The 140,427-nt window shown below is 34.8% G+C and overlaps 16 protein-coding genes, 1 long non-coding RNA gene and 1 other non-coding gene across 23 annotated transcripts in view; 8 read left to right on the forward strand and 10 right to left on the reverse strand.

Moving 5' to 3' along the window:
* The first annotated feature begins 6,638 nt into the window (after positions 1-6,638).
* On the forward strand, positions 6,639-8,567 carry LOC145563015 (GATA transcription factor 19-like). Its single transcript, XM_081623423.1, has 2 exons — positions 6,639-7,249; positions 7,636-8,567. Exons 1-2 carry the CDS (start codon positions 6,800-6,802, stop codon positions 7,933-7,935), a joined length of 750 nt encoding a protein of 249 aa, XP_081479549.1. The 5' UTR covers positions 6,639-6,799; the 3' UTR covers positions 7,936-8,567.
* A 14,343-nt stretch (positions 8,568-22,910) lies between these two features.
* On the forward strand, positions 22,911-35,146 carry LOC145563016 (uncharacterized). Its single transcript, XM_081623424.1, has 26 exons — positions 22,911-23,218; positions 23,325-23,486; positions 25,564-25,729; positions 25,871-25,987; positions 26,090-26,223; positions 26,304-26,463; positions 27,080-27,147; positions 27,825-27,932; positions 28,024-28,139; positions 29,579-29,753; positions 29,847-29,957; positions 30,036-30,114; positions 30,209-30,352; positions 30,457-30,570; positions 31,900-32,021; positions 32,187-32,269; positions 32,348-32,472; positions 32,565-32,679; positions 32,746-32,883; positions 33,371-33,467; positions 33,566-33,691; positions 33,814-33,906; positions 34,004-34,109; positions 34,242-34,384; positions 34,461-34,547; positions 34,673-35,146. The coding sequence occupies exons 1-26, from the start codon at positions 23,075-23,077 to the stop codon at positions 34,790-34,792; spliced, it is 3,153 nt and encodes a 1,050-aa protein (XP_081479550.1). The 5' UTR covers positions 22,911-23,074; the 3' UTR covers positions 34,793-35,146.
* A 246-nt stretch (positions 35,147-35,392) lies between these two features.
* On the forward strand, positions 35,393-38,410 carry LOC145563017 (ADP-ribosylation factor-like protein 2). The gene is made up of 6 exons (XM_081623425.1): positions 35,393-35,502; positions 35,585-35,677; positions 35,771-35,881; positions 36,290-36,452; positions 37,702-37,782; positions 38,098-38,410. Exons 2-6 carry the CDS (start codon positions 35,613-35,615, stop codon positions 38,233-38,235), a joined length of 558 nt encoding a protein of 185 aa, XP_081479551.1. The 5' UTR covers positions 35,393-35,502; positions 35,585-35,612; the 3' UTR covers positions 38,236-38,410.
* An 874-nt stretch (positions 38,411-39,284) lies between these two features.
* LOC145561836 (uncharacterized) lies at positions 39,285-57,534 on the forward strand. 3 transcript variants are annotated; one of them, XM_081621953.1, is made up of 16 exons: positions 39,287-39,693; positions 39,862-40,026; positions 40,857-41,036; positions 41,196-41,253; positions 41,495-41,545; positions 41,694-41,776; positions 43,023-43,110; positions 53,469-53,510; positions 53,593-53,667; positions 53,812-53,880; positions 54,869-54,990; positions 55,651-55,763; positions 56,438-56,517; positions 56,822-56,942; positions 57,143-57,209; positions 57,283-57,534. In XM_081621953.1, exons 1-16 carry the CDS (start codon positions 39,437-39,439, stop codon positions 57,407-57,409), a joined length of 1,698 nt encoding a protein of 565 aa, XP_081478079.1. In that variant the 5' UTR covers positions 39,287-39,436; the 3' UTR covers positions 57,410-57,534. The 3 variants fall into 3 exon arrangements, with proteins under 3 accessions (XP_081478081.1, XP_081478079.1, XP_081478080.1); XM_081621955.1 differs by lacking the exons at positions 57,143-57,209; positions 57,283-57,534 and adding an exon at positions 56,979-57,114 and having other exon boundaries at positions 39,285-39,693; XM_081621954.1 differs by lacking the exons at positions 41,694-41,776; positions 43,023-43,110.
* Positions 57,535-57,609: 75 nt separating this feature from the next.
* LOC145561837 (AP-3 complex subunit sigma-like) lies at positions 57,610-62,015 on the reverse strand. Its single transcript, XM_081621957.1, has 7 exons — positions 61,803-62,015; positions 61,638-61,680; positions 61,475-61,536; positions 58,827-58,923; positions 58,508-58,578; positions 57,969-58,060; positions 57,610-57,849 (listed from the first exon to the last, which is right to left on the reverse strand). Exons 1-7 carry the CDS (start codon positions 61,869-61,871, stop codon positions 57,786-57,788), a joined length of 498 nt encoding a protein of 165 aa, XP_081478083.1. The 5' UTR covers positions 61,872-62,015; the 3' UTR covers positions 57,610-57,785.
* An 878-nt stretch (positions 62,016-62,893) lies between these two features.
* On the forward strand, positions 62,894-66,992 carry LOC145563018 (large ribosomal subunit protein uL2mz, N-terminal part-like). Of its 2 annotated transcripts, XM_081623426.1 has the most exons (4): positions 62,894-62,962; positions 63,064-63,151; positions 63,510-64,284; positions 66,588-66,992. In XM_081623426.1, the coding sequence occupies exons 2-3, from the start codon at positions 63,085-63,087 to the stop codon at positions 64,268-64,270; spliced, it is 828 nt and encodes a 275-aa protein (XP_081479552.1). In that variant the 5' UTR covers positions 62,894-62,962; positions 63,064-63,084; the 3' UTR covers positions 64,271-64,284; positions 66,588-66,992. The 2 variants fall into 2 exon arrangements, with proteins under 2 accessions (XP_081479552.1, XP_081479553.1); XM_081623427.1 differs by lacking the exon at positions 62,894-62,962 and having other exon boundaries at positions 62,969-63,151.
* Positions 66,993-67,710: 718 nt separating this feature from the next.
* LOC145561839 (uncharacterized) lies at positions 67,711-68,650 on the forward strand. The gene has a single exon (XM_081621959.1). The coding sequence runs from the start codon at positions 67,762-67,764 to the stop codon at positions 68,566-68,568; it is 807 nt and encodes a 268-aa protein (XP_081478085.1). The 5' UTR covers positions 67,711-67,761; the 3' UTR covers positions 68,569-68,650.
* A 4-nt stretch (positions 68,651-68,654) lies between these two features.
* LOC145561838 (vacuolar sorting protein 39-like) lies at positions 68,655-78,256 on the reverse strand. The gene is made up of 13 exons (XM_081621958.1): positions 77,974-78,256; positions 76,552-76,991; positions 75,845-76,056; positions 75,350-75,481; positions 75,086-75,229; positions 73,918-74,030; positions 72,654-73,086; positions 72,141-72,470; positions 71,789-72,010; positions 71,480-71,722; positions 70,226-70,675; positions 69,622-69,720; positions 68,655-69,371 (listed from the first exon to the last, which is right to left on the reverse strand). The coding sequence occupies exons 2-13, from the start codon at positions 76,985-76,987 to the stop codon at positions 69,171-69,173; spliced, it is 3,015 nt and encodes a 1,004-aa protein (XP_081478084.1). The 5' UTR covers positions 76,988-76,991; positions 77,974-78,256; the 3' UTR covers positions 68,655-69,170.
* A 2,168-nt stretch (positions 78,257-80,424) lies between these two features.
* TRNAI-UAU (transfer RNA isoleucine (anticodon UAU)) lies at positions 80,425-80,498 on the reverse strand. The gene has a single exon. It is a non-coding gene; the product is annotated as a tRNA-Ile (tRNA).
* A 184-nt stretch (positions 80,499-80,682) lies between these two features.
* LOC145561842 (protein AE7-like 1) lies at positions 80,683-83,067 on the forward strand. Its single transcript, XM_081621962.1, has 5 exons — positions 80,683-80,901; positions 81,039-81,144; positions 82,046-82,145; positions 82,552-82,597; positions 82,757-83,067. The coding sequence occupies exons 1-5, from the start codon at positions 80,781-80,783 to the stop codon at positions 82,867-82,869; spliced, it is 486 nt and encodes a 161-aa protein (XP_081478088.1). The 5' UTR covers positions 80,683-80,780; the 3' UTR covers positions 82,870-83,067.
* Positions 83,068-83,363: 296 nt separating this feature from the next.
* Positions 83,364-87,420, reverse strand: LOC145561841 (uncharacterized). Of its 2 annotated transcripts, XM_081621961.1 has the most exons (6): positions 87,267-87,420; positions 86,336-86,421; positions 85,844-86,020; positions 84,704-84,802; positions 84,380-84,625; positions 83,364-84,084 (listed from the first exon to the last, which is right to left on the reverse strand). In XM_081621961.1, the coding sequence occupies exons 2-6, from the start codon at positions 86,396-86,398 to the stop codon at positions 83,761-83,763; spliced, it is 909 nt and encodes a 302-aa protein (XP_081478087.1). In that variant the 5' UTR covers positions 86,399-86,421; positions 87,267-87,420; the 3' UTR covers positions 83,364-83,760. The 2 variants fall into 2 exon arrangements, with proteins under 2 accessions (XP_081478087.1, XP_081478086.1); XM_081621960.1 differs by lacking the exon at positions 87,267-87,420 and having other exon boundaries at positions 86,336-86,488.
* A 3,391-nt stretch (positions 87,421-90,811) lies between these two features.
* On the forward strand, positions 90,812-91,813 carry LOC145562918 (uncharacterized). Its single transcript, XM_081623337.1, has one exon. It carries the CDS (start codon positions 90,812-90,814, stop codon positions 91,811-91,813), a length of 1,002 nt encoding a protein of 333 aa, XP_081479463.1.
* An 11,025-nt stretch (positions 91,814-102,838) lies between these two features.
* On the reverse strand, positions 102,839-103,913 carry LOC145562919 (uncharacterized). The gene is made up of 2 exons (XM_081623339.1): positions 102,966-103,913; positions 102,839-102,889 (listed from the first exon to the last, which is right to left on the reverse strand). The coding sequence occupies exons 1-2, from the start codon at positions 103,911-103,913 to the stop codon at positions 102,839-102,841; spliced, it is 999 nt and encodes a 332-aa protein (XP_081479465.1).
* An 840-nt stretch (positions 103,914-104,753) lies between these two features.
* LOC145563019 (germin-like protein subfamily 2 member 4) lies at positions 104,754-107,073 on the reverse strand. The gene is made up of 2 exons (XM_081623428.1): positions 106,833-107,073; positions 104,754-105,462 (listed from the first exon to the last, which is right to left on the reverse strand). Exons 1-2 carry the CDS (start codon positions 106,945-106,947, stop codon positions 104,918-104,920), a joined length of 660 nt encoding a protein of 219 aa, XP_081479554.1. The 5' UTR covers positions 106,948-107,073; the 3' UTR covers positions 104,754-104,917.
* A 3,295-nt stretch (positions 107,074-110,368) lies between these two features.
* LOC145563020 (late embryogenesis abundant protein) lies at positions 110,369-111,313 on the reverse strand. Its single transcript, XM_081623429.1, has 3 exons — positions 111,079-111,313; positions 110,618-110,754; positions 110,369-110,518 (listed from the first exon to the last, which is right to left on the reverse strand). The coding sequence occupies exons 1-3, from the start codon at positions 111,276-111,278 to the stop codon at positions 110,445-110,447; spliced, it is 411 nt and encodes a 136-aa protein (XP_081479555.1). The 5' UTR covers positions 111,279-111,313; the 3' UTR covers positions 110,369-110,444.
* Positions 111,314-114,536: 3,223 nt separating this feature from the next.
* On the reverse strand, positions 114,537-116,722 carry LOC145561844 (GRAS family transcription factor). Its single transcript, XM_081621963.1, has one exon. The coding sequence runs from the start codon at positions 116,623-116,625 to the stop codon at positions 114,754-114,756; it is 1,872 nt and encodes a 623-aa protein (XP_081478089.1). The 5' UTR covers positions 116,626-116,722; the 3' UTR covers positions 114,537-114,753.
* Positions 116,723-124,506: 7,784 nt separating this feature from the next.
* LOC145563022 (succinate dehydrogenase [ubiquinone] flavoprotein subunit, mitochondrial-like) lies at positions 124,507-130,819 on the reverse strand. Its single transcript, XM_081623430.1, has 16 exons — positions 130,543-130,819; positions 130,246-130,416; positions 129,558-129,645; positions 129,250-129,396; positions 129,022-129,162; positions 128,561-128,646; positions 128,370-128,462; positions 128,187-128,250; positions 127,794-127,937; positions 127,146-127,333; positions 126,892-127,066; positions 126,621-126,791; positions 125,787-125,856; positions 125,558-125,678; positions 125,431-125,468; positions 124,507-125,047 (listed from the first exon to the last, which is right to left on the reverse strand). Exons 1-16 carry the CDS (start codon positions 130,651-130,653, stop codon positions 124,945-124,947), a joined length of 1,911 nt encoding a protein of 636 aa, XP_081479556.1. The 5' UTR covers positions 130,654-130,819; the 3' UTR covers positions 124,507-124,944.
* A 3,890-nt stretch (positions 130,820-134,709) lies between these two features.
* The window catches only part of LOC145563025 (uncharacterized), a 7,236-nt gene continuing 1,518 nt past the window's right edge, over positions 134,710-140,427 (reverse strand). Inside the window, exon 4 of one of the 2 annotated variants that reach the window (XR_014094491.1) lies at positions 134,710-135,008. This is a non-coding gene — a long non-coding RNA (uncharacterized LOC145563025). Of the gene's footprint in view, positions 135,052-140,427 lie in introns of both variants that reach the window. The other variant, XR_014094489.1, reaches the window with a different exon arrangement.

Here is a 140,427-nt window from a genome sequence, read left to right on the forward strand (position 1 = left end):
AATCATTTTAATATGTAATCTTCGTTGTTCAGAATGAAACTTGGGAATAATGAACCCCCTAATAACTTGGTCCCACCGTATCCAACGTACCACATAGCTTAATCATGGATCATTTAGAAAAGAAAAAAAAACGGGTATAAAATAAATTTATGGGCCTCAACCATAAGCTTAAGCTGATATTTGAGGCCCAAGAATATGTTTTATAATCTATCACGCCCCCTCACACGAGAGTCCATAGGGCTAAAAGTGTGGATGCAGCTAGCATGGGCCCTGCTCATACCCTACGCTTATTATTCCACTTGAAAGTGGGGGGATGGAACCGTGACCTCTATGTCACGTTGGCTCTGATATCAAGTTAGATGGACCATCTCAACCAAAAGCTTAAACTTATGGTTAAGGCTCATGAATGTATTTTGTACTCTATCATAATTAATAAGGCATTGTGTTTTTGATTTACCACTCCATAGGATTCCTTAAATTTTAAAATATATCTACATAATAGAAATGGTAGCTAGATATAATAACTTTGTAGCCATTTTAACTTTGTAATCGTAATCAGTTTAATCACACAATTAGAATTACAGAGTACTAAGTATTAATAATACCAATTGATAATGTATAGTTTTTTCTCGGATTCTTGTACTCCTATCATTTTTTAAAATGTACGAATATTTGATTATTTTATGGAGTTGCTATATTTATATCATAAATTTATAATCATATTTATTTATTACGGAGTACTACAATGCTTTGTGCGTTTAGCAGCAGCCATGAAAAATCTGGTATGGTTTGATTACTTAATTGGTCACATGATTAGGAAAATCCTAGGTTATTAAAGGAATAGAAACAAAGATCCTCCCATGCACGTCAATTATATCATCAACAACAATGTTATTGCAATTAGAGAAAGGATGAGTCATCATGAAGAGCTTCTCCCTATATGGATTGTCTCACCCTTTTAGGATTTTATAAATGATGCCCTTCAAAATTTCATTATTGCCTTTAAAAATTGAAACAATGAACAATTTTTTATATTTTTTATAATTTCCTTCATAAGAAATGATATTACTTGCCTACTTGGCAATGTTGCTATCATTTACAAATATTTTCCATCATTTATTAATATTGATTGCAACACAAATTCAACGGCTAAAGATTTCAAATATCATTAATTAAATTTAACATAAATTTTGTTTTCTTAGTTTCCTTTAAGTGTATATCATATAAGTGATATCACTATATTGTTTCAAAAAAAAAAAAAAGAAGTGATATCACTAAATATAACAAAGTAGACGAGATAAATGAATAACACAAAAACTATTGTAATGTAACATCTTAAAAAATTGTCAATTTAGTTCTCTAGGTAAGGTTCAATTCAGGCTGAGTGTAGCTGATTTTAAGTCATGTTAATTTATTATCTCCATTGCAAAATAAATTTTAAATTGGATCATTTTTATTAAATCGAGTTAGATTTTGATCTAACACATACACATAATAATTGAAAGAATTGTGATTTTCCGATTGCAACACTTGATAGGCACTAATGTAACAGGAAATAAAATGAGCATAAAAAGCCACGTAGAAGAAAAGTGAAACCCACGCAAGAAAGGAATCGAGTGGAATAGTATGTTCTTTATAGTAAATTGAAAAACACATGAAGATTGTGCAATGCGGTAGTATTAGTACATACGCTAGCAAAGGTAATTAGCGCACTAATATAGATATAGATGTTTTTCTTTTTCTTGGGTTAAATGAAGTTTTTTTTAAAGGAAAAAAAAGGGAGAGTAGTAGTTGGAGTTGGAGTAGTAATTTTGGGGGCAAAATAAAAATGCAAAGAGAATAAGGGATGAGCATCTTTTGGAAAGCGGTGAATGTCGTCCCGTTTGTCGAGCCAATTTTAAGCTAACACCAATCTCAAGATGATCTGATTCTCTAACTCTTTCTTTTAGTTTTGGTTTTTCTCTCTCCTCTCCTTTGATCTCTATTTTTGTAACTTCGTTCGTTTATTCGCTTTGCATCTGAATTTACACTTTGAATCTTCCTTATTATCAAAAGCATTCGCAGTCCAAAGGCACATTGTTTGGGTAATGGGGGGTGATGATGGGGCATTGGGACTCTTTATTCGTGGGCCCCACTTTTTATATGTTTGAGGTTTTACTTTTATTTTTTTATTACTAAAAAATACATTGTATTTCATGTCATAATAATTTAAAACTCGATCATTCTTATATATAGTTTTACTTTTATTTTTTTATTACTAAAAAATACATTGTATTTCATATGTCATAATAATTTAAAATTCGATCATTCTTATATATACAATTTGTTGGGTTGCATACACGGAGTAAAATCCAATTCTTATTTAAGTTTTAAAATATATGACAAATTCATATACTATGTAACATAATTCAAAGTACTCCGTAAATGCTTAATAATTCTTAATCTTTTCATTTTAAGGTTTTCTTCAAAAAAATTAATTAGACAACATTAAACTAATTTTTATGTAGAGAACTTGGCCCTTTGAGACATTATTCAGGATTTTTCTTTATTTTTTTAGGCCTTTTAACATATATTGTTATACTCTATCGAATCAAATTGTTATACTCTATCATATCAAATGATGAGTAGAATAATACGAAGTATATATCCAATAAAATTTGTATGAGCTGATTAACTAATTATATTCTTAATTTGTGAAACTCAAATAACTAAAACTAATTAAAGCATAACATGAACTATGTCTAGAATCAAATTAAATATGACTCCACTGTAACAAGACTTAATTGATCCAAACACAGTATTCTAATAATAATCAACTTTATTAAAAAATAAAAAAAAAAATTGATCTAATGAAATCTTAGTGAAGACGAAACCTTATCCACTAGTGAAGTCATGATGAGTGGGGATAAGAGATTACTTGCATGAGAGAATATGTAAAACTTGATTGTACTCTAATTCGATAAACAAATAAAATGTGTCGTCTAATTAGAAGAGATGGTGAAGAATACCCTGGGCTTAAAGCCTTAAAGGTGGGTCCAAATTCTTTTCGAAATCGGTTGGCAGAGATATGATCCAAATCACTCTCCTTTTTATTCCTTTTTCTCAACCTTGAGCTATGTAACTTTGACTCAACAATCAATCTTACTACAAGAGAATGAATTGACGAAACTTGAGAATTTTTCAATATTTATTTTTGCACAAAAACAAAAACACAAACTGATGTTAGTTGCTTTGGTGATGATTGCAACGAATCCTACTTTTTCAAGAAAAGAAATAAAATTAATTAATTAATAATGAGTTTGCTCGGATCAAAATCGATCTAAGGGATCTTCTATTGCTTGCTTCTAAATTCTTATACTCTCTTATCACTTTTTTAAAAGTTAAATAAAAAAAATCTATCAATCTATCATAGCAGGTAGCTTAGATTCCTTTTTAGTTCATGGAATTGAGGTGAATATATATGATGACGAGAAGACCATATGATTTCCCATGCAAAAGTAGTACTCCATCTACTACAATAAGCTAAGGGTTTTGGTTATATAGTTTTCACGTGACATGCAGCACATACAGCCATCAGGGTACGGCCACTGCTTAGCTTATTGTCTATGTTGAATATAAATAGTAACATGGACTTTTTTTTTTTTCTTTGGGTGCTAAGATCCAAAGTCGAGATAGAAACAATCCAGATCGTACGCTAAGGATAAATATTAGTACATGTTATTAATTATTGAAATAAGACTTCGTTGTTTACTTGCTTCGTATGATTTTTTTCAATTTCCTCTATTTGATATACAAAGTATGAGTATTTGAAAATTTAGACTATAATCAGCTTTTATTTTGTACACCGCAAAAGCAAGTGATTGCTTATTTCAGATCAAATCAGATTATAAACAACTACAGTTTTATTATTATAAGCTAAATTCATTTTTAGCTTAGGGTTCCCGATCTAAACCCTACACTTCAACATATATATTGCAGATTCTTTCATACAAATACATGATTAGGGTTTTGCTAATTACTCCGTATATCACTACAACCTTTATATCATTTGAGAATTGCATGGCAAATATGTTACAATAAGTTCCCTAATCTCGGATAATGATGTAGCGTTGATTGGACTGCCTATATACGTACTGCACGTAAGTATGTAACTACTCTATAACAGAATAACAGTATGTACTATATAACGGAGTGGTTTGCTGGTGTATTGATATGAACTATGAAACGACTTTGATTACGCAGATAAGATTGGTCATTGACTCATTATTGTTCATGCGTATTTTTGTCGTACTATCAAATGTATATCATGTACTCGTACTAGTGGAGAGGAAGTAAGGGGGTGGAATCATTTCATTGCATTGGAAATTAAAACTTTAGGGAGGTGGGGGTCACTTACTATTATCATCAATTGTCAAGAATTGAAAATAAAGCATTCTACTCAATTACATAGATGACTAAATATATAAAGGTTGGATGTGTGCATGAGCTTATTATGAAGCTAGTGCTTCCAATTAGTACTAGTCAAAGTACAATCAAAATAAGTTACAGAAAGTTTCACACTTCAAGTAAATAGAAACAATAAATATCAAACAAGCTCCAATAAGTGAAAATAGTAAATAAAACGTTCCCTATTATTCATTTTTTTAATTCATATGAAATACAGAAGATTTTTAAAGTTCCCTAATGTGTAATGTATTTAAACCGAACTTATAGCACGATAATGTCGTATTTATATATTATGGAGGATGCATCAATAGGGGTAAGAACTAGATTAACGATTAGCTTACATGAAGCAACTAATTAATTTGTATGATAGGTCAATGAAAATTTATCATGAAATCAAAGCAAGTAGAGGAAGCTTATTCAATTACAAAAATTGAATTTAAAGATTTGTTGGGTTAATTAGCTAACATGTACAGATGACAACTCCTAACCAACATAAAGTTACTAAGAGAAGTTAAACTCAAACTCAACTTGAACTTGATGGGATTAGAACAACTCAAATCTAACTCCATGCATTAAGCCAATCATCATTAGATGTTTTACTAATATTAAGTATGCTACTTCTAATACTAATTATTATTTCAACACAGTATAAAAGTCAACCCGATACTGAAATTAAATCTAATTTTTTTGACCTAAATTACAAGGAAAAAGATTGGTCATTATAAAGGAAAGTTTTAAGGAAAAATCGCTTATTAATTAAGACTAATTGTCCTATGTGGGATACAGCGAAGAAGATAAAAGGAGAATAAACAGCATATAAGTTTGGTCGATAGCCCTACCATTTACCTATTGTTTTGAATTATGAAGTGAGGCGATTAAATTCTCCTATATAAACTAATTTTGATCTAATAAGCTCTTTATCAAATATCTCCAAAATTATTAGGTTATAGATAACGGGTTGACCTTAGCTTCACTTCTTTGCTTATGCCTTTCCTACACCAAAAAAAAAAAAAAAAAAAAAAAAAAAAAAAAAAAAAAACTGATAAAAATTACGGAGTAAATGAAAATGATCAAAAAGAAAGAAAAATCTATTATCCTGCAAAATCTGGCAAAAATCAAGGATATTGCTCTCAATAGCCTAGTCAGCATTAACAGTGGCACATGCTCAGTCAGCAGATAATTGAATATACCCGATGTCATCAGTCATCGGTACACTTGGACTACTGCAGCGCGTGCATTTGCTGCCAACTTAAATGGCGAGTGGAACCAGAGAACCTCCCAACATCCCCTTACTCCATTTTCCTTGGGAGCCTTGCAGACCCAGAGATACAAACATACGACACAAATTTTGGTGGGATTTTTATTTTATTTTTTTGAGGTTTATTTTCAATCACTAAAATTTTAATTTGATTTATTTTACTAACTATAGTAACATGCTACTCAATTTGCCAAATGTTTAAGCGTCTTTCCTTATATAAAAAATGTTGAGGTCTTAAATTTTAAATAAGTTGTTACACTCTGAATATGTATGTCATTGTATAATTTATTTTTTACGGGAATAAATTTTAAGTTCATTTTGATCCAAGACTTACCATAATACTCTATACTAAAGCCTACTGTATTAACCAAATTGGAATAAGGTGACAATAAATGTATAGCTTGTTTCAAATATTGAAACTTATTTTACCTTATTAAAACTTACTTTATTTGTTAATTAAATTTGAATACACTATACTAATCTATTAAAACTTTTCTTACTTAAATGTATTTTTCTAAAAATAAGATAACAAGTTGTTATATATATAAATTACTAGAGATTTTTTTTTAAGCTTAAGGGGAGTACAGAGTACTTGTTGAATTAGCATTACCAAATATGGAGGGAATTAACAATATCCAGAAAATGATTGTATTTGAATTCTAAAAAAGGGAAAAATAAAAAAAGAAAAGCAAAATGAAGTGGCACAAGCGGGCACCCTTCCTAAATGTATATATGAGTGAAGAGGACTGTATTCCTCGTGATCGGAGAAGGCAGATCCCTGGAAGACTGTTCCCGTTAGTCACGTGGGTTCTTTTGACTACCACCCTCTCTTCTCTTCAATTACCCCCTCTTCTCTTTCTCTTACTATAAATACTCCTCTCTCTCCCCTCCCTTACCTTCAATTCATTCCTCTCCTTCCTTCCATTATTATTCACTTCCTTCACTTTACTCTTCTTCTTTTCTTACCACATTTAACCTACGGTTCACCATCCCCCACTACCCGACAAAAATATATATTCATCTTACTTCATTTCATCTCCAAGTCAAGCTAGATTATTTTGATCATCGATCATAAATTTAATTTAATTTATAAATATGGTTGGTCCGTGTACATCTTGTGGTCCTTTTAATCAGTACTGCGGCCACCACTCTGCCGCGTACTGGCCGATGCAACAATACCCTCAATACAACAACAACAACGCTGCTTCTTACGATGATGATGAGCCTGATTATATGTACTCTTCTTCATCTTCGTCGTCGTCGTATTCGTCTGTCGATTGTACTCTCTCGCTTGGTACACCTTCCACTCGTATGACTAATGAACAAACTAATAAACCTACTCCTCATCGTAATAGTGTGTCTTCTTTTTGCTGGGATTTGCTTCATCCTAAGCAGTCTTCTAGCTCTACTCCTAAGGCTACCCGTAGTAGTAACAATCATGCTGCGGCTGCTAGTGGTGGCGCTGATCCTCTTTTTGTTCGCCGTTGTGCTAATTGTGACACCACCTCTACCCCTCTTTGGCGCAATGGTCCCCGCGGTCCCAAGGTAATTCAATTCAAACTCGTTACAAATTAAAATGTACTCAAGAAAAAAAAGAGTGACTTTGGATTTTCCTTTCAAAATTTTATTTTACTATTACATTATACAAGGATCAAACTTACTGCGGTCCCAAAGTAATTTAATTAAATGCGTTACATGGAGGAAAATAAGTGAGCTTGCATTTTCCTTCTAAAAATATTTACAATAATAAATAAGATTAAAATTAATTAAGAAAATAAAAAGGATTCCTTACTTCTCCTTTATATTCCTTTTGCCGAATTCCTTGTCCCTTGTTGGTGTCATTGTATTATATTCAATGATTTCTACTATCATCAACTCAATTAAATATTTAAATGTCAGTTAAATTAATGTATTATTTTATGGATTTGCAGTCATTATGCAATGCTTGTGGAATAAGGTTCAAGAAAGAGGAAAGAAGGGCGGCAGCGGCCACAACCACGGCCGCAGCCGCCAACAACGGTCCGACTGCTGGAATGATGGACCCACACTACTACAACGGGTCATGGGCTCACCAATACGGTCAAAGTACTCCACAGAAGATGCAATGTTACGGAGCTCCGAATGAGTTCCGGTTTATCGAGGATGACCGCGGTTCGGATTCGGGTATTCAATTCCTCTCTTGGCTAACTCATGACAGACCTAGTGGTCTTGTTCATGACTTCACCCGTTAAGTCGTAACGATTTCACAGTCATTAATTCCAAGAAAAAAAAAAGCAAATATTTATTTGCAGTAAGAAGTAATGAAGAATGATTTTGCCAATGATATCGGAAAAGGAAGAGGACATGCAATGACGACGACGTTTCATGGAACAAATGAGTTTTTGTGGAGGTTCATGATGGTGATGGTTATGATTCTCTTAGCTCAATGGTCAGAGTCTTCAATAACTCCCTTTTTCTTTTTTATTTTTATTTTTTTTATAAAAAGAAAAAAAAAACAACCAAGTTGTCTACGACTAGACTACTACCTTTAAATTAATTTTCCACTTTTTTTTTTTTTTTTTTAATTTTAATTTTAATTTTAATTTTATTTATAATTTGTTCTTTTAGAGGCTAGATAGAGTGCAAATGGGATAATTCTATGTTGTTAGCTAGATCTTCACCTTAACTTTAATTCTCTTTCTTTTTGGTTTTCCACTTTTGTCAGTAAGTTAGTATATATTTTTATATTATAAGTAAGTTATAACCAACGAACCTTTTGTTAGTCTCAATATTGTGTAAGCTATTAGAGCATTTAGTACTAGTCTTTTTTACTGTATGATGAAAATGATATATGATGGTCATTATATGAATCTCCTTTTCTTTCTTCGTTCTTTTGACTTCACTTTTCTCTTTATGTGTTCAAATCATAGGTTCCTCTCTAATTGTGGCATTTGTGTCGTGCTCGAATACTACTACGAGTAATATCGAGTCTAGTCAAATACTACTATTGCCAACTTGATCAATAGTATGTAACATGACGAATCTTAAAATATAGTATATGATCGTAGGATTAAAATTTTAATATATAATTAGCAAGTGGGTTATTGGTAACAAATCTTCCGCAACTACTATACTAAGAAGATGAGCTCGTGCGGCACAATTACCGTGAAGCAGAAAGACATTGAGATCCCAAATCAATGTCGGATTACTACTAATTATACTGATTTTCTTAGAATTAACAGCAGTCCAACTTTTTTGTAAGTTCAGTTCGTGAATGCATATATGACATGATATGTGACTGTCTTTTGTCTCTTAATTGGAACTCTGACACTTCTCCAAATTCTACAGTACTCTACTCCAAGTTTATTACCTCCTCTGCTAATAAAAAAAACAAGTAAAAAAGAAAACAAATAAATTTGGTCTATTATTTTTTATTTTCCGAGATTTTGAATTGAAAACATGTACTATTTGCTATATTGTCAATATTGATCATAGATGTTCCTTCACATTTGATTAAGCATATAACGACATGGATCTGCTACTGTTACATTACAGTATACATATTCTGATATTCAGTTCAAAGGTCAAGACTCAATAAGAATTAGCAAATAGTAACTTGTAAAGATACAATGTAACTTGATTGTACGATGTGTTTAATAACTTCATCTGTTATTTTGTTATTTAGATGAAATACTACAAGAGCAGGGTGAATTGTAGTATGGAGGTTGCTAGTCACCTTTTGCGGAAAAAAAAGAAACTAAACGAAAGTAGAGAAATAGTGCAAGAGAGATTTTACGAGGAAAACTTCCTAGGCCAAATAGGAAGTGGAAAACCTCGACCCCAAGGGATTTTAACTCATAACATTCCACTATAATAGGCTGACGACTCTATTACAACCTATAAGGAACTTGAGCCTCTATCGAGTTTCTCAACGAAACCGAGTTCCCCAATCAACTAATCCCTCAATCAGTTGATTACTTTAACTCTCTCTCTAACTTAAGACTTCACTCAAAGCCTAACTCTTTCTTTTTCTCTCAATCTTCATTCAAAGCTTTCTCTTTCTCTCAATACAAAGAACTCACTCAAGTTCTCACCCCAATACAAGAGTTCACTCAAACCCTTATAAATTCCCCACTACAAGAGTTCACTCGAACCCTGAACAACTCTCAAATACATATGAAAGATGTACTATATAAAACTAATATGTTGGACACTTTGAGACTTGTAAGGAACTTGAAACCTGAAGGAACTGACTCAAAAACGTGGAGAGAAAATATAATTCTTTTCTATTGCTCTTCTACTTGAGACATACACTAATTTGGAATGACTAACTAAAGTCAGACAAATTTAAACTAAAACTTAACTCTCCTTTTATAGCATGCATAAGACTTAACCACTACTCCCACTTAATCCTCCACTAACAATCAGTTCCCTTATTTTTAGGCAACTGCCAATTACTTGGGCAGTAGAGAAACGTGATAACGTGGTAGTCAAAGTCTTATGCATTACGTTGAACGTGGAGTAAAATTAGGAAAACTGATTTCTTGGAGAGAAGATAAAAGAAAACAGTTAAAGGCTTATTTGATGAAAAAGGTATTTTTGTAAAATAATATTTAAGATATATATTTTCCAAAAATAAATAAAATCTTTTTGTAAAATAATATCAAAGATTTATTTTCCAAAAACTAATTTTATCACATTTAAAAACTTTATCTTTTTAAAGAAAAATAACTAAATATAAATTCATTCATTAAAATGAATGTTTACTTATTTTTCTTTAACTGACCCGTAAGGAACTAACTGATCACCTAGTTCCTTCCAGACTGTCAGACTCAGTTCCTTCTAGACTAAGTTCCAATTTAGTTCCTTAGGCTTGTTCCAAACAATTTCTCTTGTCCAACATACTTACATGATTCCAACAAAAATATACTCCTATATTTCTGTCGTCTTCATGTTTCTCTAATGAATGAAGCTTCTACTCCAAAGCTTCTTGTTCCTTCAAAGGAACATCTCTTTGCTTGTTCCCACTCAGGAACTGCTGCTTGTTCCTTTCGAAGAACTGACTTCTAGTGCTTCTTAGGAGCTGCATATAACGTCTAAAAGAACGTTTAGACTTATTCTCTTTGTGTTCCCCTGAGGAACTCTTCTCTTTGTGTTCCCCCGAGGAACTCAAGAATGATCCATACATTATAAGCTGGGAATCATCTTTAATAATGATCTAACCTGTTCTCAACAATCTTCATGCTCATGACTTGTTCATGCACATCTCAATACACATATTAGTTAGATAATCATCATTTATTATCAATCATCAAAACCTTACAACATATTTGATTAATGTAATAGGTTACTTTGGAACTTTTAACAGATTTTTCAGTTATAAATCAAGTAGTACGTCTCTCATAGCCAATTAATTGTAAGATGAAATCTTGCTATAGATTTTGTCTTTCCAATGGGTTAGCCAAGCATACCCTATGTCAAGTCCGGCAGGCCTTGTGCCATGCACCCATGCCATGCTGCCAAATTGAAAGGATTGTGTGTTTCCTTGACCAAAATGTGGTTTAGTTAAGCCCAAACTATGACCCAATACACAAAATATTATACTAGACCTTGTCTATTTTCATAATGTATTGGGATGTGTTGTGCTTTCGAGTTCAATTCAATCCATGTGTTCACCCAATGTCAAAGCATTTCTGTCTTAAGTAGGCCGAGTTTAGGCTCACATTTGAAAGGGAGCTTGTAAAATACAATTAGAGTACACGATTAATGCATATGCTGAAATAATTAAGTTTAAATTTGTGCTTCCCTAATTTAATCAATAATTTTATTGTATATACATGAGCAATATGCATAAATAAATAAAATAGTTAAACATGAGCAATATGCTAAGAGAAACAAGAAAAAAAAAATAATGAAGTGGATCTGATGAATGTGATCTTCAGGCGCCGCGTAGAAGAATCAAGGCGGTCAAAGCATATAGTATAAGGTGTAGTCCCCCCCAATACCAAAAGCTGAGGGTTTTAAGAGAAAACAAATAAAGGGAGATTCAGTATGTACTGTTTTTTCTCTTTTTTTGTACAGTTAATTTTGATTAATTTATGTGATCAGAACGTTGGCAAAGAGAATAGAGACTAGGGACGAGGAGAAGAGAACAAAGTTCTAACTTTTAAGTTGCAGAACTTGTTTTTAAACTATTAATCAACAATTTTATTATAACAGATCAACAACGATCTCGAATATTACGAGTATTTTATATTATTTTGATAAAATTGTAAAATCTAATATATATATGTATGACCTGCGGCCTTGGCAGATTCCATACCCGCAGACGAGGTAAAGCATTTAAACAAATTGGTCGGAGGCTTTAAAAATGACACTTTGAGACTGCTGCTTTGGCTAAATAAGCTACCAACTTACATTTATAAGTCTGCTTATAATGCAAGGTATTTCATCTTAGTTTTGGATTCTTCTTCTTTCCTTGTCATATTGTTTGGCACTTTTGTAAAGTATCTAATTACAGTATGGTGGGATCAAGAGAACTTAACATTGTTTTATAAATCTTGATCGTCCTTTTTTTAGGGGGATCATACCTATTTTCATTTTTTATAGCATACACTAGAGAATTACAGCTATATATGACTATTTGTCCTCAATTTTCTTTTATTTTTGATTAATACATGATCACGCAATCTAAATAAACTTTGGATTGTCTACAATCATTGTCCCGAACTTTTATGTTATGGTGAAAATAACCTCACAATAACTGTCCATTTTTACACTCGATATTTTAGGCCAATACTATTAGAATTTGTTATATACACCCGGGTGTATCGTACACCCGAGGTCATTTGCTCATTCAATCAACAAATGATTTTTATTCATTTGTTGATTGAATGAACAAGTGAACCCGGGTGTACAGGCTCTCGACATCACTTTCACAATGGTTTATTTGATATTGTTTTTGATATGATCAATGATATCATGTTAAAGGATCAACTCAACCAAAAAATTTAGCTGGTGGTTGAAGCCCATAATCGATACATATTGTATCAGTTTTAGCTACAATAATGTCAATGCTAACGTAATGTACCTTGGTATTGATGCACATTAAGTAACTCTGTATTAGTTTGCATGTCAAATGGAACAGTGGTTAGTTATTAAAGATCTTGGATTATACTCGTGTAAGGTATTAGGCTTGCTTGACGATTGGTTTCACAAAATTTTTAAACAACGTACTTTGATGTTATGATGTGGAGTCATGTTATTGTCAAGATCGATGGAGAGTTCACCTGATAAAATAGATACTCAAGATATCTAGAATTTTTTAAAATTATTACATAGAACGAGCAAGTATATATATGTGACATCCCAACATGCATGCCTTAATATATATCCACTCATCATAAAATTTAAGAAAATAACCAACACGATCCTTTATGACTTTAAATCATCTTCTTGCCATAGTAATCATGTATTTGAAATACTAATAATACACCATTACGATAATGAACCGAAGATCATCCCAATGTTACGATTTCATGTCTTGATATTGAATTTTAATAATATATATTGATATTGATGTTTTGCTTATTGTATGGAATAAATCAATACATAGCAGTTAGCATGCCCACCACATAAACTATACATGTATATAAATCCACTTTGTCATTTATGATAAGATAGTACACAAAAATAATTGACATTCCAAAATTAGTCTTATCATCTGAACAAATTCTAGGCCATTTTAAAAATTATCAGAACTTCCAAAGAAGCTTGAATTTTGATCCCTGAAGTAATATGAGGGTCTATGTATAGCATACCCCAATTACATGACCAAAATAGAATAAAACAAGAAACGACAACTTTGTTCCTATGTAGCATTGTGTGATTCACGGGCATACGATGTTGTCTCTTGCTTCATTTCTTACTTATTAAAGATGAAATTTAAGTGATTTCAACACTTTTCTGGATTTCTGAATCAAATTTTGGAAGATACTACTATTTTTATTGCAATCAAATTGTTTTTATTGAAAAGCTAGGAGATTAAATTCATCCTGTTTATATTTATACAAACTTTTATAATCACATGGATCGATCAGTAGTTTTTAATGACATCTTGGTGTCTTACATGTGCGGGGTAGTAATAAGTTCTTGATCTTCCTACAATTTTGATCTGTCATATGTGGGTAGAGAATACAAAAATTGATCTTTTTATAGAAGTAGAGAGAGTTTTTGGTGGGATATATGTTCTCTTACTAACTTATCGTGAGATATTAGAAGTCATTGTAGTGTTGATTAGATTATAAGATCGTTTCATGAGATAGTTGTCAATTGCTATAAACATTACTTTTTTTTTACTTTTTTTTTTTGACAAGAGCATTAACTGATTGTTGAAATACAAACTTAAGCTATTTTTATGTTAATATACTACATGCGCTTCACATTATGTGCAACGATTAGGTATTTTTATGAGATATAATAAATTCAATTGTTGCACCACTCGATAGTACACATTTTGAAACAGGGGACAAGGTAGTATATATTTGTGCTCTTGTCCTTCACCCAGTCATAATCAACACTTCTTCCATAGTATGTTACGTTGCTAAAGTTTTGCGTATTAATGCAGTCAAATGTCCTACTCTTGGAAAGACGATCTCTCAATTTGTGTATAGCTCCATTCTATGTATGTGATTTTGGTTTATGACCTATCTAGTTAAACTTTTATACATCTACACACGATCATAAATTCATACTCTAATCACAAATTGAACTTTAGTATCTCTATGCATCAAAATAATTATGGGTAATGATATATGTAGTCCTTAGAGCTACATATAAACATTAAATATATTTCCCAAAATGGAATTAAGTTAAGAATTCATGACAAAACACGCGCAAATCGGTGTAATTAATATTAATTGGGAAATTCTAAGTTGTGCCCTCGTCTTTCTTAAATTTCTCACTTGTACCCACGATTTTACAAAGTTACAAAGTGTACCCTCAACCTTTGACACAGTTACAAGATATATCCCTGCCGTTAAGCTGTTGTTAGTTAGTTAAGTGAAATAAAATTATGTTGTAATTTAGGGTGGTTAATTACAGCGGGAAGCTTTCCCTCCTAAAGTTAGGAGGTTGTCTAGGGTTTGCGGCAGCCCTCTGTTTTCTAGTTAATCTCTCCTCCCTTCATTTCCCTCTACAATTATTCTCTCCTCCCTTTGCATATGAGTAAAACATGTCTCACTCAAGGAATTTGTTCTCTTCTAATTCAGAATGTTCCTTGAAATTCATCAGCCCTAGGTGCTATTGCAATCCCACCACAGTAGCAAAGTTGAAGATCTCTACCACAAGTCGCAATTGGAGAAAAGGTTTCTTCAAGTGCAACGACTGTGGCTATTTCAAGTGGTTGCTGGAAAGCGATGTTCGAGGAAGTAAGGTTGGAGATGAAGAATTGGAGCAGATTCGAGTCTAGATATTAAGCATGAATGAAAAATTGAAGGAATGATCCTGTTACTTGAGTGTTGTATTAAAATTAGGTTTATTTATGTATGTAATGTTAGTTATTATCGTGCTTATGAAAAATGGTCAGAATTAGGAAGAAAAAGTTAACTCTACAAGTTGTGTTTGTAGGAAGTATGGGGTAGAATTAGGTTGCATTCTGTTAAATGGTTGTATGTTTATCAATGAGAAATGCTAATATAATTGATTTCCCCTTGCAGATTAAGAATTAATGATTACAATCATATTTATTTATTCAATCATATATCTGGTCATATATATGATATGTCTATTTTATATAGTGTTTTACCCCTGTCCCTTGGTCATAATTAGTAGTGTTTTTGGCTCTTAAGAGCCACTTTTATTACTAATTGGTGTTTTCTAGTGTCTTCGTAGTTTTGGTTGAGTTTTGTAGGGAATTGCACATTTGGAGCATTTTCCTGGGATTTTATGGAACAACTACGAGCGTTGGAGGAGCACGACCACTTTTCGTAGCCCAAGGCCGGTTAGAGTCATCAAACCGATGATTAAGGACTCGACATATGAGATACCGAGGCATTGGACACTGAGTATTAAAGCCCCAAAGAGGAAATTCGGATTAGGCCGAAGAATCGGAGCCCAATCGAAGTCTAAGAGTAGCCCAAGTGGCCTTGCCCGGCTCAAGGGTCTCCGCCCGAAGGCGCGCCCGGCCGGGCGGGGCGAAAGAAGGAAGGGTGTTGCTTCGCTCGAGCTCCCGCCCTACCGGGCACGAGAGATGCTTCAAGGTTCAAAAAGGCGCGCTCGACCAGGCGGTGCCTCGCCCGACTGGGCGTGTGTTTCTGGAGGAAAATTAAGCGTCGCTTTAGTTCGTTTAAGCTTAGGATTTTCTAGTTTAATATAAATATGTTTTTGTTAAGCAAGTTTAGGACTTCTTAGACCTCTTCTCTTAGCTTTCTCTCTCTACTTAGTTTTTAGATTAAACTTCTCTCTTATTTTTCTCTCTCTACAACTCCACAACTTTGTCCTTAATTCAGTCCATTATTTTCGTTAATTTTGGTAACGTTTTCTTCTCTATTATTTTCAGTAATTTAATTTCTTTATTTCATCATGTCTTGTTTAATGGCTTTGATTAGTTTAGATTCAATTATGTGTGAGTAATTTTCTTTCTAGGGTTTATGGGAATCCATAAATAATATGAAGGGGTAATTTATTGTTGTTGTTTATCAATGCTAGATTAATTTCCTATTGATTGATTTAATGCTATGCAATTAGACTTGCGCAGGTTTAATATGTATGAGTTTAGCAATATTGATTCGAGATTTGAGAGATGAGAATTGATGTTTAGGCTTAGTTTCAATAGGCAGGTTAATTTATAAATGGTTAAGTCAAGATCCGAGAGATGCGATTTAATACCGGTTAGATTTATTTTGTGATTGTAATACGTAGCAAAAGCCCTTTATGATCTGATTAATTGATGTATTGATGATTGATTGTTATGTTTTACCCTAGAGTATTATTTATTGGTGAACCTATGCCTTAGGTCTTTTATTCATTGATTTCTCTCTACCCTTAATCTTAGTAGTTTTATTTCCATTCGATAATAATAATTTGTTACTTAATAATTTAGATTGCTTTAATTAATTAGGAATAGAGAGACTTGTTTCCCTGTGGATTCGACCCTACTTTCCTATCTACTTTATTTAGAGGATCTAGGTAATACTTTTGATTAGGTTATACGACTTTATCCTGTCAATATAACAATGATTTAACTGGACATATAATAATAATAATAATAATAATAATAATAATAATAATAATAATAATAGTCAAAAAATTACATCACCGGTTGCAATTTTGTCAAAATACAAATTCTTTGCAAATGTTAACACTTAAAGGCAGTAAAATGCATGCATGTGTTCAGGTTTGTTCCTAGCTCAAAAAGAAGTGCACTGCCACATTGTTGTATGTCCTACCAAAATAAAGTTCAAACATCCAGTTTTAGACCTAAAAACTTGACAACATATAACAAAGACAACCTATTCATGATTTTCCTAGCTCTTGGACTTAAACTACCAAAAGGATTTGGTTGGCTTGCTGATGGCCCTGCCTGGGTTGCTGATGGACTTGGCTGCCTTGTTGATGGCCCTGACTGGCTTGATGTCCCTGGCTGCCTTGCTGACGGCCCTGACTGGCTTGCAGAAGGTTGGTTGTACTGGCTAAGGTGATATGCTTGGGCAGGAGCTGGCTGAGACAGTGTCACTAATTACTCGATTATGGAATTTGCCTCTGTCTTATTAGTGGAATGCTCCCTGGCCCTTTTCTTCTCTTTTGAAGCTTTATTCCCCTTCTCTTTAGCAGTTGGACCACCCTTGCAAGTTAGAGTGTTATGTCCATAACTCATGCATTTTTGGCATTGGACTGTAGCACTCTTTTTGCCTTTCCTTTGCTCTCCTTGTTCTCTTCTCATGCATCTGGAAGGCCTTCCAATACGTCTTTTGATAGTAGGAGGAATGAGCTTGGGAGCATCTATCTGAGGCCACCTCTCAGGGTCAAGAATGGCTGAAATGTTCCCACCGTATGTCTAATTGTATCTAGTAGCAGAAAACCAGTCACTGACATACATGGCTGGTTGTTTGCCATCATGTAATATGGACCTGATGCCATGCCTACGGGGGATACCTGATATTTGCCACTTCCCACAGGCATATTCCCTGTTGTTGATAAAGACAAGAATTATACTCCTTCCAACATGCACTTCAAATTCACCTCTTCCAGAACTGAAGGTTGTACATGTCCTGGATTCTTTGGTAAGAACTTTTAGCCTCTCAGTTATATTTGGACAGATTCCATCATCTTTTCACTGTTCAGCTATATGTTGTCTGGTTGCATGTCTCACCATGGCAATTCTTCTTAGACCTTTGTATATCCAAACAAACACCCAACTATTAGCTATGTAATAAACAAAATTTTAAAAACAGAACTTAAAGTTCTTCCAACTTACCTTCAAGAAGAGTTAACACAGGCATACATCTCTTTGTACCTATGGTGCTATTAAAGCTTTCAAAAAAGTTGTTTGTGTTTTCATCACTCCTCACAGTGGGGGTCAAACCTCCACTTTGTCCACCTGTCTAGTGGTCTTAAGTCCTTAAACCACTTTATGTATGGCCCCTAATCCAACATGTTCTTGCAGTTTTTGTAAAGATTTCTTTAAGTTGAACATAGAGGTTGCATTGGTGACTGCCGGAAAAAGCTTGTGCATAAGCAGATCAGGGTATTCAGACTTGAAGTTTTTGCCCAAGTGTCTTGCACAGTACCTTCTTTGGATCTTTGGCCATATGTTATCTAAGGATGGATCAACACCCTAGCAATCATAGAGTTCATGTAGTTAATAAGTGCAAATATAATATTATATAAAAACAACTTGTAAGAATTGTGAACATCAAAGTCATACCTTTTGTCTGTCTGAAATTATTGTCCAATCTTGTTTTCCTGTAGATGTTACAATTTGCTTAAGGTGATGAACAAACCAAGTCCAACTTGATTTATTCTCAGAGTCCACCACAACTAGAACTACTGGGAAGATTTCATTATTACCATCTAGGCACACAGCTGCCAATAACACTCCTCCATAATTACCCTTGAGGTGGGTGCCATCTACACCAATTAACCCTCTACAACCATTGATCAAACCCTTGAATTGAGGTTCAAAACTTATGAAAAAAGATCTGAACTGTAGTGTAGGTTGTGGTGATTCCAGCCTTGCCCAAGTACAAAATGCTACATAGTTGGGATTTCTCTGTTTTAGCAGTTCACAGTAAGCAAGCAGTAGAGCATAGGACTCATCATGCTCTCCTTGTATCATCCTAATTGCAATGTTCTTCATTTTGTACACAATTGAGGCACACATTGTCAACCCATACCTTTCTTGAAGTAAGGCATTTAGGGACTTAGCTTTGATATCAGGACTGGCCCTGATTCCTCAAGCAACTTATGTGCTGCCCAATCACATGTGCACATGGGATTATGTGTCAAATTCAAGTCACAACTATGCCCTGGTTGCCTTATGGATTTGATGGCCAAGTGAAACCATCTGGGAGTTTACTTGCATGAATCCTCCACTCACACTTTTCATCTGTACACTCAGCTGTGTACCTAAAGTTGTATGACTTTCTCACAACAACTGAAAACCCTTCTTGAATATAGAAGTCCCTAAGAGCATCCTTAAAGTGGTTCTAATTCACAAACAACATCCATTTCCTCATCTTAATTTTCCCAAAATCATAGTCATCATTGACAGGATAAAGTCGTATCTCCTAATCAAAATAATTACCTAATTCCTCTAACTAAAGTAGATAGGGAAGTAGGGTCGAACCACAGGAAAACAAGTTAATTTATTCCTAATTAATTAAAAGTAATCTAAATTATTAAGTAACCAAATAGTTGTTATTAGGGGAAACCAAACTACAAAGATTAAGAATAGGGAGAATCAATGAATAAAAGACCTAGGGTATAGGTTCACCAATAAATAATACTCCAGGGTAAAACATAACAATCAATCATCAACGCATCAATTAATCAGATCATAAAGGGCTTTCGCTACGTATTACAACCACAGAGTTAATCTATCGGTATTAAATTGCATCTCTCGAATCTTGACTTAATCATTTATAAATTAACCTGCTTATTGAAACTAAGCATAAACATCATTTCTCATCTCGAATCAATATTTCTTAACTCATACAATTAAACCAGGCCTAATCTAATTGCATAGCTTTAAAACAATCAATAGGAAATTAATTAAGCATTGACAATCGACAATAATAAATTACCCCTAAATATTATTTATGGATCCCCACAAACCCTAGAAAGAAAACTACTCACACATAATTAAATCTAACCTAATCAAAGTAAATAAACAAGATATGATGAATTAAAGAAATTAAATAACTGAAAATAATAGAGAAGAAATCGTTACCAAAGTTAGCGGAAATTATGAATTGAATTAAAGAACAAAGTTATAGAGAGAGAAACAGGAAAGAAGTTTAATCTAGAAACTAAGTAGAGAGAGAAAAGCTAAGAGAAGAGATAATTCTGTCAAAACAACTAAAAACGTATTTATATAAAGCCTCTAAAAATCCTAATTAGAAACTAAGTAAAATCGTCGAATAATCCTCTATGAGGCGTGCCCGGTCGAGCGAGGCACCGCCCGGCCAGGCTCTCCTTTTTCCTTCATAGAGCATCTCTCGCGCCCAACCGGGCGCAAGACAGGGCGAAGCATGCCCTTCTTCCTCTTCCGCCCCGCCCGGTCGGGCGCGCCTCAGGGCGAGGTGGCAGACCCGGGCAAGGCCACTTGGGGCACCTTGGACTTCTTGTTTGGGCTATTAACTTCGGCCCAAACTAAATTTCCTCCTTGGGGCTTTAATCACTCGGTCCAATGCCTCGGTATCTTCAAAGTCGAGCCCTTAATCACCGGTTTGACGACTCTAACCGGCCTTGGGCTACGAAAGATGGTCATGCTCATCCAATGCTCGTAGTTGCTCCCCAAATAATCCCGAGAAAATGCTCCAAGTGTGCAATTTATCACAAAACTCAACCAAAACTACGGAAACACTAGGAAACACAAATTAGTAATAAAAATGGCTCTAAAGAGCCAAAAAAAACTCCTAAATATGACCATGGACGGGGGTAAATCACTATATAAAATAGACATATCAATCATACATCTCCCCATTCATATACAATTGCTTAGAATAACCCTCATCTTCACCATCCCATTCAACTGACTGAAAAGGTTGCCAACCATCATCAATATAGTTCAAATTTTGCAAATCATTAACATCTTCATCAATTACATCATCACAATCACCCTCATCACCGTCTTCCTCATCACTTCCTGGTTGGAATTCACTCTCAGTATCACTGCCTTACAGCTTAGTCTCATCTTCTTGGTTGTCCTGTATTTGCCTATTAACTTTCCTCTTAGGCCTAGCATTGTTAGATGAACCAATAACATCCTCAACTGTGGCCTTCTGTTGGGGGACCCAAATACCTTTGAGTTTGGCTGTTGTTTTTGGAATCTTTCTGGCTCTAGGAAAACTTGTTGTCACTCCCCTCTTTTTGTTTACAGTAGGAGATATGGTTTGGGTTGTGTGAGGTCGAAGTGACTGGTTGATATGTGGTGGAGAGGGGGGGTATTTCTTCTAGTAATCTAGGTAGTCTTTGGACTCTAGGCTGAGTAAGTTGACTTGGATTTGGAGAATCTAAAGGGCTAAACCTTGGGCTCCTACTTAAATTAGGAGAAAGAGGTGGTGTTGGGCTAAACCTTGGGCTTCTTCTTACATTTGGTGAAACTGGTGATGTTGGGCTTGACCCATTTTCCCTCTTGATTGGAAGTTTCTGTGGTGGGGCTTCATATAAAGGTTAACTTTGTGGAGTTGGGTTAGGTATAACAGGCTAAATTTCAAGTTGAATAGGGGATGGGTTTGGGCTCTTGCTCCTCACTTGTTGGGCCTAAGTCCAAATGAAATTTGGTTTTTCTAAACAACCAACCCATACATCAATTTCTCTTCCCTCTTTCACCTCAACCATTTTCATCAAGGTTTTGTCATACTACTAAAGCGTGACTTTTCTGATTAATACAATAACTTAATATAGGATAGGTTGGAAGCTCAAACCCATTGTTATGATAAGCATCACAGAAATCATTCAACACATCAATCAACAAACATCGATCAACATCCTCTATTGGTAAATCTACACAATGATCACTGTATCTTATTTTTAATATTCTCTCTGCCATTCTGTTCAACAAAACAAATACAAAAGCAAACAAATTTCAAACAAATTGCAAATAATTCAACACCCACAACACAAACAAAACAACAATTGAGCCTTCAACATCCCAACAAATTTATATACAACCCTAAAATCAACGAACTAAACATCATTCACATCATCAGGTCAACAAGGTTTCAACTTTTCACTTTATATTTCCCTACAATTATACTACATAATCCTGACAATAAAAAATCATAACACACAAATTGTTCAAAAAAACCCATTCTTTATCCTTATATACTCATGCATTTTGTCTAAATTGCGTAATTCAGAATAATACCTCAACAACCAATGAACACCAATCACAACTATGCCTTCTGCTGTCGCTGTTAACCTTCGACTTCACTCGTAATCACAATTCCAGAAATTTTTGATCTTCGATTTTTTAGGGTTTTTTTTTTTTTTTAATTTTTTTGGCAGAGCACAATTCTGAGAGAGTAAATATGAGAATGAATGATGCACTCTCTTTTTAGAGGGAAAATGGGGAATGATTTGACAGGAATTAAATGTCGTCTCAACTACCGTCATTAATGATGCCCATGGACCCCACCAAATATATTTTTTGGCTCATTTGAGGGTACAGTGTACAACTTTGTAAAATTGTGGGTACAAGTGAGAAATTGAAGAAAAACGAGGGTACAACTTAGAATTTCCCATATTAATTTATCCTGAATATTTCATTATTTAACTTATTATACTGTACATAATTATATAGACAACAAAAAAATAATGCTATAACCATTGATTCTTCCCAATGGGCTGGTCCAAATAGTAATTTTTTTCAATCCAACCCACATGGCCCATAATAGATTCAGTAATTTCATGGCCCAGAAAAATGGGCTTTCTTCATAACATTGGCCCATAAAAAATCCACTAATTTTACTCTTTTCCTTAATTTCTTCTTGCCCTGCACTTCAACTTCAGAAAACACTCCTATTTCTCTCTCCTCCCCTTCTCCCGCCTCTCTTCTTACCTGCAACTGTAATTCATATTCACTTTCCTTTCCGCCGCCGTCGTTACTTTTTCCGTCGCCGTCAACGTCACCGCCGGTGAAACTCCGGCGCAAAACAACCGGTAAAAATGGCGGTTGAACCACTTGGACACAGAGTAAGCGACCTCATTAAGGACGTCACCTTGGAGCTTTCTCCTTCATTTACTAAACTCGTTGATAACTTCGTTACTTCCATTAAAAATGTCATTGCCAAAATTCCTGAAGATTTCCAGGTCTCTCTCTCCTCTTTGATTATCTGTTACACTTCAATTTCTTAAACCCTAAACCCTGTTTTTTAATTTTGAAATTTTTAATTCATATTTGTGCGAGTGATTTCAGGTTACTGCGAGTGAGGCGCGGGGTTTTGTGAGAGATATAGGTGCTGATAAAGTGGATTTTAAATTCAAGAAGCCTAAATTTATTGAAATTGGTGGAAGTCATTCAATTGGTTGCATTGTGAAGCCTGAAGTTAATGTTGATATTCTAATTCGTTTGCCAAAGGTATTTCTGATTCTTATACTTGAAATTATCTAATTATGATTATATAGATAGTAATGTTGATGTTTGAGTGCTGTTTTTAATTTGTTAGACCTCAAAAAGTAAGAACTTGCCACAAATTTAAGGGTTTCACTATGATTAAGATTACACTTTTTTGTTACGTGAATGGATTATTCTACTTATTTTTTTTTTTTGGTTGAAGTAATTGTACTTTGAATTATTGCACTTGATGTATGACAAATGCTTACTTGGAGGGGTTTTACTGAACACCTAACAATCTGTCACAGCTGATGCTCTTGTTGGGCAATTGAGGAGTTGTTGATGAGTTGATTACATTCAACAGGGAAAGACTCAGTCCACCTGTCCTGTGGAGCTTTAATTTGCAATTGCTTGTATTCCCACTGAACACCCAATTCACAATTTCACAGTAACATAGTGGCTCAAAAATTGCGAAAATGTGATCATAACACCTTTTTTTTTTTTTTTTTTTTTTTTTTTTTTTTTTTTTGTGGATCCAACATATGGGTACTGAACTTAATTTTTAACGGTTTTTTATTTTTTTCGAAAAGTGGGAAAAGGGAAAAAAAAAAGACATTATTGGAAAAAATGGGAAAAGGTGGGGGGATATTCCAAAAGATGGAATAAGGTTTGGAATAGGGGAATAGGTATTTTTGACACTTTGGGAGCTCCGATTTGTGCAATTTTTGTGGTTAGGGAGTTGTTTGGCCCTTGCATAAGGTGATTGTGGGAAGGAAAAGCTGTTTGTGTTGTTGATAACCAAATAAGGTGATTATTTGCATAAGATTTGGTACTTGCATAATTTGTTCACATAAAATAAGACGGTCTTATTAATTTTGCTTGAAAATTATAATACTTATTTATTTATTTATAAGATAAAAGGGGAAGAAATGACGCAAAATAGAAATAATAATAAGTGAAAAATAAGTATGATTGTTTTTCTTCAGTAATGATTACGGTTGCTAACAACCATGAGATGAGGTTCCATTCCATTTCATTATGAAGTTATAAGTACTGTTCCATCAAATAAACTTCCATTCATTCATTCCATCATAAATGAACCTTGCAAACAATCAAACCAAAGTTAACATTGAGTACAACACCAATATATTACGTAGTACATCATAAACAACTCATATTATTTAGTGATGTTCTGGTAATTAATGAATTCGGGGATAGTTGATGACTTAATGAAGATGATGGATTCCCAACACCTTAATAAAACTTCCGCATGCCTGTTATCTCTTGCATTTTCTCGCTATCAATGCAACTTAACATAATTCATAGCTGAACCATACTCATTCTCGGGACTTCAAAGACCTTTTTGTAGGGTTGTTATGGTTCCAAATCACTAAATGTGACCTGGGGGACACCCCACACATTCACTTTAATTTTGAATTTTAGTTATCTATTTATCTATTTTTTTTTTTTTTTTTTTTTTTTGAATTTGGTACGAAAGTGTAAATTATAACCTTTAGAGCTGGACAATTTTCAACTTTACTGGACCAGAAAGGAAATAGGTTGTGGTGCTTACTATGGATCCCATGATACATCGAGAGTCCGTTTAGGTGGTTAGAACCTTTCACTTTGACTTTAAACTATCAATTTAGCTGTTTATGTATACACCTCCTGTAATTAACTCAATGACACCACGGGCCTTTATGTGACTTACTAGTGGCCGTATATGGTTCTAAAAGCATTATATGTTCTCGGGATGCATCCCTTACCATCCCTAAATTTTTTGACACCTGCCCCAAAATCTCTTAAAATGGTTCGATTTCGTGTATTATTAACTAAGTTTTGGATAGTTTTTGACTTTTCCGGAGCAGAAGAAAAAAGAGGGTGGGATGTTTCTAATGGACCCTACTACACCCCGAGAGGCGATTTGGGTGTTTGGAACACTTCACTTTGCCTTTAAATTGTTTGTTTAGCCGTTTACGTACGCACCTCCCTTCACTAACTTAAGGCTGCCACTAGCATATGCACCTTGTGTCTGTCAAATTTTATGCTTGCTGGAGTAAAAAAGGCGTATTTATTACTAATATATACTGTGTCTTGGCAGGATTGTTTTCTTGAAAAAGACTATTTAAATCACCGGTATCATGCCAAAAGGTTCCTTTATCTTTGTGTTATCAAGAAGTACCTGAAGTCTTCTGCAATAGTAAGCAAGATTGAATGGGTTTGTCTCCAAAATGAGGCTCGCAAACCTATATTGATCATATATCCAGGTTTGTCAGCTTCTAATGTCAGCTCTTTTGATAATTTTCCTCATTAATTGCCAATCAGCTTGATTGTTAGTATCAGGGTTTCTACAAATGGTTTTTTTGGTTGGCTTATTTTCTGACACAGAAGCTCTTTTGTCCATTTAGCTTCTGAAGTTGCCAATATACCTGGGTTTTCTATTAGTATAATCCCTACTGCTTCGTCCTTATTTAGCATCCCCAAGTTGAATGCAACAAGGAATAACGTGCGTGCTCAGAGCCAAGGTAAGGATAAATTTCATTTTCTTACTATTTATGGACAATTGACTTCTTAGAATAGAGCTTGTTTATTCTCCAGATGGAGTTACTTTGTTTGTGATTTATCAGATGGTAGTTTGTTACCTACACCAAAATATAACAGCAGCATATTGGAGGATATGTTCATTGAAGATTTTGCAGAATTAATCAAAGAAAAGTTTCGTGACTGGGAGGAACTTGGAAAAGCTTTGGTTCTAATGAAGGTGTAAATTTTATTGTCATTTTCCTTTGTCCCTAATGTTTTGACAAGTCTGACGGTGAAGAATCTGGTTTGGTACCACAGGTTTGGGCACGCCAAAGAAGTTCAATATACAGTTATGATTGCCTGAATGGTTATCTTATGGCTGTCATAATGTCCTATCTTGCTGCAAATAGAGTCGGTGGATTTTTTAACAAGTCAATGAATGCCATGCAAATTTTTCGTGTAACTCTGGACTTCATTGGTATGTTACTTAACCTATGTAGATAAAATGGATATTAATGATTTTCATCTCAGCTCCATTTTTACTTGGGTTATTTACACTGTTCTTTTACCCTTCTGGTCGTTTCAATTCTTTTCGTGTATTTGTTTTTGTTTGCTGTCTGATGCATGTGAATTAAACATTGGAATTTTGTGGGCTATGATCCACGGATCATGTATAATTGTTTATAAATGTTGATCATAGATTCATAGTCCATCAGGGATATCTCTGTTTTCTATTATGATAATTTGTCATGACTCTTGACGCTTGAAGCTGTTTACGATTTAATTCAAAATTATTTGACATGTTTGAACATAAAAATTTCAAAATGATTTAGATCCTAGCATTTGTATCATTTAAAGTATTGGATCTGATAGATATAGGATAATAAGCTAAAAGATATTCCTTAGCTGGGGCCTAATTGGTGTTTCTCATTTTTGCCATTGTAGATAAGTATCTATTCTTGAGTTGGTTAAATCAATGGTTAAGGAGCTTTGAAAAATGCTAGTTTTCTTTCATCTAGTATCTGCTTTGCTATCTTGACTTTTTTTGCTTGCTAGGTTTTGCATTCTAAGTTTAACATGCTTATTGATTTCAGCTAATTCAAAATCATGGGAGAAAGGCTTACTTTTACAGTCCCAAGGGAGTCGCCAGATTTCAAAAGAGGTGAAACACATTAAATATTAAAACTTCTCATAAGCATCAACTAAGTTATGCATTGCTGAAGTGTGATTATGTCATGCTGCTTCCTAAAATCTATAGAATTTCATAAGCTTAAGCTAGATTACTATCAGTTCAAAATTCCAATACATATTTCAACCATGATCTAATTAATAGCATTTGCAAAGATCGATAAACCTATTATACTTGTGACAACACTTCTTGATACTTCCTCCGTTTTTTTAATCGCAATGTTGGGGATTTCACCCTTGCCAATGCACATTATATAACTTAGGTATCATAATTTGTGCTGTAAAAATTATAAAAGTTTATATTATGAAAGTATATTTCGGTACGAATTTAACAAGATCCCACACATGAATATATTTTTTTCAACGTGTAAATTACAAAAGACGATCAAAGGAGTGTGTGTGAATCGTGTAATATTCCAAATGTTGAAATTAAAAAAAAGAAATAGAGGAAGTATTTATCTAATAGTGAGACAACTTTCCCCTTAGTATAGTTTGTGAAGATTATTTGGTTTACTGGTCCTGAAAGATGTATTTATCTATTTTGTTTCAATAAGTATCAAACTCAAATTATGTTTGTGACCCTGCTTTAAGTAATGTACTTTGAAATTCTGATACAATCCTTTTCAATTTGAACAATGTTTGTTGATCTAGGAATTGAAGGAAAGAAAGCAATGTTTGAGGTCAAATCCAGTAGTCATATGTGATCATTCTGCAAACTTTAATTTGGCCTTCCGGATATCAAAGAGCAGCTTTCGTGAGGTATTTTGGCCGTTTTTTTTCTTCTCCCTTAACGTGGTGAATTTCTTACAGTCAAGTCTTCTTTGACGATGGATTTTGTTTTTGCATGCAGCTTCAAGCAGAGGCTGCTTTGACACTTGACTGTATTCAAAAATGTCAAGATAATGGATTTGAAGAAGTATTTTTGACTAAATCTGACTTCGCTGCTAAATATGACTATTGTGTGAGGTAAGGTTTTAATTAAAATCTTATAGCTACATAAATGAGATTTTAAGTCCTTAAAATCAAAGTCTGTTATAAATTTTCATAATTACGGACTGAATTCAGGGATTAGTGCAAGAACAAAGTAACTAGGAGTGTGATTGACTTAAAACTAATTAATGCCAAGTAAATGATAATTCCACTTTCCAAAGGTAGATTCTCTCCCAAGAAACTTTCTCTTTCTACACTTCACAATATTCAGCATTATAATCTCTCCCCAATCTACTATTATTTTAAACGTTATTTCTGTTACTTGCTTACATATCTTCCTATTCATGATACAACTAGCAAAATTGCTCCCCCTATTATGCCTTCCCAAAATACCAGTTTGTAGCAAAGTCATATAACTAATGTGCTTTTAACGTGTCTTCAAAATTATTTTACTTTTGTCGTTGTACAAGTCTATGTACAAAACCATTTACTCAGTAGCTGCCCGTCTTGTTCTAGGAAACAGGTGCATCACCAGTCGTTAGATGGTCTTAGAAGTTACTTTGTCTAGTTCTTAGAGTTACAGTTTTTGCGCATTATATTATGGATGTGAATAGCCTATATGTAATAATATAGTTTAAACAAGCTCATGTGGTGGCATCCATCTCACTAATTTATAAAGTGAAAACTTTGTTTTAATGAAACTGGTTTCTAATGAATTAAACTGATAAATACTTATTTAAATTCGATTTTGACTTGCTCTTTCCACCCCCTTTTATCTTTAATTAATTTGCTAAATTTTCCTTTTTGAGGTGTCTCTTTTGTGGTAATGTTTTTCTTTGATCTCTCTACTTTTTCACTCTTCCTAAATGTTTTTGCCCAACCCCTTTTTCCATCTAAGAGGGGACACGGGAAGTGTATAATCTGTTTTACAGTACTTCCTCTAAATTTTCTAGTTGTTCCTTGTTTGATACTTATACACTATTCACATACCTCCCTTGTCCATATCTATTTACTAGTGTGTAATATCAATTTTTATAGTATATAAATTTTTTAATATTTGTCTCAATGTATAGTTTCAGATAATCAACATTTACATTTGTTTACTACTTTTAAATTATTGATGATCTCATCTCTATGTAGGCAAATTTGTCCAATCAAATGGAACAACTTAAAAAAAAAAAAATTAAAAAAAAAAGAGGAAGTGTTATTTTTAGAAGTTGAACAGAACACGGCCCTACTTATTTACGACATTTATTTTCTTAAAAAAGTTGAACAGAACACGGCCCTACTTATTTATGACATTTCTTTTCTTAAAAATAATTTGAGTTAAATTTTTTTTTTGTTTAGAAATTTCACTAGGGTACTGTATATAGTTTTTGAATGCCTGTTCTTTATCCGCCTTGCCTCATCCATGGGAAGATTTTTTTGCTGTGTTCTACAAGACTGTAATTATCTCATTTTTTTTGCTATGTTAGGTTGAACTTGAAGGGACATAGTGGCGTCTTCGCATCTGGTTATGGAGCTGATGATGAATGTTGGAGGTTATATGAGCAGAAGGTGCATTCTCTTTTATGCCAGGGCTTGAATGACCGAGCAAAGTCCATTCGTGTCATTTGGAGAAACTGGTCCAGCAATTGTCGTATTGAAGATGTAAGGAATCCAAGTTTTGGATTTGGTCTTCCCTTACACATAACAGTTGTTTTCTCCCGATAACAACTTAGTTTGTACTGTTTTTTTTTGTAGGGGTTCTCATCACTTGATAATGAACCATTGCTCATTGGTGTTACTTTGAGTAATCTGGAGAAAGCTCTTAGACTGGTTGATAAAGGCCCTAACCCTGAGCATAAAGAAGAGGTAACTAGTCTTGCCATTGTGATTTCAAATCCTTCTTTGCTCTTCTGCTTCTCTAGTGACTCATATAACTTCAATTAGGTTGCCAAATTTCGTAAGTTTTGGGGAGATAAGTCTGAGTTTCGGAGATTTAGTGATGGTACCATTGGAGAATGTGTTGGTGAGTCATAATTTATAATGCACTTTGTTAATTGTTACATTGAGTTAAAATATGTCAAGATGATTTAATTATTCTACTTGATCCTATTAAATAGTGTGGGAGTACAAGCAGTGGGAGAAGCATCTTATTGTGAAGAGAATTGTTGAGCATGTATTATCACGGCATCTTTCTCTGTCAATAAAAAATGTGGTTGTCAGTGCAGATCAACTGGATTTTTCCCTCTGCAATGGCAGTGCAGGTATCATAATTCATAATGATCTATGGCTTTAACTTGATTTTTTTTCCAGCTCCAATTTATCCTTTCTCTCCTTTTCCAAAGTATGACATCTTTAATTTTTACAGATCCTATATCATTTACTGGAGGCTTGCTTGAAGCATATGAAGCTTTAGCTAAGCGCTTGCGCCTTTTGGATGATATTCCTTTGAAGATATCTAGTGTCCAACCCTTAGATTCAGGTTTTATCTCTCTCTTAAAGTCTTAAGTGTTTTCTTTTTGGCTGCTAAACAGATGTCAATAGTTTACTTCAGAATTAATGTTGTATTTTTTTCTTCTCGATTCTCTTAAAATTTTCTGCCATCAAATTACATTTCCTATCTATTTTGTTTTGTTGATCATACTGTTACTCTGAATCTTTCTGTAATTGGGTCTTTAGGTCATATTGCATTGGTTAGGGGCGAGTGGAGGTGAGTGATTTATGTGATTTATGTGATTCATGGGGATGATATCTTTGTCTATGACCTTTATGGCTCTATGTAGCTGATCCCAAGCCTTTCGGGGCAAGGTTCTGATATTGCTGTTGCAACTTGTAAGACCTGGAAAGAATCAACAGAACCCTAACCTGACCCAAAATAGCGGATTTTGACCAAAATTTTGTGATCATCCATTTAATCCAAACCAAACAACATGGAATATATTGGATTGAACTTGTTCTAATGTGTTTATTCCTTAGTGACCCAAAAACCATTGTATCTAATGTAGTGGAATGAAATTATGAGAACTTTCTTGCACAAAATACCTTCAGTTGTTGCCATCTCAGGGTTCAACATGGTTTCAGTTGAATTAGACATTATTTTTGTTTGGATTTATGCCATTTGGCTATAAATAACTGTTTATTATAGTCTCTTTTTGGCATGTATGCTGTGTATCTTGTTGAGACTTGGTTATACACATACATCTCACATTAAAAAATTCAAGTAGAAAGAGTTTCAATTTCCGTTGAATCCTTGGGTCAACCTGAAATTTAAGCTTTGGGTCATAAACAAATGTTGTTTATGGTTTCCTTGTCAATTCTGTTCTCATTAGGGAAATGGCTTATTATATAGTCCCCACTCTGCCTGAGTAATTCATTGTTTGCTTTTCCAAGAACTTAATTATATGATTCGTCCTGATATTGAGAATAACCATAGAGTTTCTAAATGTTTTGTTTTTGCTGTTTTTCTTTGCATCTTATGATAGCATGGCTCTCTGAATTACTTACGAAGGTTTTTCTTTTTTTTTTTTTTTTTTTTTTTAAAATTATAATGTGACTGTGGTTTAACTGTTTCAGTATGCTAAGAAAATATAGGACTTGGGAGGAACTAGGAGTTTCCTTGGGCCAATATTGTTTCACTGGCTCTGGTTTATCCCACAGCTTAATTCAACTAGCATATTGCGTCATTAATCACCATACGCATATGCTAATGATTCAACTTAATGCATTTTTTTTTTCTTTGGAGTTTTAAGTGTTCTGGCTGTTGGTTGTGCTTTAATTGTGATTTATTATTTATTTGTATGTGTGAATACAGCTTTCAGGTTCACTTCTGTTTTCCCTCCTGAGCCTCATCCTTTGGCTGGAGATAAAACCTTCATATCAAGATCGGTGAAGGTTGCTGCAACCTGTGTACAGCCGGTGGAAGTTTTGATTCAGGTAGCATATCTACAATCTAGTCTTTGATTTGTTATCTCACCATTGCCTGTGTTATGATACTTTGTAATGAATTGTTATTTATTTACTTATTAATTTTTATTTGTGATTCTTTGCTTGATTTTTCTTTAAATCTTGTTTAAATGTTTTTTTTTTTTTTTTTTTTAGTTGGAGGGATCAGGAAATTGGCCAATGGATGAATTGGCCACTGAAAAGACTAAATCTGCCTTCCTTCTGAAGATTGGAGATAGGTAAAAATGGTTGTGAGTATTATATTAAGTTTATCATTCTCTATGTTTTAACTGATTGTCAACCTTCCTTTTTGGCAGTCTTCAAAATAAGTGGGGTGTTAGCTGCATTGCCACAGAAGATGATGTGGATGTATTGCAATCTGGATATGCTTTTCGGCTCAAAATTTTACATGAGAGGGGTCTGACTTTGGTGAAAGGAGAGAGTGAGTGACAATAAGCTGATTCTTTTCGCCTTGTGGTTTCATGATTCTAGATTTTACCGTTGACTAAACAAGGATAGCAATAATGTTTGTAGGAAATCAAGTCAAGCGGGTGTCTTCAATTGACAGGAAATTATTTATTCAAAGCCAGCATTCTAGCATGATAAATGGTTTACAAGGGCGGTGTCCCATTTATGGTCCAGTAGTCAGGTATAACTTTCTTGCGTATCTCTTGTTTGATCTTCCAGTGAAACTAATGTGTACCTCATTGTGAAGGCTTGCAAAACGATGGGCTGCTTCACACCTCTTCTCTGCTTGCTTGGGAAGTGAAGCTATTGAGCTGTTGGTAGCTCATATATTTCTAAACTTCAAACCATTTTATGCTCCTAACTCAAGGATTACCGGCTTTTTGAGGTTAGATTTCTTCCATACCTATTGACGAATTCCTTACCTTAAATATTACCTCTCGGTGTCTATTGGTAATCCTGTATTAGTAATGATGTTGGAACAAAGGTCTGCTTGATTCATCTTGATTGATTTGATTGATCATATCATTGCAATGATTGCATTATGTGGCAAATACAATATAGTGGCTCGAACAACTAAACATGCATGAATTCTTGAGTGTGCTTGTGTAAATGGATTCAATTTGAAGGATTGTGCACTTTCAGCCTAGAAGCCAAAAGGTTCCATCTAATGTCTAGGTTGTATCAGCGCATTGTAATTCATTGTAAGGTTTTTCAGTCTCTCACTGTGATAATGTGCCACAACAGTTGTAAATCTTCTTTATTTATCATGTTACCTCATTATATACCAAAATTGAGTTCCCTTCCAGTTTCTCTATCAGCTGTCTTTATTAAGCTTTCGTTTGACACTTATTTATTTATTTTTCACTTTTCAGGTTCTTGAGATTGTTATCAGAGTATGATTGGAAATTCTCTCCTTTGGTTGTTGATATAAATGGCGACATGACTGCTGATATTGCGACAGAGATCAAGGTACGGGTTCGAAAATATGAAGTTTATTTGCTTTGTCAAATCTCAAAATTTACTTAACCTGTAACAACCATGGATTTGTTACCTTATATTGCTTACAGGAGAACTTTATGTCAAGTAGAAAAGCTCATGAAGGAAGTACTAGTGAAGTTAGTCCTGCAATGTTTTTGGCTACAAGTTATGATACATCCTCTGAAGCTTGGACATCCTTTTCACCAAAACCCCTGGTGAGTATTGCATTCAAACCATTCTTACAAGTACAAGTTAATAATAAATTGTCCAGTTCTCTGTGATGATGATCCTTAATTCAGCGTACAATTTATTGATGCTGTTGGTTTTGATGTATAAGGAACTTAAAAGGTTGGTTGCCTATGCTCGGAGCAGTGCTAATCTTTTGACTAGACTTGTAGAGCAAGATCTATATGATTCTTGTGGATGGGAGGTGAGAATGGATTATTATGTATTCCTTTTTTTAATATACAAATAATTCATAATTTCTCAATACATGTGAATTATTCACTCTCTTTGTTGTATCACAGTGCCTTTTCCGGACTCCTTTAAACAACTATGATGCCGTGGTTCTTCTGCACAGAGACAGATTGGCATATCCACAACGTCTCCTTTTTCCGTCTGAGGTTAAAGAAGGTATCTAGTATTTCATTATATAGGGCTAGTACCATGCTACCAACTTTTCTTTCATAATTCTTTGCTATTTGCTCCAATCTATGCGTCATTTTATCTGCCCTCTATGTGATTCTGATGACAACAAATTTATAGGCAAGTACGTGGCTCGTGGAAATCCTAGCAATTATTTCTCACCCGTTATTAGGCCCAAGGATTTGAAGGGAGGCTTGGATGTACTAAAATCAAAGATAATGGTGGATTTTGATCCTCTACAGTGTTACCTTGTGGATCTGCAGGTAATTTGGTTTGTTTCTTTACTTTGTAATTTGATCTATTTTTGCGGTTTCTCACCACCAATTAATATCTGGACAGGGAGAATTTCCAGACGCTTTCAGTCTGTGGTATGATTCTTTGGGTGGTGATGCTATTGGTTTAACGTGGAACAAATCTGCATCAAAGGTGTGGTTTAACATATTAGGCTATTAGCACTAATGCTGCGAATTTATGCGAGTTTGTATTCAGTTTTTTTTTTTTTTTTTTTTTTATTTTTTTTTTTATATATATATATATATCTCTAATTGCAGAAACGAGATCGAGAGGAAGATAGTAAAGATGCTTCTGATATTTTGAAAGCCGTTGGTGAAGCTGGTAAAGGATTTGTGAGGAGTGTCCATCTTCTAAAGGCTCCTAGGCTTTGTAATTAGGAATACTGTTGATCTTGAGTGCCCAATTGTGATATTGATTATACGGAAAAGGTTTATAACTACACAATTTTGCCAAATCTTTAGGGTTATGGCTTGTAATTTTGTACCATCTCAAAGAATATTATACTAGTATTTAGGCTCTTAAGCAAGTGAAGTGTAATGTTGATGAGATTAAGTGTAATTTTTTCTAGTTAAAAATATATATGTATAATCTGAGCATTTTGTGCCAACAATATTCTTGCCGATGATTTGCAGCCTTGCTCAGTTGTACTTCTTGCTTAGTTCTGATGTGACGCTAATTACCAAGTGAAATTCATTCTTTTGATGCCATTGCAAATTGCATCACAATATTAATTTTTTTTCATTTTTTTATATGTTAACCTAAGTAGAGTATGAGTCTAAAACTTAAAGAGGCAGAACAATTTCCAAACTGATAAATTCATGATCTGATTGATCTTCATTAACCACTCGGACCCATTGACATACATATATGATATACCGAGTAAACTCTAAAATGTGACGTATTGGTATGATATTAGGACACTTAATAACACCAGACAAATCATACGGTTTCCATAAAATAAGAAATGAAATCGTTTACTCCGTATCAAAAATGCAGAATTATTGCAGACACCAGAATACCAGACTTGAAGTAAGGAGATAGAGAACAACCCGAAATTTCTAAATTTCCCTCCAAACTCATAACTCAGGTATCCTTTTTTTTTTTTTTTTTCTTCAGATCGATCGCTTAATTCAAACAATACATAAAATTGACAAAAATTCCATAAGCAGCAGTGAGTAGAAAGCAAACGCAGAAGAAATGGGGCTTCTGAGTATCATTCGCAAAATCAAGAGGAAAGAGAAAGAGATGCGCATTCTCATGGTGTATGCTTTCTCTCTCTTTCCATTTCCTTTTTACTGTACTTTAATTTAATTGCAATTTCAAATTTAGGCATATTGATTGATATGATTTTTCAGGGGGCTCGATAATTCTGGAAAAACTACCATCGTTCTCAAAATCAATGGCGAAGACACTAGCGTCATCAGTCCTACACTTGGTTTCAATATCAAGACCATTTCCTACCAAAAGTATTTTCCATTTCCTCATTTTTGAATTTATTTTTAAAATTTTAGCAATTTTTTATTTAAGTTCATAAAAATTGCATTCCAATGGTTTAGGTTTTCTGTCTTAATTTTTGCAATTGATTTAATTATATATGATGTTTCTGTAAATGGGCATATTCATTGTTTAGCTTATGTTAATGGTGTTTGATTCTATACTAGTGAATTTCACACCCTTTTATGCCTGATTGGAGTTGTTAGATCTAAGCAGTTTGAATTAGAATAAAAAGGTTTGAGATCTTCAATAAGTAGCCCTGTTAGTCTCTCTGATCCGAATTCTTAGTGATCCTTGTTTGATAGCTGGGACTTAGTCTGCTATTGTATTTTGAGTTTTGTGGGAGATGAGATTGAAATCTTTTTGATACATTATTGCAGGTATACACTTAATATATGGGATGTGGGTGGCCAGAAAACGATAAGGGCCTATTGGAGGAACTATTTTGAGCAGACGGATGGTTTGATTTGGGTAGTTGATAGTTCGGATCTTAGACGATTGGATGATTGCAGGAATGAGCTGCATAATTTACTGAAAGAAGAGGTATTGCTTATCTTTCTTAATCCCACTTCTTTATTGTGTATGCAACTTTGCAAGCATTTTTTGACACAGTTAAAAGAGCCTTTCACGGGAGTTTGTAAAATTTGAATCATGACATAAAATGTAAAATATCTCAATTAATGTCTTTCTGGGATTCTGGGTATGTTTTTTAAACTAGTAGTCACTCTATCATATGAAGGGCCTACCACAGCGTTTCTCTTGCTGTGTATGGGTGAGGCTACCCCAAGTAGGAACCTTGTTTGGGAATTTGACGTCTTTTCAATTTTGAACCACTAGAAGTAGCTTCTATGTATGGTGCTTTTACTAGTTATACTTGTAAACATGTTTCTGTAATCCTGTCAATATTTTAGTTCTGTAATTTAAAAATGGCTGGTCTGCTAGAGCTGCACACTCAAAATGCTTTCGCCCCTGTGAAATGTTGTGTATCTATGATCACTTTGTGAAGCAGTTTTGTGCATCTATGATCACTGCTGTTTTGTGATCACCTTTATGAAGTAAAATACAAACTAGTTTGACACAATTTTGGTGAAACTAATGTTGAAGTAAAGCAGCATTACAACATGCTTTGAAGTTCTGCCATCATTTCATTTTGGAGTCAAAGTGAGTTGGTGATATGAGTTACCCCTTAAAGTAAGGGTGGTAAATTTTGATATTGGGTTGTCCAGTTGTTGTGGCCATGTTGCCTCTTCATAGCCCCTTAGCAGCTTGTTTGGAACCTTGGATAGCAAAGTAGAAGGGAAAGGGAAAGGGAAAGGGAAAGGGAAGGGAGGGAAGAAGAAGGAAGGGGGAGGAAAGGAAGGGAAGGGAGAGCGTAGGTTACATTTTCCCTCCAAATCTTTCCAACATTGGAAGGATTAGTTTATAATAGAGGGAAGGAAAATGACTTCTTCCGTTTCCCTTCACATCCCTCCTATAAAATAGTCTCCAAACAAGGGAGGATGGATCCCTTCTTTTCTCTTCTCTTTCTTTCCTTCCAATTTTCTCAATCAAAACTATGTGTAGATTTCTATTTTCTAGTAGCCACTAGAACCCAAGAATTTAATCAGTGGTGAAGTATTAATGCCTTATTTAAACTTGTATTTTACTATGCTCATCTTTTATGCTGGCTGACGTGATCATCTGATTAAGTTTGACTTTTTGGCGATCTTGCTTGTCACTCTCCCTTCCCCTAAAACACATGGCTATTTGTGGCTTCTAGATCTGCAGGATCTAACTGTGTGCTAATCTGCAGAGGCTATCTGGAGCATCTTTGTTGGTATTTGCAAATAAGCAGGATATACAAGGTGCGCTTTCACCTGATGAAGTTGCAAAAGTAAGGTTCCTTCACTTTTCCACACTCCAACACCCCTCCTCTCCCCTGCTCCTCCTCCTCCAATAATGAATACAATTGGGAAAAGAGCAGAAAAAGAATAGCATTGTGCTGTAATTCAAGGAATTTTTTTTTTATCTCTCTTGTAGTTTCTTGATTATGTATTGCCTCCTTTTTTCCTTACCATTGATCTACACTTGCGGAGTTTTAGAACTCTGGGCTTATGGATGATATGCTCTCTCTTTACTTGTATTTTAAATGTGATGGTTGCATATTATCTTTTTACAAGTAATAAAATGAAGCCTTTCCTTTGGTTAGGTGCTCAACTTGGATGCCATGGATAAGACACGACACTGGAAAATTGTGGGTTGCAGTGCATACACTGGAGAGGGGCTACTTGAGGGATTTGATTGGCTGGTTCAGGATATTGCCTCTAGGATCTATGTGCTTGACTGATGCCAGTCTTTGCTTCGTTGTTCTTTTGCTGACACAAATTTATAGTTTGTCGAAGTCAAGATTATTTAATCATCTGTTCTTATTTTGATGTATGGTCTTCTGATTCTGTACGGAGTACTTCACATGACTTCAACTTAATCTTCACAAGTGCATCAGCTCAACTTTTTTTTCGCTAGTGCATCAGTGCCATTGGTTGAATGTGATTCTAAGGACTACACAATTTTGCTAAACATGAATATCAGGGAGGTAACACGAAGCAGATACCCTTAGCATCAGTTTGAGTATGATCCTCCTCTCATACAGCCCCAAATTTCTATTACCCGGTATACAAGAGTTTTGGTTTGTTTTTGTATACAAATTATGTAATGACGTGCAACGTTTACAATCTTTGTATGTACTATGTAGCTGTTTTTGTACCTCAAAGGCTATGTTCTCTTCAACTATCTTATGGTGTTACATGGTGGTTGTCATGTTGAGTGATGTGATAGTTTACACATTTTGTTGTGTATGCACATACATTTTATTAGTACTTGTAGTAATTATAAAATGGAAAATCTGTATAATAGGACTTTTTAAGTAGTCTACTTTGTTTAAAATGACCTTTTAAGTGAAAAGTTGTAAAAAAAGGATCTTTTAAGTTGTATTATGTTGTGAGGGGGTATTAGGTTAAGTTTTCCGGGTGGTCAACGGCGGAGTTCCAGCATGGACTTTCACGTGGGAGTCACATGACTTTTTAAAAAAAGCCCACACGTTTTTTCCCCTTTTACCCCAAAAAAGGGGGAAAAAAAGGTAGTTTGAAATGAAGGGAAATTTGGGGGATAAAGGGAAAAAAATATGTGGGTTTTTTTTTTTATTTTTTGGGATATTTGCAGTTAGACACTTTGAGAGTGGGGGAAAAGTACAAGAAATATCTTCCATTAAAGTGTTTCTAGTGGGACCCAACCTTAAAATTGAACCTTAGCTTGGTTAAGCTGTTTATAGGCAAGGTTACAACTTAGTCACGAGTATTCAAATACAGTACACAATTGTAAATGCGGAGTACTTGATTCCTGTCGAAAAATACATGATTGGTTTATCGATACTCAACAAGTCCACCACCTAAGAGTGAAGACTGTCATTGAGACTCCATTGAAGCCGCTTTCAAAGTCCATTAAACACTCTCTTTCACAATTTCTCTCTCTCTCGCTTACTTGCTCCTCTAATGTGGCGAAGACAATTCAGCAGTAGCGCAACTGCAATAAACGCGCTAAAAGCCAAAAAATGGGACGCCGTAGTAATCGGCGGCGGCCACAACGGCTTAACGGCGGCGGCGTACTTAGCTCGCGGCGGCCTATCCGTCGCCGTCCTTGAGCGCCGCCATGTCCTCGGCGGCGCTGCTGTTACCGAAGAGTTGATCCCTGGGTTTAAATTCTCGCGCTGCAGTTACCTCCAAAGTCTTCTTCGTCCTTCCATTATCAAGTACTTTCTATCTCTAAATTTATTTTCTCTCTCCTAGATTATGATTTTATATCTTTAATCATTAATTTAAGAAATGAATGAATGATGATGTTGAATTGTTGATGTTGATGATGATTGTATCATGTGATGAATGATGATGATGATGATGATTGATTGATTGATTGATAGGGAATTGGAATTGGAGAGGCATGGAATGAAGATGCTGAAGAGAGTTCCGGCGTCGTCGTTTACGCCTTGTTTGGATGGGAGATATCTTTTGTTAGGGCCAGATAAAGAGCTTAATCGTTCCGAAATCTCTAAGTTCTCCTTAAATGACGCTGATGCTTATCCTAGGTACCCTAATTTTGTAGGTTTTTGCAAGAATTTTTGTTTTTTTTTTTTTTTGTTTTTTGTTTTTTTTTGGTGTGAAGCTATTGCAATTGTGAAATTTGTTTGAGATATTTGGATATATTGGTATATGATCATTAATTGCTTGAATTAGTTCAAAAGATTGAGATAATTTTTTTGTGATCATTTTTAGGTTGAATTTAGGAAATGTTCAAGACATAGTGATATGTTTTTGCATGATCATTTGTAGGTTGAATTGTGAAACAATTGGTTTAAATATAAACATTTACAAAATTGTGCTTCATGGCCTTCAAGTCATGTGTTGCAACTTGCCACATATATATATACAAGTATTTTGTTAATGAAAATTTGTGCATCTAAATTGGAAATGGTTTGGAAAGGCATTTGGATGAGGTTGATAAAATATGCCTCTCCTTTTTAGCTTCAATGTGTTTCAAAATGCTAGATTTTGTTCTTTGTGGTTTTGATTTAGTTATAAAAATCTATTCTGGCTGTTATAACTTATAAGATGGTGTATGCATGAATGACAATTATGACATTAAGTGATGAATGATGGTGACGAATCTAACAGTTACAAGTACTGTGTATGTTTTTGACTTGAGATGTTATGCTTAACTGATTATATTGTAGCATACTGGATATTTTGTGTAATTGTATTCAACTGAAACGTTGATAAGAAGCTTGCCAGTATCAAGATGAGATATAAGAACTCATGCTTGTGCACCTGCACTTGCAATCATTTTTCCGTTAAGATGTGCCATTTATAAATTGATGTTGATGTATTTATCTTGAACTATTTTGATGCACACATGTAGATATGAGAGTCAGCTTGAAAGTTTCTGTAAATTTTTGGATCCAATTCTGGATTCACCGACTCCTGAAAATATAGAAGGTGCCTCGTCTTTTGGTGACAAGATGAAAAATAAGCTGTACAAGTCAACTTTTTGGTCGGCCTGCCTTCAACGTGCAGTCTCCCTTGGGCAAAAAGAGATGGTGTAAGAATGCAATATTCTTTCTATACACAAGTAGTCTATACTTTTTTATATATCGTACAGACTACAGAGTAATCATATTTGCTGATTTTATAACCTTAAATTTGGGAGCTATAGTAACTCTAACTTATTCTTGCAATGCACTGTCCTGTTGGACGACAGGGATTTTATGGACCTTCTTTTGTCCCCAGCTTCAAAGGTTCTAAATAACTGGTTTGAGGTAATGACATCTTCAGTTGCTATGGTCTGTACGATAACTTAACCTGGCTGAGCTGTACCATGTGTTTTACTTGTGGAAACAACCCCCCTTGACCAGATGTGCGCACTGTATTGTTTCATGTGTTGCTTTTGATATAAGCTGGCACTTCAGTATTCTTCCCCCCCCCCCCCCCCTTTTTTTTTTTTTTTTTCAAATTTTACTGTTTAAACTTCCTGAGTTTATATGTCTCTAATAAATGCAGTCTGATGTCCTAAAAGCAACACTAGCAACAGATGCTGTAATAGGGAGCATGGTAAGTATTGTATTTGAGATATGATATTGTTATTTGGTATGCATGTACTGGTAACTGTTTCCTCAGGCATCCTGTGTGAATCCCCAAGATCTAATTATGTTATGTTGTGTAAATAAAACTGAATGCGAGCTATCATTTACTTTAATAGGCAAGTGTAAACACGCCAGGTAGTGGGTATGTTTTGCTACATCATGTGATGGGAGAAACAGATGGAAGTCGTGGCGTATGGTCGTAAGTATCCAAAATCACGCAGAGTTTCATCTTTGGACTTTTAGATTCATAATATTTGTAAGTGATGTCTAGTATATGCTGTCCAAATTTAGGCACTTTTGTCTTACTCTTGGCCTTAGCCTTTTCCTAGGACTTGTTCGTCTATGTGGGTTAAATATAGCTGATTGACAAAGGAGGGAAAGACCTGTCAAAACACAATATCTTTTGTAGGATCCAACACTCGGTTAGTCCTTAAAATCCGTCCATGCCAATGATATGTTTACTTAGAGCTTCTGTTAGAGTATTAGACCAGCAATTTTGTTGTTCTAAGCCCTATCCAGCCTAAAGATGTTTTATACAATTAGCTTATCATCAAGCTTAATGACTAATTTTATAAGCTAGTATACCTCTTGTTTCATGTTGATATACACTATAAATCCATCTTTAGTTCATTTTGGCGGGTGAGCAGTCCAGGTTTGGTGGGTCCATCACTTGAATGGATTCAGCACGTGATTTCAATTCTCATTGAATTCGTATGACACCTACATTATCTTTTAATGTGTGGCCCATGCCCCTACCCCTTACCTTCCTCCAAAAGAAAAAAAAAAAAAGGTGCTTAACAAGTCAACAGTAAAATTAGCCCACAGACCAGTCATCAGACTGTATGTCCTAAAGGAATGTGACCCCTTGATTTTGGCTCATGTGATGAAAAGAATGAATGAATGTGACTTGGCAATGAAGCTCCGACTTGTAAATTATTTCTCAACATAAATTTAAAGTCATAATAGTCCGTAACATTTTTGTTAAGTGTTGATTCTGCAAAGCCCATTTATTTGCTATGGTTTTACGGGATGTTATTAGATAATGTTAGTGGGAATCTTTTAAATACATTCATGTGCATCACTTGTGTTAGTGACAATATGTTTGGCATTTTGGCCACCTTAAATGAGTCATTGGCACTCCCATATAGGTTAAATTTCTTCACTATGATGTCCAGGTATTTTGTGTAGGTATCCTCAAGCAAGGTTACTATGAAGTGATTGGAATCCATTATATATAATCTGTGTATAATGGCATAACATAATATACTAGATTTTGGCTCTAATCATTTTGAAATTCATGATACACCCAATGATTGGCAAAGATTCTGGGAGATTACTTTGTGTTAAGCTTTGTCTTCTTTCTTTAGAACATGAAGACAAATTTATTTCGCTGACCACGAAAAGACATATCTTTGCCAATTATGTTCTGGAACTGTATTTTACAGATATGTGGAAGGGGGAATGGGCTCTGTCTCCTTAGCCATCAGTCATGCTGCAAAGGAAGCTGGAGCTCACATAGTGACTAGCACTGAAGTAAGTATTAAAATTTTCTACTTTGTTGCTGATGAGAGCTGAAATTCATCTTTGAGTGACTCATGGTTTAATTCCCTTGCCAAGTAAGGATCACTAAAAATCTGCTCTTTTTTTTATAATATGGTGTGGGTTACTTTGCTGTTGGATGGAGGAATGATTTTTGGAGTGTTGTTTTATTATACATTTTGAGAGGCACTAGCATGCAATTTTGTGTCACATGTAAGGACAAGTGATATCTAATGTAGCCGGCAAGTTGCACATGTGTATATTTTTCCTTCCACATCCATCCTACCTTGCTATATATGTTGTTAATCCTTACTAGTTAAATTAACCTTTTGTTCCTAAGTCATCCCAAGTTCCCTTCACTCCAATATAGTTGTTGGCAAAAAATTCGTATTGCATGTATGCTATTTTCTTCAATGTATGTCGTTTGCCTTCTGAATTAAAGGGTCTTTTAGATACGGACTCAATAAATATTTATAGTAAAGGATGCATTTCAGGGTCATAATAATATTAGTTAGAACCATATATGACCACTAGTCGGTCATATAAACTCATGTGGTGGTCTTGAGTTAATTTTTATAATATGGAATGCATTTCGCGGTCATATAAAGTCTTGTGGTGGCTTTGATTTAATTAAGGAGGGTGTAAGTTGTAAATGGCAAATTGTTAGTTTAAAAGCAAAGCAGACGGTTCAACCCAAATGGACTCCTAGGGTGTCTTGGGGTGTGGGAATCACCCCGACATGTTTTTTTTTTTTTTTTTCCTCTTTACGGTCCCTTGAAAATTTATAAATTGTCTAAAAACTGAAGGCTATAATCCACACTTTTGGGCTAATTTTGGCAAAATTTTCCAAAATTGAAGTGAATGCATGGGGTGTCCTCTAAGGTCATACAAGTTGGTTTGGAACCATGCATTGGAAAATTGCGATACAATAGGCAAGTTGTTTGCCTTTTGAATTAAAGGGTCTTTTAGAAACAACCTCTTTATATTAAAAGTAAAGGATGCATTTTGGGGTCACATAATAATATTGTTTAGAAGTTAGAACCATGTATAACCACGAATCGGTCATATGAACTCCTGTGGTGGCCTTGAGTTAATTAAGGAAGGTGTAAGTTGTTAAAGGTAAATTTACAGTTTTAAGGTAAAGTGGATGGTTCCAACCACCCAAATGGACTCTAAGGGTGTTTTGGGATGTATGGAAAGCACCCCAACATGTTTGTTTCTTGGTGCCAAAAAGTCAAAAATTGTCTAAAAACTTAAGGTATCCACGCTTTTGGGCCAATTTTGGTAAAATTTTTTCAAAGTTGAAGTGAATGCATGGGGTGTCCCCTTTTGAGCCAATAGCCTTTTGAATTAAAGTGTCTTTTAGATACAATCTCTTTATAAGTTTTTATAGTAAGGGATGAATTTCGGGGTCATATATTGGTTAGAACCTTATGTAGATATATGACCACTATTCGGTCATATATAGCCCTGTAGTGACCTTAAGTTAATTAATAAGGGTGTAATTTATTAGTGATAAGTTAATAGTTTTGCAAAGTAAATATTTCCAACTACCCAAACGGACTCTTAGGTGTCTTGGGGTGTTTGGGAATCACCTCATCATTCTTTTTTTCATGGGTGCCAAAAGGTCAAATTTTGTGTAAAACACGAAGATTATAATCCACGTGTTTTGGAGAAATTTTGGTGAATTTTTCCAAAATTTAAGTGAATGCATGGGTGTCCCTTGAGGTCATGTGTAGGTTGGAACCATACATTGTGGAATTGTGATACAATGGGCAAATTGTTTGCCTCTCGAATTAAAAGGTCATTTTAAAACAATCTATAACTTTTTATTCTAGGGGATGCATTACGGAGTCATATAATAAAGTCATGTGGTGGCTGTGAGTTAATTAAGGAGGGTGTAAGTTGTATATGGTAATTTTTTAGTTTAAAGGAAGATTCTAACCGTTTAAATGGACTCCCAGGAAAGTTAACTTATAAAAATGAAGTGAATGGTATCCCCTAAGATCATATAAGTTTGTTGGGAACCATAAATTGAGGAATTGTGCTACAATAGGCAAGTCATTTACCTTTTGAATCATAGAGCCTTTTAGAAACACTTCTTTATGAATATTTATAGTACGGGATGCATTTCGGGGTGGCCTTGAGTTACTTAAGGAGGTTGTAATATTGGTTGGAACCATATATGATCATTAGTCGGTCATATAAAGTAATGTTGTGGTCTTGAGTTAATTAAAGAGGGTGTAAGTTGTAATTGATAGATATATAGTTTAAAGGCAAAAGTGGACAGTTGCAACCACCTTAATGGACTCCCAAGGAAACTTGTTTTTTTCCCAGGTGCCAAAAAGTCAATAATTGTCTAAAAAAAAAAAATAAAGGCTATAATCCACAGTTTTTGCCAATTTTGGTAAATAATTGTCTAAAAAATAAAGGCTATAATCCACGCTTTTTGCTAATTTTGGTAAATAGTTGTCTAAAAAATAAAGGCTAAATTGATGATTGGTTTGGAAACATACACAGGGAAATTGTGATATAATAGGCAAGTAATTTCCCCTTTGCATTAAAGGGTCTTTTAGAAACATCCTCTTTATAAATTTTTATGCTAGGTGATGAATTTTGTGGTTATATATTAATTGTTGGAACCAACAATGACCACTAGTCAATCATATAAAGTCATGTAATGGCCTTGAGTTAATTAAGGAGGGTGTAAGTTGTAAATGGTAAATTGACAGTTTAAAGGCAAAGTAGACGGTTTTAACCACCTAAATGGACTCCGAGAGTGTCTTGGGGTGTATGGGTAGCACTCCGACATGTTTTTTTCATGGGTGTAAAAAAATCAAAATTGTCTAAAAAAATGAAGGCTATAATCCACGCTTTTGGGCCAATTTTTGGTAATTTTTTCTAAAATTGAAGTGAATGCTTGGGGTGTCCCCTGAGTTCATATAAGTTGGTTAGGAACCATAGATTGAGGATTTCTGATACAATAGGCAATTCGTTTGCCTTTTGAATCAAAGGGTCTTTTAGAAACAACCTCTTTATGAATAATTAGAGCAGGGGATGCATTTAGGGGTGGATTTGAGTTACTTAAGGAGGGTGTAATATTGGTTAGAACCATATATGACCATTAGTCGGGCATATAAAGTCATGTTGTGGTCTTGAGTTAATTAAAGAGGGTGTAAGTTGTAAATAGTAAATATACAGCTTAAAGGCAAAGTTCACGGTCCAACCACCCTAATGGACTCCTAGGGTGTATGGGCCAGTATGGCAAGCACCCCAACATGTATTTTTCCACAGTTCTAAAAAGTCAATAATTGTCTAGAAAATAAAGGCTATAATACACGCTTTTTGGCTAATTTAGTAAATTTTTCTAAAATTGATGTGAATGCATGGGGTGTCCCCCAAGGTCATATAAGTTGGTTTAGAACCATACATTGGGGAATTGTTATGTAATAGGCAAGTCATTTCCCTTTCGTATTAAAGGGTCTTTTAGAAACATCCTCTTTATAAATTTTTATGCTAGGGGATGCATTTCGGGGGTTGTATATGAATTGTTAGAACCATCTATGACCATTAGTCGATCATATAAAGTCATAGTTAATTAAGAAGGGTGTAAGTTATTATGGTAAATTGATTGTTGAAAGGCAAAGTAGACGGTTTCATCCACCTAAATGGACTTTGAGAGTGTCTTTGGGTGTGTGGGTAGCTCCCCGACATGGTTTTTTATGGTTACCAAAAAGTCAATATTGTCTAAAAAAATGAAGGCTGTAATCCACGCTTTTGGGCCGATTTTGGTATTTTTTTCCAAAATTGAAGTGAATGCATGGAGTGTCCCCCGAGGTCATATAAGTTGGTTGGGAACCATAAATTGGGGATTTGTGACACAACAGGCAAGTCATTAGCATTTTGAATCGAAGGGTTTTTTAGAAACAACCTCTTTATGAATATTTATAGGAAGGGATGCATTTGGGGGTGACCTTGAGTTTCTTAAGGAGGGTGTAATATTGGTTAGAACCATATATGACCATAAGTACGACATATAAAGTCATGTTGTGGTCTTTTGTCAACTAAAGAGGGTGTAAGTTGTAAATGGTAAATATACAGTTTAAAGGCAAAGTGGACGGTTCTAATTACCCTAATGGGCTCCTAGGGTGTATGTCAACCACCCCAACATGTTTTTCTCCAGGGTGCCAAAAAGTTAATAATTGTCTTAAAAAATAAAGGCTATAATCCACGGTTTTTGGGTAATTTTGGTTAGTTTTTCTAAAATTGGTTTGAATGCATGGGGTGTCCCTCGAGGTCATATAAGTTGGTTTGAAACCATACTTTAGGGAATTGTTATATAATAGGCAAGTCATTTCCCTTTTGCATTAAAATTTATTTTAGAAACATCCTCTTTATAAATTTTTATGCTAGGAGATGCATTTCGTGGTTATATATGAATTGTTGGATCCATCCATGACCACTAGTCAATCATATAAAGTCTTGTAATGGCCTTGAGTTAATTAAGGAGGGTGTAAGTTGTAAATGGTAAATTATTAGTTTAAAGGCAAAGTACACGAGTTTAACCACCTAAATGGATTCCGAGAGTGTCTTGGGGTGTACGGCTAGCACCTCGACATTTTTTTTTCATGGTTACCAAAAAGTCAAAATTGTCTGAAAAATGAAGGCTATAATCCACGATTTTAGGCTAATTTTGGTAAATTTTTTCCAAAGTTGAAGTGAATGCTTAGGGTGTCCTTCGAGGTCATATAAGTTTGTTGGGAACCATAGATTGGAGATTTGTGATGCAATAGGCAAGTCATTAGCCTTTTGAATCAAATGGTCTTTTTGAAACAACCTTTTTATGAATGGTTATAGCAGGGGATGCATTTGAGGGTGCTCTTGAGTTACTCTAGGAGAGTGTAATATTGGTTAGAACCATATATGATTATTAGTCGGGGATATAAAGTCATGTTGTGGTCTTAGTTGATTAAAGAGGGTGAAAGTTGTAATTGGTAAATATACAATTTGAAGGCAAAGTGGATGGTTCTAACCACCCTAATGGACTCCTTTGGTGTATGGCAAGCACCCCAACATGTTTTTTTCCAGGGTGCTAAAAAGTCGATAACTGTCTATAAAATAAAGGCTATAATCCACGCTTTTTTGCCAATTTTGGTATATATGTCCAAAATTGATGTGAATGCATGAGGTGTTCGTGTCCCAAGAGGTCATATAAGTTGGTTTGGAAACATGCATTGGGGAATTGTTATATAACTATATAATCGGGGTGTCATTTCTCTTTTGTATTGAAGGACTTTTAGAAACCTCCTCTTTATAAATTTTTATGCTAGGGGTTGCATTTCGAGGTTAAATATTTATTGTTGGAACCTTTTATGACCAATAGTCAATCATATAATGTCATGTAATGGCCTTTGTTTATTGAGGAGGGTGTATGTTGTTAATTGATAGTTTAAAGGCAAAATAAACAGCTTCAACCACCTGACTCTGACTCTGACTCCGACTCCGAGAGTATCTTGGGGTGTATGGGTCCCAACTTGTTTTTTCATGGTTACAAAAAAGTCAAAATTGTATAAAATAGAAGGCTATAATCCATGCTTTTCGTCAATTTTGATAATTTTTCCAAAATTGAAGTGAATGCTTGGGATGTCCTCTGGGAAGTTAGTCAGGAACAATAGATTGGAGATTTATGGTACAATGGGCAAGTCATTAGCCTTTTGAATCAAAGGGTCTGTTTTAAACAACCTCTTTATGAATATTTATAGTAGAGGATGCATTTGGGGGTGGTTTTGAGTTTTCTAGGAGGGTGTAATATTGCTTAGAAGATTTTCTCTAGGAGTGTGTAATATTGCTTAGAACCATATATGACCATTAGTCGGGGATATGAAGTGAGGGTTAAAGTTGTAAATGGTAAATATACAATTGGATGGTTCCAACCACCCTAAGGTCCAACATGTTCTTTTCTAGGATGCTTAAAAGTCAATAATTGTCTTATAAATAAAGGCTATAATCCACGCTTTTTGGCCAATTTTGGTATATTTGTCCAAAATTGATGTGAATGCATGGGGTGTCCTCGGAGGTCATATGAGTTGTTTGGAACCATACATTGGGGAATTGTTATATAATAGGCATGCCATTTCTCTTTTGCATTAAAAGGTCTTTTAGAAACATCCTCTTTATAAATTTTTTATACTAGAGGATGCATTTCGAGGTTATATATTTATTGTTGGAACCATTCGTGACCACTAGTCGATCGTATAATGTTATGTAATGGACTTTGTTAATTAAGGTGGGTGTAAGTTGTTAATGGTAAATTGACAGTTTAAAGGCAAAGTACACGATTTGACCCACCTAAATGGACTCCGAGATTGTCTTGGGGTGTATGGGTAGCACCCCGACATGTTTTTTCATGGTTCCCAAAAAGTCAAAATTGTTTGTAAAATGAAAGCTATAACCCACGCTTTTGGGCCAATTTTGGTAATTTTTTCCAAAATTGAAGTAAATGCATAGGGTGTCCCCGAGGTCATATATGTTTGTTAGTAAACATAAATTGGGGATTTGTGATACAATAGGCAAGTCCTTTGCATTTTGAATCAAAGGGTCTTTTAGAAACCACCTCTTTATGAATATTTATACCATGGAATGCATTTGGGGGTGGCCTTGAGTTTCTTAAGGAGGGTGTAATATTGGTTAGAACCTTATATGACTATTTGTCAGGCATTCAAAGTCAAAGTCATGTTGTGGTCTTAAGTTTATTAAAGAGGGTGTAAGTTGTAAATGGTAAATATACAGTGTAAAGGCAAAGTGGACAGTTCCAACCACCCTAATGGACTCCTAGGATGTATGGCAAGCACCCAAACATGTTTTTTTTCCGAGTGGCCAAAAAGTCAATAATTGTCTAATAAATAAAGGCTATAATCCACGCTTTTTGGCCAATTCTAGTTATTTTTCCAAAATTGATTTGAATGCATGGGGTGTCCCCCGAGATTATATAAGTTTGTGTAGAACCATACATTGGGGAATATTATATAATAGGCAAGTCATTTCCCTTTTGCATTAAAATTTCTTTTAGAAACATCCTCTTTATAAATTTTTATACTAATAGATGCATTTCGGGGTTATACATGAATTTTTGGATCCATTCATGACCATTAGTTAATCATATAAAGTCTTGTAATGGCCTTAGAGTTAATTAAGGAGGGTGTTAAGTTGTTAATTGACAGTTCAAAGGCAAAATTGACGGTTTCAACCACTTATATGGACTCCGAGAGTATCTTTGGGGTGTTTGGGTAGCACCCTGACTTGTTTTTTTCATGAGTACATAAAAGTTAAAATTGTCTAAAAAGTGAAGGCTATAATCCACGTTTTTGGGCCAATTTTAGTAATTTTTTCCAAAATCGAAGTGAATGCTTGGGGTGTCCCCTGAAGTCATATAAGTTGGTTGGGAACCATAGATTGGAGATTTGTGATACAATAGGCAAGTCATTAACCTTTTGAATCAAAGGGTCTTTTCAAAACAACCTTTTTATGAAGATTTGTTGCAGGGGATGCATTTGGGGTTGGTCTTGAGTTTCTCTTGGAGGGTGTAATATTGGTTAGAACCATATATGACCATTAGTCAGGGATATAAAGTCATGTTGTGGTCTTGAGTTGCTAAGTGAATGGTTCTAACCACCCTAATGGACTCCTTGGGTGTATGGCAAGCACCCAACATGTTTTTTTCCGGGGTGCAAAAAAGTCCATATTGTCTTTAAAATAAAGGCTATAATTTACGCTTTTTGGCGAATTTTGGTATATCTGTCCAAAATTGATGTGAATGCATGGGGTGTCCCCGGATGTCCTATAAGTTGGTTTAAAACCATACATTGGGGAATTGTTATATAATAGGCATGTCATTTCTCTTTTGCATTAAAGGTCTTTTAGAAAAATCCTCTTTATAAATTTTTATGCTAGTGGATGCATTTCAAGGTTATATATTTATTGTTGGAACCATCCATGACCATTAGTCGATCATATAATAACATGTAATGGCCTTTGATAATTAAGGAGGGTGTAAGTTGTAAATGGTAAATTGACAGTTTAAAGGCAAAGTAGACAGTTTGAACCCTCTAAATGGACTCCGAGAATGTCTTGGGTTATATGGATAGCACCCCGACATGTTTTTTTTCTTGGTTACCAAAAAGTCAAAATTTTCTATAAAATGAAAGCTATAATCCTCGCTTTTGGGCCAATTTTTGTAATTTTTTTCAATTTTAAAGTGAATGCATGGGGTGTCCCCTGAGGCCATATAAGTTTGGGGATTTGTGATACAATAGACAAGTCATTCGCATTTTTAGTCAAAGGGTCTTGGAAAAAAAAAACTCTATATGAATATTAAGCAAGGGATGCATTTATATGAATATTAAGCAAGTCATTTATAGCAAGGGATGCATTTGGGGGTGGCCTTGAGTTACTTAAGAAGGGTGTAATATTAGTTAGAACCATATATGACTATTAGTTGGACATATAAAGTGATTAAAGTCATGTTGTGGTCTTGAGTTAATTAAAGAGGGTGTAAGTTGTAAATGGGAAAAATACAGTTCAAAGGCGAAGTGGATGGTTTCAACCACCCTAATGGACTCCTAGGGTGTATGGCAAGCACCCTAACTTGTTTTTTTCTAGGGTGCCAAAAAGTCAATAATTAACTAAAAAGTATAGGTTATCCACACTTTTTGGCCAATTTTGGTAAATTTTTCCAAAATTGATTTGAATGGATGGGGTGTCCCCCGAGGTCATATAATTTGGTTTGGAACCATACATTAGGGAATTGTTATATAATAGGCAAGTCATTTCCCTTTTGCATGAAAGGGTCATTTAGAAACATCCTCTTTATAAATTTTTATGCTAGAGGATGCATTCCAGGGTTATATATTAATTGTTGGAACTATTAATGACCACAAGTCGATCATATAAACTCATGTAATGACCTTGAGTTAATTAAGGAGGGTGCAAGTTGTAAATGGTAAATTGACGGTTTAAAGGCAAAGTAGACGGTTTTAACCACCTAAATGGATTCCGAGAGTGTGTTGGGATGTATGGGTAGCACCTCGACATATTTTTTTCATGGTTACCAAAAAGTCAAAATTGTCTTAAAAATGAAGGCTATAATCCACGCTTTTGGGCTAATTTTGGTAATTTTTTTCAAAATTGAAGTGAATGCATAGGGTGTCCTCCGTAGTTATATAAGTTGGTTGGGAACTATAAATTGGGGATTTGCGATACAATAGGCAAGTCTATTTGCCTTTTGAATCAAAGGGTCTTTTAAAAACAACCTCTTTATGAATATTTATAGCAAAGGATGCATTTAGGCGTGGTCTTGAGTTACTTAAGAAGGGTGTAATATTGGTTACAACCATATATGACCATTAGTCGGGCATATAAAGTCATGTTGTGGTCTTTAGTTAATTAAAGAGGGTGTAAATTGTAAATGGTAAATATACAGTGTAAAGGCAAAGTGGACGTTTCCAACCACCCTAATGAACTCCTAGGATATATGGAAGCACCCCAACATGTTTTTTTCCGAGTGGCCAAAAAGTCAATAATTATCTAATAAATAAAGGAAATATAATTCACACTATTTGGCCAATATTGGTGAATTTTTCCAAAATTGATGTGAATGCATGGGGTGTCCCATGAGGTCATATAAGTTGGTTAGGAACCATACGTTGGGGAGGTTTTATATAATAGGCAAGTCATTTCCCTTTTGCATTAAAGGGTCTTTTAGAAACATCCTCTTTATAAATTTTATGTTAGGGGATCCATTTCAAGGTTATATATTAATTGTTGGAACCATCCATGACCACTAGTCGATCATATAAAGTCCTGTAATGGCCTTAATTTAATCAAGGAGGGTATAAGTTGTAAATGGTAAATTGACTGTTTAAAGGCAAAGTGGACGGTTTCAACCACCTAAATAGACTCCGAGAGTGTCTTGGGGTTTATACATGTTTTTTTCTTGGGTGCCAAAAAGTCAAAATTGTCCAAAAATGAAGGCTATAATTCACGCTTTTGAGCCAATTTTGGTAACTTTTTCCAAAATTTAAGTGAATGCATGGGGTGTCCCCAATATGTTGGTTTGTAACCATAGATTGGGGATTTGTGATACAATAGGCAATTCGTTTGCCTCTTGAATCAAAGGGTTTTAGAAACTGCCTTTTCATTAATATTTGTAGTACCTATGATGTTTTGCTAGAGAGGAAATTACTGGATTGTAATTCGTAAACACTACATAAATTGCTGTTCAGAATTTGTAAATGTCTACCATTTTATGTATTCTGGTTTTCTATTAGTACTAAGAAGAATATTTGTTTTACTAGGTTTTACAGCTAATTATTGGGGACTCTGGAGCTGCAGAAGGGGTTTGGCTACGCATTTTGACATACAAACTTTCTTTCTCAGCTAGTATTGGATCAGTACACTGACATATCTTTGTTACTCTAGGTATTGCTTGCTGATGGAACGGAGATTCATTCTTCCGTTGTTCTATCAAATGCAACTCCTTATAGAACTTTTGTGGTAAAGTTCCTATGTGTGGAGGCATTTGTCTTATTTTTGTGAATCCCAGGAAAGATTGTGTCATTTAATCACATATTTCTATAAAATAGATAAATCTTGGTGTATTTGGGAATTTCTTGTGAAAAGTTGTCTCATTGGATGCAGGAGTTAATGCCAGATGATAAACTTCCTGATCAGTTTATTCGCAGTATAAAAAATTGTGACTATAGCTCGGTAAGAATAATTCAGATTATCTAAATTAGTCTAAACATCATATTGTTTTTAGCATTTTATTACTTTGTAACTGTTATTGAACATTGATTAATGTGCTTGATATACTATTGTTCCTATTTAGGACTTGATGGATTGTCCTTTTGTAGTGAATTAGAGCCAAATACGAAGTGTTTTGCCAGCTTGGGTAGTCCCAAGTCTGCAGGATGTTTTTGTAGTCTTACTCTTTTGTTTTCATGTCATTCTTGGATGTTTTATCCTTAAGACATCTGCTTTCTGTGATTCTATCAAATGGTAGTAGAAGTGGTACTCGCTTGTTTGGTCGCTTAATTGCTTTGTAACCAAGGATGATTATTCTAAGATTATAGGGTGGGGAGGAGAGATCTAAAAAGACTTAGTGTAGTTGGTTTACCTCCGATTTTCAGATGCCCTTAACAGCATGGACTTATGTACTCTGATCTCTGCCTCATACTATGTAGATTTTCTGTAGATTGTAGTGGAATTTGTAAAGGCTTGTGTTTTGGATGCATTTCTTACTGATTTAGTCTTGCAATTGGTAGTAAGACTTGGGATGGAGATGAGCCCGAACTGAAAGCTGCTTTTGATGGAAATGACTTACTAGATTGTTAGCCACCTTTTGATGGAGATTGACCTTCTACTTCCACCCAATGATTTCCTCATCTATCAGTTATCAACACTGAAACCGATTTTTTCCCCCTCTTCTATCAGTTATCTACATTAGAAACTGATCTTTTTCCTCATATCATAGCATCAATGGAGAAGACTAGGAGGTGGGAAAGGAAACTAAGATGGAAGTGAGGTGTTTATGGTTGTAAACATCTCCTAAAGCCCACAGTGTCGAATTGTCGATGCAATACCTTTTGACTGAATTTATGTATTTGTAGGGTTGGAGATGCTTATTATTTGCTTTGGCGTGGTTCAACATTATCACCATACTAACATTCAATGTTTTTGGGTCATTCTTGTACAGGGAACCACAAAAATTAATTTAGCAGTTGATAAGTTGCCCCAGTTTGATTGTTGCAATAGCAAAATGAGCCACCTGGATGCTGGCCCTCAACATGTTGGTACTATTCACATTGGTTCTGAGAGGTATGGCATCAAATAGGTGCTGTGCAGAGATGAGTTGTAAATTTTGCTTTTTGCCACTGATACATAAACTGGTTGATCTTCCTAAGTGGATAAGTATGGCTGGATGGCTGCATGTGAGAACAGAAGCTGATAAAATAGACTTATAGGGTGCTTGTTTATTTTTTAAATGGATAGCTTAACATGATGTGCTTATTTTTGTTAACATGTTTAGTAAGCAGCAGCTTTGTGATGATCGGCTAAAGGAAAGATAAATGGCTGTATGGGACTATGGATAAATAAGACCTGTTATTTCGGTTAATCTGTGATCTATTGTAAATGTTAAAAATCCTACTTAGAATTTGAAACTGCAAATCCTGCTAACAGTAGAATAAAATATCTACTATCACCTCTAAGGCGAAGGAACTGACAAATGCAGGAAGTTCTAGTCATGGTGCTTCCATGGCCAAGAGAACCTTTTCTTCCTGGAATCTAGAATGACATTTGGACTTGTGTGAAAACGAATAACCAAAAAGTGCAACAGAACACTGTAGTAATGCTGCAAATCTTTTAAAAATTAACCCTTGTAAACCTGGGAAATGTGGTTTGAATGTTTGAATTACAGGGGATTTAATAATCATATTAGTAATACTATGTGACTTTTTTCAATGTTGCTTTCCACAGCATGGAGGAGATTCACTCAGCTTGTCAAGATGCTTTGAATGGCTTGCCATCACGAAGACCAGTTATGGAAATGACAATCCCTTCTGTTTTAGACAAAACAATATCTCCTCCAGGTATTATTTATGTGGTTGCTTAATGTATGGTGTATAATAAGGTAAAGAAACCTTAAGCTGCCTTTAATAGTAAATACTCCCTTTTTTGTGAAATGTTCCTTAAATAATTTTTAACTCTCTTTTTATATGGTAAAATTGTTTTAGCTGATGGAATAAATTCTTATTAGAAAAGAAAGAATAAACCTTTTTGTGTTACATGGCAATACCTAAGTTTCTCATGGTAATCTATTTGCTCTAAATTGACACTATCAAATATTTAAGTTCCTCGTCTGTACTTCAAATAGCAACTACTTCAAAAAGAAACAATTCAGTAAATTATGTTCTCAAAAGATGGTAAGTTCTAAGAAATGTCAAGTTTCATGGGAAGAAGGCTGTAAGTATGCTAAAATTTTGGTGTTATAATTGACAGATTTGCTTAAAAAAAGACAAGTCTTCGATTAAATGATGGAAAAGTCTAATGCTTTAATCTGAACTCAATGCAGCACCACAGAAGTCTTCTACTCTCTGTAGCTGACAATTTTCCTAATTATTGTTCCCTATTTTTTATGGTTTTAAGTTAGCAAAATTTGTTGCATGTTTAACATACACCGAAGCATACCAAGCAAAATACTTATGGTTTTTTCACCACCTATAATACTGAGATTGCTGACTTGCTGTCTGCTTATCTTCTATAGGAAAACATGTAATCAACTTATTTATCCAATACACACCCTATCAACCATCAGATGGCAGTTGGCAGGACACTGCGTACAGGGTGAGGTTATTTTCAGTTTTATGCAAAGTCTTCTCAACATTTGATACAAGTACTTCAGTTTATTTGTTTTCATGCATATGGTTTTAGTGGTTCATGGAGTCCATTTACACATTTCTTGAAGATTATCTGCCCTTTTCAAGCTGACAAAGTTCTGCTATCAAGGTCTTTAGTCATATGCTTCTACACACCTGATGTGCTCATCTTGTGGGTTTAATTTGCTTGTCAGAAAATGCCTCTATGATAACATCTACTTCATTAGCACTCAATCTTTTCTTTGTGATAACAGTATGACGTATATGTGCAGGAGTCATTTGCAAATCGGTGTTTCTCCTTGATTGATGAGTATGCACCTGGCTTCAGTTCATCAGTTCTTGGATATGACATGCTTACTCCTCCAGACTTGGAGAGAGAAATTGGCTTAACAGGTGCTTGAGCTTTTTTTTTTTCTTGAGAGAGAACAGGTGCTTGAGTTTATATCCAGTCATTATGTGTTTGTCCTGCTTCCTGTTTCTTAATCTCCATTTAGTTCTGCTGGAACTTGTATCATATCATACCCCTAAACTTTAATTACCCCATAAACTACAATACCCATAAACATGTAAGCATCTTTTTAATGATTTTTCAGGAGGAAATATCTTCCATGGAGCTATGGGATTAGATTCTCTCTTTCTTATGAGACCTGCAAAAGGATGGTAAATTCTGTTGGATTATATAGTTTATAGAGATATCGTTTGCTTACTTCTGATTATTTCTCTCTTTCAACAGGTCAAATTACAGGACACCATTACAAGGATTGTATCTGTGTGGAAGTGGAGTTCATCCAGGCGGAGGGGTTATGGGAGCACCTGGCCGTAATGCCGCACAAATAGTTCTTAACGATTTTAAGAAATAAGATGGCCAGGCGGGCACATTGATTCTATGATTTAACCTTGATTATATTCTAATTTTCCCATTCATGGCACCATTCCAACGTTGTACAAATAAGAATATTTTCATGTATTTTACATTTACCTTAAACTATAGGAATGTAATTCATTTTAGTCCGTATAATTTAAGCTCGTAGCATAGTTTCTATACAATACAACCACAAAATAAAACAAGTAATAACACTATTAAGCACTTGTTAAACATCTCGAAGAGAGAGTCCACTGGCAAAGAGGCCACATAACAAGTTATCACTTTCAGTCAGGGTGGCACAACATTAACGTTCTGTTAGAACTTGGACATTGAATAAAGTAGATTTGCTAAATCATCAGAAGCTCACACTTTCACCTCCGCCAGGTAGAAACTGACTTTGGGACAAAACTGTTGATGGTAGAAGATGCTTCTAACCTGCATTGATGCAGCAGATCAGTTAACCTATATTTCATTTCAAAATAGATGAGCGATCTTTCTATTTTCCTTTATATAGGAGGTGTGGAAGCAAGGGGTATGCCGTGTGTGTAGCCTACCTTGAAATTTCTTCAACAGCTCGGATAACCTCTGCAGAGTTAGTTTCTAATACTTGGCCTCCAAAAATAATCTCATCTACAATAGTATGAAGCTGCAAAGTCAAAGGTAAGAACATGAATCAGTGCCACACTATAGGATGTCTTTTGCTATGCAACCTAGTTTATGAAAATTATCAGAGAGACTCAAAAACAACATAAACAATACGGAGTATTCAACAATAGACTGCAAATTTAGTCCCTCCATCTACCCCCCAAGTGATGGGGGTTCGATTCCTCATCCAATCCCCCCCATTCCTGTGATAGGGTGGGGTGTCCACCCTGTATCTTACCGTAAAAAATACGAAGTAAATAAATAAATAAAAATAGACTGCAAATTTACCATTACTTTGATTTGCTTTAATATGGAGTAAACAACTGGTTTAAAGCAAAAGAATACATTGACAGAATGATAGTAACAATAGCTCCAGATAATTAACAGTGCAAAAGAGATTGAATTATCAACAAAACTGTAAATTAGGTATTACACAGATTAGTACTACCTTGCCATAATTGAACACTATGTCAAGCTCACAGACATTCTTGAAGCATTTGTCCAAAGTTTCAACAAAAACTGTAAGACAATACCAAGTTTCAATATAGCAAGTGAATTGAAAGAGAGACGTTGATAGAAAGAAAAATATGGAATGGCAAGGAAATTTCAAATTGAGTATTGGCTAAAATGCAGCAAACATGCACAGAACTCTTAGAGCATGACATTAATAATAAAAAATAGCTCCAAGGAAAGTTCAAAATGAAAAAAGGGATCAAGATTCAAGGGGAATGAAGTTTTATTTTGTCACTAGGGAGGGAAAAACATACCTTGTATTAAATCTAGCATTGCTAGCTCATTTTCAGCACTGTCATACACAAATACAAAGTAAAGGGTTGCATAATGCTTGTATACAAGTCGAGAATCCTGCAAATGAGAAAGCATCAGATTAAAGGATAATAATGGAGCAATAATGTTATGTGCCAATGCATCAAACACAAATTAGATAGTTCAAGACTAGAAAGGAATGTATATGGTTTAGGTGAATTACAGGGGGGGGGGGGGGGGGGTAGATATCACATGTGTACAAAGAAATTTCTGGGGCTTATAGATTTATGAAGTCCAGGAGAAGGGGTGGTGGTGGGGGGGGTAGATATCACATGTGTACAAAGAAAATTTCTGAGGCTTATAGATTTATGAAGTCCAGGAGAAGGAGAATGCAAATTTTGCATAGAACTCTTACATGTGGCAGTCTTATTTCCAAAGACCCAAATTACAAAGTTGCAGCCAGTTGAAGGCTTTCATTGGGTGTATACAAGCTAGTAGATAGCAGTTGGCGAAACATACTGCAGCTCTGAAGATAAAAGGTTATAGTCTAACACTGTCACCCAGTTACTACTCTCTGTACCTTAAGAAGTAGAGCGGTGACATCAAAAGTTAAGCCATATATATTGGTGACATCAAAAGATCTACGCCATCTTCTTCTGGTTACATTATCACTCAATATATATTTTCCGAAGAACTTTCAAAGAATGGGCTGAATAATTACTAATCTTGTGCCGCAGGGAGTATTTCTGATCCGCATCAGTGGCGGAGCCAGGATTTCTAATCCGGGGGGACAAATTTCGGAGGTTTAATGTTTCGACAAAAATCTCAAGGAAAAAGAAAAATCACAGAAATTGTTTAATATTTATTTGAAATCGTATACAACAAGTATTCCTACATGGCAAAAGAGGAGTAAAAATGTTCATCGTATTTTAAGAAAATTATCCGACAAATGAATAAATGTTTGTTTGTAAACACCAATTCCAAGTTATGTAATCCAATAATTGATAAATAAAAATCTATTACCTTATCATAATGTTAAATAATTAGTCTTTAAACAATTTGATGATAAATATATATGGAGGGATTTGGAGTACATTCGAAAAAAATAAACACAACTTAAAACAATAAAAGTAGGATTAAGAAAAAAAAACTGTGCAAGCGTTAGATATAGGATTCGAACCTAGAATCAAGAGTAAACATTATTCCCAACTCAACCATCAAACCATTTTCTTCTTTGCGTCATTAACTGCATGGGTAATTTATTTATACTTCGTACATTATTACATAATTGTTTTAAAGCAAAAATATATATATATATATATATATATAGAAAATGGGGAGACAGCTGTCCCCCCATGTTTTAATGTGGCTCCGCCACTGATCCGCATTATAACATAAGTATGGTATGCAAAATGGAATTCCTGTCAAACATCAACTATCCTTAGTCTCCTTACTGAATTCAAACTCTCAAGTCGATACATAATCTCCTACAGAACAATATCTGCAAGCTAAATGTCAAGTTCTTGGATACATTAGAGGCACCATTGGTCTAGAAATTCTGCTCAATGGCTTGAATGAATTTACTCTGCAAGTATACAATGAATTTGACTGGGTTAAAGTGTTCAGATACCAATTAGTTATGTTGGGCAAATCTCCAATCGATAGGAATTTCAATAAAACAACTACTATCTCATAGTCATCACTAGTCTCTAGATCAGAGGTTATTATAGAGCCAAGTCTAAAGTTGCTTCAGAGATTGTATGGTGCGTTAATAGTTGAAACCAGTCACACTTCATTGAGGCAATCAATGTGCCTGGTGCATAGCCAAATCCCTGCACATTAACATTTGTTCCATAATACATGGACTCAATTCAGCTGATATATCTTCCTATAAGGTCCGACTAAAATGATCCTTTCATCCATACTAGGATTGGTTTTTGAATCCTTCAGCTTAAGAAAGGAGTTGATGAATACAGCGTATGCAACACAAGCTTCACAAAACAATACAACAGATTCAAGCAACCTTGACGGTACATCAGCAAGGGTTAATATTTAGGAGAAGTCAAACTATGTTATGTTAAGAGCATGATCGAATGATCTTTAACGCAACTTGAAAGGTAATTCCTGTCTCGTTACTGTGCTAAGATTATTATCTAACTTATTAAGCAATCTCACCTTCTTATATTCTACCAATACTCCAATAGTATAGACTTAATCCTTTTCTCTATATATATATATTGCACACATCCTAGCACTGGAGCTCAAGCGAAGTCAGCAGAGATGCAGCGAAGTCAACAAATTCTACACATTATTCTTATAAGAACTATACGCAAGAGTCGAAGACTGAAACCGCGACTCCGAAAAAGAAGCTCTAACAAGTGTTACAACAATAAAACTAAAAATACATACGAAGATAACAAAAAATCGGCAGCATAGAAACATTAATTTAGGTCAATTAACACAGAAACATAGGTTTGATGGTTAAATCCATAGATTAAGACTGGATAGATCAAATTTCACTAAAAAAAACGACAACGAAGAAATTAACACTAAATTAATGATCAAAGATGAACAACAGAACATCAAAGATCAAGAAATTTGCAAATTTATTAATGCAAAATTGAAGCAGCGGAGATAATTAAACACATACCGGACCAAAAATGGAATCAACATTGACGAAATTGCTGACATTATCAGGCCTGTTGCACAATACTACATCAAATAATTACCAGAAATTACAAATTCGTCGATTTCAAAGTAAAATCTATTACAATTGATTATGAAAATGAGAGGAATTAGAGAGAGAAGAGAACCTGAGTAGAGAGTACGAATCAGCTCCTGCTGTTTATCTGGAGGCTTTGAGAAAAAAATGGCAAAATTAATTTGCAGATAACATCAATTTGATGATATATAATCAATTTGATTTCTGTGGAAAATGAATGATGCGAAGCAGATGATTAAGGAAGATGGAAAAATACCTTAGAATCGTAGAATTTTGTGAGGCGAGGTTTTCCCTGAGTGTTCATCACTATCACCGCCTTTATCATTTTTTGATTTTAAAGTGAAACTCCAAATTATGATTTGATTTGATCTACTTCTTCTCTAAACTCGGCTCTTTCCTGTATGTTATACATTTATACGACCAATTTGTATTTAGTACCCCTACACGTTGTTCATTGTTGAGTACTTGAGAGAGCCACAATTTATAAGGCTATACGTATAGTTGGAGAGGATTTCACTAAAGTAAGTTAAAAGACAAACGAATTACTAATTAAGGTTTAACTCACTTGGTAAGACTCTAGAGCTCGGACAAGTAACTCTTATTCACATAATGACATTGATATGGTTGAGTACTCCCTTCGTTTTTTTTTTTTATTATTTGCATCACTTTTCTTTTTAGGGTGTTTTTTTTTAAATGCATCACTTCTATATTTGGTAACTTTATACTATATTTTATTATTTCTCTCTCTTACTTTAAATTTCACTCAACTTATTTTATCATTTCTTTCTCTTCCATAGTCCCCACTAAAATAATAAAATATCTATCATTTCTCACATACTTTCTCTTTCATGGTCCCCTTCTTACTTTTACTATAATAATTTATTCACCCACTCACAATATTATATTACTCTCCTAAAACTTTGTGCAATACAAAGTGATGCAAATAAAAAAAAACGGAGGGAGTACTAGCAAAGAAGCCAAAATTTTTAATCGAGTAACCGATACAAGCAAAATATTTATACAACCTCGACACATAGCCACATAGGTTGATTTATTTAGGTTTTTTTGACATTTAATCTACGACTAGATGGGTCAAAACTCAAAAATCTACCCGACTGACTTGACTAGAAACTGATTCGAAAAATATAAAATTCAAATATGAACTTATTTGGGCACAATAATTTTATCTATCTCAATATTTAAAATAGACGTATTCAACTAGACTCGACTTCATCGAACCTGACCCGAACACCTAAATTGACACGAGTTCGATCAAATGAGCCGAAATTGGTACCGGCCTTCTGATAATGGGCTGGACCAAAAATGTGGATTAAATCAATATACAGAGAAAAAATAGAGTGCATTACGGTGCGTTTAGTAGTGTCGTCGTCAATTGAAGGGGTTTTTCTCCCAGAGGTTCTTCTCTTTCCCTCTTCTCCTGCATATCATCGATTTCATTTGTTTGAAGTTGCAAATTCATCATTTTATTTAAACCCTAAATATTTTAAATTGTTTAGATTAAAATTAAGTGAGAAATCATGAAGTGGAACAATGTAACGAAGCCCTTCAAGAAGCTATTAACATCCAATGGAGGATCTACAGCTGGTAATTTACTTCCCATTTCCATTGATTTATGCGGGTTTTACATTTTTAATTTTGGTTGAAGAACCTTATTTAATGTCTCGTATAATAATTGATTAAATGTTAGTTTCATGTTATAATGATTTGGGCTTTTCTCATAAAAATAAAGATAAAATGCTGAATTTTTAGTTTACTGCACTTTCTGTTGTGCAGTAGTATTAATCCTCCTCAGTACTGTAATCTTCCCTCAATTTACTCTCTTGAAAAAATTAAAGAAATTTAAGCTAATCTTGCAAATTTGTTTGATTAACCATACAGTAGTATTAATGATTGACTGGTGAGGTTATGTTGAAATTTATTGTGGGTACTTTGATTTAATAAGGGCGTAATTCTGCGGGGCGTATTACAATTTACCATCGAGGGGGTGGGGCAAAGCGATTGCAGCGAAAAATCGATTTGAAGAGGAGTACTTCTTCAATGGGTGTTGTAGAGCGGATTGATTATGATCCTAATCGCTCCTCTAGGCTTGCTTTAGTGAGATGGATTGAGGGGGTGCATCCAGCCAATCAAAGGAATGGTGATAAAGATTTTACTCCTCCGAAAAAGGTTATTGAACCTATCACAACAACGGTAGCTGGTCAGTTTCCGTTAGCGTGCCTGGCTCCTGGACTGTTACGCGGTAATGTAGGCTATAAGGAGGATGGGAGGAAAATAAGTAGTGTTAAGGATGTATTTGTTTCTGCCTTTGCATCTACGCGTGCAAAGGGAGAGTCTTTAACTAATATCCCACGAGCAGCTGTAGCCGGGGCAAAGCCAGCTATCTTTTCTCGTAAGACAGGAGAGGCAGTTGGTGAAGGTGAGAAGGAGTTTTCAGTTTTTGATGTCCAAAGGTGGAGGAAAGACAGTAGTCTTTGGGATCATAAGCTCAAGCGTAAAGCAGCTGTACCTTGGTTGAGTTTTGTCAATGAGGAGCCTGTGGGGCTTGCCAAAGCAGCTCAGAATGATAAGTCTTCTGGAAAGTCATCCAAGAATGTGCACATGGTTGATCGTGCACCACTCACATATATATTAGCAAGTGACAAACTGGAAGAAGGGAAGATTGTGATGAACTACGATTGGTCCACACGTCTTAACCGCAGCTGAAGTTTCCAAAATTTGTAAGCTCATCTTATGCTCAAGTACTTTTGTTGAATTTTGTGGGAGTTTGTTTGCTCTTTTTTTGTTTTGACTTTTAGTTGTTACTTCTCTATGATCTTTGTGCCCCCTACTCTGTAGCATGAAGCTGTTTTTGGGTTTCTTTGCTCATTAATGCGTTCAGTTTGTTGCTTAGGGATTGTGAATTACTGAATTTGATGCTGGCGTTGCACCATAGATAATATTGATTTTGTAGACATATTTTAGGGGGGATAGCCCAGTAATATTTCTCTAGATTCAGCTAGGTTTGAAATGAGCTGTGATAATTTTGTCTATCAATGAACTCCATCTAGTTGCAGTTTCTGTTTCTGTTTAGATTGTAAATTTCTTGGTTGCACACTAGTAATAAACTAATAACAGTATTTAGTTAGCTATTGTAGTTGCACTAGTAGGTAGCAATTTTTATCTAGCAGCTTAGCAAGATGGAATTTTTACTGGATTTTCCTTAAATCTAGTGCCCAAGAGATATGGGGCTTTTATATAGGTATAGAGAGTATTGTGCTAAATGCAATGATTATGTTAAAAGTATTTTGTGTAGCAATCAGCTGTAATGCCTCTTAAAGAAGTTCTCACCTTGGCCACCATAAAGAGGGGTTGATGTTCGTAGCCTTACCCCTTGGGATATCATACTTTACTGCATTTTATAATGGCAACCCCAAAAATTGAGCATATTTCACCGCTCTGACTGGTATTCTGATTCACTCCTGGAATCCTTTATTATTGTTAATGGCTCTTAGAAATTTTAGGGTGTTGATTGAAAACCTGCAATTACAAGATGTCGTCTTTGCCTTTAGACATGATCAGAGTAAGATGGTTCTGGGCACTAAGTAGGACTCTCAAGGACCTTCGAGAACCCCAGGAATTACCTAGGTGCATAATCTTGTCGGGTGGAAAAAATGATCTACGGAAGCCAAATTTGAAGGCTATATACACGAAATCAGAGTACTTTAGGAGATTTTGGGACCCGGTGTAAAAAATTCACAGAATAATATGGGATGCATCCTTAGGTCATATAATGTTGTTTAGGCCCATAGACAACCATTAGTCGGATACATGAAGGCCCCGAGGAAGCCTATAGTCAATACTCAATACAAGAGGTGTGTACCAAAACAGCCATACTTACTGTTTTAAGGCAAAGAGGGGGTTTCCAACCACTTAAATGGCCTCCCGGGGTGTTGTGGGGTCCATGAGAAATACCTCATCCTCTTTCTTTTCCGGTCTCGAAAAAGTCCTAAATTGTCCAAAACAGTGCTATAATACACAAAATCAAAGCAATTTCAGAGGTTTTGGGACCCGGTGTCAAAAAACCACGAGATACTAGGGGATACATTATGGGGTCATATAATGACGTTTAGAACCATATAGGATCATTATATGTTGTCATAAATGTTTCGGGTGGCCTTGAGTTAATGAAATAGGTGTAAGTTGTAAACGGGTAAATTGACCGTTTAAATGCAAATTGAATAGTTCCACCCACCTAAATGGACATCCAGAGTGTATTTGGGTCTACTGCATCTCGACAATTTTTTTTTTGGGTATAAAAAAGTCCAAAATTGTACAAAATTGAAGGCTATAATAATCCATGATTTCGGGGCCAATTTTGGAAACTTTTTCAAAAAATGAACTTAGTGCGTGGGGTGTGATCCTTGGGGTCATACTCTTGTTTAGAATGTTAAATTTTGGGTGCCCATTGTGCCAAATGCCTAAGCACCAGCATGTTGTAGTCAAGTAGAGAATCAACAAGCCCTAAAGTTGAGTTACAAGCCCTAAATCTGAAGTAACTCAACTTTAGGTATGGAACAAAACATCAGCTGATAGTATATGCAATACACTCAATACTCTGTATCAAATAGCATGCTTATAGTTCAATTATACTTTGGAATAAAGACATCATTTAATATAGAGTCTAGATAAGTCAAACAGTATGCTTAAAGCAATTGTGATCTTTTGCATTTGTGTTTGTATGGGTGTGCATGTGTGTCTGTATGTATTCATTTTTAAGACCCAACATCATTTCATAAGTTCACACACGGTCATTCGATGGTTTCAGTTTAGCTTTAAAAAATCACAAATTAAATCCTTTTCATTCCTTTTAAGGATTTTCTTCTTCTGCTGTTAGCCGACCCCACTTTTGGGATTAAGGCTTTGATTGATTGATTGATTGATTGATTGATTGCTGTTTTAGTATATATACTATATACCATTTGGATCTATATACCATCTGGATTTGATTAGAGATCTAAGAAATGACATCTTACAATTACAGGTACAAGATGGTGGAATGAATAAGTGGTTCAGAGGTGGAAAAGCATGTCTCAGAAGTTGAAGGTGATGCTGTAGGCGCCGCAATTAGCTTTGATGATGCCAAAAATTATACAATATCAATGCTACCACTAAACGTGGGTGCTGTCTGACTATGTTCAGATTTTTGTATTATGAATACCAATTAGACCTGAAGTATTGCAACTTGCTATTTTAAGTAGGGCTCTTTCCTTGTTCAACTTACTGCAGTACCGCCTCAGGAATTTTTGAATTGTTTTGTCACATTTAATGGGTTTACTCTCTGGAATCCGGAGGCATTTAATGGGTGATTACTGATTATTAATACAGTAATAGTCATCACTCATTAGGCTCCAATATCCTGCTGTGATGTAATTTTTATTTTTGTAAAGTTACAAGGCTTTGCTTACTTCCAGCTTGAACAACTCAATCAGAATGCATGGTGGTGTATAGATAGGGGATGCCTATCCAGAGTAGAAAGGGTATTTTTGCTTAAACATCCACATCCATCCTTCAGACTCTCACCTTACCCAAGTGGCCATCCTAAGTATCATGGATTCATGGGGTCCATGAAAAACACATCGTATAATATTCTTAATGATTCCAAATATGTTGACCAAAGGTTAAAATGAAAGCATGAAATATGACCATTTTCAAAAATTTTCTAGAATTTGTTTTGAAAATTCAATTAATGACTAGAGAATGCATTCCAGCATCATAAAATGCTTAATTTATAAATTTGAGGCAAATGAAAGCACCCATGTGAGCTCTCGAGCTTAATTTGTACCTTAAATTTGATACTACGTTGTACTTAATTGGAATACTTCAAATAATACGTAGTAAAAAATAATTTTTTTTTTTTTAAGAAAATATTTTTGATGTTGTAACTAGTTTGAGACAAAAGGATTAGATAAGATAAAATTTGCACACTTATTACTTCCATAATAGTCCCAATTTCAACCACTAATCAATTCCTTATTTAATTAATTTTGGAAGCTTCCATTCCATAAACAGAAAAGGAAGGGAAGAGGCAACCCTAGAACAGCTATGTACTACAACCTACTATTTGAGGAAAATCTACTCATTTCACTATTTTTCAGACAATGACATTCACTAACACAAACTGAAGGCGGCTACACTTCCTCTTTTATGCACTTCTAATGTCAACTTCTCAAACTCAAACCCAACTTAGTTCTTCTGATGAAGAAACTCACCCTCTCAAATCTCTCCTTTCTCATCCTACCAATCCCACCGACACCACTGGCCCACATTTCCGGCGACACCGCCTCAACTCCCTCAACACCGACGTCGTTAGCCGACAGCTTCCCTCAGAGGGATTATCCTTCCAGCTATGGCCTGCTGCCACCGCTCTTTTTTCTCTCCTCGACACACACCGCCTTCATTCCTACCTCCCCTTCCACCTTAACCGCCGCCTCCGTGTCCTCGAGCTTGGCTCGGGGACTGGCCTTGTTGGAATAACTGCAGCTGCAATCCTTGGTGCAGACGTGACTGTCACGGACCTCCCTCATGTGATCCCCAACCTCGAGTTCAACGTGTTGGCCAATGCTGAGATTATCTCGGCCAATGGCGGGGCCGTGGTTGCCACTCAGCTTAGCTGGGGGAATGTGGAACAAATGGAGGTGGTTGGTAAGGAGTATGATGTTATCCTGGGGTCTGATGTAGTGTATCATGATCACCTTTATGAGGCACTGTTGGATACGTTGAAGTACTTCATGGTAGGAGCAGAAAGAGAGGTGGTATTTTTGATGGCGCACCTTAAGAGGTGGAAGAAAGAGTCGGCATTCTTCAGGAAAGCTAGGAAGTTTTTTGCAGTGGATGTGATTCACCGCGATAATCCCTCTGATGGGAAGAGGGTTGGTGTTATCGTGTACCGCTTCATAGCCAAGCAACGCCCTTGTAATTCAGAGGCTAATGTTTCCAAGAAAAATTTGGAAAATGGTGTTTGAAAGTTGGGTTTCATTTTGTTAATTTCTTGTGAAACATGAAATAGCAACTAAGAAATTCTCAGGTATAATTAATAAAAAAAAAAATGTAACAAATTTCATGGAAAAAATACATTAAAGTGTTAGACCAAAATGTGCATGATTCTTTTAAATCAAGTGTTTTAAGTTAAAACATGTATTCCATGATATACATTAGTTACAACAAAATCATGTAAACAATAGCAGAATCAAAGAGATTCCCAAACGATGAATTACTTGCAGCACAACACTCACCATATACATATAAGTATATAACCAGCAAAACAAAATTAACACACCAACTGAATACCTCTTCATGCATTCGTTGTTGAAGACACCACATGTTCTGGATGATGGGTTATTTTCACTACCACAAATTTGAGCTCAAATGACTCGGGATTATGTTCCTGTCCTCAAACCAGATTATTGTTATAGCTGGAGAATGCTGCTGAGTTAACAGCATGAGCTCTACCTCACAAAACATGGCAACCATGGAGGGATATAGGAAACAGCAGCACCAGAGCATGAGAGGCAATAGCTTGAGCAGAGAGCCGGTAATGCACGAAAAACATTACTTTTGAACTCTACTATGATCTTTTTCTTGATTGGGAACCTTTCACAGCCTTCATGCTCTGTGAGTCCCTAAAGCAAACAAAGTGGACTAGCGTTGTTCCATTTGGATATACAGCAAACACGCTTGTTCCTATCTTCTTTTTGCAGAGGGAACACATGCTATCACCAGTAACCTTTACAACAGCTTTCCTCTTATCATAGAGTTCCTCTTTAACCTGCATTCAATTCATAAACCAACCCCATATATTACCCAAAAAAGCGTTCTCTTAATTATATTCACCTATATGAACTTATTTGGATTTTTTTTTTTCTGAACGGAACTTTTTTGGATTTTAATTATTCTTTGAACCTTCCCAAACCTAACAAGACTTATTTTTGGTTGTTTTTTTGAGCTTGAAGGCACTTATCTAATATTTTAAGGTGAAAAAGAGCACAAGAGACTATTTGTAAAAGAGAAGTGCATACCTGGAGATTCTCACTCTCTCTAAGTCTCCTAATCACTGCAAAATTCCTGTGTGTTTCGCTGGATTTTCTCAAGAGTGGCCCAAGAAAAGAAAGCAAATTCTGAACAAACAAATGTAATGAAGTACATCAAGAAACAGAAAATTGAAGTTCACAGCAACATCATGTAAGCACATATAAAAATAGAAGTTTGAACTTCTAAAACTTCAGAAACAGATCATTCCACAAGACCACAACAGCATCAAATTCATCTACACAACTAAAATCGGCAAATTCTCACAAGACCTTAATAGGGGGAAAAAAAAAGGCAAATATTAAATCCTTGTAAATTAGATGTATGAACAGCAAGCATATTTAACAGTTGACAACCATCCAGCAAGGCTTTCATTAGAACAACATTATATAAGGAATGAAATTTACCATTTCTATCCTCATAGTAATGCTGTGTATCCACATAACAGATATCAAGTAACCTACAGGGCATGCTTAGAATCACCTTTTTCAGAATTACAAGGCATGCTAAGAATCACCTTTTTCAGAATTACAAGGCATGCTTAGAATCACCTTTTTCAGAATTCCTAGCCTACTATGAAAGAAAATAACATACCTTAAACTTAGTTTCTTTGGGTAACAACTTCAGGGCTTGTGCCCCATTGATTCTTTCCCATCTGCGGCTCAACAAATCAAGGGCCTCATCAAGCATTATATTGGAACCCCCTTCAGAGTTGGCTTCATCTGCATCACCATCACTCTTCCCACTATCCGTATTGCTGGGGCTAAAGCGCACATCTTCTGCACCCCCTATTTCAGCAATTTTTCTAGGAGGACGACCTTTGCTTCTAATTGAAGCAGAGGAATTATTTCTTTTGATTTCAGCATTAGGGGTTGAGACGAGATTGTTGATTCGTCTCTCAAAGTTTCTAGTTGTTCTTCTAGGATTTAAATAGATTTGCAGGAGAGTAAGATATATATTGCTCTGAGACCTTCCAGGAGGTTGATTAAGCTGAGACTCGTAGACTCGATCGCAATAAGAAAGAGCCAATTCAGGAACATGAAGCTACCCAGCAATTTGGGGAAAGAGAGAATAAAAAAGGGAAAAGATCAACGGTGAGAAATCACGTATATAGAAAGAGTATGCAAGATACACAGATGAATGAACAACAGAAATTTCGTTTATCATGTATACCAGTACAATGAAGAAAAAGGATACAGATATATCTTATAACAGGATTGAATGTAAAGCATACTTGTAGACAATCAACAAGTCAGTGGTGACAGCTAAGTATAGTTTAAGGCACTGTTCTCTTCACCTTAAAATAGTGATATTCAGTAAAAATAATTTCAATAAAAAGTATCAATTTCAATGAATAAATACAATAGCAAATTAATAAAAGTTTTAATCAGTAAAAATAATTTAAGTTCAGAAAAAATCAGGTAAACAGAACAGGGCCTAAGCGTGTCTAGCAATGCAGTGATAGGCTTCTGCCAAACTGAAAAGGACTACACCCAAAGTGACTCTTTTTTACTAAATTTATTATGCAGGAACACCTAAAAAAGCTTGTAAATTAACATTTTTATGCTGTGTGAGTAACTCGATTTATGTCATATCATTACTAACTGAATTTGGACCCTTAAGTAATGGGTAAAATTAACAGAAATTTGTTACAGAGTATATAATTAGAACAGTCGAAAATTCTCTATCTTTTCTTGGACATATGATACATAATAAAGACAATTAGCAATACATGCCCCAAAATACAATAACCACCCACAAAAGTACACGCAACCATGCCCTCTGCATCCCTACCCTGTGCCACCACGTAGAGAAAGAGAGAGGGGGGAGGAAAGAACCAGGCAATACCTTATGTACATAGAGAGAAAGGGCAAGTTCATGTTGATTCAGCTTCCCCAACAATATAGCCCTTTCTTCATACAAGGCATCAGCTGGAAGACGTTTTAAAAGACCTTCTGGGTTGTACCCTGAAATGTTCTCCAAAGCAGATAATAATTTCTTCCTTGTTGGAGAGTGAGCTGTCTCATCCCATTTCTGTTGTGAGCTCAGTTCTCTATACCAATCAAGAACCTCTGACAAATAGATTTGCACCTATATTTGCAGATACGTCAATACAGAGCAAACACGAATCACACACACACAAGATGAAAATCTCACCATTTCATTCTGTAGATGACCAGAGACCCCGTCTTCATTCATGGAAAGCATAAGTTCTAGATATCTAGCCTGCATATTAGGAGCATGCTGTTTCAAATAGGAATTCACCAAGTCTGCTGGAATATTTCCTGATAGAAAGAGCTCAATAGTCTGTGTTGGACAGCTTTCAAGAACAAGCATTGCGAATTCCAGCACAAGCATGGGGTCTGTCCCACAAAGAGGCTGCATAAAAAGAAGCTCTAATACAAATTCAATAACTGTGCTCTTGAAGTCATAATTTATCTAAAATAATAAAATATAGTTTAATTTTGCTAGAGCCAGAATTGTACAAAACTCAGCATAAAAGTATCACCTTCAGATAGTCAATGATCATCTCAGGAGTGAACTTCTGGGTGAGCTCAGGTTGTGGGGGATCTGACTTTGACTCTTCTATTAGTTGGAGCAAAAGCTTCAAAGCTTCACGGTGCATATCACTGCACTTGTATAATTCAAGCAATGCAGTATATTGATATGATTTGTGCAAGAACTCCTCAGATATCTTCAAGTCACAGTAATTTACACCTCTCAATAGTTCCACAGCAGCAGAAGACTGTCCTGTGAGAATAAGAGCTTGGAGAAGTGCGGTGTCCAGTATAGCAGCCCTCTCACGACCCCCTGAGCTAATGGGAACGCTGCCACGACCCTAAATTATCCAGATCAAATAAATCTGTCAATCGTACTGATCTAACAAACCAATTAGTTAGGCGTAAAAGTAAATTTAACACTGCTCTTAGAGTTTTTTTTTTTTTTTTTTGGAAAGACAAAGAATTTCCCCACATGAGATATGCGGTCTGCTTAAGAAAGGTTAGTCAACACAGTAAGTTACCTTATTTGACTTCTTTGACCTATTGGAGTCATAAGATTTGAAATTAGCACCAAAGGCATCAGAGACGGCCTCGTCTGTTCCCTCTGCTGCAGCCTTTTCAATAATATTGAACCTTTTCTTCTGCAAGAACTTGATAAGTGCCATAAGAGTATTGTGGCTAACTATCTTGGACTCCACGGAAGCATTTTCCTCTAAGTCACTATGTGCTCTAGGTGAAGTTTCCATGTCATCAGATATGCCCGACGAACACCTCGAGAGATCTGAAGCATCCAAACCAAAATCTATCGCCTTTTGTGGCTCTGGAAGCACAGTCGACTTTGGAACAATAATTGATGGGTAAAGTGAAAGCACATATGTGATATCAACTTGTGAATCAACAAAATGCTCCATGGCCTCCTCATAGCTACCATTTTCAAACAAATGATGTGCATATCTGCATTAACAGGGAATGATCATTAGAAAGGGTGACGAAATCCAAAACATGTAATTTGAACATTAACAACAAAAACGATTGGCTAAATATTGGTCATGTTCCGTATCAGGCCCGTCATTAAAAAGGGACCATTCCTTTAACACCCCCTCCCTCTTAAAAATCACTCAGGAAAAGAATTGATGACTATTGGGCAACTATAGGAAGTTTTCTACTAGTAATCACTAACAAGCGACTGGCCCCAAAGGGGTCTTTCAAGAAAATTTAATAACCTTCAAAAAAAAGGTGTGCCAACAAGCCAACCCCTCATGGCTCTTCCCTAAACTCAGTAGGATTTATTAACCCTTGACCGTAACGTCATTAAGTACCAGATTGTAGTCTTTGTATGGGTCAAAAACCCTTGAATGAGTTGTATCTATGGTCATATACGGCCCCATGTGCAAGTCTGAGAGACTTACCCCGATTACTCATCAACCTTTCCTTCAAAACCCTAAAACTGTTCTGGGGCCATAATCTATATCCTCCAAATTGGGGTCTTTCAGGGCATATCTAGAACCCAAATGGCCAAAGAGAGTCAAGCAAAACTTTTGGAGATAGCTTAAAAGCACAAAAAGAAAACTGCCCTTCAACTTTATTGAGACTTTCCAATTCCACCAATGTCTTCTACGGCCTTTCAAGACATAGCCGGGGACATAATTAGGGGAAAACAAATCTTTGATTTAGAGTCACAATCAACATTATAATTTAAGAGCATAGATGAACTGTGCATGGAATACTATGTAGATATCAAATGAGTAAATAAGTAGCACACAAAATCATGATGAAATTTTTTACCTAATGTGGATAGAACTCTCCTTTGCAGCTCTAAGACTTGAATCTTCTGGTGGAAGGAGTTTACACAAAGCTAAGGCCTCCTCAAAATTGCCAGATGCTGTTAATTGCACTATCTGCATTTGGAAAATTGTTCTCTTAGTCATCACTGCTAATTCATTTACCAATCCTACTCCAAAATTGTCAAGCTAACTTACATTGATTTTGAGATTCTTCTGTAGCTAGTAGCAAAAAAAGTACCATAAGGCTCCTTGGAAGGAGCAAGCTAAGCAACGACTAGAAGTCATAACTAATATTAATGGATTCCGATCTCAAAATTGATGCAACATTATGGGATTCATGGCAGCGGTATGCAATTAAGTTATGAACGAGTCGGGGACATAACCCATAATCATCTCATCCAACTATTATAGCTCCTTTGATTCAATGAATTTCTTTAGAAGACTGTTTTCTTGACTATTATTTAAAATAGTTATAGATTGTAAAGCCCTATGTGAAATCACAAGAGCAAAGTAAGTAAGAAAGTTTATTAACTTCTATAGAATCCCATTTTACACTCGACCTTTTGCTTTATCGCCTTTATAGCTTAAGCTATAAATGTTCAAACACCACTTTCCAGGACAGATTTCCCTGTTCATTGCTGTAAACATTGAAAATAGCTTTGAGGCAAGAATTCCAAACTACGCTTTGTTTTGTGTCTTCATTACAAAGAGCAAACTGACCTAATATTCACCAGCAAAATTGATACTCCCGGGTTTGATATTGACCATTTGTAGCTAATTATATTCTTAAATGCTATCTAATATTCCACATATATGGTCAAAATATAGCCCATACCACTTCTGTCCTATATATACATTCAAAATTCAAGCATGGAGCAAATATGAACTATTTATTCTAAAAAATAGGTTGCTTGATTTATATATTAACTTGGTATAACAAATTAACAATATATGCAGTGAATTAAAAAGCATGTGGGAAATTGTATTTAGTGGTCAAAGCAGTAACTGCATCATTTCAAATCTCAGAGCAATTAAACAAAGCTCAGCGCTGGCAGAGCTTATAAGGAGGAGGAGCAAAGACATTTATCAAAATAAAGAAGTCATCATGAGATAAGTTTACACAGGAGGGGAACATAAGGCAACCATGGACTTGAAGGATCAAGCACTACCTGCGCACCCAAAGGAACTGGGAAGAGGCCATAGACAGACTTTTCTAGAGAAACAATAATCGCACTGTTGCTGCGTATGACATGCCGAACATTTCGCAAGCCAACGGTTTGTATTAATGGAAATGGTTGTTGAAGAGACCTTATCTGTATTAACAATCAAATATAAGAAAATGGAGGATTATTAAAGCTTAATGAACAAGAGAGAATCTATGTTTCCTCTCTTGAGCTACAGATTTACACTATTTAGTTTGCAGCTTAGCTCACCTCGATATGCTTAGACAGGAGACCTATAGCATAAGGCTCGTGGATAACAATTTGACTGGGGGCCTCAGACCAACAAATCCTGCCTTCTTGTCCAAGTTTCCCATTTTGGTCCACAAAAACCCCAATATTATCCTGCATGAAGCAGGTAAAATATGCAAGAGCCATATAAGCACCAAGTAATTGTTCGGTTGTTCCAAAGCAAAGTAATTGACACCTAAAGTGTTCTCCTCCATGATGTCAATAAAAGAAAAAATTAAAAAAAGTGATCATCTTCTAGAGGTCATGCTATAAAAGGCCATAATTCTTTATGTCAACCATAATAATTTCCCAGTAGAACTTCCAGCATTTCATGAAGTCAGAAATATAATCTGGATTTCAAGGGATTTCAAGCTCACTAATTGGGATCAAAAACATGGTTAAGCACCATATCACATAATCAAATAAACAGAATCCATGATCCTTCTACACTTGAGAAGGGGGGGGGGGGGTGTTTACCTTCCCAAGAAGAAATCCTCCAGAAGGAAGAGACACCACCAAAGGTGGGGAGATTCTCCCTGAAGAAAACACTTCAGACATTGCACCAGTAGTAGCATTGAGTATCATGTATTCCTTTCGAACTCCAATGCATATATTTTCACCACACCAAGCCATTGACTTCACAGTATCTGAAACATTATAGTCTTTCACCTCGACAAACCCCCGACCTCCTACACAAATTGAGAGAGCGCTCAACAGCTTATATTAACAAATACTTACCACCATCAGAGCCCTCAACAAAATGAAACTAAAATCAAAATAAGCCCTCCAGATTATAATTAGATAACAATAAGAAACATGAATAGTATTTAGATCGCTTGAAGACTAGCTGAATTGAATGGGTTAAATTATGACATATAGAAGGGTATTACATAATCTAAAGTAATTAAAAATATGATCAAGGGAGAAAAGTTTGCAGAACAAAATGAGTTAAAGAAAAAGGGGGGAAATGTGTGTGTGTATATAAATCACCGTCTCTCATATTTTCCTTATCCCGAATAGATTTTGGTCATACAATTTTGAAAAAAAAAAAAAAAAAAAAAAAAAAAAAAAAAAAAAAAAAAAAAAAAATACTACATTGTGCGCTGCAATTAATTAAAATGTGTATAAATGTATATTCAAGTGCAGTACTTAAACAAACACAAGGTTACTAGATGAAATATTACCATCATGCCGGAATATCCATATCTTTCTCTGCTTGGAAAAACACAAAAAAGCCCTAGATTCATCCCAAGAATAAGCATTTGCACCTTTGGCCTTGGAAATTACGGCAACAGTCTCAAAGGAAGGGAGCTTATGAAATGAAATAGACTCAGAGAGAGAAAGAAGCTCTTGCGACCTCAAAACCTCCATAGCAATGATTGGCCTCCTTGCAAAGCCATTTATGGTTTTCTCTTGAAAGTAGGGTTCTTTTAGAAGCTCTAATTGGCTGGCATCATAATCAGATGGTGGAGATGATTCGGATGCAGATTCAGGAGCATAGATTCGAAGAGACCCATCGCTGCAGCCGAGAAGAAGTTTTGAGCCATATGATTCAACAGCATCAATCTTTGTGGGGAAATCACTGATTAGCTCGAAGGAATCATATGCGCTATGGACCATCTCTCTGCTCATAAAATGTTGTTGGTCATGAGTATACAAAAACAAGACCAATTAAATCAATAACACAGCTAATCAATCTAAAACTAGCTAATCAATTACTGTTGATTACTTGACTTCTGCAGCTTATCTCTCTTGGAAATAGGATCCTATGATTTTCAAACAGAACTTGTGCGGCCAAAAAACTAATGCCCAAATTTAGTACTCTAACACTACTAGCACCCGGCTCCCAATTTCGGTTCCCTCAACATATTATCAGTTCTACCGTTCTACGAGCCCTTTTAGGCCAATTTGTAGAACTAGCAGTGCGTTAAATTGTTGATACCACTGATTCATCATAGGTTATTTGTCAAACACACAAGTTTCATTCCCCACAAACTAACAGACGCACAAGTTCAATCTTAGCACTCAACAATACCGGCAACCATCTCCCAATTTCGGTTCCCTTGACATATTATCAGCTCTACAAACCCTTTTAGGCCTTTATATCTTTACCAATTTGTAGAGCCAGCAGTGTTTTAAATTGTTGATGGCACTGAAACATCATAGGTGAGTTGTCAAACACACAAATTTCATTTCCCACAAATTAACAAACACATAATTTTAAGTTCAAAATTTTAAATTAGATTGAAGCTACTAAATGGGCAATTGGCATTGCAGATTCAAAGAACAAATACTATTTCTAATTTTATTTTTTAAAAAAAAAAAATCAGATTTAAAGTAGATGATGAAATTCAGATTATAATACTAAACCCAATTCAATAAAAAAATAAAAAAAAAAAAATAAAAAAAAAAAAACATAACCCAACTAAATTCAAGTCAAAACCTCAATATAATCCAAATATCCAATGAGAAAAGATTCAACCCCGAAAAAGTTGGCACTTTCAACGAGACAATTGTAGCATCAATGTCAAAACTATCTTTCTAATTGAGAGAATTTAAATGGAAATTGAAGAATTATTAATAACAAATTGAATGCTATTGCTAACCTTTGGAGAAGAAACCAACTTCCAACGCAGCAGAATGAATAATGAATAAGAGAGAAGACGCTGTCAAACTGATCCAACTTTTATGGATGTGCTGTTTTTTTGTGTCTGTAATATTTCGTCAAAATGGAAGCACTGACCTCCGGCGGTGCCGCAACCGATGGTGATTGTCGGTCGGACGGTCGGCGGCGATTGTAGAGTGGACGTTCGACGGTGATGATGGACGTCAGAGCTATAAAGAGCGTATAGAGAAACCGAGTGATGCACAAAACTAAGGCTATTTAAAAACTTACTTAGTATTTACCATTTTGCTTCCAAATGGAACTTAATTACGGTGTATAAGAGTTGGGGGTGAGCAAAACATCAAGGGTACCATGAATCGGAACTGCAACCTGTTAGGAATCGCATGTTTTAGAACCGTTTTGGTTCAGAGTCTTAATTTTTGAAATCGAACTTGTAGGATACCTTGTAACCTTATAAAATTATCACTTAATTTCAAATTATGCACCAATTATAACTTATTTTGTAAGTAATAAATTACAATATATAGATACTACGTATTAAATTTGCTAGACAACTACTATTAGTTTGTTTTATTTGCGAGTTGTAAACATTATAAACTAGTGACCAACCAGTTTTTTGTTAAAGAAACTGCAAAAAGTTGTAAGTATATTACAAGACAGGGACTATTGTTAAAGAAACTAGTGTTCAACTGGTTCCAGTTTCCATTTTGAGGAACCTCTTGCAATAGGTTCCGCTACTGGTTCCAGGAATTTTAACAGGGTACCCTGTTATGCTCACCCCTAACAAGAGTAACAAAACTACTACTCCGTATTTACATAAGTTCGGATAAGGTAATTTAATTTTTTACCAGTTACTCCGTAAATCACTATTTTAAGTGGTTGTTCTAATAGTAAATTAAGTCCGCTAACGGCATTAAAAAAAATGTACAGTAGCATACTTCCTCCATTTCTTTTTAATTGACACGTTTCTTTAGACTTTAGTCACGTTTGCCAATGCAGAACTTCAATCGTTAATATCTTTAATTACCGAAAAGCAAAAATTATAAAAAGTTGATATCTTGAAAATATATCTTGTGACGAATCTAACAAGACCCCACATGATTATATTTTTCAATACGTATAAATCACAAAACACGGTCAAAGAGAGGTGTGTGAATAGCGCTAAAGTCAAAACGTGTCAACTAAAAAAACGGAGGTAGTATTGATTTCTTTCTTTCATTCTCCGACCTAAAGGTGGGCATCGTGCCGTCGCGGGCCGTGCCTGGGTGGGGCTCGTGCCGAGCCATGCCAAAATTTGGCACACTCCAGCCCACAACACGGCCCACGTGCTTGGCGGGCCGTGCCAGGCCTGCCTGCGGGCCAACCCGTAATATTTTTTTTTTAAATATATATGTATATAAAAAAAAATTGATATACATATCGATTTTTTTTTGAACAACTTAAGTTTATATAAATAATGTTATTAATTTATCTTTATGTCAATGTTAATATATATATTTTTTAACAACTTTAATTTAATTAAGTTTATATAAATAATTTATGTTTAAGTTTATATAAACTTAATTAAATAAGTTAATATAAATAAACTTAATTAAATAATTTTATATAAATGAACTTATTTATTAATTAAATAAGTTTATATAAATAAATTTAATTAAATAAGTTTATATAATTGGGCATGGGCCGTGCCACAGGCTGTGCCCTCGTGCCGGCGGGCCGACGACCGTGCCACCCGCCGTGCCCATGCCGGATTTCAATTTTTTATTCACGGCACGGCCCATCTTTACTCCGACCTCTCTTAGACAACAAAGTTAGAAGGCACAAATAGTGAACGTCGTAACATTTTTTGATGGTATCACGTGTGTTTGATGGAGAGGAACACATTAGGTAAACACAAACTTGTTTCTTACTATGATGCATAACCGTCAAGTGATGATAAGAAAGAGATATTTAAGATTGTGTTGTTCTTATTTATACTTAACTAATTATCTCTTGATTTATGTTACATTTTAATCATACTTTCAAAAAATTTAACTAGCTAAAAAAAATATCAATTCAAATGTGTAAAAATATAAATGAAAAAATCAAAGTAAATTAAACCAAATAAAAAAAAAAAAAAATTAAACATGTTTAATCATACTTTCAAAAAATTTAACTAGCAAAAAAATATCAGTTCAAATTTATAAAAATATAGATGAAAAAATATTCAAATGTATAAAAATATAAATGAAAAAATCAAAGTAAATTAAACCCAAAAAAAAAAAAAATTAAAAAAAAAAAAATAAAAAATTAAACATGTTTAATCACACTTTCAAAAAATTTAACTAGCAAAAAAATATCAATTCAAATTTATAAAAATATAGTTGAAAAAATCAAATTAAATCAATAATTAAAAAAAAAAAAAAAAAAAAAAAAAAAAACAAAGACAAAATAGTCCCGGCGGGGCTCGAACCCGCGACCTTCGGCTCATAAGACCAACGCTCTAACCAACTGAGCTACGGGACTGTGTTGAAATAAGTTTATAGAGTTATAAATTTAATATAAAATCATATCCCGTTAACTTTCGTAAATGATTGATGGTCCCCAAACCTGTCCAAAAGAGCCCAAACAAATCCCTGAGAATAAAACACGTGTTACAGCACCATTCGCTGAACTGTACAAAACTTCCATTTTGTCCATCTCTCTCACTAATTCCTCCCTTTGTCTCTCTCTTCTCTCTCAACTCAGTGACTCAGACTCACACTAATCTCTCTCCACCATTTTTGTAATCAGAAGTTTGATCAGAAAATGACGGTCGGATTATGTAACGCTAATCCGGTGGTCCACGCTAAGAAAGATAGAGTCGCCCGCACTGAAGACACTGCCGCTGACTCCTCCTCCTCCGCCGTTGATCCTCTCGACGTCTATGATATCCTCTTTTTATTTATTTTTATTTTTATTATTGTTATTAAGTGTTAAAAATGTTATACTTTGTAATTAATTAATTAATTACTTCTTTACTTGTATATTAAAGTTGATTTTAAATTTGCCTTAACTTGGTAACAAATCATGTGAGGGATATAAGAGATCCGGAGCATCCATATTCACTGGAGCAACTCAGTGTTCTTTCTGAGGATTCTATTAAGGTTGATGATAATCTTGCTCGTATTTTGTGAGTCTTCTTCACTTTAACCATTTCTTCAATTTTTCCTTTGTTATCTCATTGATCTGATTTTGTATACCTACATGCTTAAGTTTGCTTATTGTATTTAGAATATTTATGATGGACCAATAATACTGTTAAATTTACTGATTACTGGTAAAAATTTGCAGATTAGGTAATTCTTGATCAAGAGTTGACATAACTATATATTATTCCGTATTAGTTGGACACACCTAATTTCTATACTTGGGCATTTAAAAATTAAAATCATAGTATTGGCTTACTGTAAGTTTGTAACCATTCAGTGTCAAGTGTGCTATGCTACTGTTGTACGTAGTATATCTTATGTGAGTACTCGAGTTCGAAACATATCAATTTTATAACACACAGGGAATTCTCTTCAAAAATAGATGAGGTTATTATTTGGTGTTTTTTGCCAAAAAAAAAAAAAAAAAAAAAAAAAAAAAAAAAAAACCTAAGAATTAGTTACATAGCACTTATTTCTGTATTTGTATTAATATAGGAACACCACATGTTTTCCTTGTGTTTTTTTTACATACAACGGTTGCATACTTGCATGTTTGCTTTGCAGCGTTACATTGGCCGGTTGTTACCATGAAATCTCTCTTAAGCTTCCCTAAAGTTTAGGAGAATGTGAATGTCAAATGGTCGACCTCAGTTTAACATTTTATAGCTGGCTATTCTGAGCTTACTTTGTTGCCACAACTTTACTACTTCAAAATGAGATGATTGTTTGTGTTGAAGAAACTCAGAAGTAACTATTTTAGTACTAGTTCTAAAGTAGCCTGTTTCTTTTGCTCCTGGTCTCATTAGCCTCGCCCCTAATCACATTAGCCTGTTTCTTTCAAATATCAATCCTGACCTTGTGCATTGTGGTCTTGTTCAACAGGATAACATTCACCCCAACCGTCCAACATTGCAGTATGGCGACTGTTATTGGCTTGTGCCTTAGAGTTAAGCTAAAGCATTACTTTCCTCCTCATTATAAGGTTAGTTGTTCCACCTTAATCCATTAGCTTAAACTTCTTGTCCTAATTGATTCATTTGGTATGCTTGATATATTAGCTTAAATTGATACCGGTAGCTCAGATATGGATAGCTCCACTCTGTAATTGTCATGTCTTATGTTTTTATGCATCACTTCTGCTGCTACCTAGTGTGCCAAACTGCCATAGTTTGAAATTGACAGCTCATTAACATAGACAACAGAAAGAACGATGTCTTACATTGTCATCTAGTCGTCTTCAGTGCTTGAGTAATCTGAAATAAAACCATGCTGGTGATCTGGGAGTAAATTATTTGAGTCATACTTTTCGTTCAATGTGAGGCTCTTGTGTAATGGGGACACCATGATTTCCTCAGACGAATAATACAAGTTTTGTCTTTTTTACCCAGGTTGACATCAAAGTATCCCCTGGCTCTCATGCAGATGAAGGATCAGGTGAAGCTTGCAGATTTCTGAAATTCCTGTCTAATTGAGCTTAAGACTAATTTTTTAGCATAACTCACAATGTTACTTCCACTGTGTTACAAATAGACTCTGAAATTATCTTCCCAGCTCCTTGGCTAACTTCTCATCTGCTTCATATATTCCTTGTAGTGAACAAACAATTGAACGATAAAGAGAGAATTGCAGCTGCCCTAGAAAATCCAAACCTTCGCCAGCTTGTGGATGAATGCCTCTCTTCCGATGAAGTAATTAGCTTCAATTAGTTGCAGTGTTGTGATGTATGTACAGTAAAAACCTTTGTAACTTAGTATGAAATATAGTGAGACTCTTTTGGCTTGTATTCTTGTAATGATGTTTGTAAGCTGAGAAGTGCACGTCTTCTGCTTTCTAATGTAATGTATGCTACTTGCTGTATCATTAAGGGCCTTGAAATTAGTTCTTATTGATCCGTATATTGTGCCCGATTAGTTTGTACTTTCTTGTGCTATCTATTCATTGCAACTCAGCTATGCAAATTGCAAAGGACATCTTGCAGTGAGATATCGCAATGACGATCTGAGTAAAGATGGCCCAAGTGTGGCCAAAGTGTCGGTAATTCGTAAAAGAGCTTTGGCAGACCGGTAATCTACTGCCTTTCAGCCTCCTCATATCCCCCTTTCTTATTAGTTACTCCACCTTTGAAGTTGTTTATAAAGCATCTTCGAAGAGAGGTCTATAAATGTTATATTTAAATATATACGCATAGTACTAATATGAGTTGCATAACAACTACAGTCGCGGACCTTGCATATATGCAGGATAAAACTGAGGCACAACAAAGTAATTTGTGTTTTCTCCCCCCAGTAAATTACAGGAACTTATTTAGCTATTAATGGGGAGAGCAGTAGAGCACCATCAAGATAGCTGATGCTTGATTTCTGCACTAAATTTCTCACAAACTATCAGTTTACAATGCTTTGCCTTTTTTTTTCTTTTTTCTTTTCTTTTCTTTTCTTTTTTTTTTTTTTTTTTTTTTTTTTTTTTTTTTTTTTTTTCGGCAATGAGTAATCAAAGACAAACTAACACCATGCCCCTTTTCTTACGAGGACCACAAGACTATGGGCCATGGCTACTTCAGTTCTAGCTACCTTATTACAATGCTTTGCTATTGCTCCCTAAAATGGCTCTGGAGCTACTTCAGCTTTTGAATGTCCACTGGGAAGAATGGACTGCACAGTTATATCTCGAGTAACACAGCCCTGAGCAGCATAAGATGGCTTGTCGTCAAACCCCCAATATCTAGAAGCCTTTACATCATCCTCAGCCATCATTCTTGAGAATTCCTCGTGATCATATTCTAATGTGGCATTGCCACCAAACTCCTTTGGAAGGTTTTCCACATCAAAGTAAGACCTCATCAGCTCAGCACTGTCTTTATTCTTAGGATAAACAAACTTCACCTTCTGAGAAGTTTTGGGATCCAGGAAATATTTTACAGCCTGATATAAGTCAAGATTAACAGTTGTCAGATAGCTGCTTGAAAAAATATGGAATAGAAAACAATTATTACGCAAGACTGTTCAATTCCAGCTACAGCATATGCCAAGAAGTTAGTTAGTTCATAATACCAAGAGAACAACAAGACATTTATAAGGGTTTGGAAAAGTGGCACCATTGGAAAAGTGGTTAGTCAGCATTACCAACCTCATTGAATGGCAACTATGCTATTACTCGTCAAAGAGAAATACGAGACAACAAAGAGCAAATAAAATGCACATAACGCGTGTTACTAACCCTCCAGAATGCATAAAAGATCCTTGGTGGATTGTAAAGGACTGCTATTCCAAGTCTTTCAGGGTAATGGTTCTGCAAAATATTGATGATATCTCGGGCTGTTCTGACTGATAAACTGGTGCTCATTGAAAAGCCGGTATAATCTATCATCCACACCATCTGCTCTTGGCCCTCGGGCAGGTTGAGGATGGCGTTTTCTAACAAATAGACTAAGTGGCGGACATTACCTTCTGCTGATGTGGTATTCTGCAACATAGACACAGAATTTCAGCTTTACAAAACTATGCATAATACTGTCTGGACGAGGAAAGAACTAAAGATCACCTGCTTCCCTGGCCTCATTATAAGGACAGTCCTTCCTTGACGATCATGAAAGTTCGCTCGGGAAACCTTTCCTGTCTCACCTTCATGTGCGACTTCATGCTGGCAATAAAAAAAAATAATAAAATGAAAATATTATTAACAATATCAATAATTTTAAAAAAATTATTAAAAAAAAAAAAAGTTCAAGCATTCACATAAACAAGTAAGAGAAACAGTACTAGTTATAATTTATTCAAACTTTGTGAAAAACATGATGGTTCTTCTCCTATGACTATGAGAAAAACCTAACTTCTAAGTGATCTGAATCATCTGATACTTGACCTTTACACAGAATTTTTATCATACAAGTAAGGATTAAGTTAGCTTGTTATGGCTTTACTTTGTCAAGGAACAGTAGCAAATGGATAGCTAATAAATACTCATTTCTTCCATATACAAACTCTGCACTGTTCAATAAGTCAAGGAGGCTGCTCATCCCTTGAGTAGCAGGCTATATAAACTAATTCAGCATGAATCTGTCCATTGTCAACAAAATGGAAAGATTCAATATTCCATGGCCTTGGATAATAGTGGATTTGTTTGCACATCTTTTTTATTGTAATATAGCAATGGTTGTTTAGTTTCAGGCCAAGAGTCGATAGACAGCATCTCTTCGCTATCACAGAATAAGGCCACAGATATTGGAATTCAAACCCCCTTCCCAAACACTAAAGCCTCTTTAGAAGCCTTAGGGTGATGAATATGAAAACAAAAACATGCAACTTCACTTTCTGAGCAGTGACAAAAAGTATGATGGTACAGCTGGTATCTACTATCTAGGCAGAGGGTTCTACGAAATTTCCCAACAATGACATCATAAAGACATAAACACAACTCATATAACTATATAAGGCATCAAAATTTGCGGTTATAGGCAAATGCTTCATTTTAACCTTTTTACAGTAGCAAGATAATGTTAAAAAAATCACTAATCAAAATGTAAAAGCCAGAAGAACTTATAATCTTTTTTTATTTGCAAGGATGATTTGTAGAGCGCTTAATTAATTACTTCATAATAAACTTCAATTGGCATTGAAGTTGACATATTTACATAATACTGTGTTACCATAATACAGTGTTACCAAATAACGTTTGTCTTACCCAGCGGATTTCCTCAGGTTTGTATGCATCCCTCCATTTCAGTGTCTCTTCTACCATTTTCTTTGCCTTATCAACGTTCCAGTTCCTTGCTTCCAGGTATCTCCTAAGGCAAGCATCAGTACAAAATTTTGCATTACGTCCAGATAGCGGTCCAAGAGCCACCTTGAGTTCTTTGACCTGGTTGATAAACATTAAATCCATTGATAGTTCATAAGTTTAGTGCGACTACAGAAATACCAAATTGTGATCATTGTGTAAGAATAGAACAGTAAGATGTTTAACTACCTATGAAAATATGTCATTTTCAATTACATTTATCGACATTCTACTATCTTCAAAAACTTCCAACATAAGACAATGGATCATGAATTAGCAAATCAATTAGAAAATAGCACTTCCAGTTTAACATAGTCAATATACTACTTTAAAGTTTAAACATCAGAAATTTATGCAATTTCACAAAATTCCACCATAAAAATAAAAGAATATCACCTTTGCATCACGCTGTATGAGATCATTTCCATCATGGTTCTGAGAACTCTTAAACAAAAACATTATAGATCTGAAAAAATTTCAACCTACAAGCAGAAAATAAAGGTATAATTATTATCACACTACAGAATTTCGCGTCTGAATACTTGAACTCGAATCACAGCTTGAAAACACTACCTCCCTCTCACAACAATAAATTACCACATTTAACTTTAAAAGTCAAGTTCACTTAACTTTGACCATTAATTTAGTCAAAATTGTACAGCATAGAATAAAATTGTGAATCTAGATTTCTTAGATTGAACTTAACAATTAAATTCCTGTATACAATAGACTAAAATGGCACTACTAGTAAAATTGAATGGTCAGAGTTGACTAAGATGGTTAGCTTAAAGCTATAATTTATCTAATTTTAAAGCAAAATCTCCCAAATAATCTTCAATTCACAATGCATATAGTTCAAATTAGTAGGAGAAGCCACACTATCAAGCAAGTCAGTTTTTTTTTTTTTTTCAATTAATTTGTCATTATCAGCAAAATCAGCTGCTAACAACCCCACTATTAATTAAACTAATAATAGAAAATGTAATTTGATCGTGATGTAGTCATAAAAAGAGAAACAGTCCAAAACTAAAAGTCCAACAATTTACAATCATACATTAATAATTAATTATGATTAAAATAAACAAAATTCAGGAAAAATGTAGAAATATCGAAATTTGGAGTTTAATCTTCCCTATAATGTCAAATTAAAATGATAATCATCGAGAAACAAACAGAATTGTACGGAAAAAGTTAAATTCATGCAATATTAACCAGGGAAAATGGCAAATTTTAAATAAACGAAAATTAACAGATCTAGAATTGAACTAATTCATACAAAATACAAAGAATTAGAACTGAATTAGAGTAAAAAGGTAGAGGAGCGTACCTAAAAATGTTTGGGGAAATGGAGGAGAGAGAAAGAAGAAGGTAAGCGTTATGAAATGGAGAACGTCAACTTCACGCAGAGTTGAAATAGAAATTTGTCAAAATTCGTGAGGAGAGAGAAAGAGGAAGAACGTGGAAGTGGAGAAAGGAAATGAATTTGCTTATACAAGTATTAATGTTGAGAGATTCCGAAGTGGAGAAAGAGACACATCACTCGTTTTTACCCATTTTTTTTTTAATTCTTTTATGGTCATGCAACTCACGCTCACTCTGGTCGATATGCTATTACGGAATACTCCCTCCATTTTGAAATACGATTTTTTTTTTTCGTTCTCACCCGGTTTACTCTTTAAATTAATTTGAATTTGGATACAGTTTTAATAAAATTTAGTTGTAATAAAATTTAATAATTCCGGATAAGTTTTAATAAATGAAAATCAGGTGAATAGAACACACCCTAATAATATTCGATTGACCTTATTTTAATAAAAAAAATAAGTTTAAACAACATATATTTATGGAAAATAGGTTTTGATAAGAGTAATAGGATTTTTTAAGTTCAATCTATATTGTAACCTAAAAAGTTTTAATTATGTCTAATAAGTTTTTATTATTGAATAATCCATAATAAATCTCGATAAATTCAGATAATTAAAAATAAGATAAACATACCACATTTCCATGCCACTCATATCTCCCTCTAAAAGAGAAAATGTGTCAATTATTTTACTACGTAAAACAACAAAAATGAGTAAAAGAGAAAAATATATCAATTATTTTAAAAGGACAAAAAAGTATAACTTTCAAAATCTCCATCTCGAATAGCCTTGGCATTTGCAACAAATTTTGTCATTCCTTTTCAAATTTTTTTTTAACATTATTGTCATTAGTCGCTACCACAATTGCTACATAATAGCAGTAATCCGAAATCATATTTTCTGAAAATCATATACCCATAATCCTTAACTGAGTACTAATTTAATGATCCTGTCAAACATAATCTATCTTTTGTAATCTTTGAAAACCTAATAAATTAGCATTTAGCACATTAGCAACTTAGGGCCTATTCACTTCAGCTTAATTTCAGTTCAGTTCATCTCCAATCAGTTCAATTCAGTTCAGCTATTAATTTTCTTCTCTCATAAAATATTCATTTCAGCTCTATTCAGTTCAGTTTAGCTCCAATCAGTTCAGTTCAGTTCAGCTCCAATCAGTTTAATTCAGTTCAATTTTGTCTAGCTCAATTCAGTAAATATGAACAGGCCCTTATACTTAAAAAGTTAAAAGCAAATCTAGTATATATGTAATACCAGCTATATATGTAGATCAAAAGGTTGTAGAAAGTTGGGCGAAAATGCACAATGCGAAATAGCTTTATGGGTATATGCATGAGCTTTTTTTGCTTGAAGCCAAAATGGTAGCTGTATTAGATTTGTGGAAGGGAAAGCGTACATGCATGGCAGCAACTTTTAAAGGAGTTATTGAGTTAATGGGATCAACTTTTATTTGCAATTGCAATTAATATATTCTCCGTATAGTGAACCGTATTCGTCAAGTACAGTAGCTTTCGGTTAATATAAATGATACCCAAGACTAATGTAGTTTTCATCATATATAAAAAATTAATTAAATTAAAAATAATTCAAAAATTAAGCACGCAACAAAGCTTGCATTGAGAAAATAACTTTCTCTCTTCCTCATGGAATTGGATGTTTCTCGTAAGATGGAGTGGACCACAACTACATTTGTTACTTCGAAGAAGCCCATCAAAATAATTTGCATCAAGTCTTTCAGGTGGGTGAACAACTTAATACAGTACCTTCAAATGAAGCAAAGCCCAATTGAACTACACCCACATATAAAATTCACTTTTCTTTATTCGTTTGTGTGGAATGTGGATGTGAGAAATCTGAATTATTGAAAAAAAAAATTAAATCCTGTTGTAATACGCACCGTATTACGTAATATGAACGGATTAAGAATACCGCCAAACATCACCGTTTAGCTTCCCGCGCAAAAGTAAATATCGCCGCTCAGAACCTCATGCTCGATTAGACATTTCACTGCGTGTTTAACATATCGAGTAAACACTGTTCATGCAAGGGTACTATAAATCCCCGCATAATCTGAAGAAAATACAACACAACAATTATCGGAGTATCTAAAAGCTTTCTTTTGATCTCTTTGAAATCCTTTGTTGTAAAACACGTTATCAGCACCAATTTGCTCAAATTACTCAAAAGGTAGTTTTGCTTTTTCAAATTTTGAATTTAACTATCAAATCATTCAAAAATGGAACACCAATATAATGGCGTCAATACATTTTTGAATAATATATCACTTTCACATATATATTTCGTAGTAGAGCGTAATGCCATACCTTGTGGTACAATACAACCAGCCCGAGGAAGTACAAATCAAGCCCGAAACACTAACGCCGCCGAAGCCGTCGAAATTCCACAAGTTGTCCCTAACCTCAATGAAAATCCCCCAATACCACCAACTGAAACCGAACCCCCTCCTCCAAATACTAATAAGTGAGGAAGAGATGAAACAGATACCGCCACAACCGCTACTACTCGTAGTAAACGTCGCCAAGGCGACCAATAGGCCACTTTAAGCAAATTAGCCACCTTTATGGAGGGCAAGATTTGCATTTTAAGCCGCCTATATGGACGGGCCAAACTCTCAAAATGCCGCCTTGATGGTCGGCTTATGTTTCATTTTGAGAACAAGGCCACCTAAAATGGTAGGCAATTTATGGCCGGAAGTACGAAGACAAAATTTCCGTTTATTACATGAATCTTGCCTATTATTTCATGAAGCAAATTTATTTTTGACTACAAGCAATTTTCTTCTCCTAACTATTTTTGTATGAATATTTCTTTAAAAAGGAAGGAAGAGAGTAAGAATGAATATGAATGAAGAGAAAGGATAAGAATGCATGAAGAGAGGAAATAAAACTGTTACAAATATATGTATTTCAACTGCATGTGTCCCCTAATCGGATATATATTACACATAAAAGTTTGTCTGGCATAAGTACATGCATTAATACAAATGTCTTGGAAGCATGTATGCATGTGCATGCATTTCTTGGAAGAGTTGCATGCGTTGGTTACTTGTTTTACACCATGCATTACCTTGTTTTTCTTTGTTGTTGTAATGTGTTGTCAACTACAACATGCAATTATATTCTCATTTTGTATTAGCTTACAACGATTATTTAATGTCCATTGTGTTGTAACTCCCAACGGTACACAATTCAAAACTTTGTTTTATCAATTAATAATCTTACAATATTAAATAATTAAAGTTTTAGTAATATTAATTAAAATAAATTAAAAAATATGCAGCCTTTATTAATTTTGCGGGGTTTATGCTTTTACCAAGTTTCGAACCCCCAACCTCTTATTTGTAAGTTGGGTACTCGGACCACCACGGCTTGCATTCCATAGTGATATTTTCTAATCTTTAAAACCTTATATGTACAAAAATATTTAACTTCCCTTTTACTAATTTCTAAAAAATTTCGTGTAATCAGAAATGGCTCGAATCGCAAACCGGGACTTTGAAATTTTAGACATTTCCGGAGGAAGATACCTGGAATGGCGGGTGGACGCAAAAGCCTACCTAAGGGCACAAAGCCTAGAACACACTATCGCCGAAGAAGGAAACCCTACTCCTCTAGAACAAGCTAAAGCTTTGGTGTATATCAAACACCACATTCATGACGAGTTAAAAACTGAGTATATTCTCATTGAGGATCCTAGAGAACTTTGGGTTTGCCTCCAAGATAGATTCGAACACTTACAGAGAATAATTGGGCCAAGGGCCCAACATGAATGGTCTACCTTGAGACTTCAAGATTTCAGCTCAGTACGTGAATATAACTCTGCTGTACTCCGCATAACTTCACAATTGAGATTATGTGGAGAACCAATCTCTGAAAGAGCCATGATTGAGAAAACTCTCACTACAATGCACGCAAATAATATGGTACAACAAGAACAGTACCGAGAGAGGCGTTGTGAAAGGTTTTGTGACTTAATTTCCATACTATTAGTCGCAGAACAAAACAGTCAAATCCTGTTGTCCAATCATAATCAGAGACCAGCAGGTACTAGTGCAATACCAGAAACAAATGCCACAAAAATAGGCAGGCGCTGGAATAACAATATTGTACGAGGAGGTTTTCAGGGTAGAGGTCAGTACCCCAATAGGGGTAGAGGAAGGTGTAGAGGACGTCAAAACTGGCGTCAAAATACTTCCAATACTCCCACCCTGAGAGGTAGAGGTAGAGGTAGAGGCAGTAGAGGAAGGGGAAATTTTCAAAACCAAGGAAGGCCGCAAGAAAAGTGTTTTAAATGCGGAATACAAGGTCATTGGGCTAAGGATTGTCGTACGGCAAAACACCTTGTGGACCTATATGTTGCCTCAAGGGGAGGCCAAGGGAAACAAGCAGAAACTAATTTTGTCACACAAAGTTCCCCTAACCCAGAACTCGATGTAGCCGATTATCTTGTTGATGACATAGAAAATGTCTAGACTACATCGATCATGTGCTTGTCCTGTGGTGTTTGCTTCATCGACATTGTCATATATTTTTCGAGTTGTTTGTCTGTTGTATTTGTTATTCCTTTTCATCCAGAATCCTAAGTTTTCTTTAAGTATGTTTTCCTAGTATCAAGTGTGTTTTAATATTGTAAAATATGCTATAATAAAGATGTGTTTTTTTTTTCTCTCATACGTGTTTTTATAGATGCTAGTTTTACTAATCCTTTCTTTATTCATGTGAAGACAATGGAAAATAACAACACAAATGATGAAAAATGCCTGATTGATAGCGCAACCACACACAGCATTTTAAGCAACAAGTCATACTTTACTCATATCAAGCCAATAAATACCAATCTCAACACAATTGCCGGCACTGTCAATATGGTTGAGGGCTCAGGAAAAGCTTGCGTAATATTACCAAAAGGTACAAAAGTAACAATAAAAAACGCATTATATTCTAGCAAAACACGACGTAATCTATTGAGCTTCAAAGATTTACGTCTGAATGGTTATCACATGGAAACCGTTAATGAAAATAAAAAGGAGTATATGTACCTCGTTAAAAGAAAATCTGGCAATAACGAGACTCTTGAAAAATTAGAAGCATACTCCTCAGGATTGTACTTTACTTATATCAGCCCAATTGAAACATATTTGGTGTCTAACCACAAGGTAGACAACCAGGAAATGTTTAATATATGGCATGACCGCTTAGGTCATCCTGGAACAAGCATGATGATAAAAATCATTAAAAGTTCAAATGGACATCCGTTAAATAATATACGCAGTGGCGGATCTAGCCTTGGTCCTGCTAGGTCACGTGACCTAGCAGGAAAAAAAAAAATTTTTTTTTTTTTTTTTTTTAAATGGCACCTATTGGAAAATAGGATATAAGCATTATTTTTGGTTATAAGTTAGCAATACAATCTTGTAGCTTAGTGGTTGGAGGGATTGGGATAAAGCCCAATTAGCAAGGCCCTAGCCACACAAGTCTTGAGTTCGAGCCCTATTACTTGTAATTTTTGTATTCCTTTTATCTTTTTGTTTTTTTGTTTTTGTTTTTGTTTTTTTTTTTTTTTTTGGAATTCCTTTTATCTTTTTGTGAGCCCTATTACTTGTAATTTTTGTATTCCTTTTATCTTTTTGTTTTTTTGTTTTTGTTTTTTTTTTTTTTTTTTTTTTTTGGAATTCCTTTTATCTTTTTGTTTTTTTTTTTTTTTTTTTTTTTTTTTCCTTCCTATGTTATGGTTATGTGATTTATTGATTTTCATGTGATTATTTCAATTTTTTCCTTCTTTTTTCATTTAATTCATTGTAGTAGCATTAGCTAGAAATAGAATATTTTTTTTTTTGGTTTTCCTTTTGAAATGATGATGAACTTATGATATTTGATTATCATGTGATTAATTTGATTATCCTTCAATGTTGTTATGTTTTGTGTTGTTGAGACATTACATTAAGTGGTTTTTCTAATTTGTGTTGTATATATTATGTTTGTATAATTAAATTGGGTATTGTGACTTAATTGGCTATAATATTCTAAAACCACTTGGGTAGAATAGATAAGTTGCAAAAAGATTGAATTAATATATTTTTGACAATATTGGATTTTGTAATTAAATTGAAATTGTGACTTAATTTTCATAAAAAACATATGATATAACAAGTTTCTTTAGTCCCAAGCATCCTCCTCCACAAACTCATCGTCTATCACAAAATTCATCCACCTCCGATATGCGGTCGATGAGTGATGATCGATATAGGTGACAGTGACCCAGCACCTTAAAAATCCTGGATCCGCCACGGAATATACGGATCCCACAATCAAATGAACTTAATTGTAAAGCTTGTTCACTTGGAAAACTGATCATTAGACCTTCAAAAGGTAAACTTGAAGGTGAAAATCTTGCATTCCTAGAAAGAATACAAGGAGACATTTGCGGGCCAATACACCCGACATGTGGACCATTTAGATATTTCCTCGTGTTAATTGATGCCTCAACACGTTGGTCACATGTTAGTCTTCTCTCCACCAGGAATGTTGCATTTGCAAAACTTCTTGCGCAAATCACACGTTTAAGGGCTCAATTCCCGGATTATCCGATCAAAAGGATTAGGCTAGATAATGCTGGAGAATTTACATCCCGAACATTTAATGACTATTGTATGTCAATTGGGATAGACGTGGAACACCCAGTAGCCCATGTTCATACACAAAATGGCCTTGCCGAATCATTAATAAAGCGATTACAATTAGTCGCTAGGCCATTACTCATGAAATCAAGACTCCCATCTTCTGCATGGGGACATGCAATAATACATGCCGCTGCTCTGCTACGACTAAGACCGAGCGCGACACATAAGTTATCTCCAATACAACTAGTAGTTGGAAAGGAACCTAGCTTGGCACATCTAAAAACATTCGGATGTGCAGTCTATGTTCCCATAGCACCGCCCCAACGTACTAAAATGGGCCCACAGAGAAGGTTGGGAATCTATGTTGGCTATGAATCACCTTCCATCACAAGATATCTCGAACCATTGACTAGTGATCTTTTCACAGCTCGGTTCGCAGATTGTCACTTTAATGAGACATTCTTCCCAACCTTAGGGGGAGATAAAGAGGGCCCATGCTGGAAAGAAATATCATGGAATGCCCAAAATCTATCATAACTTGATCCAAGGACAAATGCGTGCGAACAAGAAGTGCAGAAAATAATACATTTGCAAAACATCGCAAATCAATTGCCAGACGCATTCACTGATACAAAAGGAGTGACAAAGTCACATATACCTTCAGTAAATGCCCCTGCTAGGATTGAAATCCCAGCAAAGAAAATGGATAATCCACTTTCAGATAAAATTGCAGCACGCAAAAGACGTGGCAGACCCCTCGGAGCTAAAGACCTAAAACCGAGAAAATCCAAAAGAGTGAAAATGAGGAATAAAAGGAGTGAAAACCCCTCAAATAAAGTGGATCAAATCCAAAATGATGAAAAAACAATCAACCCCCAAGATGAATCTAAAGAGTCAGATGGTACATCTGAGGGGGAGCGTGAAAATGAAATCGTCGACAATCATGAAATTTCGATAAATTACGTCCACACTAGAAAACAGTGGGATAGAGTAAAAACATATGTCAATGATGTATTCGCATACTCAATTGCCACAGAAATCATCACTGATGTTGAGGACACTGAGCCATCATCTGTAGATGAATGTCGACGAAGGAGTGATTGGCCAAAATGGAAAGAAGCCATTCAGGTTGAATTAAAATCTCTCGCAAAACGCGAAGTTTTCAGTCCTGCAGTCCTGACTCCAAAAGGAGTGAAACCCGTCGGATATAGATGGGTGTTCATACGAAAAAGAAATGAAAAGGACGAAATTGTAAGATACAAGGCTAGACTTGTAGCCCAAGGTTTCTCTCAAAGGTCGGGAATCGACTATGAGGAAACATATTCACCTGTGGTAGATGCCACGACACTAAGGTTCCTCATAAGTGTATCAGCATGCAAAGGACTACAAATGCGTTTGATGGATGCTGTGACTGCATACCTTTATGGGTCACTTGATACCAACATCTATATGAAAGTCCTCGAAGGACTTGAACTACCTGAACCTTTGAGGTCACAACCTCGAAAGCTACATTCCATCAAATTGAAAAAATCACTCTACGGTTTAAAGCAATCTGGGAGGATGTGGTTTAACCGTTTAAGTGAGTACCTACTCAAAGGAGGTTATAAGAACGACCAAATTTGTCCATGTGTATTCATCAAAAGGTCCGAAAAAGGTTTTGTCATAATAGCGGTGTATGTTGATGATTTAAATATCATCGGAACACATAAGGAAATCGAAGAAACCGCTAAATGTATGATGAAAGAATTTGAAATGAAAGACCTTGGAAGAACAAAATTTTGTCTCGGATTACAAATTGAACATCTAAGAGATGGTATCTTAATTCATCAATCCAATTATGCCGAGAAAGTATTAAAAAGGTTTTATATGGACAAAGCACACCCATTGAATTCACCAATGATTGTTCGTGCTCTAAACATCAAAGAAGATCCATTAAGACCCCGACAAGAAGGAGAAGTTGTACTTGGTCCAGAGGTACCATACCTAAGTGCAATAGGAGCTTTGATGTACCTGGCCATCAACACTAGGCCAGACATTGCTTTTTCGGTAAACTTATTAGCAAGGTATAGCTCTGAACCTACAAGTAGACACTGGAATGGAGTAAAGCACCTACTTCGCTATATACGTAGAACAATTGATTTAGGGCTCTTCTATCCAAGAAATGGAAATCCTACACTCGTGGGATATGCTGATGCAGGTTACCTATCAGATCCAGCAAAATCAAAATCACAAACTGGTTATCTTTTCAGTTATGGCAATACAACAATCTCTTGGAAGTCAACCAAGCAGACACTAACAACAACTTCATCAAACCAAGCTGAATTGATTGCCCTTTATGAAGCCGGTAGGGAATGTATATGGTTGCGATCTGTGACCCAACATATACTAAAAGAAAGCGGCATCAAAACAGTCGAAGAAGACCCAACTACAATATTTGAAGACAACACTGCTTGCATCTCACAAATTAAAGGAGGCTACATCAAAGGTGATAGAACAAAACACATCGACCCCAAGTTCTTTTCTACTCATGACTTAGAAAAAGAAGGCAAGATCGATGTCAAGCAGATCCAATCATGCAACAACTTAGCCGATCTATTCACGAAGGCATTACCACCAAACAAATTTCAAGAACTCGTGCATATGACCGGCATGCGTCGTCTTTGTGATTTGTGCTAACTTAGGGGGAGCCCTATATGTATTGTACTCTTTTTCCTTCGTCCAAGTGTTTATCCCACAGGGTTTTTCTTGGCAAGGTTTTAATGAGGCAGATAAACATATAGGTACAATAGCGGTAATATTTATTTTTACATACATGTAAATTAGGAGTCACCCTATAGAAATCCGTTCAAGGGGGAGTGTTGTAATACACACCGTATTGCGTAATATGAACGGATTAAGAATACCGCCAAACATCACCGTTTAGCTTCCCATGCAAAAGTAAATATCGCCGCTTAGAACCTCATGCTCGATTAGACATTTCACTGCGTGTTTAACATATCGAGTAAACACTGTTCATGCAAGGGTACTATAAATCCCCGCATAATCTGAAGGAAATACAACACAACAATTATCGGAGTATTCAAAAGTTTTCTTTTGATCTCTTTGAAATCCTTTGTTGTAAAACAAATCCTTCTCTTAACGTGATTTATTTGTACGATGTTTCTACTGTGTCATTTTTCAAAAACTACCACCATAACATGATGATGTATCATGTTATGATTGATCCATTTTTAATTTATTTTTAAAAGCCTAAATATACAATACATGTATGTATAATTGTAAATACATGTATTTTTTTAAAGAATATGTAATTATAACTTTTTAAAATCTATTTTTATCTTATTAAAATTATTTTCGAAATTAAATTATAATTAAAATTTAGAAAATAAAAAATTCATCATTGTTCATTGTTCATCATTCATCAACGTTCATAGAATTGCTGCTAGAAAAGAAGAACCCTTCTCGAAATAGTCCAAAAACTACACCAAAAACTGCACAAAAATAACGAGAAAACCACACCAAAAGCTGACCCAATTTCGCGTCGCCTAAATTCCTTTTCGGTCGCCTGAAAACTGACCAATACAAGCCGCCTGAACCCCGCATAAATCCGGCTGAAAGTCGCCTGAAATTCGCCACAAAACAGCCTGATATTCGCTAGAAAACAGTCTGAATATCGCCAGAAAAATGCACTCAATACCGCACCCTGAAACTGCATCAAAGAACAGAGAAGAGAGCCTGAAATCCTCCCTGAAATTGCACCAAAAAGACAGCCTGAAAAATGCCCTAAAACTGCACAAATGAATTGAGAATTCCGCCTGAATTTTGCCTGGAAAATGCACCCTGAACGTTTTCCTCATCAAATATGGGTGTCGAATGTATACTAGGTAACAAGGCATAATCGTATCTAAAGCAATAATGGATCATTTGGAGGGACAAATGGGCCCAAACTTTAGGGTCCATCTTATTTTGGGCCAAGGTACACCATGCCACCATGGTGGTGTCGATTTTTCAAGATTCTTGCCAGTCTAAAGGGATTATTTTTTGTAAAGGTGTCAACAGATAAATAACTCAAACTTTGGAGAGTAAATGTTAAGAATCAAGTAAATACTTCTACAATATCAGCATCCTCCATATTGTTGAAATCTAAGTAGTGAGCCCCCAGCCGAAGATTCTTGCCGGAAAACTATATGTGGTAATGCTTCTAAAAAATTTTGTGTTTTGTGGCAGTTTTTTAAAAAATTATTTAAATGACAATTGTTTTCAAAAGTAGTCGTGTACGTTGAAAAAATTCCCATTATATAATAATAGCTAGTATTTGTGTTTAAACCACTTAATAGACTTAAAAAAAAAAAAAAAAAAAAAAAAAAAAAAAATAATCAAGGATCTTCGGTTGGTTTAAACAACCTTATTAGGCATCTAAAAAAAAAACAAAAAAAAAACATTTAAAAAAGTACTTTGTTTGTTTAAACCCCTTATAAATTGCAGCTAAATAAGGTTAGTATTTTGCAAATTGCAGCCATTTAAAAAAAATTGCAAATTGCAGCCCAAAAATTGTTATAAATTGTAAATTGCAACCTAATTCAATCTTTTCATCGGTCTACGTGTCGAAAAATGTTCGGTTAAGGTTTTAGCGGTCATTTTAGTCCATGATGATCCAAATTGAGCTCGAAATCAGCAAAAAATTAATGTAAGTGCCTCGGAATTGGCACTAACGTTTTTTTTTTTTTTTGGTAATTCCGAGCTCAATTTGGATCCTTAAGGGCTAAATGACCCCTATAACCTTAATCGCATATCTTTCGACATGTAAACCAATGAAAAAGTTGAATTGGGTTGCAATTTGCAATTTATAAGAACTTTTAGGCTGCAATTTGCATTTTTTTTAAATGGTTATAATTTACAAAATACAAACTTTAAATGGCTGCAATCGACGGATTTTCTTTTACTTTATACCGTCTTTTACAACTTCCCTTTATTTCTTTAAAGTCTATTAAAAAAAAATTATCATTTCTTTCTCTCTCATTGTCCCTACTTAAATAATAATAATAAAAACTCTAATATGTCTCACATGTAATCTTTTTCACGGTCCACAATTGCCCATTTGAACAATATAATACTATCTCCGTTACATATTAGTTGCAACTTTGAAATATTTTATATCTCACAAATAATATCTCAAAGTTGCAATTAATATTCAACGAAGAAAGTAATAACAATAAAATAAATTCTCATAAAGCTCCACGTGTCATCTAATGATAGAAGTAAAAAATAAATAAAAAAAAAGCGAATAAAGAGTAGGGATAGAAAAATACCATAATTAGAATGTCAAAATAAACTCAAAGTGTGTCCTTCTCATTCATCATCAATTCAATATTTATACACATCTCTTAGAAACCTAATCAACGTAGGAATCTAATTCATATCTATCTTAGTAAATATTATCCTACGTAAAGATAACACAATACAAATATATCAAATATATTCCCTAAGATATTCTTCCTTATCTTAACATCCCCCCTCAAGTTGGAGCATGGAGATCACGAATGCCCAACTTGGAAAGTAATGTCTCAAACTGAGCCTTCCCCAAGGCTTTGGTAAAAATGTCTGCTAGCTGCTCCTTCGTAGGTACATACGAAGGGGAAATCAATCCCTCCTGAATTGCATCCCTTACAAAATGCAAATCAATTTCAATATGCTTCGTCCTTTCATGAAATACCGGATTTTTAGCAATATACAAAGCTGACTGGCTATCACAAAATAATTTCATACCCTGTGGATGCTGTACACCCAAAGCTCTTAGTAGTTGTTTCAACCACTTTAGTTCACATGTCGTAGCCGCCATTGACCTGTATTCCGCATCCGCGGATGATGTAGCAACTGTGGGTTGTTTCTTGGTCCGCCATGATATCGGGGAAAAACCAAGCAACACAAACCAACCCGTCAATGACCTCCTAGACAAAGGACAACTAGCCCAATCAGAATCACACCAACCTTCAAGTTGCAATGCACTATCCGAGCGAAGAAGTATTCCTTGCCCTGGATGTTTCTTCAAATAACGCACCACTCTAAGTGCGGCCTCCCAATGTGCTTCCTTCGGATTCTGCATAAACTGAGATAAAATATGAACAGAATATGCTAGATCCGGTCTAGTTACACATAAATAAATCAGACGACCAACAAGCCGTCTATATTTCTCCACATCCTCCAATACTCTGCCTTCCGCAAGAGCTAATTTATGATTTTGTTCCATCGGGAAATCTGCAGGCTTAGCACCCAACAAACCAGTTTCAGAAATAATGTCTAATGCATATTTCCGTTGACAAATATAGATGCCCTGCTTACTCCTTGCAACCTCAAGTCCTAAGAAGTATTTTAATACTCCCAAGTCCTTCATCTTAAAACAATCTCCCAAGTATGCCTTAAATTTTGATAAGGCTACTTTATTGTTCCCTGCAACAATCAAGTCATCAACATATATCAACACATTTAACTGCAATGTTCCTTTGGTAAATGTGAACAAAGAATAATCTGAGGAAGATTGTTTAAATCCATATTTCTTCAACGCCGCAGTTAATTTTGCAAACCAACATCTAGGAGCTTGTTTCAGACCATACAATGATTTGTTCATCCTGCACACACAATCAGAGTTATTTTTATTAAAACCTGGAGGAATTTTCATGTAAATTTCCTCCTCCAAGTCTCCATGTAAAAATGCATTGTGCACATCCATTTGATGTACTTCCCAATTCTTCACTGCTGCTACTGCCAGAAAAATTCGTACTGTAGTCATCTTTGCAACAGGGGAAAATGTCTCATTGTAGTCAAGCCCTTCAACTTGATGGTTTCCCAATATCACTAGCCGTGCTTTCAATCTCAACAAGTTCCCGTGCTCATCACGTTTCTCCGTATACACCCACTTACTTCCCAAGGCTTTCTTCCCTGGTGGAAGTTTCTGAAGAACCCAAGTGCCTTGCTCTTCTAGAGCTTTTATCTCTGCAGCCATTGCATCTCGCCAACCTGCATGTTTCATTGCCTCTTTGAAAGATCTAGGCACATTCCCTGCTGTTATAGCTGCAATATACTGTTTATGCTTCTCAGAAAAACGTGAGCAATCAACAAAATATGTGAGAGGATAAGGAGTACCTGAGGAAGATGATATAGGAGTCGATGTACTTGATGATGGACTGTATTTTCGTATTGTGTGAGTGACAAAATCTCGATATTTTGGGTTTGGAATCTTCGGCCTTAGTCCGCTCCCCAACTCCTCACTCTCACTCGTCACACCCTCTTGCTCACCTCCCTCACCTGACGCCCCCCTATGCTGCCGCCCCGCAGCATCCTGCTGCTGCTGCTCTCCCCGAGACTGCCCCGCAGCACCGTGCTGCTGGAGTGGCTGCTGTGCACCACTGCCAGCGCCAGATGGGAGTCCAGCGGGCTGGTCAGGGTGTTGGGGTGGCTGCTGGTCAGTACCTCCAGGGCCTGCTGGGATTCCATCGGCCTGAACAGTGGGTATCCCAAACTCCCACTCATCGTCACTATACCCATCTACCACATCAATCTCTCGCATAGCAACAGTCGATGATGATGCTACCTTAACATCATTATAAGGAAATATATTTTCAAAAAATCTCACATCACGAGACACAAATATTTCTTCAGTTTCGACATCACACATTCTCCATCCCTTTTTCCCGAATGGATACCCCAAAAAAATACACTTCCGACTCCTACTAGCAAATTTATCCCCTTTACTCTTTTGATTATGTGCATAGCATAAACATCCCAAAACTCTAATATGGTCATATGACGGTGGTTTATTAAATAATATTTCAAAGGGTGTTTTATTCTCAAGTAATGGGGTCGGGGTTAGATTAATTAAGTGACACGCCGCTAGAACACACTCTCCCCAAAACTTTAATGGTAGATTTCCTTGGAATCTTAAAGCCCGTGCCACATTTAATATATGTTGATGTTTTCTCTCAACTCTACCATTTTGTTGGGGTGTTCCCACACATGAAGTTTCAAAGATCATGCCATTTTCCGAAAAATAATTTTTCAAAGAATTAAATTCCGTGCCATTATCACTTCTAACAATTTTAATAACTTGATCAAATTGACGTTTCACCATTGCAACAAAATTTAAAAACATCAACTCAACATCCGATTTATTACGCAATAAATAAATCCAAACACCTCTAGAAAAATCATCAACTATTGTTAAGAAATAATGAGCTCCACACGAGGAAGGTATTTTATATGAACCCCACAAATCTATATGAACAAGTTCAAATATACAACTTGCTTTATTCACACTAATTGGAAAACTACACCTAGTTTGCTTAGCACGAGGACAAACATCACATGCTTTATTATGTTTCCTAAAAAAACTACTCACATTAGGAATCATTCTCAACACTGTCTCTGAAGGATGCCCCATCCGTTGATGCCATAGGTCAAACGAAGACTCCCCATCCACTGTAAGAACCTTCACTTGAGGGACACCACGGAAAAGATACAGTCCATCCTCGCGTTCACCCACACCAATCACCCTCCTCGTCTGTGGGTCCTGCATAACACATATTTTGTTAGTAAATTGCATAGTACATTTAGACTCATCACTCAATTGGGTGACAGAAATTTAATTGCAAGTCAATTGAGGCACAAAAAGGACATTCTCCAATATCAATCCTCCCTGTAATACCACCGTTCCCAATTGATCCGCATTAGCCGATTGACCATCCGGCAAGCCTACGGGGCAATTCTGTATTTTCTTCACATTTTTAAGCATTGAAAAATCACAAGTTACATGATTTGATGCACCCGTATCCACTATCCAAGGTACTGTATTTATCTTACCATGCAATTGCTTATTAGTTGGATTTAAAATATCCAAGATTTGCTGTACTTGAGTTGCGGAGACTCCCACCAAGGCTGATGCATCATCAGCATTGACAGACCCTTGCTGCTGCTTGCTAGAGTTGGTACCCACAACCTTATTTGCACGCACCTGTTGCTGGGAAGAAGAGGACGAGCTTGCTGCCTGGTTGTTGCTGCCACGGCCACCTGCTCCTCCACGCCCCCCTCCTCGGCCACCACCACGTCCTTGTCCTCGACCACCACGACCACGGTTCCCCCACCATTCTGGGTACCCTATCAACTGAAAACATCCACTTTCATCGTGACCTTCTCTATTACAGTGATTACAGAATTTATCACTGTTGTCCACAAAACGTGGTTTATGTTTTGAATCAACCTTAAAGGCCATCGCATTCTCCACCTTCGTACCCCCCTCACGTAAACTTTCCGCCATCACCACACTTTGATAAGCGACATCCACACTAGGCAGAGGGGTTCGAGCAAGTAATTGAGTCCGAATCGCAGCATAATGAACATCCAAGCCGATTAAAAAATAGTGCAAGTAATCTTCTTCTCTAATCTGTTCAACTTGTGTAACTATGTTACACTCACACTTTCCGCACTTACACTTAGGAACCCTCGTATAATTGAGAAGTTCTTTCCAAATCTTCGATAGCCGACCAAAGTAATCAGCTATGGACTCCGTAGACGCCTGATGACACGCACCTAACGCCGTCTTCAACTGGCACACACGGGTACCACTGATAACACAAAATCGATTCTTGAGATTCGTCCACAAGATACTTGCATCATCATAGTCTCCAATCGTCGATCGTAATTTCTGATCAAGTGTATTGGATATCCACGAGACCAACATGGATTGTACAGCAATCCAGTCTTCTAACTTCTTATCATCCGTCGGCATCTTGATTGATCCATCCACAAAGCCAAATTTTCGTTTGGCCATTAAAGAGCGTCGAATTGCTTGAGCCCATTCATCATAATTTTCACCACGCAATTGAATAGGCGTGATTACATTCCCCGGAGCATCACTAGAACCAAGGTAATAAGTTAAATCTACCGGTGTTTTCTCACCCATCTCTCACAACCAAGTATGCTCTGTTTTTATTTTTTCTCTGTTTTCAGTAAATTCTGACGGAAAAAATTGAGTTCTTTCCCTGGCTCATGATACCATGTCAAAATAAACTCAAAGTGTGTCCTTCTCATTCATCATCAATTCAATATTTATACACATCTCTTAGAAACCTAATCAACGTAGGAATCTAATTCATATCTATCTTAGTAAATATTATCCTACGTAAAGATAACACAATACAAATATATCAAATATATTCCCTAAGATATTCTTCCTTATCTTAACATAGAACGTGTTAAAAGAAAAGAACCAACACAAGAACCTCCCGAAGTGTTTTAACAATTATACTTGTATTATGGAGAAATTTACTTTGATTTTTTTGGTATTTGATAGTGATGTCTAATGTTACTGGTGATCAATAGAATTATGCCAAAAAGGTCATAATACAAGCTAAGGGATTACTATTGCTTTGTAGTGCGACATTTATGAAATGATTAATCTGTTTTACTAAAAAATTAAAACAACTTTAAAATGAATGGAATTACAAAAGGTTGCCATCTAACAACCTAACATTTAGGCAAGCAATTCTATGATTTAATTATCTTATGCCACCATTCATAATCATAATGCATGTTTGTAATGAAAGCATAACAATGCAATTGGTAAACTCTTATTGAATCTTAATGATGTATAGTATTGAGTTTAGTTTGAGTATACTATAATTTTGACAAACTAACAATTATTAAATTAAATATTACTTTACTTAAAGAGTTGAATTACATACAATTATACAAAACAATCAAGATTATTAAAATTTTAGAACTTTATAAGCACGTTCACAAATGTATTAATATTCAATTTCTTATTTATCACAACTCTATAATTATAAACTTCACCAATCAAGACATCAGATCTCCTCCTTATTATTACTCGATTCATTACATACACATGATTGAATATCCATCCACAAAAATTAAAGGGTAATTAAGAAGTAATTATTTAATTAATTACTTCTTAGGGGCAAGCCTATCTCTAATCTTTTGAACTTGCTTGGAACCAACTTGGAAAGCCATAGTTAAAACATGATCTGGGACAGGTGGGGTCGAGGTAAACAACGTGGCGGCTACTGATTGGGTCCCAGGCAATTGACTGTTGAAGGCAGTTACTACTGCAGCTGGTTTTTTACCATTATTTTGTTGAAAATGGATTAACCCTCTTGGAAACACAAAGGTTTCACCAACGTTAAGGTGTTTAGAAATGAGCTTATTTGAAGTAGTAATGAAACCAACGTCTAATTCTCCGTACAAGACGAATATCATTTCCGTGGCCCTTGGGTGGGTGTGGGGCGGGTTAAGACCACCAGGGGCGAAGTCGATACGGCCCATGGATACTCCAAGTGTGTTAAGTCCCGGTATCTTCTCGACGTTGGCTCCGGTTACTAGAGATCCCATGGTGTTGTTTGTCATTCCGGGTTTGGCTATTCCAGCAAAGAAGAAGTCTTCTCCTGTTATGTTTGCTGCTGCCTTGCATGCAAATCCATTCACCTTCACCCCTGAAATTTTGTAATTCAATTTGTTAAGTACACAAAATTAATGTAATGCAACAACCTTGGAAGTTGATATTATGATGCAAAAATTGGTGCTCGCTATAATAATCTATCACAAAATAATAGGCCAACCCTAATTTTTGTTGATGGAAAATGCGACAAAGTACACTATTACAGATGCTGATGAGGCATTAAAATACCAAAATATAAGTATTCAATAATCTATTCATAAATCACAACCTCGAGCATACATAAATGACCCTTTTTTTTAAGTCTTTCCAATAATTTTTTTTTTTTTTTTTTTTGGTGTTTAGAGAGCCACGAGGGTAGGGTGAGAATCGATCCCAGAATCTCCTGGAATCAGGAGGAAAGCTCTAACCACTTGAGCTATCCCTCACTCTCTAAGTCTTTCCAAGATGAGGTTAAAAAAAACTTTCAAATGATCAAAATACGAATAGAACAGTGGGTATGATGGGCATATATGGTGGGCCGACAATCAATTATTGATTTGGGCTAAAAAGAAAAGGCTAAGGAACAAAAGAAGGTTGAATAGTTGGAGTAGTCCATACTGTATGGAAAATGGAGTATTTGCTGTATGTCTAATTGGAAAGTGCTTCATTCTTTGGACAATGGTAGGGCTGGCGGTTAAATCATGACTTTTTTGGGTGCACCATCGGTGATTGATGCATCACCAATTCTTCACCTTTTCTTGTTCTCTAGTCAATCAATGATTTGTGGTTTCATATACTATAATTATGGCATTTAGTGGATCATATGCTAGCAAATTAATTAATAAAAGTCCATTGGGGTAATTTAAGATATAAGATTAAATTTTGTCTATATTATCACCAGTTTAACTACTTAAATTTATTTACTAAAAAAAAAAAAAAAATTGTGTTCGTGTTCAAACCCCTACATTAACCGCAGTATATATGTAAATTTTGCTTACAACCAATTAACTTAACTCATATGTTCTTTGATTTTAAGCATAATGGTAAGATCTACGAAGTAATTTACAGATGTACTCTTATATCAAGTAGAAAATAGCACTACTATTTATTGAATAAAACAACAATGGGCTAAACAGCTAGGACTTCCTTCAAATACTTCAATCCACAACTTCAATGTTGTACAGATATACCTTATAGTAATTGACTAAATGCAGTAATTTAAACGATTTATACGTTGAAATCACAAAATAAAAACCAATGCATTCCACTCGTAATTATTTTTTTTTAAAAAAAACCATTGCATTAAGCTATATATGATGGTGTAATGGTGTAAATCGTATTCATATCGAGTTGCATTGCTTATAATTTAAGTACGAAATAAGCGCGATCGGATAAAACCGAAAACAAGGGAGAGAGAGTACATACCAGAGGTGGAATCAGCAACACAAACATCTTGGAGCATATCAGGATCATTAGCAAATGCAGGGGTGGACACTGCCAACAACACCACTAGAAAACCAGCAACTATTTTGACACCCATTATATTATTGATAACACTAATGGCGGTTTAGATCTGATTATTAACTCAATAATATAAGCTAAGTTTAATTTAATGACAATTAGTCGAATGTTTTTAGAGAGAAATTAAAGAGATGTACGTACTTGGAATGGTAAACTAAGGTTGGAGGGGTTTTCTTAAATACCGACTATAGTACGAAAATATGTGGTGGGTAGGAAGATTGATTAACGATATGTCAACCGCAAGAGAGGGCAAATAAGGCATGGGATAGGCCACATGCCTTCATCTATCTATTACTTGTAGTACTTTTTAATTGTTTCAACGTAAAGCAAAGGAGAATTATATGATATTGACTTTTTGCATCTCAAACTTTCATTTTTTTGTTGGATGAGATGATAATTTATTAAATTATTAAACGGAGCTTTAAATAGTTATGGTTGTTTTTGGCCTTCGTCATTACATATATGGTTAAATGGCGAGTCTCTATTTTCTTGATTTAATGACCTCTATTGACCAGACCGAATAATATAATAACCAGGTTTTATTATTTATAATATATTGTTAATAAGTACGTTCAAAAAAAATATTGTTAATAAGTAAAAATATAACGTATAGACTGCATCCAATAATAATGTAAAGACTAAAAATATTTTTAAGTACAATTAATTAGTTTTAAAACATGTTTTATTTAATCTTTGGTTGGTATTTCCTTTTCTTGGATTAGTATTGTAAATTAAGGCTAGTAAAAATGTAGCCAACTCTGGAAAGAACTAAAAGAATGATGGCCATTTTCAGGAGTAGATATCATTGATTGATAATGTGCCATGGACCATGCACGTAGTGCTGAAGAATTTAAGAATATAGTAGTATAATAGTGTTGATGTTATGAAGAAGATATTCATTCCATTTCTCATTTAATATGGATTTGAGATGTATTATATTTATTCTAGAAATGGATAAAGATTGCCGCTTGACCCGGTTCGTGCGGTAGACCTCTTGAAAGCTCCATGTTAGCTTATGCTTTTCCCTATGTTTTTAATGTCTTATGCTTTGAGATTGAGCTAATCGATCCGTTTCATACCATTATTCATCAAGATAATGCATAATATAATGTACGTGATTATGATGTATTTCCGCAACATATTATGTAATTATATGGAGAACAAAATTAACAATACAAATTACTATAACAGCATAATCTTGAGGCACATTGATTCGTGGAGTTTTGTAACTATTAATTGTTGCAATTACAAAAACAAAGGCAGTATTAACTTAATTAAAGCGTTTTTACTTAGATAAGATTTCCAAATGGTTTGGATGTTAAATTAATAAGTTGTAAATGCTAGTAGTTCAATATATACAAAGTATTTGCAACTTGAACTTCAATAATAAGGACCAAAGAAGAACACCGTACCATAAATAAATATAATTCTTACATATCTTTCACTTGAATATACATGTATGCATTATCACATATGTACAATAATAGTGTTTTAATTGAAACCGATGACATATAATTTGTTATACAAATTCATCAATTTATAACAACCCTAGCCTAATATTACATTAAAACTCAGTTTTATAACAACTGTATGTAGCTTTACCACAGCTTGTTAGACTTTAATTTTTCAAGCAATGAAAGTTTTTCTTTAAGCTCATCTATTTCCTTTTTAGTGCATTCTAAACTAGCCATGTCGGATAATGCTTCAACTTCATAGGAATAAATTTCATTTTCGAGCTCTAATATCTTTTGTAATTTCATCCCCATGTCTTGTTGAAATCTTTCAGATTCAAAAAGTTGTTTCTTAAGCCGCTCTTCTTGCTTTCTCGATCCTTCTAAGATAGCTTTGACGAACAAACCCTTAGCTCTAATAAACTGAAGTTGTTTCTCAAGATCCAAAACCTTTTGCAATTTTGTATCCATATCTTTATGAAAAATTTCACAACTTTGCATTTGTTCTTTAAGCCTATTTTCCTCCTTTTTTAACGCTTCAAATTCACCCTTTGTTATTAATACCTTATTCTTAGTATCTTCAAGTTCTTTCTCAAGCTCCATTACCATATTCAATTTCATTTCCATTTCTTCTAAGATCTTTTCTAGATCTAAAAGTTGTTCTTTGTGTATGTCTTCCTCCTTTTTCGACGCTTCTAAATTAACTTTGGTACATAACACTTCCTCATTGACACATGCAACTTGTTTTTCAAACTCGATCACCTTTGGCAACTTCCTTTCTACATCCTCTTCAACTTTCCGTCGATTTAAAAGTTGTTCTTTTAGTTCTTCTTCCTCTTTTCTCGATGCTTCTAAGTTACACTTACTTGTTAATGCCTCAACCTTAGTAGAAGTAAATTGTTCTTGGAGTTCCCCTATCTTAACCAATTTATTTATTATAGTTTCACGATCCAAATTATCTTTTGTAAGCTTTCCTACCTTTTGGTTCAACATTTCCAAACGATCCCTAGTAGACGATAACTCATTTTGAGTTGATGAAAGTTGTCCTTCAAGATGTCTGATCCTATTCCTAGCAGCGGTTGCTTGTTTATTCCCCATATTTTCGCTGAATTCGTAAACAAATTAAGATAAAAACACCAACTTGGGTGTCTGGTTGTATAACTTTGGAATTCAATAAAAAATTATCTAAGAAATGATTTTACCAAAAGTTGTTACAAAGATTTTGGTTAAGAAAGGAAATTTAATTTGGTTATATGTTAGGCATAGATAATAATGTACACATTCTTTCCTTGTGCATGAGTTAATTTCTAGATTAGAATGATAAATGATGAAACGTATATTCTTTTCCAAACTACTCGCCACCAGAATTGAATAATAAATTCTAAAATATGAATAGAAAGAAAACTTGATTAAAAAGGTCAAATTATGTAATAACAAATATACAATTAATACAATACAATTAAAATCCCAAGGTGGGCTATACCCCAACTAGACGTAAATTAACTTAAGTTGATTAAGTCTTAGAAAAAATACGTAAAACCTTTTATCAAATCTTGTCCATATCATTAATGCAACTTTAAGGACTAATTAGACCCCAACAGCCCAAGTACATGACTTCCTAAGATCAGAGATTCTTCATATTGATTCAATTTATCATCCTTAATTTTCTGGGAAATCACAAAAGATGATCTAGGATTATTCTTAGCATTTTGATGAATATAGGTAAATCCCTTTGTTACTCCGTACGAAGGTTTCGTAACGTAATACTCATACTATGGAAAGATACGAAGCTTGTTGACAAAACGATAAAAACATTTAAAAATGTTTACAAATAGAAATTAAAGTGAATTCAATAGTACAAGTCAAGTTGTTTCGAAATGATCTTAGTACATCATTAGAAATAAAAAGTCAGCAACATATTATGTAATTATATGGAGAACAAAATTAACAATACAAATTACAACAACATAATCTTGAGGCACATTAATTAAAATTTAAAAGTGCTGCTTGATTTTATATGGTGGTTGATCTTTTGTGCCAAAAGCCCAAAAGTAGTACTAGTAATCTACTTTGCTTGGGTTTGAATACATGCTTTCTCTTTCTCCTTCACTTTACTCCCTTGGTTGCTGTCATGGAAACCTGATATATAAGCCAATCAATAATAATGTCAGTTCATGTATTTTATGGCCTAATTATATTTTTTTATCTGTTAGTATTCAAACTTCATATTACACTGACCAGGATTCTGGGTGATTTTCATCTCAGCATTCCCGGCCTCATCGGCGAATTCGTTGTTGCCACCGTAAATTCCTCCAAACCCTTCGTCATTACTCCTTGTAGAATATCCTTGTCCAAATGACTCCTCCATTACATTCCTGTTCCAAACCCATACATATCTAACAAAATATAAGCCAAAATTCTCACCACAACATTTTATTAGATCAAATCAACCACAAAACATATTCAATTCAACCCATGTACATATACTACCTCCATTTCTTACTAATTGCAATAAAGGATATAATTTATAAGACATAATAATTTTTAAAAAAGAGTAGTATATAAGAATACATAGGGCTAATGTAATACATGTTATAAAGTAACATGTGCAAACACCCAAATGTATTATAAAAATTGCATCTCAATTATTAAAACAAGAATAAAATATCAAGAAAATAAATCAAAGAAAGAATACTTACACATCCTTATCCTCTTGATCAGGATTTTTGGTGTTCTTGTCCATGTTGCGAAAATTAGACTTAGGATCTTTACCACTACTAACCTGAACCAATCTCACACTACCAACTCCTTTTCTGCTAGTTACTGATGATAAACCAGAAGATGATGATAATATTGAAGTTTGTGAGCTCAATCGACCTAATTTAATTGCGTGATTCATTCCCTTTCTTTTCTTTTGATCTTTGTTTTTACTTTTTTCTACTTATGTTATAATCGCGATTTTAAAAAGTTTCTTATTGAGGGTAACGAAATTTAATTGCTGGACGCTAGAATGCTCAAGACAATGCCACGTCCTACTACTTTTCAACACGTGGAGTGTAGGCATCTACACGTGGCTAGACATTTCCAGATCCTGCTGAAGTTTCGAGATTTTCAAGGTAAAAGTAGTGGGACCCGCCCTCGTAATCTCGAGTACATTTTTTATTTTTATCTTTTGGATTTTTCTTTTTACTTGGGCCTTTTGACTTGGTTAGGCCCAAAATTATCGTGCTTCAGATGTCCAAAATATTTTATGGAAACTTTTTAGTATTTGGCCCATTATCAAGTAAACTGTACGTATGAAATGAGAGAATGAAGAGTGTACTCCGTTACACAATCTCCTTTACAATTCTACTTTAATATCACATGACAAAACACTAAGAGTGTGAATAAACGTAATAGAAACATATTTTATTATGAAATATATTGTTTAATAAGTCGATAGTAATATTAATTTTTTAGTATTTTTTTATTAATATTTAATTATATAAAAATAAGATTAAATATATCGTCATGTGTGTAAATTTAATTATGTTGGTGTATACACCATAGACCCATAGTTGATATACTTGATGGGTCTACCAAGCTAATGTGAATGAAACAATTATAAGTGGTAAAGAAAAAAAGTCTAAAGCATGAAGGGATTTTGGCCGGGGAAAGAGGGGAAGTGGGGTGAAGAAGGCCCAAACAATACCATTATTTAGGGCTGTCTCTTCATTTAGTTATTCCATTCTCTTTCGGACTTTCCACTCACCCGCAAATCACAAATGCCAAAATATCTTACGAGGTTTTGGACCATCAAGAGTACTACAAAAGACCATGTCATCCGTATTCAGCAACGCCACTTATGCAAATTTTGACAAAGAAAAGAGAAGATAATTGTACTTGAGTTTTGAGTAATTCTATCATTCCATCCTGTCAACAACAAATTGTATGATGCACTACCACTATGCAAGGGAGGAAGTAAAAAGGGAGTGTTGTGAGACAAAACAAAATGTCTCACAACTATTAAAAAATTAAAAAGGTACAATGAAGAGAGAGAAATGTGGAGAGAGATAGGAAGAGTGAAAAAGGTAGTGTGGGCTCCACTTCACGTGCAAAACGGACAAAAATTTGACAGGACCACTACCACTGAGTCTATATTTTGTTCAACTGAAACTCTAGTTGAATCTTTTTGAGTACCACTAAGACTATATTTTATACCACTGGGAGTGTATTTTGTACCACTGAAGTTCCAGTAGTATGATTTAAGAGCTCAATAAGTCATCTCTAAAATGACGTCTGAAATGCCTATATTACCCTTGTGAGACATAATTTATTTGTCTCACAACCCTCCGTTTGGAACACCTCCAAGGAATGAAACCCTAGTGAAAATTGAAAGCTCTTGTGTTGTGCATTTGTACATGTCATGTGATGATCCACATCATTATCGCCACTGGGATCACACGTATGTTGTTATATGCCACTTGAGCTAGATATTTAAGTTTTGATAACCAGTTTCAAGCTCTTAAAATGTTATTATTTCAAAGACATTTCTAAGTAAATTTATTGTCTTAGCTTATACTTATACGCGCAATATTTTATAATGTTGTTTATATAATTATCTCTTAATTTGGATTTTCTAACCTATTTCAAAACTTTTATTTCCTTCTACTACGTATATTAATAACCCGTCACTCATATGTTGTCCAGCCTTCACAATTTCAAACAAACATCATCGCCCTATACTGCATACTATAATGTATTGACGTCACTAAACTACCAAGTCCTTTCCATGAAATAAGATTAAATCCAAGCCCGGCATTTATCGCTCTCATTTTCCTTGGTGAAATATCCTAACCAAGATTTTCAATAACGTACTGACATGCAAAAAGCCTCAAAATCATTAGATCGAGACAAATTCTAAATTTAACACTAATCAAATAACAAATTACATGATACTATTAGTGATATATATAATGACTGATTTTTTTCCCTTTTCCCTTTCATATTACAAATATGTGGATATCAAAGAGAGAAAGCATCCATTATACGACTCTAAAGGATAGGATAAGTGGGGCAGAATGGCCAATTTTCCATGATAGACAAAGACTACCACTTAACCCATGATCAAAACTTGTGAGGATTAGCAAACCAGTAAGATTAAATTAGCCCCTTCGAATTTCAAATCCAATTACGACGAGTTGTGGCTATTTCCATGCCGATTGATAGAGAAATTGCGAAAAAGACGGGCGGCCGAAGAACTTAAAAATTTCATTATCAGAATTGATTGTCATAAGCTTTAGAAGATCATTAATACAAATGCAGCTGAAAAATGTAATGTAATGGGTCACCTTCTGATAACACTATTTATAGGAGCTTGACGCTTGAAAGGACAATGACTTTGATTTCTTCATTTAATAACCTTAGGTTGCCATTTTGAGTTCTGCTGTCTAGCCCTTAGTATCAAAAGTATATAAGGACCCCCTTTTTTATAGTTGTTTCCCTTTTTAATTGGCTCATCCTAGTCTTAGTATATGGATAGTGATCTTCCAACCCCTCTTATGAAAAATCATACACCTTATATCATAGAACCGCTTTCACCTGCTAAAACAAACTACCACCCAACTACTATTTTACAACATACAACTACTTTTAATTTTGATTTCTTCGGCGTGTTATGACTTTAATTTTGATTTCTTCAGCGTGTTATGACATTATCTAAACGACGCTAGGTTCTCCAAGCCCGGATTCTAATCTTGGAAGAACACATGACACATGCCGATGAATAATGTACATAGGCTCCATCCTGTATAGTAGCCCGGCCCCGAGCATATGGGGGACACAAGGCACATACCTACTCAAAATGCATGTAGACATCATTCTTCAATCCTTCTTTAACACCGGTAGCTTGTTAGGTACACCGAAATATAGAATACAATAGAGTTTGTGAAAGTCTTAGATGAACCCTAGCATAGACTTACAAATCAACACGAAAACCAAAGCATATGTCTTGCAACAAGAATACGGATTTGTTACTATCTTCATTTATGTAACCTAAGAGTAGAGGACTGTATTTAGCTAGACATTCAACTTTGAATGCAAAATGATGAAGCTTGCTATATATCACATCATCATCGAAGATTGGGAAACATGCAATTTAACACCAAGAGGGAAAATAAATACAAGTAAAACATTTGCATAACCCCATTTCATTCTCCCATATTCTTTTTACACTTGTATAATTGGACAATTTCTAGCCTAAAAATCAAAGAAAAACCACTAAACAAAATAAAATAATAACCCCATTATCCCAATTACATTCCTATATGGAAACCAAATAAGTAAAAAAAAAAAAAACCCTAATTTATAATTAAAAATAAGAAAATACTAGCTAATTAATGCCAGGAAGAAACAGAGAGAAGAGGGACATCATTCCAAGCAAGAGAAAGAAACCCTGGTGGAGAATCCACCAACTTATAGGATGAACTATAATTATAATTCCATAGCAATATCTTAGCTTGACTATTTGCATAATGGCTAAGTGTTACCGGCTCAAAACCGGCATTCTCCATTAATCCTTTCCATTCTTCTTTGCATTCCATCCTTTCTCTTCTGGTTCCCGGTAACTCAGGCCCAATTGACCCCATTATTCTCCGCCCGAATATCAACCTCTCTACCTGAACCCGGTCCACTGAATCCCTATCCATATTCGGCTCAAGCGACTCGAATACAGAGGAATAGTATTTGATTGCAGTTTTAAATCGGGTCAAATAACCCACCCGATTTAGACCCACTTCGTATTCACCCAGTGTAACTATCTTCGGGTTCAGTGATTTAGCAAGTTTTAGTGCAGCTTCTACTTCAATTGTTGTTTCATCTAAAAGATTATATAATTGGAGCATAAAGTTTACTGTAAGTACCTCATCCGGGTCAACCCGGAAATTTGACTCGGTCAACTCGTGGATTGGGGTGAGAACTGGTTCGAACTCGAAGTTGAGTTCTAGAACTTTCGCGAACTCTCGAAGACGGTTACCAGTAGCGAAGAGGGCACTCGCCGGAGATTCCCCTAGTGCTGGAGCAGGAATCCCGGAGATCCGAATCTTATTGGGCTTTCCGGTGGGCCGAGTTGCAAGGGCTTGTAAAAGAGCGGCCCATTGGACTCCTTGTACTATCCCGAAATCAACAATATGGATCTTTTCCGCTCCATCAGTGGCTTCAAGTATAGCTTGATTTGCTGTTAAATGCGCAAATTTAGAGAAAGGGCACGCGTCGTTTAATGCTTTGTATGACAGAGTACACTCCTCAGACGCCGTCGTTTCAACGATTGAGGAAGATAACGGAGGAGAGAGACGGCAAGAAAGAGCCTCGGTGAAGTAGAACGCAACTCGCTGAATAGGATCGCCGTGTTGTGAGACTGAATCTCTGAGTCTAACCAGTGATTTAACGGCACGTTCAGGGTCGGACTCCGCAACACGAGCACAATCAAGTAAAGCAGTGATTAATGGCGGCCATGAATGCTCTTGTTCTTGATCTTCTTCGGCAATAGCGGCGGCAACGGCAACGGCGTCGTTTTGGGTTTGAGGAGGTTCGAGTGGTTGCGATTGTGGGTCCTTTAATGGAGGAGAAGGTGGGACCCAAGGTTGTGTTGTAACGGTCTTATCTGCATCCGAGTAAATAACTCGAGTGAGATCCGACGGTGGAGAAATAGCAACATTGATCCGATTAGGACACGTGGCAAAAGGATCAGCATTAACACCACCATAAAGACTAAAATCAGCGGCGCCGCTTACGCCTTGCCACGCGTCACAAGCGGATTGGAGGTTAGACCCATCATTATTACCGGCTTCAACGGCACCACCACCAGCGCTCATTAAACTCTCCATCCACTCGTCAGAGTCAAACTCACCAGGCGCCCCATCGCAAAAATCGGCGAATCGAAACGACGTCGTAGAAGTGTGGTCTAACCAAGGCTCGTTGGCGTCAGGCGGTGGTGGGCCGACTTGGAAAGGGTCGTGAAAGGGCGGACCACCGGCGGCGAAGCCCAAAGGAGGTGGTGGGCTGGTGGACATGGGCGGAACAGGGGCGGCCCATGGGTTGAGAAAAAAGGGGTTATTCGGGGCGAGAAATTGAGATTGATGGTGGTGTTGATTATGGTGGGTTTGTTGTTGCTGTTGTTGATGTTCGTGTTGTTGTTGTTGCTGCTGTTGTTTGATGACTTGTTGAGCAATTGCCATGAGATTACCACTATCAGCGCACATGTAAGCCATTAGAAGAAGGGCCTAATGTTGAAGGCCGTAAAATGAACAAATTAGCATATGAGAGTGAGAGTGAAGAGGGGTTAGTGGGGGTTTAGGGAGGGGGAAGGAAGAGGAGAGAGAAAGGGGGATAAAAGAGGGGAGTGAAGTAAGCTTTAAAGAAGGGAAAAGGTGAGGGAGCAGTGAACGAGGCCAAAAACACTGATTAAACAACCCCCAAATCGATGTGTCAGTGGGCCCTACTTCTGTGTTCACCGGTAGTTGTGATCTAGGACTACAATTTTTTTATTTTTTGAATCTTAGGCCTTTTATCCCTAAATGTTGTTTCAATTTGTTTTGATGACTTCTAATGTAGAGCTTTGACTATTACGGGAGTGTTATGTTTAGTTAATCAGTTTATGAAGTACTTCGTATGAAATAGAAAAAATATGCACTCATTTTATAAGGTGCACTTAACAATACTCTTTAATCCTTATGATACAATGATTAAATAGTTGATTTTTTTTTTTACTATTAATGTTTTTAATTACATACAATTTATTAATTGTAAATTTTTTACAACTTTGACCATGGAAAATAGAAGGAAGTATGATACTTTAATCATTTAAGAAATGGTGGGCTAATTTGGTACTAGTATAATTTTAGTCAAGCAATATGAGTAAGGTTGATGTGTTATGAATTATGAAGTTTAGATTAAATCATGCAATAACAAAGCCATTAAGCATTTGGATTATGGACACCTATTGACCATCAAGAATCAATAGAGCAACACGTGTAGTCTATCAAAACACGGAGAGGGAGAGGGTGGGGTCGCCGGCACCGGGGGATGGGAGGGAGAGGGTTGTCACTGACCGCCGACAAGTGGCTAGGTAGTGGCAGTGGATGTGGGATGGGTGTGTGCATTATAAACTGGACTCACATGAAACAGTCTCACGCAAAACCTTCTTTTACATATATAACTCATGCTTAATTCGCTGATCTTACAATCTCTTTTTTGCGTCATATGGTGAAAAAAAAATGACTTTAGTGTATTTAATTTAAATTATTAAACCATAAAGCTTTATAAAATGGCAAAGGTACCTACTATTTGGTCAAAATTCTCCTCAATTCTTGATTTCTTTGTCAATATATAACAAACTCATTTTGTGTTTTTCACCATGTGCCAAAGTGCCAAACACCCCTATGATGTTTCACCAATGGCAATTCGGCAAGACGTAGTTGAGCAATGTATGGTAAGTGGTCATTCAGTCATTCTAGAACGGTAAAAAGTAAAATTTTCAACAAAAAAAGGGGATTAGCTCATGGTATTAGATAATTTGGTAAAACTTAAAGGTGGTGGGAGAGTGTTTCTATTTGGACGGCTAAGGGGCATGGTCTACTAGCTAAAAGGATGAAATTGAGTGGGGGTACTAAGTGGGGTCTATGCCAAGAAAATCTAAACCAACCGTAATGAATTAACTGAATTATAACTGTGGAAAAACTAATTTGAGCTAGCTAGTACTCCATGTTGAACTACTTTTGTGAGGGTATTACAAATTTACAATGTTTGCTTAACAAACATCAACAATGGAATGTATATTAACAAATCACTACAAGAAAATAACCTTTTCGTAGCGATTATTTTAACCTTTAGTATCAATTGTAATTGCAACAAAAAGTTTTCCCAACCAATGGTCATTCGATATAATATCCCCCGTTGCATTAGCCTACAGTAGTGGTTTTCAATATCGCTGGGGTTGGCCTCAATAATCGATACGAAAAACTACATCCAATCGTGGTGATTATTATAGCGATTACAATCGCTACAAATGTTGAACTCATTTTCTTCTTCAAAAAAAAAGCATGCATATGATCTTTACAAGATTCGAACATGGAACCTTAAACTCTTATATTAAATGTTTCACCAATAAGCTATGAAATATTTTATGTATTCTTTGTCAAACAATATTTATATATCTAGTGTAGAAAAGGCTTTTCGTATCGATTTTTGGGATTTAGTGGCGATTGTAAATGATAGGATTTCTCAAAATTATATAAATGTGTAAAAATAGTGTGGATATGCATTATTATGTTTTCCGTATCGATTTTATATGTGAAAACGATGGCGATTGTAAAATGATACGACTTCCTTAATTATTTCACAAATATACTTGCATATTATAGCAAATGTACAATCGCTACAAAATAATCGCTACGAAAAGACATTTTTCTTGTAGTGGATGTATATTCAGTGTAAGCTACATCGAAATAAAACATCTCTAGTATCGTTCATATGTTCTTATTTGGTTGCAAGTCATGCAACTAAGTAGAATGGGTCATAAATAAAATATAAATTGAATAAAGAAGGTAAAAGAGATGAAAGTTTTCGATGTTGTATCGTATACATGATCAGCAAATCAATCAGTCCCAACTTCTTTTAAGTGTTATAAACGAACCATATTCAGCTACAAGTCCAATAATATTTACGAACTGAATTTGTTATATACTTATCAACTTATGTTCGATCAAACAATAACGTAAATCAACGATCACACATCAATTTCATACAGTAATACTTTTAAGTGAAATATAACAAAAACTTCTACTCATAGAAGTTACTTAATCAAAATTATCTTTTCCTAATGACCACCCTGAAATAGCAATAAAAAGAAAGCAACAAAAAAGAAATGGGTAAAAAGGAGACAAATTAGAAGTCATAGTCCTTGCATGGTCCTGGTAAGATGTGAAATTTCAGCACAAAAATCAAACCCACTTTCTCTCTCACGATTGGTTATTTCATTTTTATCCCGTTAGACAAAGCACTAGTGTCAATCTAACTCATCTTACGCACATCGTATGCCCTCATTTTGCTTTCTCATACTGTTTTTGTTGCAATTATACATTATCACTGCATGGGATTACATACATGGCAATTGGCACTGCAACATCCTTATCAATATGCTACTTCTCAATTAATCCATATATGGCATTTAGCATTTCGAGTCGATCACGTGCAACTTGCAAGATTTTTTCAAGCTTTATTTAGAGATTTTAATCTTAACTACATGTCCATTTGTAGTAAACTTTACAATATTATAGCAATTGTCTTTTTTAAAAAACATTTAAAATTTCGAGTTTTGTAAGTTGTGCATATAAACAAGAGACTATGTATGTATATAAACAAAAAAAAAGTAGCAATTGGTTGTTTTATTGCATATTGGACTCAAGATGTTCAAAATGAGAACAATATTTCAACTTCATATTAGTATAAATAAATCAAGTTACTTGCTTAAGATTTTTTCCTTTCTTCTTTATTAGGAGTAGATGATGAAAGCTAAAGCAAATACTTCTATATTGCCAACAGAAGAAACGTATGTAACATATTTTAATCACTAGAGCAATTTTTTGTTTTTTAAAAAAAAAGGAAAAGACGTGGAAAAGTCGTCTAAAGCCGCAATAATTTGTTCAAACAATCAAACTAAGTCACTTTCTGGAACTCATCCTAACCGAAAGAGACACCAAGTTGAGCAACATGCCAACAATTTTATGAAAGATATACAAAAAGAAAGAACGAAAGAGCTCATTTTTATTGTAAACAAATGCAAGGTTGAGGATGTACATTAAGCAGAGAAATTCTCGTCAAACATTCAAATTGGTTGCTTTCTTGGTGTCGTATGAATGAGGTATGAGTTGTACACTTGTGCTACAAGTATCTCTAATTGCGAGGAGCTAAGTTTTGTCCGTAATGAGGATACTTAAGAACATTAAACTTGTCTCGGGGAGTTTTAGGAGAGTTTATTAAAGTAATGAACGAACTTCGTTTCTTTTAGACTAATAGACTCAATTGTTAGTACTAGCAATTTACTGTGTTTTTCCATATGACTTCACACTTTATTGTCAAAGTTTAAAATACTTCATATCGTCTATCTTATTGCTTAAAAGTTAAAATCGTAGGATATACATTTATATGAAGTGATAGTTTCGCATTGACATACGTGTCCAGGTGAACTGAGACACTAAAAAAAAAAAAAATTTGTTAAAAATAAGCAAACCTTTGTTCGGTCTTCTCAAAATAAGCAAACCTTTTTATTAACCCAGATTAAGTTAACTTTTATTGGGTATTTAAATAAGTCAGATGACCTACAACCTACCAAATAGGTCACTTTTTTCCTAATTCTAATTATTTTTTTTTCTTATTTTATATTTGATGATTAATTAAATTGTATCAAAAAAAAAAAAACCCACCGCATACCAGCGCTCCACCCCCATCCCCGCCAATCACCGCACAAATCACATCCCCGGGGTATCTAAAAAATTAAGGGTATTTTTTTTTATCTTGAAAAAGTGTTTTTTTTTTTTTAAAAAAAAAGTTTTTACAAAATTTTAAAAATTAATTAAAATAATACATTTTAATTAAATGTTTAAAAATTGGTCAACCACACAATGACATGTGGCATAAACAACCGGTTACACTTAAAAGAAACCAGTCATGACTTATTTTGAGAAAATACCCCATAAAAATCAACTTACTCTGGATTAATTAAAAGGTTTGCTTATTTTAGGAAGATCGAACAAAGGTTTGCTTATTCTTGACAAATTTTCCAAAAAAAAACAATAAGTACATCAGTACATATTATGAAGTGTAATTGTTCACATTTTTTTTTTTACACTTTATTATACAGTTTCAGTTATTCTAATACTAATGAAATGCAAAGGAAAATCTTTTGAAGTGTAGATAGAAAGTCCCGTTGAAGAAAGTGCAACAGGGAAGTCTTTAGTCTGAAGCTATGTCTCTTAATCTCCTATACAAAGTTGTATAGATTCTCTCAGAACCTTTGTTAGTTTAGAAAGTATAAAAAGTAATTTTAATGAAAATGTAGTTAACCTGCCCCAATCCCATGAAAAAACTAGTGAAAAATAAATGGAAAAAAAATATATATTAAACACAGTTACACAGTAAATAAAAGTGTAGAATTGTTTTATAGTGAATATTCAAAAGTTTTGAATATTGGAAGGAGACATAATAATTTTAGTGAGGAAATGAAATGTAATATAATATGACCTGCAAATTAATCTAAATCAGTGTGTTAGCTCTCACTTTCTGATGAGATTATTATATTAAAAAAATAATGATAATTGGTAAATGGTTGGTGCTTGCATTGCTAGTCAAAAATTAATTTACATTTGATGATTTAAAGATGAGAATACTTTGCATTGGGACACTTCAGTTCTACTACGAGTACTATATCTATGTAAGCATGTAGCAGTCATTTATGGCATTTCTCAATTATTGCATCAAGGGGATTGAATCGAGCAGAAGAACGCAAGTTTTCTCACACTGGCACACTGCAGTTTTTTTTTTTTTTTTTTCTTCTTCTTCTTTCTCTCTCTCTCTCTCATATACGGATAATATATTTTCAATCTGAAGTGACATCAACTTGTCACATACTCAAAATGGGTTGACTCGAATTGAAATTGACCTGAATTAAGATCAATAACAACTTAAATTGAATTGTTATAACTAATAAGTCTCGTGACCAAAATGGATTCTATCTATAAAACAACCTAATATGAATTAATTCAACCTAAAACTTAATCAAAATGATTTGATAAACCCTCTTTAACTTATGCGAGTGTGCTACATGCACCTAACATTTCCCTTTTCATTTAGCGAAAGGGGGTTTGTGACTTTGTGTACCTTAAGTAAGGTATTTAAAAACGATCATTAACATGCATTGAATTGTTGAATGTTAAAGCTTAAACATTTGGTCAAAGAAAATCAGAGTATATCTATTTTACATTACTCATATTACTAGTAAAAAATTTTATATACTTCTTTCCTAGGAAAGAATAGACGGTTAAAGACATGTTAAAAACATCATTTAAGGATACAACTTGAGAGATGTATGTGTATTTTTTATATTTTCTCAAATAAGTAATTCATAATTTAGATCACACTAATTAAATAATATATTTTCTAAAGCGATACAGGGGAGAGATTACTTCTAATTACTAGAGAAAGACGTTAGCACTTGGTAGTGGATGTCACTGTGCTTTTGACTATATCATTTAAGCAAATGATTGCTGTTTTTTATTTTTATTTTTTAATTTTCTAACGATTATTGATGATGGTGGTGAATTAAGTACTTATTTTTTTATAGCAGAAGAACTGAAGAAAAATAGTCGTTTCTCGTTTGTCAGCAAACTTAATAATTAAATCTCAAGACAAAAGTGTTTTTATTTTTAAGTCCGTAGCTAGATCGATGTCACTGACTCATTGTTAAACAGTACTACTTCGTATGATCATTGTAGTGTTATTGGCCCATAAACTTATCCAAGTTAATACTACGAGTACATAACTACTTGAAACAATAAATCAAAACTACAATTATCACACAAAATAACAAAAAGAAAAAGAAAAAGAAAAAGAAAAAGCTGCAGAATACAATATATTTTCCTTATTATTTTATATATGTACTCCCTAGTAGATTATAAAATCAAATTTAGGGGCCGTTTGGTAGTGTATTTTTTGGAGTGGAAACGGATTCGATTCAAACGAAACCATTACCGTGTGTTTGGTTAAAAAGCATGGTAACAATTACCATTACGTAAGGGTAATAGTTACCCCTCATTTGTTACCTCTTAAAAACTTAGGGTAACAAATACCCTTACCCTACTCAATCACAAAATTTCTATTCCTCTCCTTTCCATAGTTAAACCAAACATATTAAAAGGTAAGAGTTATTTGATTCCTTTCCCCTCTCTTATTTGTTTATTTTCCACTTCGTTTTCATTATCCAAACCAAACGCCCCCTTAGTAGACAAAAATGAGTTGTCCTAAGATGAGGAAAAACAAAGCCTAAATCGTTGCTAATATAGTCCATGTTACTTTGACACCCTTTATCTGGAAATATCCAAGGCTAAGACTATTTTAGAAGCACTCGAGCACTCTATCCCTTCGAAATTCTTCACGACTCAATCTGGCCTGGTTTATTTTATTGGTTTGAAAACTATATGCTTTATCTTCATAATTTATATACTATCGTATTGATTTAATTCTACGTGAATACGGTGCCAATTCGATGAATTCGGTGCCAATTTGATTTAATTTATTTTATGTTTTGCAGTCATCATCTTCACTAAGATACAATAAAATACCTCAACTCCCCCATTATTTCATCCACTAGATTTCCGCAAACTCGACTATCACAGAGCACTAGATCTGCTGATACCATTTTTAATTAATCACTTATATATGAATAGATGATAAAAAAATCATAGCAACAATACCAAGGCACCTCATTCTCATTGTTACGTACATGCTCTTCCTATAAACAAAAAAATTAACAAAGTACTCCGTACAAAACTACAAATGCATCACTAAATGAGCAAATATTGAACATAGTGTCCTGAACTCTTAATGGATTTTAAAAATTGCAACTATACTAGTAATGAAATGACTAGTAGAAAAAACCAATAAACTATATATTTCAATGAAATCTCTCTCTCTCTCTCTCTTTTTTTTTTTTTTTTTTGGCGGAGTAATTTCACTTTAATTTCAGTTGTGACAACATTGTAATATATAGTTTATTTGAGTATAAGCGTAATGATAGCAACAACTGAAATTAAAGTGAAATTCATCCACAGATTCATGCTTAAAATCAAATAAAAAGAAATCAAAGCAAATTAAATAATGGATTGGTGACTAAATTACAATGTTGAATAAGTTTATTACCCAAATACCCAGTATCCACTAAAATCATAAGGTAAAAGAAGTTCATAAGTCGAACATAGAATTATGCTCATACATCGTAAATCAATCAATTCATATGTAGGGTTTATAAAAGAGTAAAACTTCAATGCTAGAACAAGTATTCAAAAATATATATATATATATATATATACAACCTATAGTAGAAATTTAAAATTGTACCTTGTTGATACTAATATTCCAACCCTTGGAATCTGCCTTTATTGCAGCTGTTTTGCTCATATAATAACACAATTACACTTACAGAACAGTGATGAAGATCAATATTTTTGTTGCTATCATGTTTTTATATAGAAGGAAATGAAGCTTTTGGAAGCTTCAACGACGGCGAAATGAGAAAGCTCCGTGTCTCTCCTTTTTTTTTTCTCCAATTGTTATCATCAGCTTCATCTGGGTTTGGTTTATTTAATTTTTAAATGTAAACAGGTTTGTGGGCAAAGGTTTATTATTTTGAGCTGGGTTAAACAAGCTGAGGTAGACTGGACCAGGAACTAAAAACACATGAAAATTACAAAATTGCAACTGGTTGTACACCTTCCTAGATTTACCTGGGTACAAATAAGAATTTGCAGTGGGCTGAATCAATATACACGAGCCTTAGGAGGGAAAGACTCTACCTCGTTGTCCAATGTGTTCATGTGCACTGGCCGATAATCTAGTCTAACCCTCTCATTCTCCCAATATCTGCATTATTAAAAGAAATATGCAAGAACATACAGAATCATATACTACTCACAATCTAAACCAGACAGAAGCAGCAACTGTATGCAGGGAAAAAAAAAGCCAAGACAGAAACACTATATATACATGATGTTAACTAATTGTTTTGGTTGTGAAGCCGCAGAGAGAAGGACGAGAATACTCCAGACAAATATATGAGTAGTATAATTTAACAAGCTGCATGCAAAAATAATGATCCTAATGGTGGTGGGTGGACAAAGTTATTTCAGTAAGACGGGTGAAATGGGAGTACATTCTGTCCACTGTATTTCAGTAAAATGAGTGTTTATTAACATTCATTAGCATCCTTGTCATTAGAACAAGAGCATAAAGTGTAAATCACATACCCTAGAGTGTGTTTCATCCAGTTTTGATCATCCCTTGTCTGCAAAACAAAGTGAGCAAGAATGTCAGAAAACAAGTGCACTCCAAACATTTCATGGAAAGAATGAACTATATTGCAGCTGAACAAACCGTGAAATCTTCACGGGCATGAGCTCCTCTGCTCTCTTTCCTAGCCTCAGCAGAGTGCATAGTGATGCACGCATTAATCAATAAATTTTCCAACTCTATGGTTTCGATCAAATCAGAGTTCCTGAGAAGCAATGTAAAAAAAGATGCAATTAAATACTTTGATAAAAAATGAAAATTTAATGAATAACCATAAATAAACAAAAAATAAAAAATCAGATATCAGCCATACCATATCAAACTGCGGTCTTTGACTTGAACATCATGAAAACTACTCCATGTTTTATCAATCAATTGACAACCTGCAAATAATAGATACAAGAACAGAAAGTTACACATTGGAATTGTAATTTGCCATGGAGATCATCTGTTCTTGTGGAGTAAAAATAAGGCACATGATTTACGAAACCAAGCCCATATGGAGGAGGAAATACTATGTTTGACTTGGTTGTTAAGAAAAGACACAGCAAGAGAATAATTAAGTAAAAAATTTAGACATACAACCTTTTTCCTTTTAGTCTTGTTGTGGAACGTCAAGCAACCCTTCCCTTCCCATAATTAGTTCATTTTGTCTATCCAGGGGCAGGGATTATTAAAAGGCTTTAAAGCCTTAAAAAGGTACATAGCTTATAGCCACAGTAAAATTACTAAGACCTCCTGAGGATAAATCCTATAAGACAAAAGAAATTAGTGATCCTATATGCCAAAAGAAATCAGTGATCCTATACGCAAATTAGTGATCTCATATATGCCAAAAGAAATCAGTGATCCTATACGCAAACTAGAGATTCTATTGTATCAACAAAAATAAGCGATTCCATATTTCTACAGAAACTAGTGATCCTATTGCCAAAATACTTGCAACTAATTTCCATCCCAGCTTTCAAAAAAAAACCTTCAAGGACATATAAGGTTTTGACAAATCCAATAAATCAAAAAGATCAAGAAGCAAGTAAGCAATTACAACTACACATGTCAATATTTATGCCATATCCTCCCAATTGATACGAACGAAACAGGCAAGAAGTGAGAATCACCTAATACATAGATTATAAGCTTATTATACCTTCTTCCAATGTACTCTGTGTGCGGAAGACAGCAGCATTATTCTGCATAACTCGTTGCATATTTAAGCGGATTTGGGAAGTTGGAAGAGAACCGTTTGAATTTCTTAATTTGTCTAACCATTCGATAGTCTTCTCCCCAGCACCCTTAGGCAAAGGTTTCTGGTTCTCCCCTGCAGGATACCAAAATTTAAGTATCTTGATGGTACTAGATAGTTTAGCATTCATAATACAGGCAGTAGGAAGCAGAACTTTCTTCTGAAGTCCAATTACCTGGTTTATTGATCTTTGCAACTCGGTTGGCACAAGCTCGACCAAAAACAACAATGTCAAGAAGAGAATTTGCACCAAGACGGTTAGCACCATGGACTGATGCACAAGCAGCCTCCCCAGCAGCCAATAATCCAGGAACCACTGCATCTGGGTCATTACCTTTTATGGTGACAACCTGAGCAGAAAACCGTAATTAGACTCTTAAAAACTTTATAAATTTAACTATTTTAACATCAAGTTCTTAATTCTATTACCTCTCCGTAGTAGTTTGTGGGGATTCCACCCATGTTATAATGAACAGTTGGCAAGACTGGGATGGGTTCCTTAGTAACATCAACCCCAGCAAAGATAGCTGCGGTCTCAGAGATACCAGGAAGTCTTTCCTTGAGTACTTCTGGAGGCAAGTGATTTAAGTGGAGGTAGATATGATCCTTCAAGGGTCCTGTTAATGGCAGATTTAGCATAATTTCAGACTACGGCATGAGAGAGATGGCAGGTTGGGTTGACCAGATATGCAACAGATAACAAAATAATAACCAAAAACAATAATCAATTAATCAGCAACTAATTATCAAAGTAAACAGCAAAGAGAGAGAGAGAGGAGGGGGGGGGGGGTCACCAACAGTCATTCGTAAGACTTCTAACACCACAAAGAGGTCAAAAGTGTAAACCACTGCTATTGACTGGCAGATAGATCACACACCAAAAATTCTACAAACACCATATGTGGATACTGTTAAGGAAATCTGGGGAAAAAACAAGGTCTGTTTTACACAATAATGAAACCTAGATGGATCAACATCTTCAGGAGATTCTTCATTCCCTCCACAATTCCATATCTAGGTGCAGAGATAAGAGTAAGTATATTAAGCATATACAATAGAAGAGCAGATGCATCTCACCTACACCACGGCCTTCTCGAATTTCCATCGTCATAGATCTAGACACAACATCCCTGGATGCAAGATCTTTAGCTGTTGGAGCATATCTTTCCATGAACCGCTCACCCTCACTATTTCTCAGAATACCTCCTTCACCACGGGACCCTGGTAGCAAAGAAGAACATTAGATCATAGCCAATTAGCCACAATTTATCCATCTATTCTTTTTATCTGGATGCTAGGTGAGAAAGGAAAGCTCTCTTCTACAGCAATATTGCAGAAATAAGCAGATGCAGATGGAAAATGTTAAGAAAATTGTAGATTCAGGATTAAACTACAGATGATTAATCAACGTCCATTTAGAATGAGTGGACAGTAGAACAACACCAAATATTTAGTATGAGAAGAATCAACCTTCAGTGATAAGGCATCCAGCACCATAGATACCAGTTGGGTGGAACTGCACGAATTCAAGATCCTGCAAAACAACAAAATGTTAGCATAGCAGAACATCAAAGGTGTATCAATCATGTTACAGTAGCCTGCCAATGAGTAAGCATCAAGAAATAAGAACAAAGCACTGGCAAGGATTTTAACCTCCAATGGAAGGCCAGCACGTGCCACCATTGCATTTCCATCTCCGGTACATGTATGTGCAGAAGTTGCAGAGAAATATGCTCGTCCATATCCCTAAATAAAGGAAAGAGAGAAGTGAAATTTTATAAAAATTATGAACATGGTGTATGCAAAACAGGGAATGTTTTTGTACATTAATAAATTAAAGTTACCCCAGTAGCCAAAATTGTTGATTTAGAACGGAATCTATGCAGCGTCCCATCTTCCATATTCAAAGCAATTACACCTTGGCAAGAACCTAAGCATAATATCAATAATCAGAAGATTCACCACAAAAAGGAAAAATAAGCGTACCAAATGTCAAGCCCACAGGATCTATATAACAAAAAGGAGATGATGATCGTTAAATTCGCTTAATCACGGATTGCAAAGTGACAGCACAAAATAAAAATTGAAAACAAGCAAGAAGGATATTTCAAGATCTTATTCACTAAGCTGCAAACTCATAGTCTCAACAAGAGCACTCTCATCTATTCAAGAGCTTATCATCCAGAAGGATAATTCTCGCAGGAAAGTAGGTCATGTTTTCACAGGTATCAATTCCCTTGAGCCATACTTAATTTTGAAATTAAAATCAGTATAAATATTATGATTTCGAATGATATTATCTTGCCTTCATCATCCATTATAAGGTCCAATGCAAAGTATTCCACAAAAAATTGTGTATTATGCCTCATAGCTTGCCCATAAAGAGTGTGTAACAAAGCATGGCCGGTACGATCAGCAGCACATGCACATCGATATGCTTGCCCCCCTGTAGTAAGATGACAGGCAATGCAGAAAGTATCAGATATCAAATTCAGCAATTCAGAATAGAACTTGAACTTTTTTATCCACAGACCTTTTCCAAAGTTCAAGCTTTGACCACCAAATGCACGTTGATATATTTTCCCATCTTCTGTACGAGAAAATGGCAAACCATAATTCTCAAGCTCAATCACAGCTTTTGGTGCCTCTCTGCACATATACTGTATGGCATCCTGGTCCCCTGCAAACAGAGATTCCGCCTCATACAACAATCCAAGAGTTTCTACCGAGGAAACGACAGATTTTTCAAAGTAGAAATTGCAGGGTCTGTTTAACTATAAATCGGTAAAGGAGCATTTGCACTGTAACAAAAATTAAAAAAATGAGTTGAATTGCACGCACCTAACCAGTCACTTCCTTTCACCGTATCGTACATATGCCATCTCCAATCATCTTCACTCATATTACCCAAAGCAGCATTAATTCCACCCTGCACCAAACCCACACTTCAACTCATAACACATTCAACAAGTAAAACACAAAATTCTATAGCTACATTCAACTAATAATATCATCGATGACATGCCGGACACATTATAAAGCAACAGACAATTCAGAATCAATCAATATTCTACAGCTACATGCACTGAACTTGATTCAATGATTAACCAAATCATAAAATAATCTTGCAGTTATTTGTGTAGTATCACGTATTCACATTGTGTATACACGTGAGAGTGAGAGATAGCTCTAACTAGTTAGAATTCCCCTCCCGTTCCAAGTGACCCTGGATTGATTCTCATCACTCGCCCTTGTGGCTCTCTTAACACAAAAAACATTGCGTATACACATAAAATACATAATCATAGTATATACACCTCAAAAATCACAATAAATTCTTCGGAAACATGAATATAAAAATTCTTGCACTGTTATATAGTAAAATAACATATCAAATTACATCACCGCAGAATAAAAATGTTTTATCTAATCGAATTTCGGCAAGTTTTTCTAATTCAACCAGCTCCAATTACAATGAATAATTACAATCGAAGTTAACAAAACGAATAAATAAAATAATTAAATAAACCTGAGCAGCGACGGTGTGAGAACGAGTAGGAAAAAGCTTAGTGATGCAAGCGGTATTGAATCCGTGTTCGGATAATCCGATAGCGGCTCTTAATCCGGCGCCACCAGCTCCGACGACCACCGCATCGTAGGTGTGGTCCACCACCGTGTAACTGGAACCACCAACAGCACTCTGCAATAATTTCATCAATTAATCATAAAAAAAATTGATTGAATTTTGAAGATCGCAAAATTGAAAATGAAATTAATAAGGAGATTATCAATATTCTGAAACCTAAAAATGCAGAGAAAAACTTACAGATTGAGAGGAGAAGAATCTTGGAAAGAGAGAATGAGAGAAGATTGGAGATGATTTCGAGGTGTTGTTCCATGAATGAGATCGAAGACCTCGCGAAACGCACCGCCACATCTTTAATCTTGTTGTTGTTAAATTTATGTTAGAAGTGAAATGAGGAATTCCCGTTATTTAAATGTATTGTGGGTTCTGAAAGAGGAGGGAGAGAGGGAGGGAAAGATAGGAGGCCAAATTGCAAAAATTAGTAGTGTAGTCGTAGTTTCGCAGGTTTAATGGTATGTTTAATTTGATGATGGTGGTGAATACATGACGTGTATAACTTAATGGAAATGTTTGTTTACAGAATTACAGGCTTGTAGCCATTGGTTGGTAGTTTAGTACTACATTTACCATTTTGCCCATAGCAAACTTTTTTTTTTTTTTAGGAGGAAAACTAAAAATTAAATATAGTAAATCTATTTTGATTAATGAAATAAATTTTTGTACCAAACTTGTTAGGACTTAGGAGTAATTGGTTTGAGATTATCTTGTAATTTTGAGGTTATCAGGTTGAATTCTTTTAACAGAGAGAAAAATATTCACTTATTTCTAGCATTATTATCATTGTCTTAGAACATGCACTTTGAATTTTATATACGTGTAATACTTTTTTTCAAAATGGTTAAGAGTGTGTTACGTAGGGTTAGAAAAATTTTAGGGAGGGAATGCTATTATAATCACAAAGTAACATATGCTTCATATATGGCTGAAGGTCTTATGCTTGACATATGATTAATTGTTCTTATTTTTTTTAAAAAAAAAATCAAGTATCTAGTTAGTAAATAACAACAAAGGTTTTATTGTTCAATAGAGCATCAACACAACAATGTAAACAAAATTTATATCATAGTGTTAAATTACATCATTGATTACATGTCTAGGAATACATAATGAGTCCAAATATTACTAATACTAGTATTTCAATTGTACTCCGTATATTATACTGAGTATCAAAAAATCGAGAAGAAGGGCAAATTAAGAATTTCAAATAGTTTGTTTTCCAAAATAATGAAAGATTTGCTGTAATGGATTAGGTATAATCAGAAAATGGCACCGCCTCAGAGAAGAAAATAAATGGTGCGAATAAGAGCAGCAGATCAAAGGTTCAAAGTTGAAAAAAGGACTTGCTGTCTAAATAATGGCCACTACATGGTCAGATGCATATTCAAAATGAACGTGTCTTCTCTCATAACCAGTGACAACAATTCGCATCCCATAAGTAAAGCAAAGGATTCCCCCCAAATAAAATGGAGTAACGTTTTCTGTTTTTGCATCTTATTATTTCCAGATTGTTCTTGTTTTTCTTTTGCTTTCGGCAGTCAAACTTTAAAATTTGGTGGCACAAACTATAAGTGCCTAAAAAAGGGCCTATGAACTGGGTTTAAACTTTGGGCCTTTACTTTGAGAAATTTGGGCTTATACCTCTTAAAGTAGGTGAGGTTTACCAGAGCTTTCTACCCATTGACAGGGTGGGCTAAGCCCATATTGGTAGTTAAAATTCATCTAAAGTTCTAAACTTGAATTGGAAAGTTGATTAAAGTTAGTGACCCACTATCAGGTTTTGGGTTAATGCCTAATGGTAAGAATTAAGGTAAAGATATTGTATTAGAGTTTCTTAGGTATCGTTATCTATTGTAAGTTTATTCTTCGTTATATTTATACTTCGTAATATATAGTGGATGCCGTTTAAGTGAATTAACACAACTAGTTCGAGTTTTAGGGGGGTGATACCTAAAACCCGGGATCAAATTCTGTCTACATAATTGCATGTTTGTTTTTTTTATAATAGTACGTTAATTTTGTAATAAGGGTAAAATTTATTGAATGCACACTTTACTACATAGTTATACTTCTCTAGCATAAGAAAAAAGGGTGTATATAGACATAGTTATATTCCTCATTGCAAAAATCTTGATAACTTTTGAATCATTGATCAATTGAATGTTTCTCGAACTTAAGTGAGTTAAGTCCCGTTCAACATCAAATTAAAGCTAGAACAGTCATCTAGTGTGATTGTGTGAAATCCAATTAACGTTATACAGTAAATTAATTAGATGATTAAGGTGGTACACAAGAAGAAGAAAAAATCAATCTTGGTGAAACAACCATAGATTAAACAATTAATAAAATCATAATAATGCCTTGATTATACAGGAACTTTTGGAAATTGTCATGTAGTTTGACATAATAAAGTTTTGGCCTGAAGAATCCGAAAAAAGCAGTGAGGAAAGAACCGCGTTAGCTGACTTTTCTTTTAACAGAAGTAGAATTAAAATTAGAAAAATGAAAAGTAGATTTTGATATTTGCCTGAAATTTCTATCACACCACTTTTTGGACTGGCTGCTCTATTGAAATCGAGCAAACTTACCTAAGCTCGACGTCATGCCATACAAAGCTTATGCACCTTCACACAAATTTATTTTATAGAGTAAAAAATAAAAAAATAAAAATTATTGATCTAGCTTTAGAAAATACAAGAATTATATAAGGCCTTGCTTAATATTTTAAACTTCATTCTACATTAATGTTTGTAGCTAGGGTGAAGAAATTATAGACGTCCAACAATTGAACATGAACATTATCTTAAATAAGCTATACAAAACATGTTATACTCACAAGATAGAGTGTAATACGGAGTACTATGTATCAATCAACAAAAATACCACTACTAAAGTAAATTTAATAAGTGAAGTATGATTTTTCTATGTGAATATCTAAAAGAATCAATCCATGGCTACCTAGAATTACCCCTCCAAAAAAAGGGAAATAAAAATATATTTAGCTAGCGATGCAATTAGCTCATTGCTCTTTAATATTTGGACTTGAGACTTGCATGATACAAGAACAGTACACTAAATTAACTGTAATGCACTATTGTGTATGTTTATAATACGGAGTAACGTGTAATTTAAAAGAATGGTTAAAACCGTTTATTTTTAGATTATAATACGTAGAAAGAAACTTATAGAAAAACATATAATGACTATAATTTAGTTTTATATTTTTAGTAAAAAAATAAATAAATAAAACAAATACATGGAGAGTATTATTATAACTACTTACATAAAAATATTACACAATTGTACAAGTTGCTTCAAATTTGTTAATGTACAGTTTAGATTGAAAATGCAGAAAATGAGAGGAGAAAAACCACAAGATAACAAAAAAGATTAGTGATTAATTAAGATAAAAAGGTCAAAAAGACATACTCCTTATTAGCTGACTTACATTATTGCATGTCCACCATAAATTTTTTTGGCCGTATGTGGTTGAAGGAAATTAAGAGTATATCCACAAAATTAAGGTAACATAGAGACGGCACCAAATACAGAATAGTTATAGCAAATATCAATCATTTAGACAATGCCATCAAATCATAGTTTCCAAGAGTCATAATCAGAGACAAATCTCCATATATCCCGATTTAGTCATAAATCATAATTTGATCACAAGGGACTAACTATCATCACTCAATCCAAAAATGCACATGAAAAACATTTGTGGGCAAAAAAAAACTCAATAAAGTTGTGCTATACAAGTGAAAAGCACGAACTCTTTAGGGCGTGTTCGGCGCTAACATTTGACTAGCTTTTAAGTAGCTTTTAGTGGTTTGACTTGGTCAAACCTCTACTTAACAAAAAATGCGAGTGTTTGACAAAGTAGTGGTTAAGATAGCTTTTAATGGTGGAGGTAGCTTTTAGAAAAAGTTAGAAGTATTAGCTTTTGAAAGTTGAGGTATCTTTTGAGGTAACTGTTGAAAATTTAATCTATAATTTTAAATGTAAAACATTGATTTTTATACGTAATAGTTAGTCAACTATCTATTTTCACAGCTACAACTTGTTGACAGCTAAAAGTTACCTACACAGCTAACAAGTACCTTCACAGCCATATTTTGCCGACCGAACACGCCAATATTCGTACCGATAATAAATAAATAACCTACAAGACAATAATAAATGAATTAATCGCCTCAATTATTTATATATTCGTACCATATATCAATATATGTACATGTACAACACATAGAATTGCATTTCGTATTGAAAGTTTTGTATGATCTTAAATCCGTACCATATCCGATAATAAATAAATAACCTACAAGACAATAATAAATGAATTAATCGCCTCGATTATTTATATATTCGTACCATATATCAATATATGTACATGTACAACACATAGAATTGCATTTCGTATTGAAAGTTTTGTATGATCTTAAATCCGTATATTTTTTACTACCTGTCCATATTTCAACTTCCTTTCTAGTACACATACATACCCCCAGTATGAAGCAAAAAAAAAAGAGGCCATTAAATGTTTACAAATGTCACGATGATATCAAATTAAGGTGATATATCAATCATACAAATACCCCGATGAGGTGACCAACCAAGATGACTATTTCTTCATCCTGCTTTCCAGCTTACTGCGTTGAAAAATTATATGCACTTGTTTGAAAACTTTTAACCCTAGATAGATAATCATAATATAATTAATCAATCAAAGAAACTTCTATTTTACTGTTTACAGAATAATTAACATTTTGCAGAAGAAGATGAAAGTTCAGCAAAGTACAACTAAATAAAGCAGGCAAAAATGGCCATTTTGACCAAGCCACTTGTAGTTTGAGAGCAGAAAAGTCAGGCTCTTTTAAAGTTGCAATATTTGATGCATGTATTCATACCTGAAAAATAATAATTCTAACTCCAGGCTTTATATAACTGACATACAGTACAGCACTTTGAGGGGAAATTTGTTATGTTATATTTTAACAGACATGGTCAAAAAGCATGGGAATGACATAAATATATATTCCAATCACACAAACTTGCATGTATGAACTCAAAGATACTTCTTCACATGATTATGATGAGTAACTTTGGTACAAATTCAATAAATATATATATCTTGTATTCTTGTGGGATTGAATTTTGGTACTGAAGGTACAAGTGCAGTCAAATGCACTAGTCATTTTACCTTTAAGAACTTTTGAGCTGATTTATGTTGAAAATGAACGAAACGGGAACGGGATACATGAATATAATGTTATTGAAGTTCATTTATGTTTAGTCATGGATTTTTTTTTTTTTTTAAAGATAAAGATTTATTTTTGACATTTGAAGGCTTTAAAGATCTATGGTGGAAGAAATCCTGCTATTTAATTTGTTCAAAGTAAAAGATTTATCCTTATTTTTCCTACATCACCTACAACTTTTTTTTTTTTTTTTTTTTTTGAAAGAACTTATAACTGTGTAACTTTTTGAAATGGAATATGAGACTTTAATGGATGTTTCCATGCATCAAAGGTATACTATAAAAGAACAAAATGGAATGAAAACAACGAAATGAATCAATAAACTATCATCTTTTCAATTATTTGGTTTAACCTTAAAAAGGAATCACTTAAATTCATGTGTTTGAGGAGTGTAATGGTAATACCATAGGTTGTAGAGAAGTAACAACAAGGTTTACACTATTACCCCCAAGTAAAGTTAATAATTATTTAAACTCGATCTCTAACCATATACTTAGTAACGATCTTGGTTCAAACATGCTCTAAGTATATATCATTACAATTGTGTAAAATGAGCCTGACTAATAGAAGATCTAAATTAGAATTGCACGATACGAAATTTATAACAATTATAATAACAAGGTTCAACATCATGTGCACAGAGAAGGATGCATGTTACTCTTAAAACATGAAAATGATCATGGTGTCAATAAGAAGTTAATTACTCAGTATTTATAAGATCAAATATAATTAGCCATTTGACAAAGACAAAGATAAAATGACATGAAAATGCCAATTTGAACAAGACAACAAGGTGACAAGTTGTAAAATACTGAGACAACCCAGAAAGGTTGAAGAATGAAGGAAACTTTAATTAGTTAATACCACTTTAATATTTTTCCTTTAAATTGTGAAGGGTGTCATTTTTAAGGGGAGCAGCTGATTCAGAAATGAGGAGAGTGAGTAGGTGAGTGAAGGTAACGAAATTGGAAGGAATAGGAGCGAGGAGCCCACCTTTGGAAACAAGAAAAACAGATCCTGAATAGGTCAAATTTTGTGATGTAACTGGAAAGTGATAGTGGGTTTCCTCAAGGGTAATCCCTTGTTTTTTTATTTTCCTTAGTGGTTTGTGTCATTATCATGAATAAGAAAAACGTCTAAATCGATTTATTTCAAGTTTATAATATTATACTCTTTCAAAAAAAAAAAAAAAAAAAAAAAAAAGTTTATAATATTATAATATACTCATATCCAATAAGATCAACGGCTACTAGTTTCAATAAGTAAGATAATATACAGTGAATCCATATACTTGTATGAATAAATAATTAGATATTTTGATTAATTATAATACGACGTACAAAGTATGTTTTAGTTAATACTTCGAGAAACAATTTAATCAGTAATATTGAGTATTATGTTTCAATTCTAATACTTCTTCTGTTTTTTATATTGTACCATAAATACTTTTACATTATTCACATAATATTCTTTGATCATTATTTGTGATTTATCCATAAGTAAAAACATAGTCATGTTCAATCTACTTAGATTCGTCTTGAAATCTACATTTTAAATATCAAAATTTTATAATTTTAACAAAAGTGTAATAAAAGATATTAATAGGCAAGGTAATGCATTGATAAACATAAAATCACTCATAGTGCAATAAAAAGATAACAAAGGAAGTATATAAATATCAGCTTTGATAATCATACGGAATACTGTAATAAGCAAAGATTTGAAGAGCAGCATATAGTCAAATTTGGTATCTTGAACAAGTAACCATTAGAAAGGTTAAAAGCAATCGTTTAAATTTCTCATGAAGTATTAAACTTAATTAGTTTAGAACTTTATCCCTAAAGGAGATTCAAAGTACAGTGGTACAGAAGTTCAGAACAATCAAACATGTTGAATAAACGTTCAAAAAATATCTTAATTTAGACATACCACTTGGTTTTATTTCAACAAATTCAGAAGATAATTTTGCAGCTATAGGTAACTTAATTTTTCCTTGGGGCGGTGATAACTGAGATTTGTCAATAGGTTTGAATTGAAATCTTAAAAACTTCAAAATCATAAGGAAAATAGTCCATTTTATAATTACTACTCTTGGCCTCGTCAATAAGAGTACTAGCTGGCTTCATTAATTCAGTGTTACACTATTCATTACGCTTAAATTAAAGTTACCCCTTTCATTAAAAAATTCTTACATAGTATGTATGAACACTTGAGACATCGTTTTGAGTCAAAAGAAAATGCAAGATTAATTCAGACTACCTTTCTTTTTTTCTCTTCCACCGAAGCCATGATCGAGAGACATAAGTCAGTAGAAAACATATTACTCCGTATTTGAGCAGATTTAATGCTATCTAGCTAAGGTCTGATAGGAGCTCAAAGCATTAATAATTATTCAACTTGTATTCCCCGTCTCCCCAACTATGATTATTAAAAGAATAATTAGACTAATTACCTTCTTGCTACTCAAGTAAGAAAACAAGAAATACGAGTAGATTAACTACTTTCGAGAAGGTTTTACTGGTTAATCCAGTTTTTACGTAGCAAAGACGACATATTCAACGTATCAAAGATAACTTTTCGTTAAAATCTATTACGTATAATCTATTGCGTTCTCTCCCGGTTGATAGGCAAATATTTAATCAGAGATGATTAGTTAAGGGTAATTCATTCTTTTTGACTTAAAATTAGCAAATAACAAGGGAGAAGGTTATGTGTTTACTTATGTCCTTTTAGCTTTAATAACCTGTGTGGTCCAATAATCATACCGAAAATTCTGCTAACAAGTTGTCAATGTATATATTTTAAAAAGATTTTATGTTCATACACCTTTACAATCAGTCAATATGTTGCTCACAGAAGCAGTAACTTTCATATCGTTAGCCATTTGGTCACCCACCAGGAAGTGAAAGCTCTAAACAATATAATTTCTTCCTTACAGTGATACAATTAGTTAGTATCCTATGAGTTTGTGCCTTTTATCCCGAGTCATTCTTGAGTAAGATTATTATATTGTACGACTATTACAAACAATTTTACAAGATATAAGATGATTAGCAAGTAGTGAAATGTCTTTAACTCTTTACTTAAAAAAAAAAAAAAAAAAAAAAAAAAACGTGTAATATATTCCCGACTTTGACTAGAAGTCACCCTTTCCTAATTCTTTACCACAAGAGTGCATTACAATGAAGAATCGACAGTAGTGAATCTCTAAACAATATCCCTCCCCCCCCCCCCCCCCCCCCCCTCCACACACACACACTAATAAAATTGGTTAGTACTTAGTATCTTACTTTGTGCCTTTTATATCGAGTCATTACATAGAGACACCATTACACATATAAGCTATCTAACACGTAGATAGTTATTATTAACAAATGAGATGATATTTCTCAAAGGACATTTTGACTTAAATTTGAAGATCGAAGTATCATAGAATTTACCACGAGAGTACAATTAAATGAAGAAAAAGAAGAATTAACAATTGTGACTTGTGAATCTATCTCACTCTCTTTCTCTTTCTAATGTTAGGTTAGATGATATAGAAATAAAAGGGGTTGACACTTGACAATGAGGATTGCAATGGGACCTACCCTAATGAAAAGACAATTTGATTGCTCACAAAAAGAAAGTAATAATGATAGTTCCAATCATGAAAATGTATTAGCTTTAGAGCATGATTCTACGAAATGATGTGCATTGTACTTGATCTTTACAGGAAATTGTAGCCTTGAATGGCATGCAACGTTTAGAAATCAAGGATAGGGTTTGTTCATTCACCTAAAAAAAGATACGATATTTGGGGGAAAAAAAAAGGGTTGGGGAAGAAAATGAAATTTATCAACTTATGCAAAGGTCATTAGGTCAAAGCTTCAAGGAGTTTACTTAAAACACCAAACCATATAATATAACTTGGTGTCCTATTTTTCTGATTAAAGTCATAGAACCTATAAAGGAAATATAAACATGAAACCTTGCCCAAAATTCTGTGCGGGGGGAGAAAAAACAAAAAATCAAAGTCTGACAAGAAAATATTGCCGCCCAGCCTATGAAGAACAAGCAAGAGTTCAGAATTTACGGACCAAAGTCAATTTACGTACTTTAAATCACAAAACTAGATCAACTTGAACTCAACCTCGCATAGTCGCATATATATGATGATTATGATCTGTTGCATAAAGTTTGTAGTTAATCACATTAAGAAAATTTCAACCGTACAATAGCATTAATTCATTACTTGTCTTTTTTATGGTATACATCATTAGTTTATTCGGTCGATCTTTCCTCTACAAGTACGAACGATGCAATCACTTAATACTAAACCCAACTTGACCGAACATTTTGATTTATCACCCAAATATAAACGATACCAACTTGATTGAAAAAATACGTTAATCACCTCTAGTTTGACTCTTCCTACGACCATTAAGATGGATACTTTAGATATACTCCGCACGCAATGTTGCCTTGTCACTATTAACAAAGAAATCATTTAAGCATATTTTACACGTCCTTTAAAACATCAAAAAAATTGAAAAATAATTTTGTTGTGAAAGCATTTTCAATAATAGGACACATGTAATATATTTTCTTATTCTCACAATCTACTCCTGATAAAAATTACTCCAACAACAATCAAATTTTTACCGCAAAAGTGTCGACAAATGATATTTTGAAGTAGAGAGTAGACTCCTTATTTTACACACCTACATACCATGCATAATTTTTAAAAAACCACAAGAATAGTACAAAGCAGAACTTCATTTGACTTTAGAGGAGATAAATTTCTCTTGAAAAACATTTTATTATTTTA

This window comes from Chenopodium album, chromosome 10 (genome assembly GCF_948465745.1).
Source record: "Chenopodium album chromosome 10, dcCheAlbu1.1, whole genome shotgun sequence".
NCBI classification, from domain to species: Eukaryota; Viridiplantae; Streptophyta; class Magnoliopsida; order Caryophyllales; family Amaranthaceae; genus Chenopodium; species Chenopodium album.

Bases quoted from the DNA above. Each gene is read 5' to 3' on its own strand.
- LOC145563015 (XM_081623423.1), top strand. From the start codon at position 6,800: ATGGTTGGTCCGTGTACATCTTGTGGTCCTTTTAATCAGTACTGCGGC. The intron at 7,250-7,635 runs GTAATTCAATTC...ATGGATTTGCAG, and splicing joins ATGGTCCCCGCGGTCCCAAG to TCATTATGCAATGCTTGTGG.
- LOC145563016 (XM_081623424.1), top strand. From the start codon at position 23,075: ATGGCGGTTGAACCACTTGGACACAGAGTAAGCGACCTCATTAAGGAC. The intron at 26,224-26,303 runs GTGTAAATTTTA...TTGGTACCACAG, and splicing joins AAGCTTTGGTTCTAATGAAG to GTTTGGGCACGCCAAAGAAG. The intron at 34,548-34,672 runs GTGTGGTTTAAC...CTCTAATTGCAG, and splicing joins GGAACAAATCTGCATCAAAG to AAACGAGATCGAGAGGAAGA.
- LOC145563017 (XM_081623425.1), top strand. From the start codon at position 35,613: ATGGGGCTTCTGAGTATCATTCGCAAAATCAAGAGGAAAGAGAAAGAG. The intron at 35,678-35,770 runs GTATGCTTTCTC...ATGATTTTTCAG, and splicing joins GAGATGCGCATTCTCATGGT to GGGGCTCGATAATTCTGGAA. The intron at 36,453-37,701 runs GTATTGCTTATC...GCTAATCTGCAG, and splicing joins ATAATTTACTGAAAGAAGAG to AGGCTATCTGGAGCATCTTT.
- LOC145561836 (XM_081621953.1), top strand. From the start codon at position 39,437: ATGTGGCGAAGACAATTCAGCAGTAGCGCAACTGCAATAAACGCGCTA. The intron at 41,254-41,494 runs GTAATGACATCT...TAATAAATGCAG, and splicing joins TTCTAAATAACTGGTTTGAG to TCTGATGTCCTAAAAGCAAC. The intron at 41,546-41,693 runs GTAAGTATTGTA...TTACTTTAATAG, and splicing joins ATGCTGTAATAGGGAGCATG to GCAAGTGTAAACACGCCAGG.
- LOC145561837 (XM_081621957.1), bottom strand. From the start codon at position 61,871: ATGATAAAGGCGGTGATAGTGATGAACACTCAGGGAAAACCTCGCCTC. The intron at 61,681-61,802 runs GTATTTTTCCAT...TTTTTCTCAAAG, and splicing joins CAAAATTCTACGATTCTAAG to CCTCCAGATAAACAGCAGGA. The intron at 58,924-61,474 runs GTATGTGTTTAA...TCTCATTTGCAG, and splicing joins TTGATTCCATTTTTGGTCCG to GATTCTCGACTTGTATACAA.
- LOC145563018 (XM_081623426.1), top strand. From the start codon at position 63,085: ATGAAGTGGAACAATGTAACGAAGCCCTTCAAGAAGCTATTAACATCC. The intron at 63,152-63,509 runs GTAATTTACTTC...TGATTTAATAAG, and splicing joins CAATGGAGGATCTACAGCTG to GGCGTAATTCTGCGGGGCGT.
- LOC145561839 (XM_081621959.1), top strand. From the start codon at position 67,762: ATGTCAACTTCTCAAACTCAAACCCAACTTAGTTCTTCTGATGAAGAA.
- LOC145561838 (XM_081621958.1), bottom strand. From the start codon at position 76,987: ATGGTCCATAGCGCATATGATTCCTTCGAGCTAATCAGTGATTTCCCC. The intron at 74,031-75,085 runs GTAGTGCTTGAT...TTCCAAATGCAG, and splicing joins CAGTTCCTTTGGGTGCGCAG to ATAGTGCAATTAACAGCATC. The intron at 72,011-72,140 runs GTGATACTTTTA...CTTTTTATGCAG, and splicing joins TGATCATTGACTATCTGAAG to CCTCTTTGTGGGACAGACCC.
- LOC145561842 (XM_081621962.1), top strand. From the start codon at position 80,781: ATGACGGTCGGATTATGTAACGCTAATCCGGTGGTCCACGCTAAGAAA. The intron at 81,145-82,045 runs GTGAGTCTTCTT...CTTGTTCAACAG, and splicing joins GATAATCTTGCTCGTATTTT to GATAACATTCACCCCAACCG. The intron at 82,146-82,551 runs GTTAGTTGTTCC...TTTTTTACCCAG, and splicing joins ACTTTCCTCCTCATTATAAG to GTTGACATCAAAGTATCCCC.
- LOC145561841 (XM_081621961.1), bottom strand. From the start codon at position 86,398: ATGTTTTTGTTTAAGAGTTCTCAGAACCATGATGGAAATGATCTCATA. The intron at 86,021-86,335 runs GTGATATTCTTT...TTTATCAACCAG, and splicing joins TCATACAGCGTGATGCAAAG to GTCAAAGAACTCAAGGTGGC. The intron at 84,803-85,843 runs GTAAGACAAACG...TTTTATTGCCAG, and splicing joins AACCTGAGGAAATCCGCTGG to CATGAAGTCGCACATGAAGG.
- LOC145562918 (XM_081623337.1), top strand. From the start codon at position 90,812: ATGGCTCGAATCGCAAACCGGGACTTTGAAATTTTAGACATTTCCGGA.
- LOC145562919 (XM_081623339.1), bottom strand. From the start codon at position 103,913: ATGGGTGAGAAAACACCGGTAGATTTAACTTATTACCTTGGTTCTAGT. The intron at 102,890-102,965 runs GTGCGTGCAAAT...ATGATGCATCAG, and splicing joins CCTCTTCTTCCCAGCAACAG to CCTTGGTGGGAGTCTCCGCA.
- LOC145563019 (XM_081623428.1), bottom strand. From the start codon at position 106,947: ATGGGTGTCAAAATAGTTGCTGGTTTTCTAGTGGTGTTGTTGGCAGTG. The intron at 105,463-106,832 runs GTATGTACTCTC...ACAAAATTTCAG, and splicing joins TGTTGCTGATTCCACCTCTG to GGGTGAAGGTGAATGGATTT.
- LOC145563020 (XM_081623429.1), bottom strand. From the start codon at position 111,278: ATGAATCACGCAATTAAATTAGGTCGATTGAGCTCACAAACTTCAATA. The intron at 110,755-111,078 runs GTAAGTATTCTT...GGTTTGGAACAG, and splicing joins GATCAAGAGGATAAGGATGT to GAATGTAATGGAGGAGTCAT. The intron at 110,519-110,617 runs GTCAGTGTAATA...CTTATATATCAG, and splicing joins GAAAATCACCCAGAATCCTG to GTTTCCATGACAGCAACCAA.
- LOC145561844 (XM_081621963.1), bottom strand. From the start codon at position 116,625: ATGGCTTACATGTGCGCTGATAGTGGTAATCTCATGGCAATTGCTCAA.
- LOC145563022 (XM_081623430.1), bottom strand. From the start codon at position 130,653: ATGTGGCGGTGCGTTTCGCGAGGTCTTCGATCTCATTCATGGAACAAC. The intron at 128,463-128,560 runs GTAACTTTAATT...TCCTTTATTTAG, and splicing joins CAACAATTTTGGCTACTGGG to GGATATGGACGAGCATATTT. The intron at 125,469-125,557 runs GTTTGTTCAGCT...TTTGTTTTGCAG, and splicing joins ATGCCCGTGAAGATTTCACG to ACAAGGGATGATCAAAACTG.